The following is a 123,423-nucleotide window of genomic DNA, read 5'->3' as shown; positions in this document are numbered from 1 at the left end:
ATGAGATTCAAATAATTTAGCAAATGGTTCTCTGCTCAAATGACCACTCCCTTTCCCGAATGCACCATTCGGGAAACTAGAGAGATGAAGCATCTCTTCCTGAAATTACCTCTGAGAAGCACCACCTAGTTTTTTGCCTGAGTGACATGATCAAAAATGCCGCATCTTCATTTGGTTTCCATCACTCCTTTCTTGGATTTTTGAGGATGGTCTTTTTTTTCCCACCTGGAAGGAAGTTGAACGAAAACCAGACATGTTCTGGAAAATACAGATTTATCATAACCAGTTCGCCAAACTTAACAAAAAATTAGGTATCGGTCCTGCCGAACCAATGCAAACCGGCTGAATCCCACCATAGACTTTAGGAATAATTCTGCAATAATCTTGAGGAACAGGAGGAAGAGCTGCTATGAAGACAATATCCAGATAAAAGAAATCTTGAGTCTGGAGCGGAAATTAATTTGGGAAAGCGACTCAGATAGGACCCTCCCTAGTTCTCATTAAGATAAAGGGAGGAGGAAAGCATATTCAAACTTAGAAGACTGGTGTCAGCCCTCGAGATAAACCAAACTAAACTTTAGGAAATTAAAGTTATGCATGCTAATGTTATTACAGGTAGACCTTGACTTACAAGTTTGTTTAGTGACTACAACAGCACTTTAAAAAGTGGCTTATGACCGTTTTTCACAGTTACAACCTTTGCAGCATCTCCATGGTCACGTGATCAAAATTCAGATGCTTGGCAACTGGTTCATATTTATGACCGTTGTGGTGTCCCAAGGTCATGTGATCACCTTTTGCAACCTTCTGACAAGCATAGTCACTGGGGAAGCCAGATTCACTTAACAACCAGATTCACTAACTTATCAATTGCAATGATTTACTTGCCACAACTGTGGCTAGAAAAGCCGTGAAAGGGGCAAAAACTCATTTAATAAATGTCTCCTTTACCAACAGAAATTCTGGGCTCAATTGTGGTCATACGTCAAGGACTATCTGTATTTTTATTATAAGGTTACAGTAACAGAATGTTGCGAATCTAAATACCTTCCCCCGCACTTCTCTACAGAAATTGTTCCTTACAGATTCAGGGACAACCTACAAGATAATTAGGAAAACAAAACCAAAGAGAAGTTGAATGAATTGGACATGTTCAACTTTGAGAACAGCAGACTGAAAGAGGCTATGATAGCATTGTTCAAGTAATTGAAGGGATGACACATAGAAGAAAATCAGGGCGTGTGTATGACCTGCAAGAATTTGATTTAATTACAGGAGTATTGGGGACAGACCATTACACTTAACAGAAGAAGCCAACCTGGTCCAACAGGAAAAGGTTAACTCTATCTTTTCTAGCCAAAGGCAGAACTTGAACTTGAACTTCTGTGGAGGAAATTCCTTCTTCCTCAGTTGTGTACATTAACCTCAGCTGAAAGCAAAACCTATAACATCTTTACATATGGAAAAAGTATACTTCCAGCAACATCTAAAAGTAAATCCATAACCCCTTGATCAATGAAATAACAATATTAAACAATTGGATTGCATGTGCTTTTTATTATAGTCCCTTCTATCTGGTTTGGATTCCTGATGCTTGATTACTGAGGATGAAGCTAATGGGACAGTGATACACCATATCCCCATTCTGGGGTTGCAATAGAAGTTACAGTACCATCTGCAGCACTAAATGGTTGGCTGTCTCTACTGAAGTGAATGTATTTGTAATTTATTTACTGGTAATATTTAATAATTGTTGTCATCTTCACCCAAGTCACAACCCTGCAGATGTCTATCAATGAAATCAAGAGGCTGTGAATGCCATACAGAACTCATAAATTATGACCAGAATAAATTATTGCTGTGCTGTATATTTCCTGCCCCATCTGTTAATGGAGGGTGGATAATTCATCTCTCAGCACTCTCTGTCTTGTAGGACACAAATATGTGCTTAGTCTTCTGGTCTCCTAGAATGTGCAACTGAGATAAATTCTTATGGCTCTGTGTGCAAATAATTTCTTCAAACTGTATTCCATGAAAAAACTAATTCAGAGAAAAATTTGGTAAGATTATCTCCTGTCATTTGTAAAACCTTGAAAGATGTTTGATATGAAATAGGTGGCTAGTCTCAGGACCACATTGTCTTGGTGGCACCCACCACTGATCTCTCAAGAAAACTCCCAGTTCCTAGAATACATTTGGAAGGGGTACCCAAAAAGATAATATGCTTATTTAAGATTAAATTGGACTATGATAATTGTAAATTAATAAAGTTTGAAAACAGGATTAGGATCTATAGAAATCTAATGTAGAAATGGATCATTTTAAATATATTATACTATTTGAGGGAAATAGAGGGAATATTTAATGTATTTACTTGAGTTATTCATATATGATTTCGTTCTTGGATGTTTGACTATCCCATCACCACGGTGTGTCTCGAGCATTTTGTTGTAAAAGTTAAAAAACCAATAAAATTTGTTCTAAAAAAACCCCTCCCAGTTCCCTTTGGCTCAATGAGCCAAAGAAACCAGTACTAGGCAAGATGCATTCCAAGTGTAGTGATCACAGTCTGCTTAATGGTGGCAGGTTGTGTGTGAAAATGGGAAGCCCCAGCTGCTGTCACCTCCCTGCTGCCCACCCCAATACACTCTGCACTCTGCCCACCTTTTTGCCTATCTACCTGGCTCTCCCTCCAGCCGGCTACGCTGAGTTAGCCGTGTGGAGTTGTTCTGCAGCAACTTGGTGGCTGTGAGTCAGCAAAGGCAACTTGGTGATGGCTCTTTACTGCTTTTTGGAAAGCTATGAAGAAGAAATTATCAGAATTGACATAAATATGAAATCTTTGAATTCTCAGGTGTCTTTGATAATTTGAGTGCTAAAGGAGACCTCTGAACTGGAAATATATCTTCATATACAAAACTGGGGAAGAGATGGCATGATTGTCTGATGAGGATATGATGGGGATATCCAAGTGTACCATTGATGGATCTGCTGAGGCTGTAAAATTGTTTGGTATGGTGATCTATGTTGTGATTTTGGAGTTTCCATTCTAAAAGTTTGAAGCCTGATGGATTTCTTCAGGGAGTCAAGATTCAGAACAACTCTCATGGTCCCAATGAGATATCCTGTGATTCCTATAACTCCTATTTTTGCTTACTTCAGTGAGGCATGAGTAGCACCATGGACTTTAAGAACATGGGTGAGATAACTCCTCTGATAAGATTTCCTCCCTATTGCGTTGTATCGCCATATCTATTACACGTGTTCCTTCTCTCTGCCAAGAACATCAGCTGGGATATTCCAAAGAAGGTAGAGCAGGTGAGAAATGGGAAATTCCAAAAGGCTTTGTGGCCTGGTACCCTCAATCTTCTCTAGAATCTTGTTTAAGGCACAATAAGATGCAACTCTCTCTCCAGTTCCAATGTACCCCCATCTTTGAAGTAAGGCCTTGTTGCCTGGAACCTGGGGGTTGTTTGACATTTTGGTATGTCCACACAATTCAGCTAGGCATTTTCTCATTCTAACTAGATCTGGTCCTCTTCTAATAACATGTCCATCCTAAAGGCTTCTCAAACCTTTTATTGCTATGCTGGTGCAAAGGAGGGAGATGAGGTTGCTTTATATGTCAGTGCGAAGGCAAGGGAGGTTTTGGCTGCTCTTTGGCTTCCTTCCTGGGACAGGGAGATGGGACAGAGAGTCTTTTGGAATAAGTCACAGCATGCCAAGTGCCTTTATCTCTGGTAGGTAATAAAGAAAAGTGATTGTATTCCCCATGTGGCATCTTTTGATCATGGCTCCCTTGGCCACTGGCCTCTTCTTATCCCACACCCAAGGACTTTTTGCGGAACCCTTTGTTACTTTGCATGACTCTAGAATCGAAATCGCTGGGAGGGAAAGAATGCCACTTCTGCCATGTACCTCTTCTTTCACATTTTGCTTCTTTCTTTTTTTATTTTTGTATCTTTTTATTGGATGCAAGTGAAAAGAAAAAGCTGTTTCTTGGCCAGAGATGAAACTGAGAAGAAATACCAGAAAGCAGAATTAAGGCGGGGGAAGGAGAAATTCCCTGCACCAGATGCAAAAGTCTAGAAAGGTCAGAGTGAACCCTTCCTGTAGGCTCCACCATTAGTGGCCAAAATAAATTTCTCCACAAAGCAAGTTGAATTAATTATCCACAGAGGCTGTGTTCCCCTATATTGGATGAGTTCAGCAGAAGCTGGAAAGCCATCATTTGGATTCCTACCTTGCACAGGTGACTGAACTCAAATGACTAGTAACAGGCATATTTATTGATTATATTTTATGTCCTCCAAAAATTCAAGGCATTTTATATGGTTTCTTTTGCTACCATTTTTTCTCTCATAACTGACAAATTGAGACACAACAATCTAGAGTGTTATTCACAACTAGGAATCTGGGTACTGGTTTCTGCAATCAAACAAATTTCTATAATGTTTGTCCATCACTCTACACAATATGTTAAGATAACAAGTAAAATATCAAAATAGTTTTAGAGTGTAAATTACTATTTAAAATGTAATTTAAAGGATTTACTGCAAATTGATTGAAAAAAGTACAGTACTTTTACTGTCTTTGGCAACTGTGCCATTGCATAACATAATCTAACACAAGGTTAAAGGTTTGGATTCCTTCCTTCCTTCCTTCCAAATTTACATATTAAAAAAGTATTCTGGCTCATTTGTTGTGCTATCTTCAAGTAAACAGTACAAGGTCGTTTTCCAAAGATAATTTTCAACTAGCAGTTGCATCGCTGGTATAAACAAAATGATTTTCTGGTGATTGGAGACAAAACGCATTCACTCCCAGGCATTCACCTGAAATGCATTTCAGATTTTCCCCTAAACAAAACAGCCAAGTATTTACGTCAAAATTCCTATTGCATTCAATGGAGGCAACCTCGGATAAGTGGCCATACTAATAGTTTCCGCTGCTATCCGGTATCCGAGATCTCCGAGGCGAGGAGCAGCAGAGCAGCAGAGGAGAACCTGCCAATTTGACTCAGCCAGCCGGGTCTTCGGCGGCGTTTGCATCGCGAGCACTCCAGGAGACTGACAAGTCTCCCATGCCTGACTGTGGACCCCGGAAGTCCTCCCAGCTCCATGAAAAGCGTCCTCGAGCCGTGTTGGAGGTCAACTGGGAGCTGCAGTCCAGCGCATCTGGCGAACAACTAAAAAGCGGCGCTTTGCCGGGAGCGGCTGCCCACCGCCCGCCCATCCGTATCCGGGTCTCAAACTGTGTGGGCGGCCCTTGAGCGTTTCTCCGGCGCTGTCTCTCCTCAGGCTCAGGTGCGGAAGCGAGGAACTAGGAGGCAGGAGCGCAGAAACAGTGGCAAGCAGGATCGGAGCGCCGGCGGGCGGGCTTCCCTGGTAGGTGGAAACGCTGAGACTGAGCGTGTCTTCTGCGTCCTTCGAAGGGGAAAGAGGCGCTCAAAAGCGGCTGCAGGGATGCGTGTTTCTTCCTCGACAGCGCCAGAGGCTCGCGTAGTTTGCGCCTAGGCGCTCTCTGCTCGGTTCAGGCTGCCTGGGCTGTAAACAGCACCGCTTCTTGTGATAGATTGTATGTCCACAGTGAGCACGCGTAGATTTTCGGGTTATGCGTGGTTGTTTCGGTTGCAAGACAACCAACATGTTCAGCTTAGCAACTCACCGAAAGCACTGGGGACAGCACAGTTAGAGACAGGCTTTCTGGGAAGAGAACACAATTAGAGTTTTAGGCACCCTAGAAATGAATCGTATTATTAAGTCACAGGGAGACCACCTCTCCAAAGCTTTTGCTCTATTGTAATAAATATCTAAAAAAACAATCATAGGCAGGACTACTTAGAAATAACTTTTCCTGAATTTAGTTTAGTTCTGAAGTTAGCCTTTCATTAATTATTAGTCATTAGGTTATTTGATCCAACAGAATACATAGTTATGATCCTGGATACTCTTATTTGAAACTGATTTTTCTTGATTTATTTGCTACCATACCGAGTACGAGATGGTAATAATATCTGCTTCTAAGTACCATTTTAGAAATCTAATGAATGATTATTCTGAAGCAGGCCAACCAAGTCTTTAGCAGTGCTTGGAGAACTGGAGCTGGATAGTTTCAACAGTATGAATTGTTTACTCGCAGGGCAGGGTGTATACTTTCCAGGATTGCAACATCATTTGAAAAGGTGCCTTCTAAACTAATTTAGAAAATGGTTATTTCTTCGAAAGAATGTAGGCATCATGCCTGTGATTTAGGCCCTGCCTCATATCCACCTTAATATAATGCAGCCATTGTATGAATTTATCAATCTTCATCCTTGACCCTATAACATTGCCCTCTTCTCATTCCAGACCAATAATTTAAACAGCCTTGTCCTGTCACCTTTGCATTGGTTTTAAATTTCAGTGAAACCTTGATTTATCAAAGATCAGTGCAATTAGCTTTGCACAGAACAAATGTTTTTACACATTGATTAACAACATTTGTGTAAAGACATTATGCAAATGCTACAAAATGACAAGTCTCTAATGGACATTTGTAAATAACAGATATCCTCTCCTTTGAATTGGTCTACTGAAGTGAAGATTTGTATTAAGCCAAACCTGTTTTACCACTGCTTTAAGGTATATAAAATCTGAATTTTGGGGAAAGTCCCAAACCTATTGATCTATTGTCTATGTGATCAGTTCTGTCATGAGCACTTTGAGGGCAACATGCTAGCACATGTTCCATTGCAACCATTTATTTCCCAGCATTTATTATTTCTAAACCCTCTGCTTCTACCAAGAATATATTTGGTTGTCCAATAGCTACTCACTTTTTACTTGTGCAGTCACGGAAGAATCTTGACTTTCACCTAATTTGGGCTATTTCTGCCTTGTGTTCCATTTCTGTATTCCACATTATTTAAACATGAGACTTTGAGCTGTGGGAGGAACAGTAGACAAACTAGTCTACAACTGCCTGGGTGAGGTCCTTGCCCTCCCAGCTGCTGTGCCTGTTTAGGGGATGTTTTTGCTTGCTGGCGGGGGATATATTGAAAAGGAAAGTGGAGCCAAGCCAGAGGCAAATACCAACACTTTGCTTATTACCAGTATGAGTGACATACTCACCTGGCAATGACTCCAGATAGACACCATAGAACCTGACAGGGGTGGTCAGTAGGGACAGCAACTTTTGTGTTGGGATTCTTTTGTGCCACATCAAAGCTGAGTGGACAATGTGTTATTTCAATAATAGAGAAAGGCCCATAGGCTATAATATAAATGGAAATGTCTTGAACTTCTTGATTACAATCACTCAGTTTATCATATACATCAGAGATCCCCAACCTTTTGGGCACCAGGGACTGGTTCCGTAGAGAAAGGTTTTTCCACGGACCGGAGAGTGCATGGTTTTGTGTGCTGCCTGCATTCCATGGATGGGGCTTTGTTTGTGCAAACTGGTTGCTCGCATGCTGTGGACCGGTACCGGTCCATGGACTGGGAGTTGGGGACCCCTTATATACATTACATTGAAAGTGACTTTAAGTTTTCATCATTGCCTTGGATAAATTATTGAGCTTCCTTAATTTCTGTCTGTTCATCTGTTGAATAGCATTATATTCAGTTGCTTTCCAAAAGCTCATAACAGAAACATAGATTACATCACATGAAAACTATTGATCCTTAATATGGAACTTAATAATTGCTCTGTTAACATACGAATGGGAAAGATGGTATCATTATAATAAATGTAATTTTTCTTTGGGAGAATTGGGCAAAAGAAAATTTGAATCTACTGCTTAGAATTTTTTGAAGTTTAAAATATTTATGGCCTACTCACTCTTCAAAGGAAAGAGTGCTATACAGAATAGAATCAAATTAGGGTTCAGATAGATTAGATTTTAGAACCTCATTTCAAATCAGCCAGATAGGGGTAATCCTTGGGTTATGACCACAATTGTGCCCAAAATTTATGTTGTTAAGTAAAACATTGATTAAGTGAACTTTGCCCCATTTTACAACATTTGTTGCCACAGTTGTTAAGTGAATCACTTCACTTGTCAAATTAGTGACAGGGTTGTTAAGTGATTCTGACTCCCCCATTGATTTTGCTTGTCAGAAGGTACCACAAAAGGTAAAATCCTAAGACACTGCAACCGTCATAAGTATGAGTCAGTTGCCAAGCTCTTAAATTTTGATTGCGTGACCGTGGGGATGCTGCAATGGTCGTAAGTGTGAAAAATAGTCACAAATCACTTTTTTCAGTGCTGTTGTAACTTTGAATGGTCACTAAACGAACTGTTGTAAGTTGAGGACTACCTGAATTAAAAATATGGTTAGTTTGAAAACCAGACCCATTATGGATACATCATGAATGCCTCAAAATTTTGATGCGTAAATCTTCGATGTATATCTTTAAGATAGCATCCCAAACTGCCTCTTAATTAAGAATCATAAAAAAACAGAGAACATAAAAAAGAATGACCTGCGCCTCTCGCCTGCCTTTTGCAAAAAGCAAAGTATTTCACAGAAAGCATTAAACTATGGTTTCTTTTCTGCTTTGTACACTATTTCAGAAGCAGCAGGCATGTCTCACTTCGAAAGCAAAAAGCTAATATTTAGCTTAATGGCAGGAGCTGCTGGAATAACCTATGTCCTGTGTTGGTATCTAAAGACACACAGACGCAGCAAAGCTATGCCTTTGCCTGTATTTCCAAATTCAGCCAACGGTTTTGATTTAATAAATTTTCCATATGAAACTCACCAAGAAGAAAGAACAGCTTTGCTTTTACAAGGAAGACAGCTTCAGATACTGGAGAAATTGAATGGCTTGGTGATAAGTGTGGAAGAACTTAAAAGAGAATTGACGTTTTTGAAAGAAGCTATTCCAAAGTTGGATGAACTTGTTTGGGATGAACTTCAAGGAAAAACAGAAAGCCGCAGAACCAGCCCTTTACACAGGCCTGCAAAGAAGCGAAAGATCGAGGCAGCAGCTCCAGGCGTATCTGAAGAAGCTGAAAGTGAAGGCGGGTGAGTATTTTAAAAATACTTGGGATTGTGTTAATGAAATGCTTAGTTTTTAAAAGATAAAAAAGTCCAGAAAAGCAAGGTACTTTTTATGTATAATTTTTATTATTATTTTTTCAAAGGAAGATCAAAACCAATGCAAATTAATATAAGAAAAAGAAAGAAATCCAACAGAAAGATAAAGGTGCAAGAATGGAAAAAATTAAAAGAAAGTAAAAAAAAATAGAGAAGAAAGAAAAAAGTTTCAAAAAAATAACTTCCAATTTTGTTTGCAGCAATTATAAGTACAACTATAATTTTGCCTTTTACTCGATGTTTACAACATAACTCTCTTCTTTCTATAATCTACCCTGTCTAATCATCAAAACCATAAGCTATTAGTTCATTTTTTTCCTGTTTCATGCAAAAGGTGTTCAAAGGGTTTTCTCTGATCAAAGAATTCAATTTGGCTATCTCAGCAAGTTCCATTGTCTTCACCATCCATTCCTCCATTGTGGGTTGTGCCACATCTTTCTGTTATCATGCAGACAATAATATCAGTGCAGTTATGTACAAAAACAAAGTTCCATCACTTTTTTTCCATTTCGGTTGTATATTAATTTTTAAAATTCTCTCAATAAATGTATGTATTTGTTCTAGCTTTTTCATATGTTCATTAAAAAGGATAAAATGTCCTTGTTCACATTTCCAAGGCATAAATTTGATATGCCTTTACACATTTTCTCTTGTGACATATTGTATGGTATACCAATGATATATTTATGAAAATCCTCTTTAAAATTATAAGATAGTGTACATTTCAATCATTTCAGTCACTTGTTTTCCCATTGTTCCATCTGTGTATTATAACCAACATTTTAGCCCATTTTATCATGCATGTATATCAGTGATATACATTTTAGCAATTACATGTTCACCAGTTTTACACAGTTAAATTTCAAACTCAATCTTAGAATGTTCAGACTATTAATTTTTTTTATCTACTTTAAATCATTCTAATTGTAAATAAGAAAATTACTGACAGCTATATTCCTCAGCCATCAATTCTTCTCTTGATTTTATTTTATATCTGTCTTGACAAAATTCTAGTATCCCACAATAAGTTCACCGTTTGTATTTGCCTATTATTTTTCACCTGTAAAATGCTTCTTGTGTTGAGAGCCGCAAAGGTGTTTTGGGGCACAACCTGGATTTGTATCTATCCCTATTCTTAATATGGCACATCTAACATAATGATTTTTAAAATCCATATTAACCTCAACTTTATCATACCATAAATATCCATGCCATCCAAATCTCAGGTCATGTTCTTTTAACTCCAAAAGCCTTCTATTTCTCAGTAACATCCACTGTTTCATCCAAACGAAACAATGAGTTGCAAAATACAGTTTCAAATCGGGTAAACTCATTCCTCCTCTTTTCTTCGTATCTGGTAACACCTTATATTGTCTTTTTTACCCTGCACACAAATATAGATATATTCTTCTGCCACTGTTTAAATGGTACATCAGTTATCAGTCAAATATTGTTTGAAACAAAAGCATACTTTAGGCAAGGTATTCATTTTTATCACAGAAATTCTCCCCAATTTGTAGTTTGTAGTTTCTCCCATCTTAACATGTCTTACTAACTTCGTTCCATGTCTTAATACTTACTTTGAAATAACATACAATTAATATTTGTCGGAGATATTTTACTTTCTTCTCAATTTTAAAACTTTATTCATAAATTCTTTTTGATCTTCTATTTTCATATTTTTCTTAACAGCTTCATTTTCTGCTTATTAATCTTGAAACCTGCTAATGCACTAAATTCTTTTAATTTGCCCATTTATATTTCAATTCCTTTTAAAGGATCTTCCAGAATTGGCACCAGGTCATCTGGAAAAGCCCTTAACTTACAAGTTTCTGTTTAAATCGTGACTGTTTAAATCGTGACTCCCGCAATCCTCTCATCTTGTATCTCTATTTAGTATTCCCAAAAGCAAAATAAACAAGAGAGGAGTGAGTGGGTATCCCTGTCTTGCTCCTTTTTGTATCTCACAGGGTTTTGATATGTATATGTGAAACAGAATATAGAGTGGAAGAATTGTATAGACAATTGTATAGATATGTATAGACCAGTGTTTCTCAACCTTGACAATTTTAAGGCATGTGGACTTCAACTCCCAGAATTCCACAGTTGAAGTCCACATGCCTTAAAATTGTCAAGGTTGAGAAACACTGGTATAGACAAAGCAAAATAAATGTAATTGGCCTATGTGATGATGGACATGCACTTTGCATACAGTTCTAAAATTAACCACTAAAAGACAATCATTGAAAGGTTCTACTACTTTTGAGCAAAAAGATGAAATATGCCCATTGATGGATTTTCTAGTATCTCGTCCCACAAAATATTTGATGTTGGGCACATTCTAGTGTAGAGACAGTTTGGTATAATGGTTAAGGTACTAGGCTAGAAACCAAGAGACTTTGAGTTCTAGGTCTCCCTTAGACATGAAAAGCAACTGAGGGACTTGGGACCAGACACTGTCTCTGAGGCCTAGCCATGTCACAAGGTTGTTGTTGTAGGAAAAAGGAGGAAGGACTATTAGGTATGTCAGTCTTGGGGACTTTCTTGAGATCTTCCCTTTTCTTGAAGTGGAAGGCCAATATGCTTGGATCCTGCCTCTCTCTAAAAGGGAAAGCTGAACCAGCTGCAAGATGTAAAGATGCTTGATTTACCCATAAGGGCTATCTTTACCAATGCAGCTACAATTTTGTCTCCTTTATTTATAATCTATAAGCTCCAGAGAGAGAAACTAAAATAGAATTCTTCTCCTTCCCTGATAATGACTGTACTAATTTTCATAGACAAAAGCAACCTACAGCAGATAAAAAAAACTTTTGTAAAACTTTTAATAGGTCAATACAGTATTTGCAGACTTGTGGTTATGAATTTGATGGCTTGACTTTTACTGGCATAACAAATCTTACACCAAGAGAGCCAGTATGTTCTAGCTCAGTGTTTCTCAACCTTGACAATTTTAAGGCATGTGGACTTCAACTCCCAGAATTCCACAGCCAGCAATGAAGCAAACAGTACTAGTCCTTCCTCATATACAGAAGTCCAGTGGGTAGACTTGGGGCAGTCGCTCCCTCTGGGCTGTAATGAATTTTGGATTCTGCAGTAAGCCAGCTGAAAAACAAACTCCCTTGTTGCATCACTCATTGATAGTTTTGCTATAAGAAGCAAAGGTGAGCACAGATCAAAAACAAGCAGACTATGAAACCTTGTGGGACAAACATTTAAGAACTACAACAACAACTTGTAATATGCAGTACAGTCTTCTCAAGGTTAAGAACAAGACCTTGATTTTTTTTTTTTTTAAAGGATTGAAATGTTTTCATTGGAACCTAAGAGATAATTTATCTTGTCTCAAGGTCTTGTGATTCAGTAAATGATACTGACTGCTATAATAAATCTTAATGCCTCTAAATGTCAGAATATTTTTGATTTGGTGTAGAAATGTTGTTAGTTCCAAATGATTGCCTTTAAAAACCTGTAATTCCATTGCGTGTCTTTTCTACAATTCAATTGTCTGAAGAATTTTTCAGTTGGTAATTTTAAAGAAATTATTTTCTTCCTTTTAAAAGGATAAACATTTCAACTGAAACTGAAGATAAGGATGATATCTATTGGAAAATTTGTAGTTGCTAAGTTTTATTAAATTCAGATTGGCTTTATGTTTCAACATCAAAAATGTCACTATAAATTAATTGAATAGGTTTTTTAAAAAAATTATACAGTACAAGTAGTTCTTCTATAATTGAGCCCATCATTTCCATTGCTGAACAAGATGGTTGCTAAATGAATTTTGCCCCATTTTATGACCTTTCATTTAACAACTGTTAAATCACTGAAGATGTAATATAATAGTTAAATGGACCTGGCTTCCTCATTGTCATTGCTTGTCAAAAGGTCACAAAAGATGATCACATGACCCCGGGACTGCAGCCATCATAAATACATGCCAGTTGCCTTGCATCCAAATTTTGAACATGTGACCATGGGGGGAGGGGAATGCTGCAAGGATCATAAGTGTGAAAAACAGTTGTAACTTTTTTTCAGTGCCACTGTAACTTTGAATGGTCACCAAACGAATAGTTGTAAGTCAAGGAGTATCTGTAGTGCAAAGGACCTGATTTAAGAGTAATTTAATTGGTCTGTCTGTGGATGTTGCGAAATTAATGAAAATGCTCAACAACTTTGCAGCATTCTTAAGATATGTTAATTAGAAGAAAAAAAATAATAGTTAAAAGTGGCAATATAACCATGCTGGTTTTCAAGAAGAGGTTATATTTTCCCCTCTCCTATTTTAGTTACATGACAGCTCATTCTGATACTGAAGGAGAATCTGAAGAGGAAAAAGGATGGATCAATTCCTCTGTATCTTCTTTGATGCCAGAAGAAAAAGAAGATTTATTTAATCTTCTGCAAGAGATGGACAGAATTCATGGTGGCTCGGAACATGAGAAAAGAGAAAGCTTCAAACTATTGCTCGAAAGAGAAGAGCAGGTACGGTCGATAGTTCAGGGCCTTCCATGGCGTCCTTTTAGTCAAGTTAAAATCTAAGGGTACATTTGAATAGATTGGTTTTAAGGGGGGGGGGAAATCCCATTACTTAAAAATGACCCCTTTGATTAACATTCCTAAATATTTGCTGAGAGTGGTTATAAGTGGTCGTGGTTATTCAGTGCAGACGGGAAATAGCATTTAGCAATAGCACTTAGACTTATATACAGCTTTACAGTGCTTTATAGCCCTCTCTAAGTGGTTTACAGAGTCAGTACATTTCCCCCGACAATATGGGTCCTCATTTTACTGACCTTGGAAGGATGGAAGGCTGAGTCAACCTTGAGCCAGTGAAACTTGAACTGCCGAACAACAGAATTAGCCTGCAATACTGCATTCTAACCACTGCACTTCATCCATTGTCAAGTTCTGCCTCTCCTGGTTTCCCTTTTCTGGTTGCCAACAGACCAGCATAGGCTTTCTTCCCACATTAAGTTTGTGGGCTTTTATTGTGGGATTAGAGACAACATAGAATAATAGAATTGGAAGGGTACTTAGTGATTTTCTAGTCCAACCCTCTGCTCGAACAGGAGACCTTATATCATTTCACACAAATGGTTGACTAATCCAGTGGTTTTCAACCTGTGGGTCGGGACCCCATTTGGGGTCGAATGACCATTTCACGGGGGTCGCCAAACAATGCAGTCCGCTATTTTTTCCCCTTTTCCTTAGCTGTGCTACTCCCTTTTATTCTATTGGCTTTCGACAGGAATTGTCCAGGCTGTCTCTGCCCTGCTGAGCCTGTCAAAAGTCCCATTCTGCAAACGGTGCTGCACCAGTTGAGTAGTCCTCGACTTACGACCGGTTGGGGGGTCGCGGCATTAAAAAGGTTGAGAACCACTGGACTAGTCTCTTTTTGAAAGCCTTCAGTAATGGAGCACCCACATCTTCTGAAGGCAATCTGTTCCATTGGTTAATTGCTCTCGCCATTAGGAAATTTCTCCTCAGTTCTAGGTTGCTTCTCTCCTTGGTTAATTTCTCATCACGGGTTCCAGCAGCTACCAAGGAGTTCCCATTTTCTTTCCAGAATACAATAAGGAATTCAGTACAAGAATAAAGGATGCAAAGCAAGGTTGATAGGAACTTAGAATAGAATAGAAAAACAAGAGTTAGAAGGGACTTTGTAGGTCATCTAGTTCAACCTTCTGCTCAAGCAGGAGACCCTATATCATTTCTGACAAGTGGCTGTTCAGTCTCTTCTTGAAAGCTTCCAGTGATGAAGAATCCACAACTTCTGAAGGCAAGCTGTTCCATTGGTTGGTTTTTCTCACTGTCAGAAAATTTCTCCTTATTTCTATGTTGAACCTCTCCTTGATCAGTTTCCATCCATTGTTTCTTGTCTGGCGTTCGGGTGCTTTGGAAAATAGATTATCCCCTCCTCTCTATGACTGTCCCTCAAATATTGGAACACTGTTATCATGTTTCCCCTGGTCCTTTTTTTGATTAAACTAGCCATGCCCAGTTCTTGCACCTATTCTTCATATGTTTTAGCCTCCAGGCCCCTCACCATCTGTGTTGCTCTTCTCTGCACTTTTTTTAGAGTTTCAACATCTTTTTTATAGTGTGACCAAAACTGGATGCAGTATTCTAGGTGTGGTTTTACTAAGACTTTATAGAGTGGTATTAATACCTCATGTGATCTTGATTCAATCCTTCTGTTAATGCAATTTAGGATTGCATTGGCTTTTTTGGCTCCAGACACACACTGCTGGCTCATGTTTAATTGATTATCCACTAGGACTCCGAGATCCATCTCATAGTTACTGTTATTAAGCCAGGTTTCACCTAATCTGTACATGTACTTTTGATTTTTCTTGCCCAAGTATAAGGCTTTACTTTTCTCTGCGTTGAATTTCATTTTGTTAGATAGAGCCGTATTCAAGTCTGTTGAGATCCATCTTGTTTATGCTAAAATGAAGATGGTGGAAGGGAGCCGGCACTACATCATGTATAATGTCTGTGGTCTTTCTAAAGAAATAAAAGTGATGCTTTCTTCAGAAGCAGCCGTCTTGCATAGGAAAGAAAGACAAAAGTTAGCACAGGTGATAAAAGAGTCTTTAATGCGTAGGGGAGATGCCAATGTACATGTTGCCAATGGCTATTGCTAGATGTAGCCATCCTGGCAGCCAATTTGCACAAAACCCCATTGCATGTTTTCAACATTCCATATGTGGCACACATATGATCTGAATGAATGAATGAATTTCAGTGGTTAGATAAACTCATTTGAAGGGTCAAAATAAGCTATATTAGTTCAGTTTGCAGAAAGGAAAAAAACACTTTATTGTGTCCATGTCTCTATCTGCAGAAATCTATCAGCCCATACAGCAAAAAATCTTACTTTGCTGTAGATACTTTAAATTTTAGATCCTGCAGAGACTTTAAATTCCAGATTCTATTATTTGCTGCAACAAAAAACTCTGGGAATTTTTTTTTGTGACAGAGGGCCATTTATTTGGGGTTACTGATTGGCGGAATAAGTGCATTCTGAGTCTCCACAATTAAACAGCATCATCTTTGGGGACCCAGGAAGGGTACAATGTCTGTAGTGGTACCTTCTCTCTGGAATTAGGGCCCCCATAAGATCTTAACAGCTCCTACTCTAAGTGATATTCAAAAGGCCTTGAAAACCTGGCTGTTCTCCCAGATCTTGGCCTAGGGTGGATGGAGTTCCCCTGTTTTTTTACGGATTGTCTAGATTGCTATCTTGTAATTATCTTGTTTTTTGTTTTGGCCTACTTTATTGTATTTCATTGTTTTTAAGTTTGTTCTGTGAGCAACTCCGAATTGGTTGGAGTCGGGCAGCTTCAAAAGTGTAGTCCATAGATAAAGTACAACATAACACATGAGGCCAATGAATTTAAAATACAAGACAATGCAATCACTTACAGAGTGGCACGTGGGGAATTGGGGGAACAGGCATTTTAAAATATGTCAAAAGGCCTCTGCAATAAAGCCAATCTAATTCATCTCTGTGTTTGCAAGCAGTACCGAAACCATCCTGGCTTTCTTTGGAGACTTGCTCGAGCTTACGGGGACATGTTTGAGTTAACCACAGATGCTGAGGAGAAAAAGAATTATGCGGCTGAAGGTTGGCTGTTCAAATAGATTTTAAGGCAAATTTGTTCAAACTAGAAACATATCAGGAGTGCTGTTTTATTATTGCTTCTGCTGAAAATAAGATGTAGTTCATTTAGTCAGCTGAGGAAAAAAATAATTTAGGTAACAATCCTGCTGGGTATTAATCTGATTCCCTCTTTACTTTTCTTTGCTTGTACCAGGACAGCTTCCCACCAAGAAAGATGATGAGAATATTTAGCTGAGCATGTATAGTAGTCAAATTTCAGAGAAAGAGCTTCCCTGCCCCAGTTCAGTTTTGAATACACAGGGAATGGTAGGGGAAGGTCTTCATATTTTATTTTGTTTCAGGTTCTTTTTAATTTTCTACCAAAACATGCATTGTATTTTTCAAAATAAGAATTGCAAAGCTGAATATGTTTATTTATCTATTAGACGTATAATACATCTTTCCTCTAAGAATTGAAGGTAACATGCCTTTTCCTACTTTCTCCTAAAAGCAGCCTTGCAAACAAGGTTAGGCTGAGAGACAGTGGCTCTAGATAACCTTCCACAGCTGAGGGGGGACTTGGACCTGGATGTCCCCTGCCTAGTCCAGTATCTTAATCACTACACCTCATTGGTTTTATCCTGGATATGTGTCCTGCTGAATTAAATTAATCTGGAGCCACACAACGGATGTGAGAGCAATATGGCTGCGACATCTGTCACCCCATTGATCACCAGGGTTAATTCGGTTGATCTGGCTGGCTAGGCGGGTGTCCCTTCCCTCCCTCACCGCTCCATGTGCGTCCCTCCTGAAGCTGCGCGCTCAGTGGAAGAGGACAACCATCCCAGATAGGAGTGTACCAATCTTCAATCAAGGGAGCCACACAAGATTCCCAATTTAATATCATAGTCAATATATAATTGTATTTATTATTGAGTGAATGGAGTATGATCTAATCTCACTTTATGCATATTGTTAAAATCTGTAAAATGCACCTTTTTCAGGAAAACTTGTTGGAGAGAATGCAGTTAAGTTGGATCCATCAAGTGCTGAGAGTCATCAGTGGTAAGTTTGAATAGTGGATTTTTTACCATATCTTTGATCTCATTTCTACAACTTTTAGTCGTGAAAAGCCTAAAACAGATGAACTGTTTTAATAAATGCATACCGGGAATCCTCAACTGACAGCCACAATTGAGCCCCAAATTTCTGTTGCTAAGCAACAATAAATAAGTATGAAAAAGGCTCATAAGTAACTTCTTTCAGAACCGTAACTTTGAACAGTCATTGAATGGTTATAAGTCAAGGACTACCTGTATTCACAGGTTCAGTTCTTGACATCTTCCTATAATTGGGCTGGGAAAGTGGCCTGAGATGTAGCCTGAGATAGTCAATCTGGCTCAGCTTTTTCTTTAGTACCAGGTTCCCAGCTACTATTCTATTCTATTCTATTCTATTCTATTCTATTCTATTCTATTCTATTCTATTCTATTCTATTCTATTCTATTCTATTCTATTCTAATCTAATCTAATCTAATTCTATTCATACTATGTGATTAATATTTATATATTACTTTTATGTAAGGATGTAGGTCTATACATATGTTGTATATAGTATGTGTGTTATGTATGTGTACATTCTGAGAGCAAGCAACTAAATTTCATTTTTAATGTGTGCCATTGTGCCCACAGTAAAAAATGACAATAAAAGCTATGTGTCTGTCTGTCTGTCTGTCGATCTATCTATCTTGGATTATTGATAGGAATATTTCCCAAACAAGGGAAAATACTTCCTTTGAGTTGAGTTTGATTCGTGGTGACGCTATGAAAAATATTTATTGTTTTCTTGCCACTAGTATGCAAGTAGTTCACCAATGCCACCTTGCAGGACAGTGTTTCTCAACTGTGGCAACTTTTTAAGACAGGAATTGAAGTTCACGCATCTTAAAATTGCCATAGGTGAGACTTCTAGGATATTTTCAATTTAGCCATTAGCCCTGCTTTTCCCAAGTGGGTTCTATTCAAATTCTAACCCAGGTTTGATCCTGTTGAACATCCACAATGTAAGATATCTCAGATGCTATCATCTGAATGTCTTTATAATTATTGCTTTTTTTAGCCTTGGCCATTAGATGGAGCCATTGGATTCTTTGTTTTTCTCATTTCCTAACTATGATAAATTCTCATTCTTCATTGAGAATCTTTCTAAGTTACTGAATTATTTTACAATTCACTGACGCTATAGATTTTCTTAAAGGCGGCTTCTATTCTGAGATTTCAATGAGAGAAACAGCTTTGCTATTTTAAGGCTTTAGCTCAAATCATTCATATTCTGAACCGCCTTTTATTATACGTGCTGAATTTTCTCTCTGTCTTGTTTTACATTTACAATAATATAAAAAAATTACTGTCTCTCCCTCAGTATTACATTTACTACAAACCAGCTCAGCTTTTCTTGCCTGGAATCCTCCAAATGCTATCTGGGAAAATGAATTTAGTCTCAGCACACGCAAAGGGCATTAAATGAAGGGAGGCTTGGCTCACCTCTTCAAAAAATTCCATTTTGGGATGTTTGTGGAGGTTATCAGTCACCCAGGTCATGGTTGTCCCAAAGATGCTTTTTTCAAAGGCATCTGAACTTTCTCAATTTTTTACCTTGAAAATGTTTCATTTCTCAGCCAAGTAGCTTCTTCCATTCTGAAGAACTGAAATAATTTTGCTCTTTTTTCTGCCTCTTATAAATGTATTTTTCTCTCTCTTTTTTTTTAGCCAATGTATGGTAATGAGGTAAAGTAAGATTCATCTAGCTATGTAAATGAAAAAATGGTGGTAGGCACTTTTATCATTTCCTGTTCCAGTATTGTTGCAGCTTTTGACATCTGTTTCTCTTCCTGTATCCCTTAACAGATTTTCTTGTCTCCTATTCTATCTTTCTTATCTTCTTCCCGTGGCAAATCCTTTCCTTTCTCTAAGTGCAATTGAAATGTACTTTTCTTTGGCACTTCCAGATATTAAAAACATAAAGAACTTCCACTCTGTAAAATTTAAGAAACCATAGTTCATCCAAGGATTAATGGAGCTTCCTATAGGAAATCTTATCCTTCTTCTATGAGCTGCATTGGATTTGCTCTCAGTGAAAGCTGATATTGTAACAGGAACAATAATACGAGAGTTTGGAGGGACCTTAGAGGTCTTATAGTCCAACTCCGTGCTCATGCAGGAGACTTTGTACCATTCCAGACAAATGGCTGTCCAAGGTCTTGCTCAGATTTTATAAGCATCTCTCTCTAAGTGTCTAGATTTCTATGTAGACAAAGCAGTTGGAAATCTGCTTTATGTAAACCTTTGGATAAGTATTTATTTTTACTAGGAATTTGAGGAGCTATGAGAATTGAATTATTTGTGTATTGTGGTTGAAGCAATAAGAAGCTTATGGCAACATCTAGATCCTTATCTGGGTATAACAGGTTGAAACTGGATCATAAATGAGCTACTGTATGTATTTAATGTTTTTGGTTTCACATTATGCTCTCAGTAGTAGCAGAAGATATCAGCAAACTCTTGTACAAAGACTCCATCCTTCACAGATTGCAGGCTTACTCTATCATCTTTTATATTGCCCATTATATCTATCAGTTTCTGAGAAACATGGAAAGGTGTGAATTATTTCTCAGTTCAGTTGTGATGAAAAAGAAATATGTTCTTCTCTTTCTGATTTTAATAAAGGAAACTATTACCCTGACTTGTACTAGCTATGCAAAAAAAAAAAAAAAGAATCTGGATCATCCAGAAATTAAGTGATAATAAGTGCTGGGGTCAGTGCTGAGTTCAGATCGCCTCTTTTAATTGAGTTTAAAGTTGTTCTACTGTTATAGACATAATGTCTTGTAGCTAAACATGTTTAATAAATAAACAAACATGAAACATGCAAAATATCAAAGAGGAAATCCAGGCTTAAATTCAGTATAAGACTTAGATTTTTATGAAATGAAAGCTCTCCAATTTTCAGAATAAAAGACTTGGAAAGGACCTTGGACATCTTCTAGTCCAATCCTCTCTGCTCAAGCAAGAGATCCTATACCATTTGACTGTCTAATCTGTTCTTAAAAATCTCCAGTGATGGAGCACCCACAACTTCTGAAGGCAAACTTTTCCACTGGTTGATTGATTTTACTGTCAGGAAATTTCTCCTTAGGTCTAGTTCTTAGTTCTCTCCTTGATTAGTTTCCATTCATTGTTTCTTCTCCTGCCTTCAGGTGCTTTGGAGACTAGGTTGACCCCCACTTTCTTGTAGCAGCCCTCAAATATTGGAACACTGCTATCATGTCAACCCTAGTCCTTCTTTTCACTAGATTAGACATACCCAATTCCTACAACCATTCTTGATGTGCTTTAGCCTCCAGTCCCCCTTTGTTGCTTTGTTGTTCTTTTCTGTACTCTGTATTCTTTCTAGAGTCCCAACATCTTTTTTATATCATGGTGACCAAAACTGGATGCAATATTCCAAGTGTGGTCTTACCAAGGCTTTATAAAGTGATATTAACATTTCATGTGATCTTGATTCTGTCTCCTTGTTAATGCAGCCTAGGATTGTGTTGGATTTTTTTCTGATTGCAGTACAGAACTGCTGGCTCATTTTTAAGTGGTTGTCCACTAGGACTCCTAAATCCTATAATCAGTGGATCTACTCTAAGCATAACTAAGACACGATTCCCATTTGTGGTTTATAGTTTCATTCTTGTTTATCACAGTATAAAAATGCTTTGTTAAATGGTTTCATTTATGTAGTATTATTTATATGCTGTCCCAATTCATGCAGGTACTGGGAATACAGTAATTAAAAAAATACAGTAATGAAAGTCAGCTACGATGGTTGCCCATACAAAACCAAGGACCAAAAGCTTGACAGAATAATACCTTTTAAACTTACTTCCTAAAAGATCACTTGGTCCAAAACCTCTTAAGAAGCAATGATCCTCAGCAAATCCTTGGTAGGATGGCTGACTGGAGAAGCAGATTCAGTTTTGGCAAAGTATTGCAGAACCTAACCTGCTGTTATACACTAAAGTTGTCATGGGCTAGGGGAATAATCTGAGGTGAAATGCTCAGTGGCGAGGCCAAAGGAAGCCAGTAAAATTTCAACAATCACTTCTCTTAATTTATCTCATATTAAAACTACAAAGACAGTTTTTGTATCCAACGTGGAATATGGTTAAGCTATATAAATGTGAGGAAAGAATTAATGAATAGTAAAGTATGCCATTTTGAAAAGACTGGAGTGGACCCCCAATATAGCAGTGAAGAAGAATTATCTAGTATCTAGTATCTTCTAGTGTCTAGTATCTTCCAGCCATTGTGGAGTGGTCTAACGTCAGTCTGGATTACTGTTATGTCAATTGAATATTGGTTGGTTGACTTGAAAATATTCTAAATCATAATAGGGATCTTGTCTAAAGCTTGATTCAGCCCAAAGACCTTTCTATATTCTTTTAAAGTATTTATTCTTCAAAATGAAAATTGTCCTGCAACATCAATTTTTTGTACTGTGTATTTTTGATATATGAATAGGGACAAGAATGTACATGATTGCTATTGTCAAATCTCTATCATTGCTGAGATACAGATATGGCAATGGATGGCATTCACAAAGAAATAAAAATTGCAACTATGTTGCCCTTATGAGTGTTCACTTTTCTTGCTTTTGTTGAAAAAAAGAGATTGTCTCTCATCTTTTGGAAGCTGAATATGAGGCAAAATGTGGTGTCTTTTTCTGTTTTATTTTATACAGTCTGTTCTCGATTTCCCATATATTTAACCAGTGGATTAATACTTGCTAGTTTCATGTACATAGCTTGAGAAAGAGAGATTCCAGATTGTTTTTAATCTACTAGAAAGTGATTGCTGTTTTGTAAAAATTTAGAAATTCAGCTTTTTAGTGTAGAGATTGTATTTTTTAAAAAAAGTTTAAAAATCTCTGTTAAACTTAAATCAGTTTTGGTTTGTGGAGTTGAAATTCTATTTCAGATTTCCTTAGGACATGCGTCACCAGCCTGTATCTTTAAATTACTTTCTAAGACCACCATTTCTTTCTCTCCTTATATGAAATCACAAATCTGTGATAGCTTAGTATAACCTACAATAGTATCAAAAGATTCCAAAGAAAGCTGACATAGCATTGCAGTCATTTAATCAAATCACTAACCCAGAATCATATTTCTACTGAATCACATTTATACTGATTCTAATCATGGTTTTCAAAATAATTATACTGCCTATCCCAAAACAGCTATGGTGTTAACAGTGCATCTCATGAACATAAATTGCAATCCTATCCGACACTACAGCTTTTCTCTTGTAGATGTCAGTGAATATAGACTGCAGATTATTGTTCGTGTGACTTTTCCACTAAGAGAAAATAAGCAGCTTTTTCATTCATCCAGAAAAGCCCTCACATACAGAAATATAGCCCTTAACTGGTTTAACCCAGCGCTTTTCTTCTCTTGTCACGCACAGACTTGGAGATTCTATGAAACTTCAGGATTAGCTTATTTGTATTTCATTGTTTTCTTTTCTAGCTGTAATCCGTTTAGCTATGGTATGCTGAGTTTATCTGATTAGCACCTAATGAGCCAAGTGGAACTGGAGAGAAAGTGGTGTTGCCCTTCTGCAACATAATGAGAAATCAAGTTTTAGTAACCTTGTTTCTCCTAAATACTTGAAATTCTTTAACTGTCTTTGCTAGGAATATCAAGTCTGGTTTCTTTTTGAGCTGTGCTACAGTGAGATGATCCCATCTGTTTGGATAGAAGAATATCCTGAATATCCTGAATTTGTCTTGTAAAGAAAACAGATTGGGATAAGGCGACAGGCTATAAAATAATGAATTGCTCCCTATTCCCTTCCAAACCTGGCATTCTTCACCTGGATAGCAATACAGTTTCAGCAATACAGTTGATGGGTATTGGTTTAGAGAAGACAGATAGTTACTGTATCCACAAGTTTAGAAAAAATATATTTCCATTCCATTGCTGCAAGTCAATTGCAGTGTGTAATTGTTGCTTGGACAGCAAGGCACAAGAGTGTGAATACTTAATAGCTGAAGTTGAAACTCATTTAAAACCACCCTAATCTTTATGGATGATCTGAGTCAGGACTGAAAACATAAAGATTTGAATCAGTGAAAACTACACTTGGGAATTTGTTAACACAAAACAGATTTTGAGCTAGCAGAGGCATATTGAAGCTCAGTTGACAACTAAAAATGCACATTAAAAATGGACCTGTTGTCTAGTTAAATAAATCTCATTGCTTCACCCTTTGCAGTTTTAAAAAGTTAAAGCAATGAACCTAAGCACCACGACACCTAAGGCTTAATTCCAGTAGATTTAATGTAACTTTCTTTAACGCAAAATGGTTTAGGATTGTTTATAGTAATTATTTTTCCAGAACAACAAATAAATAAAGCACTTACATAGTCTTTTTGTTGATGTTTATACAAATCAGAAGGAGCCATCTTAGAAGAGATTGGGTAATATATTATAAGAGAAGGAATGCCTCTTCTAAGATGGTTCCCTTCCTTATAAATACACTACTTACATACTGAAAGTAATGTATCAGGCTGGCATTATAGGTAGTCCTTGTTTAGCGACCACAATTGAGACTGGCTTACTAAGTGAAACCACAACTGTGCTTAAAAAATTATTTCAGCTTTTCTTTGCTTTACAGACTTGTAAAGTGAATGTCTTAACTGCAAGATTTAATAATTAAAGTATTTTTTCATCCCCATCATAATTGCAAATGGTCGTTAACTAAGGCAGTGTCTAAGCAAGGGATATCTGTATTGTAATGATCATAAAAGTCTAATGATTTTCCTCCTTTTTTTCTCCCCTTTTTTGTCACTTCCTTTTCAGGCTTGCAATGATGTGTGGCTACATGTCTCAGTTTGAAACTATACAAAACAAAATCAGGAACGGCTATCTTTTTAAGGTATGTTTTGGGTAGTTTTCTTAAACTGCTTGCTACTGTTATTGACTTAATTCACCCTGACAGCACTGAAGTAAAGTAAAACTAACTCTGTCTGGGAGGCATAGTTTACTGTTACGTTGATGAATGTTTGTGTGTGAGTATAATCTTCCATATAACTTTCAAACTGAAAAGAATTTAAAAGTGCACCATTTGGATTAAGCACAATATTTTTGTCCTGCTTCTACCCTAAATGTGGAAGGAGCAGCATGAGACCCCTGCTGACCTGGAGGTCCAGAGTGTGTGCTTTGATATGCCTTAGAAATATTCATTTGTTCTTGATTCCATGGATTCCAACTTCCGTCTCTGCTCAAAACAGATTTCTGTTCTGTTCTCTTAAAATCAGCACTATCTTACTCCTGAGTTCAGTTGATTGAGAGAGGATTCCTGAAATGCATATCACTTTTGTCATCTCTGTCTGTACCTATTCTTTAGTTGTCATTAGACACTTTTAATGCATGTAAAACCTTGATGAACTCTAACATTTATGAAATACCAAATCAAACAAGATGCCTGAATTTATTGTGGCAAAACAGCTGAAAACAGGAAGGGCAGTTCTTTCTTATGATCTTTCTTACAGGAACATCTTGACAAAGCAATTGCACTTAAGCCACAAGATCCCTTTTTGTATTATCTTACTGGAAGGTGGTGTTATGAAGTAAGTATCTTGTGATCCTTTTAAGCATTTACCCATCAGAAGTTCATGAAGATTTAAAAAAAAAAAAAAAAAAGAACAAAAAAGGGGAGGGAACCTGAATTATTTTATAAAATTTGGGACTGGATTATAATTATACCTCACACTGAAATGAGAGATGCACTTTAAAGTCCTAAAGGGTTTATAACCAGGGTTCTTCACAAAAGCCTCTTTCTAATTTAAGATCTGACAGAGAAACCCTAACCCAGTGTTTCTCAACTTGACAATTTGAAGGCATGTGGACTTCAACTCCCAGAATTCCACAGCCAGAATTGCGGCTGTGGAATTCTGGGAGTTGAAGTCCACATGCCTTCAAATTGTCAAGGTTGAGAAACACTGCCCTAACCCTAAGGTGGAGGGACAATGTTTTACTTTAGTTACTACATATGCCTGCTTTTACTTTATTTTTTCTTCTGTTTAATTATATTTATCTTATATCTGCTTAACAGTTGTTAGTCTCCTAGAATAGAATCCAAGTTGATAATTTATACATCGCCATTCATATAATAAAACTACTAATAATCACAACCTACTCTTTTTCATAAACAGAAAATATTCTTTGTAGTTTATATATTATTTTCAATTACTCACATTTATCTAAAGGTATGGCAATTATCTGAGATTAATATCAAATTCCTTCAAGTCAGGTGAAAAATTTGGAATCAAATTAGAAAATAACTAGAATATTGAGGAGGTTGGTGTTGTTCTTGTCAAATAATTTAGACAAATGTATTTCAGGAAGGATGATAATTTCTGAAGCAAGGGGCAAGCAAGCCTATCAGAAAGCTGTTAAAATTCAAGGATGCAGACTTCCATATGCTAGGTTAATTGCATAGGGTTACAGTTAGGGTAACTCACACAATAGATCAAGTGTGGAATTCAATCTTGTATAGATGTTCATGGGAGTAAGGCTGTTAAACCCAGGATGTTTTGGATAAACAAATGAAGGCTTGCCCTGGGTTTTTCATTTTGGAACTGGTGAGGCGTCTGATTCTTTTGTCTGAATATAAGAAAAGGCATGCCCATCAGTTGTCATTCTTTAGTCTTGGATAAATTTACTCTCCTTCAGTGAAATCCACTTTATGGAATTGTTAAGCTAAACAAAGTCTGATACTAGGAAAAGCCAGGGAGGGGTTGGAAATTTAAAAATATATCAAAAGGGCTCTTTTAGAATATATGTGAGTTTAAAAGCTGCTTCATCTTTTTGAAACAAACCTCAAAATCCATTTGGGAAATTTCCTTTTGCAAATAAATTGTTCGCCTTTTAGGAGAATGGAATAATTGAATGTGTGTTCAAAACTTTGTTCCATGCATATTCTTGATTCTGTTATAGCAGAGGACATCAATCTTTTCAACTGGGAGAGGACTGTACACTTAAAGAAATAGCTCCATTTTATTTTGCATTGGTCAGGACCCACTTTGGATTCTGTGTCCAGCTCCAGGCAACACAAGAAGATTCAGAGAAACTAGAATAGGTTTGGGAAGAATAATAGCTAATTAGAAACTAGATTCTGTGAGAGATATTGAGGAAGAGCCAATAAAATGCAACAAATCCAATAAAGTGCAGTTCAGTGGTGAAAGAAATAAGGCCCTGCATTTAGACATGAAAAACAAGTGCACAGGTATAGAATAGGTGATACCTGGCTCAACAGTAGTAACTGTGAAAGGTGTCCTGGTGAACCATCACTGTGAGCTAGCAGTGTGCTGTGGCTGCCAAAAAAGCCAATGCAGTCCTAGATTGCATCCACAGGGATAGTATCAAGATCATGAGAAGTGAGAGTATCACTTTATACTACACTAGTGAGGCCACATTTAGAATATTGTGTTCAATTCTGTTCACCGTGAACAAAAAAGATGCTAAGACTCTAAAAATAGTGCAGAGAAGAGCAACAAAGACGATAAAGGTCTGGAAACTAAACTATATGATAAATAGTTAAGGGAACTAGGTATGTCTAGCCCAGTGATGGCAAATCTTTTAGAGACCAAGTGCCCAAACTGCAACCCAAAACCCACTTATTTATCGCTGGGTGCCAGATGGGTGTGGCCCACTGGGTGGGCATGGCTGTGGTGGTCATGGCAGATTGGGTGGGTGTGGCCACTTCAATGTTGCTCGTGGAGAGAGACCCCTGTGGGGGCAGGGTTGAGGGAGATCCAGGGGGTCTCTGGTAGGTGGGGCGGTGGGCAGGAGGCTCATCCTGCTGGGTAAGGCAAGGTGAGGCAGGGCGGGGGTGCCATTGTCACAGGGCAAGGTGAGGCAGGGGCCGGGGCAGCTGCTGCCTGACACCATCAGCCGCTGCACACAGAGGCCAATGAGTGCATGGGTGCTGGGATGCATTTGACCATGTGGGACCTTGGCGAGTTAGTGGGACAGTTGCCATCTTCAGGGCATGGCGCACGTGCCCACAGAGAGGGCTCTGAGTGCCACCTCTGGCACGCGTGCCATAGGTTCGCCACCACTGGTCTAGCCTATCGAAGAGAAGGATTAGGATGACATGATAACTGTTTTCCGGAATTTAAGAGGCTGTTGCAGAAAGGAAGGGGTCAACTTAAACACCCGAGAACAGAATAAAAAGCAATGGGTGGAAACTTGTCAGAAACAGATTCGGACTGAAACTAAGGAGCAATTAAACAATGAAACATATGCCTCCTGGAGTTGTGGATGCTCCATTGCTGAAAAGTTTCAAGAAAAAATTGGACAACCGTTTGTCCAGTCCAGAATGACATAAGCAGGAGCTTGTACTAGAAGACCTCCAAGGTCCCTTTGAGCTATATCAGTGGTTCTCAACCTTTTTAATGCCGCAACCCCCAACCGGTCATAAGTCGAGGACTACTCAACCAGTCATAAGTCAAGGACTACTCAACTGGTGCAGCACCGTTTGCAGAATGGGACTTTTGGCAGGCTTAGCAGGGCAGAGACAGCTTGGACAATTCCTATTGGCTTTTGAAAACCAATAGAATTAGACTCTATTCAAGAGAGTCTATTCTATTGGCTTTCAAAAGCCAATAGAATAAAAGGGAGTAGCACAGCTAAGGAAAAGGGGGAAAAATGGCGGACTGCGTTGTTTGGTGACCCCCGTGAAATGGTCGTTCGACCCCAAATGGGGTCCCGACCCACAGGTTGAGAACCACTGAGCTATATGATTCTATGACTTCTAAGATGACATGTTTAGCCTTAAAAAGGTTGAGAGGGGGAACTTGATAGTACTTTGTATAAGAGGCTGTCATCTCATGTTTTGTAGTGCAAGTCATGGAATAAGGGGTTTCAGTTACAAGAAGCCATATTTCAGCTGAGCGTTAGAAAACAATTTCCTAACAATAACAGCAGTTTAGCAGCAAAGCCAAGTACCGTCCTAGAGGAGTGATGGACTCCACTTGGTTGGATGAATTTGATGTCAAGGCCGGAGAGCCCTCTGTCTGGAATACTTCAATTTGGATTCCTTCGCCGGAGATTGAACTTAATGGTCTCAGCTGGCTGAGGAATTCTGGGAGTTGAAGTCCACAAGTCTTAAAGTTGCCAAGGTTGAGAACCCCTGGTCTAGATGGTCCCTTCCAACTCTTATAATTTGGCCTTTTAAAATTGTAATTATAATAACGTTTCCATTTTAAATGCTTTAATTTTATTTTTAGAATATGCTAGAGTCAAGTAAAACAGGACCTTTGGGGAAAGAAGGATTATTAAGCAATGTAGATTAGATTTGCATCCAAACCAAAATGTGAAACTGAAATCCTCTATATCAGTTCTTATTAATTTTTGCAAGAAAATGTATATTGCCCCAGACGGTTCCTTTATTTTGAAACTCAGCCACAAGTTTTAGAAGCTGATTGCAGATTCCACATGGAAAATCTAGAAGCCTATGTGCTGCAATATCACAGATGAAACTTGTCTGTGAGCCATCAATGTGTGATATTCCAAATGTGTGTGCATGCATGCAGGCTGGTATGTGCATAAAAAATTGAATGGTTTCTCCTATATTATAGAAACAGTATTTCCCTTTATTTTAGTTTTCCAACAATCCATATATGCTTCAGCTGGATGGAATGGCCTTAATGATGTTGTTCAAAGGTCTCTGATTTTCCAAGAGTCCTCCCTCTCAGCTATATTGACATGCAATTTTCCTGTCCTTGAGTTGGCAGAAAGTACACCAACATAAATTGCATGGCCCTGATATCTGAAGCCCCATTCTTCTTCAGTGACAAGGTTAGAGTCTGATGCTGTCTTAACAGTTTTAATGTAGAGCAGTTCACATATAGCAATTGGCTGATTTCAACCCAGTGTCTTTTTAATGTGTGGTGGAGCCTGCCTGGAATACTATGACTGGTGCCTGGAATGGAGATTTCAAGTTGTTGGAATTACAGATTGCTTTCATTGAGGTTCCCCGTAGTACAGAAATATCCAGGCTGCTTATGTCTACCAGTCTTCTGGAAGAGCCCTCTAGCCATGTCCAAAAGGAAGAAAAGAGAAGTTGTTGGATCACAAGCATGATGGGTGAAGTGTGAAGAGGTCATATCTGTTTCTTTCTATGGCCTTCAGTTCTATGTGTAGTCTGTTGCCCAAACTATTTTAGGGAGTGTTCTTCCAGAAGACTGGTGGACATGCATTCAGAAATACCCTAATTGACAGGCCAAAGAAATGGCATTACAAGGAAATTGCAAAGAGAATCAAGAGTGGTCCTTCTCATTCCAGCCCTTTGTATGCACTTTATGAGGGAACGGAGTAAAGGGAAAGGAAGTGCTGTAAGGAAATATCAGTGTTGGCAGGAAGTGGTCGGGTCTGGTTCAGCCTATGCCAGTGGCTCCTCTTTGAAGCTGAAGGATGAAAACAGACGGAATTCTTGTCAATTTCACTGCAGCTCTCCTGTATTCCAAATCAGTAAGTGCTGCAGGACAATGTCAGCAAGCGTAGCCTATGAAGTACACAAAATTGCACACATAACTGCACATACACACACAACCATTAAAAAGTGCAATCATGTAAAATGCCTTGTCATTCAAAACAGCAGAAATGCACTCATTTGTAACATAAACAGTAGTAAACAGCTGGCCCTCTGAACTCCCTCTGAACAAATGAATGAATTTGCCTTCATTCACGAGAACTCTCTTTGCCCATTTAAATCAACCAGATCACTTGTTGATATATTTTTTTAAAGACAGTTATTGGTTTATAAAAGGCTTCTCTTTCAAAAGATGGGCAAATATGTTTAAAAACAGGTCTAGAGTGCTAAACCTGTATATATAAGGACCATGCTTATTGCATAATGTATTTGCAGGCCAGATGCATTGGGGGAAGCTAGGTGTTTTGATCTCTTTAGCAGTTTAAGTCAAAATAGGTAGGGAAGGTTGTGCTTAGCAACTTGAGGGCAGGAGAGCATACTCACTACAGCCTAAAGAAGCAAGTAAGTACATATGCCAACCTCTAAGTACATCATCACCGACATAATCAACCAACCATCACAGATTATACAGCAATACGTGTGTTGGAGGGAAAGAGAAGCCAATATTTCAATATTAGAATATATTTTAAGCTCCCTCTAATAAACTAGGCATGAATTGAAAGCAGTATCAAGAGGATATTTTTTCAGAAATCTGCTAAGAAGGCATATTTGGTTAGCTGGATATAAGAATAAGCCCCCAAAGGACTTAGAAGAATACATAGAATACAAGCTGCAGGTAGTCCTCAACTTACGACCATTCATTTAACAATCTTTCAACACTGAAAAAAGTGACCAGTGCTTGCACTTGTGACCATCACTGTCGAGATATTTTATCATGACATTTGCCTTGATATCTAAAAACACACTAAATGGTTTTTTTTTCCCCACCTTTCCCTTCTTCTTGTTGGGGTTTCCAAAGGTCGCTCAGTTGTCTTGGATTGAGAAAAAAGTAGCTGCTGCTCTTTTTGGGATTCCACCAACTTCAACAATACAGGAGGCTTTGCAGAATTTTCTAAAGGTAGATAAAATATTCTCTTTTCTCTCTGGCTGCCAACCGGCTGGCATTCAAGAAATTTGTTCAACAAATTGTTCCCAGGCGCTACAAAGTCAACGCTCTGCAAAAGATTTTTCAGGCAATATCTTTAGAAGAGTGACCGCTCCTATCTACCTAAACTGAATTTCAGGATCTGCTATGCTGCTCTTTTTTTTTTTTTTTTTTTTTTGCAATTCAATATTCAGCCCTTTGAATTTCATCCATAGAATTGTTTATGAGAATTTCCTGTGGAAATAGCCCATTGTCATTTTCAACTAGTTAAACACAGGAAGTTTGTCTGAGCAATTTAATAATTGCTGCTTAGCACAGATGCGCTAAAGAAATTAGAGCTTTCATCCCCGTCTCTTCTTCTCCTCTGCTTCCCCCCCCTTTTCTCTTTGTTACTTCTTTATTTTGGGGGGGGGTGCCTTTATTTTCATCCTTAGTGCTAGTTAAGAAGCAGAAATAATGGATCAGGTCTAGATTTCAGGTAATTCCCCTGTTCTTACTTCCCTTGGATCCCTTCCTGAAAGTGATATATTGTACAAATAGTCCAGCAGCCTCTACTGAATGACTTGATAAGAAACAGTATGAAGACCATGGGAGTAGAATAGACCTTGCAAAATGATTTGGCTGGTCTCTGAGATCCTTCCTTCCACCTCCTATCAGTCTACAAGGTGTCCCTTTGTGTAGTATTTCAACAGTTGGGAGAAACCGAGCAGATATTAAGTCTGTTTCTGCTCACTGAATTGGCTGTAATGATTCAGTAAATCAGTGGTAGGTGAGCTGGGGCTAATGGCAGCAGAAGTCTCAAACTTGTGGAGGGCATATGGTTGCCTACATTGCTGAAATGTCGAGTTTTGCTTACTGCGTCTTTGTGTGTTGCTGTCTTCAATCTTGAATGAATTACATCCTATGGATGTCTGCAACCTTATCCTTACTGGCTAAGTTTGGGGAAGATTTATTTGCTTTGTAAGAATCACGTCATTGATATGCTGGAGTATTTGCACCGGAGGCTTTGGCACCAGTTCTAGATTGGTGCCATGCCTCTATGATCCCTTGCCCTGCTGAGTAGCTGAGCCTATTGACTTCTATGGGGCATCATGAATCACCCAAATTTTGTTGATTTTCAACATAGCAACTTCTCCAAAGCTTGGTACCAAGTTATTTCTCGCTGATGGAAATTGCTTTTCTAAGGTCCTTGGCTCTCTTCCTTCCCTGCAGTTGGGAAGCCACATAATGCCAAAACGTGGACCAAAGGATAACTTTGTGAGCTCCTTTTATCAATACCTTTTAATATTGTTCCCTGTAAAAAACAGAGGCAGCAAAGTAACAATGTGAGAGTATAGTACTAGCTGCCTGTTTTCAACCATTAGCACCTCAAGAGAGAGGTGTTTAGGTCCAGAAATGCAGATTGGCATTGAGAAGACATATGAGCAGTACAAAATATTTTGAAGGTTTGGGACATGAAAGCAATATGGAAGTATTGCTTTATGACATTCTCATCTTTCTATCTTTTGTCCTTATACTCAGGCTGAAGAAATACATCCCAGATATTCTAAATGCAATTATGTCTATTTGGCAAAGGTATGCGGCACTGTGGTCTTTCTCCACTTTAATTTCTTTTCTCATTTTTTATTTTTGAATGCAAAACAAATTTCTGGTCACTAATTACCTATTATATATATATATATTTACCTTGTCCTTCTTTCTACCTAAGTGTTACAAAGATCTGGGCCAGAGGAGCAATGCCCTGATGTGCTGTGAAACAGCATTGTCCATTCTGCCAGTCACCAAAGAGGTAGGTCTGAAGGTTGTGTGTTCATCTTCTGATGAAGAAGCGGTGCGAAAAGATTTTCTTGTACAGCTACTTTCCACACTATCTGTCAATGTCAGAAGACGTTATCTGTCTTCCGCAGCTCTCGTTAATTTCATTTAATTCCTGGCAACCTGGTAAACTTTAATACTAAAGAGGAACATCTAGAAACAAAAGGAAGAGAAGTCATGTGTTCAAAATCTTGTGAAATATGGTATAAGAAAATAAAAGAACTTTTGATGTCCGTGACTGCAGTGTTGAAAATGTGTAAAATCCGATATTATGAAATTATATTTAAGAAGATGACTTTGATCACAGGGCTAATGTCTCATTTGATTATGAACTGGACAATTTGAAATGCAGTGCAGCTGGTGACTCTGATTGCTGTGGTCTAATTTTGCAATTATTACTCTCTGATTTAGAAATTGCTCTTCAGAAGAAAATGGCTACTTAACGCTATTAAGCCCACTGATTCATTATGCTTTAAAAATAAAGGGAATAAGGAATCATTGAAATTATATCTCATTATGATTTAGTTGCCTAGTCCTTTTAACTGTGCAATTATGCAAGTAAGTATAAATTTTAGAGGTTGAGAATGAATACTATAAATTCCTCTCCAGCACTGATACATTATTACTCAGCTATTTTTTATGGTCTTAATTGCAACTATCTATCTGGCTTATATTTGAAGACGTGAAGCTTCAATATTGGTCTCCAATATAAGCAACAGTATTCAACTATCCTTGGATTGGGCCTCAACTGATCTAAAGCTAAGCAGGATCATTCTTGTTTAAGACTTAGACAGAAGGACTCCAGAGATCCCCGCATAATACATTAGACTAGGGAAATGTATCTCAGAAGTCAGCAGTGACAATGTCCATGTCCATACTGTTGCCAAGAAAACCACTTGGCTATATATCTCTGTAACTCAACTTGAAGTAGATTTTATCTTTTTCATGCTCATTTTTTTTGCTGCTTAATTCCAGAGAGTACAGTGCAAAGTTCTCTGATAGTTTCCAAAGGACAGATAAACCCTAATACTGCTAAATCCCTATATTGACATTTCTGACATTTGTAGCAAACAGAGACTGTCTTATGCTTGTAAATAAATGGTTGTGTTTATTTTAAAGTAGTATTTATGTTGTTCGTTGAATTCATTAAATTTGTTGTTCATTCAGTTCAGTCACTTCTGACTCTTATTTTGCCAGGATTAGTTTCTGGTAAAAAAAAAAAAAAAAAAAAGTTATTGTAAGTTCATGCTTGTGTCACAAGTGATAATATCTGACTCCCTTGTCTTTTGTCAGTTCTTTTCCCTTTATTTATATTTTTTAAAAAACCATAAAAAACAAATCAAAAGAAAAAAGGGGGAAAAAACCCTAAAGCTAAGAAATGTAACTCTCAACCTTTCAACAAATAGTTACAATTTTATAGTCCTTCCTCCCTCTTAGATATTATATAAGTCCCTTAGCCTCTTACTTAAATTATATCATTCTTAACCTTCAATCCCATAAGTCATTGTGTCATTTCTTTCTTATTTCAGCAAAAAAAAGTTTCCAGACTTTTTCCAGACAGGAAAGTTGTTCTTTTCCTGACCAGATAGGTCAATGTTGCCATTTCTATGAATTCTGACATTTTTACAACCCATTTTTCTACTGTGAAGATTTGGTTCTTCTTCCTCATTATACATAAAATAATCTTGCTGCAGTGACTATATACAAAATCAGCTCACCATGAATATTTTTCTAATTCATTGCCCATAAGTCCCAATAAAAAGAGTTCTGTTTTATTTTGGCAACATCAGTCTTTAAAATTCTTTGCATCATTATCTGAATTGGTATCCAACATTTCTTAGCTTTCTCACAAATCTACTACATATGATAGTTCCTGCCTTTTGACATCTTTTTCAGTTTCCTTTCATTTTTTTCAGGTATAAAGGTCTTCTCACATAATTTTTGCCTTCAGTTTATGCATCTAAAAATATCTAAAATACTTAAGCTTTACCTTTATTATTAACTAGCTATACCCAGCCATGCATTGCTGTGGCTCAAGAAAGAAAAGAGAAAGCGCACGTTTGTAATATGTTTAATTTCACAATGTGTGGGTATACAATATTTTTTGTTGTTCCATTGTGTGTGCAGATATAGAGATTACGTCCAACAGATGGCGCTGTTTTTCAAAAAAGCATGTTTTACCTGTTTTTCAAAAAAAGCATGTTTTTACTTGTCACAGGTGTGACCTATATAATACAGGTATATAAAAACACACGTGTATTCGAATGCAACATTGTGTCAAAATTTCAAAGCAATCGGTGAAAAACTTTCGGAGATTTAAGATTTTGAACAAACAAACATTTACATTTTTATTTATATAGATGTTTCCAATGAGGAGGTTTTACTTCAATGAGTTGTTATGTTGATGATTTCTTCTGCTTGCAGGCCAAAGTATTTTAGCAATATTGTCCAGCAATTCAAGGGTGCCAATTCTTCTTAGTTTTGATGATCGAGCTTTCATGGCTTTGTCTTTCAGTGGGGAAAACCATGGCCTTGACAATGAATGGGTATACATTCACAGGTAGTCCTCGACTTACAACAATTTATTTAGTGACCGTTCAAAGTCACAATGGCACTGAAAAAAACTAACATATAACCATTTTTCACTTTTATGGCAATTTCAGCATCCCCATGGTCACATGATCAAAATTCAGACGCTTGGGGTCAAGTGATCACCTGTTGTGACCTTCTGACATAAATGGGGAAGCCAGATTCACTTAACAACTATGTGACTAACTTAACAACTACAGTGATTCACTTAACAACTGTGGCAAGAAAGGTCGTAAAATGGGGCAAAAATTCATTTAACAAGCATTTCACATAGCAACAGAAATTTTGGGCTCAATTGTGGTCGTAAGTCGAGGACTACCTGTATAGTGTAAATTCTCTGTATATTTTGTCAAAATCTGTCGTTGACTTTCTCCCAGAAAGCAGTTTAGGCCAGTTTCTTGTTTTCAACTACACTATGAGCAAATTGGTGGCGATATAGTTATGGAGTCTAAACCGGGTAGAAAATAATTTTGTGCAAATAATGTTTGCTTAGAGATGTGTCACTTAATATAATTTCATTTCCAAAAGGCCACCCAGGTTTGTGGGAGCTGAACTTGAAGTTCACGAACAAAAAAAAAATGCTCAGAGATGCTGAGCAGCTGTAAGACCAACAAAACTGCTGAGTCCCTCTGAGAATCTGTGTTTTAACAGCAACAAAGGAGAGGGAGAAAATGCAAATTAGAAACTTAAAGCCACAGGAATGTTGGGTTCACTGAAACACCTCCAAAGGTGACTGTTGGAAGTTGAAAACCTTTAATTATAAGCCATTAGAATTGTAGACAACACCTCATTACACTTCTTTAGAAGGAAATTGGAAAGGAAAAGTATAATATAATAGTAGCGTCTTCTCTTTTTTCCCCTACTTTGTTTTTGTACTGCATTTGAAAGAAGAATGAACCAGTAATCCTTTCTGCACTATTAACACTGAACGTAATCTCTTGTTTTGATGCAAAAATTGGTGCTGGCTTCAAGCAGCTCTGGGCGATTCTTAAGGCATAGTTACATAAGCTTAATTCTTTTCCTTTTTTCCTTTTTAGGATGAAGAAGCTGAGAAAGTTTTACAAACTTTACTTCCATCCTTGAATTTTTCATGATGACATAACACCATTTAGGTTCTGTGAAAAAAAGCAGAAGACCCAAGTCCCTGTTCTGGAAGCATTCTGTTGAATTCAGAGGGATTTCAGTCCATTCTGGAGTTAAGATTTGAGTGGATAGGAAGGAATTTTAATTTTTAATTATGGTGGTTCAGTGACAAATGAATGGACTGATTTCTCTAAGCCAGTGTTTCTCAACCTTGACAATTTTAAGGCATGTGGACTTCAATTCCCAGAATTCCACAGCCAGCACTGCTGGCTGTGAAATTCTGGGAGTTGAAGTCCACATGCCTTAAAATTGTCAAGGTTGAGAAACACTGCTTAAGTCTATCATTTTTGTACAAGTTACTTCAGGACCTGCAATAATAAAAAAACGTATGTGCAATGTTATCAGTTGAACAGGACAGTCTTGCATTCTGTCCATACAATCCTATTAAGGTGAGTTTTTTGAGGCCATGTGGACCATTGTATGGGGCTGCTGTTTTGTGTGAAAAAATGCAGAAGAAAAGTGAATCCATCTGTCCTTTCCCTCTGGCACTACCCTTTTCTAAGCTGAAGAAAAAGCAATTCACTCGGGAAATGGCTTTATTTTTTTAATTCTTTATTTTTGCAGCATCACGCAGAAGAACATTGCTTGCTGCATTCCTTTTATTTTCATTACATTTATCTCCAATAAACAGGTTGCCATTCAGGATCCTTAATGAATGGTACCAATGATCTTAACCCAGGGAAATCAACCATCTTTTCTTTTTCTTTAATTTATAAAGACAATGAATTTAGCATTTAAAATACTAATTTTAACTTATCGGGACTCTCCAGATGTGAACGCCACTGCTGGCAATGGGTATATTTGTAGTTACTGAATGATGGGCATAATTTTGCCTAGAAGAATTAGCTAGTTTTTTGCTTGAATGCAGATGTATCTAACTGAGTTTTCTGCTGAACAAACATGGGAGATATTATGTGTTTCTTTTCTCTTGAAAAATATCAATTTTGTGGGAAAATTATACTTTGTGGATATCATTTGGTCTTTGAATCTTAAATTTAAAAAAAATAAAGACATGGGGAATTTGTCATATTTTAACATTTCTGTGTACCCAAATATTTTGGCATTTTCTTCATCTGGCTAATATTTCTCCTTGGAGATTATGGCTGTGCTACAGAGGGGAAAAAAGAGAGAGATTGGATTCTGACCAGAACACATTTCAAAGTACAGGCTGGAGATATTATTTGAGCCCCCCTAAAGCAGGAAACAGCTGACTCTCCTCCATCTTTTTTTGCCAAACCAACTGCCATTCGCATCCAAGCTCAAAAGAGCAAGCCAAAATGTACCCTTAAACTGGTGAAACAGACGTAAGTGATTTTTGTCCATTATGTTGGGGCCAAATAGACAGAATATTCAACTGTGAAATAGAAGAGTCCATGGCCAAGAAGAAAAAAAAATGCCCAGGAAAATCTAATTCCTGAACACCACTTGTTTTAAACATTACCTATTTACTTTGTTAGAAGTCTCTTACAGTGTAAGATTGTGTTGTTCCCACATCCTTACTGCCCTAAGCTGAGATCATTCACATAGAAATAAAATTTAAGACAAAGTTAAAATACATTTGTAAAACAACCTAATACATATAAGTGAGGTGCGTGATACGGCCTATATCAAATTATAACGCAAGCACTAAAATTATATTAAATATGATAACATCAAAAGTTATAACAAAGTGCTCTAAAATTTAAGTGAATTATAGTTACATAGAATGCATTGGAAAATTGGCCCATCAGGGTCTGATGGATCTTCTGTGATGCTCCACAAAACCTAGCTACATATGCTGTAACAAAAGGTAGTTTATCTATGAGCAGCATCTGCTCATAGGCTGAATCTGGGCAACCGGGATATCTATTAATTAGAGGTAGTATGAATCTGGTTCAGATGTCTCTATAAAAAGACCAGGAAAGAATAATATGTTCTGTAGTTTTTACCTCTCCAGAATTACAAGGGACAAAACCTTTCAGACAATGGTACTTTTTAGTATTTACCATCCAATACTGTAGAGCTAAGGTGTTGCTGAACCTTGGGCAAGAGAGGAAAGCTTTGTCAGCTAAGTGGTTAAGTTGATAAGTCAGCAGTACTATAGAAAAAAAATTCAGAAGTCCATTAAGGACATGGAGTGGGAATAACACAACTGATGCTGACATGATTCACCCTGGCTTTAGGATGGGAAGAAAGCATGGCAAAATGGCCATCTGGATTATTCCACTGTGTTCTAATGCCCTACCTGCACTAAAAAAATACTCCGGAGATGTCAAAGGGTGGTGCTGCTGAATTATTTGTCCTATCACATATATTTTATATAAACTAAGGATGTTTTCAAATGTAGAATGTGCTATCCAAGAGACAGGGCTCTGAAGAGAGTGGGTTCCAATCTCTTAATTTACTCTCATCACCAAAGACCAGTTCTTCCCGACATTAGATGTTCCTAAATTGAATAGAAGCTAAAGCAGCATGATAGGGATTCGTCAGAGTGTGAGATGAAGAACCAAGCTTTGCCCCATTTCTCCATGACTAACTCCCATTTGTTAACAATAATCTCTACCCATGCCACAGCAATGTTTCCACTTTACTAGATGAGAGATGGAGAAACTTCATTTCAATCCAGTTTTCTCTTTGTAGCAAAGTCCAACACACAGCTCTTCCTTTTTTCCCAACAAGAGAGAGAGAGAGAGCTCTCCATGGAGGACTTAAATATTCAGAAATGTATAAAACATTGAGTATAATTAGCTGCATGTCAAAAGTCTTATCAAAAAAACAGGAAGTAAAAGGAACTGAAGCTTATAACTTGCAATATTTACACTTGGTTCAAAGCAGGCTATATTAAACCTGAATGTTCTGCTTTTAATGACCCCCTTGGAAAAGAACGTATACTGCATGACACGAAAGCAAACTGCTGGGTCAGTTATACAAACACATGTATTAATGCAACAATTCTCAGTTTGGCAAGATGCACACAGAGATTACTATTAGAGTGTGGATGATTATTTCTATTTTACAGCGATGGAATCTTTTTTTATTTTTTGCCACTCTTTAGGCAGTTTATAAAGTAGATAATCAAAAAAATAAAATTCTAAGATCAAAATATGCAGTAGATTGTGTTGCCCAAGCCATTATACAAGAACAATATAAGCACCTTCATTCTTCAGTCACCCTGCATCCATAATTGATACACATGCATTTCCATTGCAATATTAAGACCATTGCTATTAAGAAGTCATAGTCCTTTAACTGACATATAACCCCAAGTATGTATCCCTCAACCGGAAACAGAGTATGAATAGTGGAAGAGATGATTTAGCTATAGGGGCAAACTATAGTGTCCTGTGTACCCTATCTTTCTATGGGGCTGAGAATTTGTCTCCAATCCTTTTCAGTGGGGAGGGGAGCAAATATCACTCTGCCCATCTATGACCCAGCAGAAAACAAGAATTGGCCAGGTTACTGGATTGCTTCAAGGATATTTTCTGTAATTTTTTGATCTTCATAATTAAACCAACAGTCCTCCAGGAGAATAATCAAAACAAATAAATGCTAAATTTCCTCTGTGATGTTCCCTCTCTGTCCCAGTCTTTCACTGTTTTTCCTCCCTTCTAATCTTGTGCTTCTTAATCAGTATCACTGGAACTTAACCATTCAAAAAGGATCAAAGAGAACTGAGGCCCACCCAAAAGCACAAGACTTTGCTGTAATTATGTCATTACATAGTTCGAAAAAGTGGCAGAAGTGACATCCCTGGGAAGCTCTCAGGATCCTAGCATTTGGGCAGGGCAGCATTGCAAAGAGTGACTTGTACTGTGGAGAAGATTTCACACTGAACAGGTTTCAGTCCTTGCTAGAACTAATCAACATAGGAACTACAGTAGCTGTTTGCTAATATCTCAGTGTCAGAATTTTTCAATAGTACTGCAGCTCAAGGATCAAACCTCCTTATTTCTTCCTGTGTGCCATTTAGTGCCTTCCCTCCCTGCACTCTTAATTACATCAGCATTTGTATTTGCAGAAAAGCCAGGCCAAGCAATACAGACGGTTTCTATTACAGCACAAAACAAAAACATGTGAAACCTCATGAACAACTTGCCAGCTCATTTCACTCCAGGGAGGCCTGACTGATTACTTGAGGAAAGTAACTCCCGCCATTATATATTGCCAGTAGAACAACTGGATGGATGGATGGATGGATGGATGGATGGATATCATTAACTGAAAGCAGGTCTGAAATAACAGAAAGCAGAAAGTAAAGCTCTTGCTATACGGTGCTTTCCCTATTCATTCATAAAAAATATTGTATCAATGTCTTGTTAATATTATTAGTGCCTCTACCTTCCAATGTGTTTCTGAGTGCAATTTGAAGTGCTGGTTTTAACTAGCAAAGCCCACATAGGGAATGAGATTGTCTCATCTCTTGTGACACTGGTCAGCCTGTCCCTTCTAACTGAGAGGGGGAATGTTCTGAATTTCCTCAGTTCAGGAAGTGGCTGGGGTGGGAACTGATGCTCTGCTGCAACCCCATTCTTTGGAATAGACTCTGACCAGCTAGGTCAGTGATGGTGAACCTTTTAGAGACCGAGTGCCCAAACTGCAACCCAAAACCCCTTATGCATTGTCGGGTGCTGGGTGGGTGTGGCCAATTGGGGAGGTGACTCATTGGGTGGGCGTGGCTGCAGTGGTAATGGCAGACTGGGTGGGACTAAAAAGTTCAATCAATCAATTCCAACTTTGCAAGATCTTTTTTTCCCCGCGAGAAGTTGAAATTGACTGATTGATTGAACTTTTTTTTTTTGCACATGGCAGCGGAGGCCTAAAGCGAAAAGGTTTTATAAAATCCAGCTGAAAGCCTAGGACTGGAGCAACGGTGTACATGCCCACAGAGAGGGCTTTGAGTGCCGCCTCAGAGACCCGTGCCATAGGTTCGCCACCACTGAGCTAGACCTTACATTGGTCATCAGCTTAGCCTGGAAAGACAGAAGGGATGAGGAAGAAACTCAAGATTGCCCTACACTGATTTTCATGAGTATAAGAGGGAGGAAAAGAGAAACTCTGCCCAGTTTTTAAAGTTGATGTCACCCTTTCAACTAGAAGAAATACTAGAAGTCTACTTTATTGATATAGACAATAATAATAAAATCCTGAAAGCCAGGCAGAGTGTTTCTTTTCTGGGTTATGTTTTGTAACAGCTGTCATGTGCTACCTTTGCACCTACTGTTTCCCAATCTCCTTAAGGGTAGTGTAATAACCTCTATAATTGTGGAGATTAATATCTATACCTTGCTTCTTAGTCAAATGGCAATGGATTATTTTAAATTTTACTATTTTAGGCTATTACCACGCTTACTGCTTTTCTATTATTTGATATGTAGACTGCCTAGAAATGTGACATTGTGCCAAGGCAGAAATACTGGAAATTAAATAACTACAAATACTGGAAATTAAATAACTACATAACTCCTATCCATTACATTGATAACCCTGGAATTGCTGCAATGTCTGGATTGCTGCAATGTGTTCTGTAGTAAGGCTGCCACAAGAGAAAATTCGGAGGCTGACACAAACTGGTCCAGAATGGGGTTCTTAGGCTAGTCACAGGATTTGTATTTGCAGAATATCTGACTACTAATTGCACTATATTCCACTTTGACTTAAGGGGTGATTCAAAATGGTGGTTGGTGTCTTTTAACATCTTCAAGGCTGGAAATGAGAGGGCCATCCTTATTGTTGTTTTGTATGCCTTCTGCCCAGCTTAGATTGCTCTTGGTGAAAATCAGGCCAAACAAGCACACAAATCCACATAGTTTTAGCACAAGATATATATAAGACTTGTGATAAATAAATCCAACGGGAGATATACAAGACTTGTCGAACCTAAAATTTGCTTAATAGTCTATCTGTAGTCATGTCAGAAGTATCTACAAAGCTAACTGAAGGAGGCTTCTGGACTGAAAGGATTTGCCGGGGACTCTTAATAGTAAAAAACAACAACAAACAAATCATCCAATGGAACAGCTTGCTTTCAGAAGTTGTAGATGCTTCATCACTGGAAGTTTTTAAGAAGAGACCGGACAGCCACTTGTCTGAAATGATATAAGATCTCCTGCTTGAGCAGGGGGTTGACATCCAAGGTATCTTCCAGCTCTATTCTGAATTCTGACTCCCCATAACAACAACCAGAAGAAATTAGTGGTGGGATTCAGCCAGTTTGCATCACTTTGGCAGAAACCAGTGGTGGGATTCAGCAGTTCGCATCACTTTGGCAGATTTTTTTTGTTGCCCAGGCCCAGAATGGACTTCTGGAGGTGGCATCCACACAGAGAACCGGTTGTCCACATATTTGAATCCCACCACTGGAAAAACCCTCTCGGATCTTAGTTCCACTCATACAGCAGAAATGGCTTCACCAATTATGCACCATTGCTCATTCAACCACTGCTCTCCCCCACCCCCTCTTAAGTGTGGCCCTTGGCCACTGAACATTTCCATCCCTGATTTAAGATCAGGATGTGGAAAAATTATCTTTCATCATATGTACTTACTGCTTTTGAACTCATGTTTGGAAGGATTGCAACAATGCCAGAATATGTTTTCTTGGGTTGAAGTGAAAGGTTGCTTCAATGGCTGTACTTAAACTTTGGAGTTCCCTTCCACATTTTTTCCCTTCCTAAATGGCCTTTTGGAAGATTTATAACACTTTCCTTTTTAAAAAGAACATTTGGATTGTAACTGTAATTAATCAGGTTTCAGAACTGCTTTTTAATTGCTGTTCAGTTCGGTATTCAGTTCTGTTCCTGCTTGCTGCTATTTTAATGATGTTCTACAATTGTTAATCAGTTGTGACCTGCCCAAAAAAAATCTCTTCTGAAAATAATGGAAGGAATTCAGACAAATCAATGAATGTATGGCAACATGTAAAATTCAAAAAGATCTTTCTGTATGATCATTGCTGAGTTCAAGGTTGTTGATAAATTCGAATGGGGTTCATAGTTTTTAATATAGCAACAAGATAGCAAATGGCAGGAAAAAAACCAGCATATAAAACAGTCACTGGAGTATATTTGCTCAAAGTAGGAACACAGATCCAGATTTAAGTCTCTATTTAACTATGAAGCCATTTCTGCATTTTTCAAACACTCACTTAATCTAATGGAAAATAAATTATATTATTTTCCTTTTCCAGAAGCAAGATATAAAATGAAATTCTTATGGCTGGGCTACAATGTTTTTATATACAAGATATAACGCTTAAGACCACAAGATGACAACATTTAATATAACAATTAGAATTAATATATTTAAATGTATAATATTTAGATATATTAATTTAACTATTGACACCCATCTAGAGGTCATAGGGGTTTGCAGCCCAACTCTGCAAAATTGATTTAAAAAAAAAAGATCTTCAGATTGGTTTGCCTCCGGTCAAATGATAACTTCCTCAAGAATACCTTCTTTTTACCATGCCCACACATTCCCCCTAACTTTGGCTCAAAGATATCTCACTAACCACTGAGAATACATCTTCATGCTACAGCCTTTCTCTCATCTCTAACACACACGTAGCTGAGGCCAGCTAATTTTGGACTTTTTTTCTGATCCAAATAGAAATAGTGTTTTCCATCTCCTTTTGAAACAATGCGTGCTTAGATGAATGTTTCTTTATTGTGGTAGTCTCAGTATTTATTGTATGTTTGTTTTCCCTCCAACAGACTGAATTAGTTGCTCAGCAGTCGACTATGCTTCAAGTATTCTTGACACACACTTCAAAAATATGACTTGGAAACAATGTATAGGATGCTAGGTGGGGATATCTGTTCTGTCCCAGCCTATAGCCATCCTTGTTAAATGCACAAGGACAAAATCCCTTTTGAGAAATAGGCTGGAGACTCAGAAGAAAACAAAACCCCTTTTAATATTGATAACAAACCTTGTAAATGGTCCAAAAACAAAAGCAACAAAACACAATCCAAATGGAGGAAATTGTCCACACGAAACACAATGCAAAATAAGGAATTAGTCACCGGCAATACCAATAGAACATGATCCCATGAAGTACTTTGCAACAGTTGCCTTCAGCAATCAACACCACCCACACCTTCCCTTTTTATTAAGCAGCCCCAAGGCGTGGCTTCTCAATGCCTTCTCCTCCTCCCTTGGAGTTGCCGTATTGACTCCCTCTGACCTGCTCTAGTTAACTGCCTTCTTTTATGAGCATCTCTAATGACTTCCAGCTGTGAGTCCTCAGAGTCTGTCTCATCTTCCCCACACAGCTGTGTCTCATCCTGACCACAATTAGAGGGGCCAAGCTCTTCATCAGATTGTGAGTCTTGTAACTCATCAGAGCCTCTCTCTGACTCTGATGGCTCTCCAAACCCCTCTTCCTCCTCCTCCTCTGATTCCCTGGACTCAGCTGCCGGGTCCACTGGCTGGCACGGACTCACAATACCCAAGAAAAATAATGGAACAGAAAATGGCAGTGGGTGGATATGTATTTCCTTTTATTCTTGCATACCTTGAAAGGTTTACCCAGAAGGCACAGTGTTTTGGACCACAGGTTCAAAAGTCTGCTTCTCACTTCTGCCAGAAGTTGAAGAGGCCAATGCAAAACCTTCTTGGAACAAGCAGTAACAGGAGCCAAGGCTTCAGAATGAAACTGTTCAACTTGACTGAATCTCAGCAAACGGAAGGAAGCCCAGTCTTCAGAGAAATCCCTCAAACAAAGCTGCCTTTCCACTTGAGAGGTTATCTTAGAAAAGATGCTAATCTTCAACTATATTGTTTTGGTTGAACTAAAACTAATCAATCATCAGAAGTCAGAGGACTGATCCAATCCAAAATCTGCAACTAAGGAGAAAATCCACTGTACATGACAAATTAAAAATATGCTTCTACAAGCACAGAAACTAGAACTTATAGAAGTTTTTGAGAATTAAATATATTTGCAGAGCTCACATCACTCATCAATATCTGATTTCTGCTTTGGCACCTCCATATTGCCAATTTTAATTTTGCATATTCCAAAAGCATTAGGTTCCTTTAAGGATTCAGAACAAGAAAAACTGTGGGAAAATAAAATGGGAGTATTCAGTCTGCTGCTTTTACCTTAACAGACCAAGGAACAGGATCATAAAAGAAACCACCTATATGAGACATTTGCCAAGTCTCACTCAAACCCAAATGTACCCCTTCAGTAGAACTTTTTTTTTTGGGGGGGGGGGGAGAAACAAGAAAATCCTGAAAATTCTTCCTACATAAAATGATACCATAGGAATACAATCCTGTAGTTTCCAGCATTTAATACAGTTTGATCTGCATATTTGAATGATGTTATATAATAATAATAATAGTAAAGTTGGAAGGGACCTTGGGCGTCATCTAGTCCAACCCCTGCTTAGGCAGGAAACCCTATACCATTTCGGACAAATGGCTGTCCAGTCTCTTCTTAAAAACCTCCAGTTTTGGAGCATTCACCGCTTTTGGAGGCAGGTTGTTCCACTGGTTAATTGTTCTAACTGTCAGAAAGTTTCTCCTTCGTTCTAGGTTGCTTCTCTCCTTGCTTGGTTTCCACCCGTTGCTTCTTGTCCTGCCTTCAGGCGCTTTGGAAAATATATTTGGAAAATATATTTCTCTCAATGAAGTAGAGATCTTTGGTAGTTTTTAAAGCTCTAAGAAACAACTACACACTAGGCCTGCTTCTTCAACCCCAATAATGTGATAACCATAAGCGATAGACTTTAAGACAGAAACTGAGGAGACGAACTAAAGACCTACAACTGGTACTGAAATATCTGGATCAAAATAATTAATGAGCATCTTACTCCCAGTGGTGACACCATAAAACTATATACTACAGACAGCATAAATCCATCTCTGAAAGAGCTGATGCTAAGTGATCTTTCCTAAGGAAACAAGCTACTTATCTGAGAGTCTTGCCCCTTGTGGTAATACATACATCATTTTTGTTGCCTATCTATTTCCTAGGGTCATTACATGCATATATTCTTCTAGCAAAAGTTTATCCATTGAGTTCACCATGTTTATATTGGCATCATTATGTTTGCTTCTGTAGGAATTAAACTCAATCATCAATTTCTCTATTAACTATCAACTGTGGTCTTAGCCAGAAACTATCCCTTCAGGAATCTTCCTGGTTGCTGTGCCGATTTACGAGGCAGCTCTGGCAAGGGATGGGGCCTAGGATGATGCTACAGGAAGAGCCTGTAGTCTCGCCTTTCTTTCTGGTGCAAAGCCAGCTCACCCTACTGTGGTGCACGTTGGGAAGAATATGAGCATGGTAAATTGGCAGCCAAACTACTACTACGCTGCAATAGCAATTGTGGTCTCCTGGTTATGTAACAATGCACTAATAATAACTTCCAGAAACAGATGGGACTACTACATACATTTGCAAGTTATACATAGATGGAAATAAACAATTCAGCTTTCTTTATTAAAACTATACTGATTAACAATATAGAAATTTATTTTCTTATGTTCCTTGTTACAAATAATTATGGATAACAGACATATAATACAATAATGAAGATTAGGAAGACTTCTCTAGATAGTCCAACAATAACTTATCCAAAACACATCATCCCCAACCACACCTACCCATAGACCATCTACTAATCAAGGGCATTATGAGAGTTACAGACCCCCATACTTTTTATACACGATCATATTGCAACAATATGTGTGATCAAATCAGATTAATAATACATATAATTAACATGGTACAAACACAGGAAAAATCATTTTCTTTCAAGATGAGTACAGCACAAACCAAAGAAAGCATCAAGAACCTCCCACCAAGATTATAGCTAGAAAGAAGAAACACCAACACCCAGGTATCCTCTAAAGATTCAAGATTAGTATAAACTATTATCAGAAAGTAATATAAAATAAAATTAGAATTTTACTTTTTACTGGATAAATTATATGTGTATTATAATAAAATCTATATAAAATTAGAAAATTAATCTTTCTGTAATCCAGTAAAATATAAAAGGCAACTGATTCCACAGGACACTAGGATACCGTACGTTCAGAATATTTTACCACAAAAAAGGCATTAGACATTAATCACTGGGCCTGGTTGCCCTAACTATAACCCCAGGGTTACCTACCACAAAGGTAATTCAAAGCTTTTGCTGATTTTTAACCCCAAATCAAACGAGCCCAAAAAATCTTTCTCTGCTAAGATTCAAAGTACAAAAGATTATGATTTTGTAAAAGAACAGGAGGCAGAGAATAAGGAGCAAACTCCACTTAGTAAGAAAGGGTCCAAAGCACCCAGCTAAGATGGAGGGATTTAAGCTAGGATAATAACCAAAAATGAAACAAAGTCACAGAACTGTATCCAGCAACAAGGTCACCTGGATGCTGAAAATGTGTTGTCTCTTAAAGAAAGGACAAAGTTTAAGCAAGCAAACAAACACAGAAACTAGATTATGAGTTTTCTAAAGCCAGAAGGTTCCAACACTATTATGCAACGATTAAATACAGAGAAGGGCCTAATGCTGGGAAAGATTGAGGGCAATAGAAGAAGGGGACGACAGAGAATGAGATGGCTGGATGGAGTCACTGAAGCAGTAGGTGTGTACTTAAATGGACTCCAGAAGATGGTAGAGGACAGGAAGACCTGGAGGAACATTGTCCATGGGGTCGCGATGGGTCGGACACGACTTCGCAATTAACAACAACAAATACAGAATACAACTAATGCTGGATCTCCTGCTTCATTTTATAAGAACAAATGTATGAAGTCTTAAGAGAAGTAACTAAATTTCCCACTTTTGAAGGTGAGACAAAATGTGTATGTTCTGTTGTGAAAAACAACACAGCTTCTAGAGGAGGGTCAGGCAAATTTTGTGGGTGGATGTACATATTAGGAATGTTAAGACCGTGTTCTGCCCACTCTTATAAAACAAGAAAATTAAAAAGATACCAATGGAAAGATGTTCCCAGCCATTTCCTGTAACACTCCAGCATGCTTTTTAATCACCCCCAGATTTTCTTCGAATTTTTTTTCTGGGCAGCTCGGCATATATCCAAATAAAGCATTGGATTACAATTCCTCACCTTTTTTTAAAGAGTTATTGTAGTATATTTTAAGCCAGAAGTGTTTTTTAGAAGACTGGCATTTTCTTGTGTACCATGCCAGCTGTCCATTCATTTTTTAAAATAAAATAAATTAGGAAAAAAACAATATTAGGTGGTACAAACAATAAAAACCTGATGGACACTAAGAGTGACTCCATGTTGCCTGCCCCTAGCAGAATAATAAATAAATCAAGACAATCCACAGTGATATACATTTTAAAATTTCATTAAGTACAATGTAATTGGAACAGAGGAAAAAATAGTAATTTGGATAATTAATCATCCATCTTTAAAAAAAAAAACCTCCAGATTTACTGGGTTTCAAATGAAGTAACCATTATGAACGAAGCAAATATAAGTGTCCCGGGATAATGTTGAAGGATCCAATCTGGGTCGGTCCTTGGGACCAGAGGTTCAGTCTTCCGAGCTTTTGGACTCGTTCTGGTGCCCATCCTCAGGGAACTTCTCTCTACCAGAATGTGACACATTACTGTACTGTAACATATTCTGATAAGAGAGAAGTTCCCTGAAGACGGGCACCAGCATGAGTCATAAAGCTCGGAAGACTGAACTTCTGGTCCCAGTGACCAACTCAGATTGGAATTGACCATTATGCATACTGGATCAAGTACAATAGGATTTAAACACTTTTTAAAAGTTATTTATATAACTGAATCCTGTTGGCATATATAAATGCTGTATTATCAATCTGATATATTTTAAAGGTTTTGTGGTAGCTGAATGAACAAAATTACCATCAACATTTGTTTAAAGAAATGTTGAATAATGTTGAAATATTACATTCTCTAATATATATGCCTATTCATAAACAGTTACAAAGCTTCTTTACATAACTAAAAATATTATCCTATGACCAATCCTATGTTGACCTCAGATGAATATGTTTATGATCATACAGAGGGCTTCATAGAAGCAGGCTCTGTAAGAACAAAGTTATTTGTTGTAGATTATGAAATAATTGATGATATCACCTTTCTTAATTTGTTTTTACACCCTATGCTTTCTCTTTTAAAGTTAATTATGAAATTAAATCTAGAAATGCATGAGTTTTCTGTTATTTTGAATTTCAGAAATGGAATGCACAAGCAGGTGCTGTCAACGCTAACATCAGATGTTTGTGCATTGACAACAGATGGAAATGTAGCCATCTTTCACCTTTTGCTTTTAGAGTTAGATGATGCTGGGAGGGGGGATGTGAAGGAGAGTCCAGCTAGACATAACAATACTAAACCTAGTGTGAGAAACAAGGTTATTGTAACCAGAGCTGATAAGGAATTGGGCTAGAGAACTGGAGAGGAGGCCCACGCTTCAAGCTAATTGGGGAATGTGATTTATGACTGGAGGAGAGAATTGTGCTTTGATACTATGTGCTCAGGGGAGGGGAATTCAGTTTTTGGCTTCGATTATGCAGTGCTGATCTTATGCTACTCAAAATAAAGATTCTTTAAGGTAAACAATGCCTCGAAGTTCTTTTGAAGAGTTTCATCTGTCGGAACCATACAGCTGTAGGATTATATAATGCAGCTTTCTATAATATAGTGTGATGTCTTTCAAGGATTGAACTAATATCCCAGTATGATCAAAGGCCATGCTGGCAGAGTATTATGGAAGTTGAATCTAACCCCTCTGCAGGGCATCAGGATGGGGAAGGCCAATACAATGCACTGGAGAGCATAAACCCATTGTTTCATTTTTCCAATGTATAATTCACAGCTGATGATTTTTGAAATTTCTATTTTTAGCAGAACTTAGAGATTTGAGAATAGTGCTCTAAATATGACATCTAAAATCAGAAGGCACTAAATTATTATTTGCTGTGGGTGTTTTGCTAAAAACCAAATTTGCTTCACATTTTCAAGCTAAAGAGAGCCATGTTGATCTTTTTCTAGCCTAGTTCATGACAAAATTCCTGATTTTTTTTTAAAAAAAAAACACCCTATAGTGGCAGCACTTGTGAAATACTTGTCAGATTGCCATGATAAGACTTCATAAGATCTTAAACCTATAAGGTAATCCAGAACATTGTTTGGCAACACAGTATGAGAATCTTGGGATAGGCAACTTGTGGCACTTCATGTTCTTTTTGCATCTATTCCCTTTGGCCACATGGGGCTGCTGAAAACTATACTTCAGCACAAGCCAATAGGTTATCCAGATGTGAATAAAACTATATGGAATATGACAACTGTGGGAGGTTGGAAGCATGATATCCTCCCCCTTCATTTTCCTAACATGGGTGCTATTGTTTCAAATAATAGTTTACACATACATAGAATACCCTATTCGGAAGGTAAAGTCGGAGGACAGCCTTTTCCAACCTAGACAACTGCCAAATATGTTCAGTTCTCAGATTGTCTGTTCCACATCTCTGGAGAGGAGACAGTTTGTGATAGTTTGGCTGAGATGATCTGGAAAATAATGACTTAGTGACAGATTCACATGGGGTCAATGGAGGACAGTCAAGTCAAAGGATTCTGGACATCCCAATCCTCCATCACTGAAACTGCATGCAGCATACAGAATGACTGTATGCTGTTACGATTTTTTTTTTACTAAGAACCTTTTTAAATGAAAGATCGCAACTTTGAATCTTTTGCCACTCATTAGTAAACCACTGATTTCATCAGTAAAATTCAGAGAGTTTTCAACTTCCTATTCAATTAGTTTAAAACAAGCATGTCAAACTGCCGGCCCGCAGGCTGGATGCATCACGACGAAACCATGCCCACCCCATTGCTAACAATGGGGGAAAAGTCACGATATGTCGCAAGTTTGACATGCCTGGTTTAAAACATAAACAATATATTTCATTTTTTTTCCTATTATTTCTAAGTATGTTTTGATCAAGGGCAGATCATTCTATTTCTGAAACGAAATGCATTTCTTAATAAAGCACTTAATTAAAGAAAGCCAGGTAAGAACTACTACTACTACTACTACTACTACTAATAATAATAATAATAATAATAAAGTTGGAAGGGACCTTGGAGGCCATCTAGTCCAACCCCCTGCTCAGGCAGGAAACCCTATACCATTTCAGACAAATGGCTGATTTATAAATGCTGACAGAACTACAAATAATATCTGATTATGTGGAATACCTTGAAAATGTGTATTAGAGGGACAAAAATAAACCACATTACTAAAAGTATCATCTCATATCAATATGTTCTGCATACGCAGTGCAATGCACCCATTTAGTTAAGAGAATGTGAACTGCATTTCTGAATTTGTTTTTAAAGCCACTATATGAGCAACAAAAATAAAAAATCCTACGTGAATGTCAATATTCAATACAAGCCTATGACAATATATTTAAGAGCAGCTTTAGCAAAATCAATGCACCATATGTAGGGGAGTATAGGTTCTAGCAGAGTTGAAATTTAAGGTTTCTAGAACTAATATGCATTGCTCTCAACATTTTAAACCAATATATTGAGAATTCTGAGCGCCCTAACACCTGGAAGATGCTCAATTACAGAAGTTGATTTCCTATACTTTTTCTATTTGTCATCTAACACAATGGAGGTGACAACTCTCCTGTTGATGGAAAAGTCATCTAACTGGCCATCTGAAACTTGATGCTTATGTGCATTATCTTGATGGTAGGTACTATTTTATAATCTATTGATTATTAATTGGTCTTCAGCATTAAAATATTTTTTTCTGGATAGAATGTTGTTAAGAGAAATATACCCCTCTCCAGGAAAAATTAAAAACACAAAGAAAATACAGAAGGGGAACTGCGTAATGAGGGAATTGTGTGGATGGCCAGTAAAAAGATAAGTGAACAAAGTATAGGAATGCCACAATGTAATTAGGGAAGAAGTCTAGTGATTAAATTCACACTATGGAGTATGGTTGACAAGATTTGCTGAGGTAAGAAAAACATCAATTTGCAAACCACAACATCCTTATTCATACATTGTCTTACTTCATATCTTGATAGCAGTTCTCCAGAATGCATTGTATTTCTAAGTGCTTCATTTAAAAAGAGTGAGAGAGAGAAGAAATACCATCCTTATACAGCATTACAGACAACATTCAAACCTGAGCATTCATGTATTAAACACGCAATTTTCAGATGCATTTTCTGCCTGAAGTCCCTGGACAGCATTATCCAGCAAATCCATGCTATCTCGAAGTGTGACACTGAGTGTAAATGGCTTTGGTTTAACAGTCAGGCCATAGGTGGAATCCATCTTAGAATCTTCCTTTGGATTAGCACTGAAATTGCACTGGTGGACCAAGACAGCAGTGAAGAGAAAGAGCTGCACTTTGGATAACTCCTCCCCAATGCACCTTCTTTTGCCCACTGAAAAAATCAGCACGCTGCTAGCAAGGTCCTTGTTCAGGAATCCATTCTCATCCAGGAACCTTGCTGGATTGAAAACTTCTGGAGCAGGCCATTTGCCTGGGTCATGGTTCACGGACCACTGATTGATGAAGACCACTGTGTCTTTGGGTATGTGGTAGCCCATCAAGATGGTATCGGCTGTGGTGGAATGAGGGATAGTAACTGGCACAAAGCTGCTGAAACGCATAGATTCATATAGGAAAGCCATGACAGAAGGCAAACGGGGCTGATCCTCAGCACAGGGCAGGCGGTTTCGGCCAACAACTTTGTCTATTTCTTCTTGCAGCTTAGTTTGCACCTCTGGATACCTGGTTAAAAACAACAGCAGCAGCTGTTTTTAAAACACTTTCCTCAATTCTCTGAAAGGAAATATTATCTAGGCAAACCTATGCTACCAGGAACACAGGAAGACAATGTCAGGTGAGGGGGCACAAGTGGCAGGAAAAGAGAATATATATACATATTTCCCAAATGAGTAGAAAATTTGTATCATTCTCCAATAGTTTTACAGATGGACAAATATATTATGTTGAAAATCATGGCATACAAGGAATTGCCCAACTACTCATTCCCAACAATTTTAGTACAATTCTAACAGATAATATATGACAATAGGCAAGTTAAAGAAAAGATAGCCGAATATCTATTCTTTAAATCAATGTCTGCTGTAATATTTTGATTGAATTTGACTGAAACAGGATTCATAACTCATAAACTCTTGCTTTGCCTACTGAAAGTTTATTCTTTAGGTTTTTATCCTGTCTTTATTACTTTATAACAAGTAAGGTGGCAAACACACCTAGCACTCCTTCCTTCTATTATTTTACCCACAACAACCTTGTGAGGTGAATTGGACTAAAAGTAAGACTGGCCCAAAGTACCCAGCCAGCTTTCATCTTCACATTGATAAAATTTCTTCTGTCGACTGCAAAAGATCACAACACTTGGATCCACAAATATACTATGCTGATACATTATGAAATCCTAGGTTCTTGGGAAGAACTCAATGCATATGAAGGCCAACACTAAGTAAAAAACTGGCAGCTATGACTCCACATTGTTGTGAACATATATTAATAATGCCCACTAGAAATCCAGACTCTTAAACAAAACTGAAAAAAATGAAAAAGTACTTAATTAAGATCTGTCATCATTACGCCTATTTTTTAATACTAACTCTGGTTATAATCAGTTGTGAAGATTTTGACAGTTTTGAGGATTATTATTTCTAAGTGTTCTGATTTTATGATCTTCTTGATTATTTTATACTGCCATGTATCCATCTGGAGGGGCAGTATTTAAATTAAATATATACATTAAAAGATGCAAGAGATTTATTTGTCATCTACTCAGAGCATTACTATCGTCAGTTGGTTTTTCTTAACCAAACCGAAGATCCAAGGAAGAGCTATTATTTGTTTCAAAAAATGATCTCTAGAGAATACAAGTTTCATTGGAGATTCATATTAATGAAGAGCAAACCATGGAAAATCCATTCTTTTTCCTGACTTGATAACTGCAAGGGTCCACGTTTCAAACAGAAATTATCAGTATCTCATAACCTTTTCTTTCTACAATCTGGCGAGGGAGAGAGAGAGAGAGATGCAAACAAACAACATTCATTAAAAATAATTGCCGTGTGAGCAACTGAAATATTTATCATCCAAGATTATATCAGCCTGCAACAGTATTGACTAATATTAAATTGCTTAATTTACTTACAATACTGAAATATTCTCTGGTACATGTGAAGATATAAAAAGCTTGTTTAAATTATGAATCCTTGGCCACTTTGATCTAGTGCAGGGGTAGGCAACCTTGGCTCTTTTATGATTCATGGACTTCAACTCCCAGAATTCCTGAGCCAACCAAGCTGGCTCAGGAATTCTGGGAATTGAAGTCCACGAGTCATAAAAGAGCCACGGTTAAGACACCAGACTAGAAAGGGGGAGACTGAGAGTTTTAGTCGTGCCTTGGGCATGAAAGTCAGTTGGGTAACTTTGGGCCAATCTCTCTGTCTCAGCCCAATCCACCTCACAGGGTTGTTGTTGTGGAGAAAATAGAATATGTGTTGGATATGTTTGCCACCTTGAGTTATTTGTAAAAATAATAAAGACAGGATACAGATAAATAAATAAGCCTAGTCTTTTGCTTTCACAAATGGAGCTCTGATCCTCCATGAGATAAAATTCTACTAGGAGAGGGGATAGGAAGGAGGCAGTATTTGCTCATGTTTCCTTTGTCCCCATTTCCCCCCTCCCCACATTTGCTCCAAATAATTCAGAAATCCTATCTGAGCAGGTGGTGTGGGAATAAATGGGAAACTTAGTTTTTGCTTAGCACCAGTGCAAGTTAGATGTCAGATTTGTGTGGTATCACTCCCCTTTTTTTAAAAAAAAAAATTGCATAACCTTGCAAGGCTGAAAAATCTCTCAAAATGTCAATCTTCTTACTAAATTTTCAGCCACTTTCTGGGCTGTTTAGAATTCACAGCTCAGCTCAAATGTAGACCCCACAGGGGAGATATACTTAATGCATGTTTAAAAGACACAGCGGTGTCCAAATCGGGATCATAGTTGGGATTGTGGGCATGAATCGTGGCCCTAACGCATTCAAAGAAGATAAAATTCCTCCCTCGATTTTTAATTTTTATTTTTGACTGCTTTCATAGATGTTAGACTTTAGACCAGCTCAGTTATGTCCCCTGGAGCGTTTTTTATTGATCTTTTTTATATTGGTACCTAACATTTCCAACCGCGCGGGTGCCGCGCACAATAGCTCCTCCAGTCATCCTCTCTCGCCAATCAGCTCACCTGATGAGGAAGATCAAGAGCCACTGCAGGGCGGTAGAGAGAGTATCCTGGCTGGCGCCGAAGATGTCCGTGACGGTGGCCGGCACGTGCTCCACAGGCAAGCCAGGCTGCGTTTGCTGGAGGCGGATGAAGGCGTCCATCAGGTCGCGTAAGGGATCTCCCGGGCGGAGACTGTTCCGATGCCACAGAAACTTCTGGCGGACGAAGCTGTAGAACTCATGATTGAGGGCGCGGAAAGCGCGGAAGGCCGAGCGCACCGGGTTGGGAAAGCGCTGCAGCCAGGGTAGCACGTCGACCACGCTCCCGGCGCCCACCGTGCGCCCGAACTGCTCGTTCCGACCCACCAGCCGCCGGAACTCGACGTCAGCGTGGCTGTAGCGGCTGCCGAAACAAAGCGCGCTCATGACGTTAGCCACGGCCACCCCCAGGCTCCGGGACGGATCTACGAAGGCGCCGCCGGCGCAAGCGCTCACTAGGAGCCGCACCACAGTGCGCGCCTCAGCCAGCAAGGGCTGCTCCAGGAGGCGGCGCGCCGAGAAAGCGCGCAAGGTCGAGTGCGCCAAGCGCCTCTGCAGTTTCCACAGCTCAGAGTAGCCGCCGAAGGCCAAGCTGCGTCCTCCGGATACCAGCTGAAAGGAAGGGAAAGGAGGCCTGCCCGCGAAGGCGGCCCCTTGGCGGATGAGGGCCTCGCGGATGGCGCGCTCGCCGTTCAACACGACCACCGGCCATCTGCCCAGGCGCAGCTGGAAAACGCTGCCGTAGATGGCCGCGAGGCGTCCGAAAGCTAGGTGAGGGGCGCGGCCCAGTTGAGCTGCGTTGCCCAGAAGGGGCCACGGGAAAGGGCCCGGCGGTCCCAGCCTCCTCCGTCGCGACCACTCGAAGGCCAGAAATTTCACCGCTTGGAAGGCGAGCAGCAGCGAGAGGAGCAGGAGCAGCAAGCCTTGCATTGGGGGCACGCCGGCCCGGAGCGCTTCTGCTAGCCCGCGAGGGCGCGCGCTGCGGAGAAAAGAGGCTGCCTTAGGAGCGCTTCTGGGGGGTCAAAACGTAGATGTATTGCACCAGTGATTTTCAGTGCCCGCTTGCAAATGCATAACATTTAGTGGTACCAGATATGGGTTGCGACATTATTGCATCGCATTAAAAATAATTGACTCCACTTTGTGCACTTGACCTATCTGTATCCCAAAGAATTCCCCTCCCCGTGGGAAGATTCTCAGACTCTGAAGTTTAGAGTAAGAAGTCCACAGACAGAATATAATTAGAGACTGTTAATAAACTGAAACATGTTGGTTTTCAATTATGTATTGTATGTTTCCAAAATCTATAATCTCACTCTTGCATTTTTCTGGTCGGTTGCATGAGTAGTTATGGATACTTAATAATAAATAAAGACAGCTGGGGCCTCCGTGGGTGGAGGGGAATGGCGCCCAAAAGGTCAAGGTGGGTGCAACATTTATCAAAAGGGGTGAGGCTTCAATTACACAGTAATAGCTGCCACCCTGACTTTGTGGATCATCACCGCTACCCATGCCACAGAAAGAGGCTGGCTTATCTGTGGAATTTGTGAATTTCTGTTTGGCTGTAGGAAGTGACTTTTCTTTCAGGTGCACAGGGCAAAATGCACTGGGTATCTAACTAAAAAGCTTTAGTTCTTACTACAGCTTCATAAGAGCAACTCACTTGCATGCTGAAGAATTTGTGCTCTATTAAATCTAAAACTTTCCAGAAGGACAAGTGATACTTAAGGGGAGACAGGATTTAACAGAAATACATACTATCTATATGCAGTAACATTCAGCCATAGTGGAGGAGAACCATTGACTTTTAGAGCAGAGATTTCCAGGCAATGTTTCCAGTTTAGATTTCCAGTTCCATAGAGTTCTACCAGAAAGTTAAAAGTTCAAGAACACTCTATAGGAGCTTATATAGTGTTGAAGTGAGAATTTTCATATTTGTGCTACTCGATAAGCCACATCAGATAGAAAACAACAATAAAAAATACATAGCAGGAACAGGAAGATCTGAAGTTTACTAGAGACAGTATCTTCATGTATAACAGTGAATTGCTTCATCAACCAAAGGAAATCCTTCAGTGAAAAAGAAGCATCTGGATAGGATTTGATGTATATTTATATTAAAAGGTTCTCTTCTCCTCTGGGATCACATCACAAAATGAGAGCATCTCCTAAAGGGCTGAGTTCTCACAACATGCTAAGGTTCATTTGATGTATTCCTTGAGTTTGCTGAAACAAATGAACTATGCTACATGAATTGCATAGTAAGCTACAAACTAGTCAATAACTTTTTAGTCTAATTAAGGTATATGACTTCAACTACAAAAGTAGTTTCATTGAACTTGTGGGGGATTCTGCTAAGCTTGAATCTCATTATTAAATCTCTGTTCTAACTTGCTAATTTCAAAATAAATCAATCTCATTAAACAATAGATGATAGCAAACTACTTCCCTTCTCCCCCCAAATTAATGCCACTGGATTGAGCTAATCCGAGCTGCTGTGTATGCAAAGTGTCTTGCAGGTTTTGTTTATGGTCATGACTTAGTGTCTTAGGATAAAGTGTAATGTTTCCAAGACCACCCACAAATGGGGATTTGGCTGGGAATCCAAACAGCATTGTATCCATATTGCTTGTTGGCTCTTCATTTTCTTAACAGAAAGATTGGGATGGATAAAAAAAATCAAGATAATCCTTAGGAAAGCCTGGGGCTACATGTCTGAACTGCAAAAATACCACAAGACTATTAGAGCAGAGAGATACAGAAAATGCTGAGCATTGCAATCTAGTGGTTTTCCAGATTTTTGCAGGCCAAACCACTTTTTTTTTCTAGCTATATGAGATGTAGGTGAAGAACAGGATAACCTACATATTGCCACACATTTCTGAATTATTGAGTGTAATAAAATTTTTATGTTTTACCTGCCTTCTTAATTAGCTCAACTTGAGTAAAAATATCCTGATATGCAATCCAATTTAACCCATAGCTGAAGACAAAACCCACTGTTTCAATAGGATTTGGTCCTAAGTGAATCTACAAATATTTGAAAAAAGCACCCATTAACTTCAATAGAACTTTGAAAAAAGCACCCATTGACTTCAATAGAACTTTTTTCCCCCCATGTAACTGGCGAAGGATGCATCCTTTTATCTTGAGACTAACCACTGGAGTTAATTGTTACATTCAAACTGATGTGAATAATTGTAACTTGGCAGTAACTGTTCAGCTGGATTTCCTCTCATCAGATAAAATGAGCAAGGAATCCAGCAATCCAGTCACTGAAAATAGAGGATGTAAAAAGATTGCTACAATTTATTCAGAAATCTAATCAATAGTCAATGAAGCATACTTGTACATAAAAATGGGGAATTCAGCAACTTGGAAATATTTGGTGATGCACTGATCCACACTAATCAACCATGTTTTGGGTCAGTGTAGTTGTATAGTTACAGAAAATGGGTTAACCCTGACGGTACAGACAATGGCAAACCACTGTGAGAACAGAGTTACAGTAAGAATCAGGTATTAGTTTCCTAGTTAAAGATGTGGAATATCTCAAGGTTTTGATGGTCATCCTAAAGTCAACTTTTTTAGAAACTGCTGACCGTAAATCACATGGAATTCATCTAAATTCCAATTTTTATTTTATTTTATTTTTTAAAAAAGGTTTTTAAATTGCCATTGTAAACGCAAAATCTAATTCAAAGAGACACTGGGAGACAACAGGCAATTTAAGATTTTTAAGGAATACACGTTAACTGCTTGAGTTGCTATGGAAAAAAGGATTTGAAAGTTCCCTCGACATATTGGGAAAGGGACCTCTTTGCCTGGTTAAAAAAAAAAAGATAAAAGACTTTTCCTCCAATGGTATTATACCATAATGAAAGAAGACACCTGTATTTTGGAAAACTCTGCCAAGCTTGTACTTGATACTTTAATGACTGGTTCTAATTTCTATTTGAACAAATTAATTTTGCTTTATTGTATACTTCTGGTTTTTATTCCACTTTGTAAGCCTCCTGGAATATTGGAATAATCAGAAAGTAAACAAACAAACAGCCTAGCTCATTTGATCTGCGTGGGTGGATAATCTCATCATCACCACGACTTTATTACAGGCTGACGTTAACCACAAAAGAACCTTAACCATCCCGTCCTAAAACTGAAGGGGATGGAGCTCTTTTCCGTCTCAGGACTAACCTGTTAATTAACGCTTCTCCCAGATCTCTCTGGGTCATAATGCCTCCCGTCCCACGATTGAGCTGTGCGCACAAGTGGTTGCGGTTCACGCGCTTGAGAAGGAGAGCAGCTTAAGACCGTCGTGCGGGGCGGGGGCTGCCGGCGATCTACGCTGCTGCTGTTGCTGCCGTCGCTGCCGCCTGTGAGAGACCCTGATCGGGCAAGGAGCCGGCTGATGTGCTTTGAGTTGCACCGGCCGCTCAGCTTAGCTCGGCGCCTGGCAAAACCTCTTGCGCTGCCGCTGCAGAGAAAGGTGGGGCGGGGAGAGAGAGAGAGAGAGAGAGAGAGAGAGAGAGAGAGAGAGAGAGAGAGAGAGAGAGAGAGAAAGAGAAAGAGAATAAGAGAGAGAGAATAAGAGAGAGAGAGAGAGAGAGAAAGAGAAAGAGAATAAGAGAGAGAGAATAAGAGAGAGAGAGAGAGAGAGAGAGAGAGAGAGAGAGAGAGAGAGAGAGAGAGAGAGAGATGTTTTTGGCGCGCTTAAAGTGGCCACGCTCCCTCTCGCATCGCGTCCCGAGTGACCAAGGCAAGCGATCCCAACATCGTCCAGCCAGCAAACGCTTGAGATGGCGGCAGGGAAAAGCCCTCCTCTTCTTATTATCCCTGGGGGCTGAAAAAAGTTTCTATCCTTCGAGTGTCACCTCCCCGTTGCGTGCAGAGTTGCATTGCGTGATCTGTTGATGGAAAGCCTCTGGCCATTCCCTCCCCTCCCCTTCCCTTCCCCGCATTAGATGCTCGCACACGCGAGATCCGAAGGGGGAAAAGGAGTCCAAGGAATTGCAGAGAGGGATGGGCGGGAGGCAAGCGAGTTTCGACCCTTCCCAGAACTGTTTTCAAATGCCGCCATTCTTTCCCCAGGTCTGGCTAGAAAAGGGTGGTTGGCTTCCATTATCCAGCTTCATTTGGCCAGGTGAGGTAGGAGTTTGGGGTAGATCTTGGGGGCATGGAAGCTAAGCAGCTTTGATCGAACCTCCATAAAACTTTAGAGCTACAGGCAACTTAGAAAACTGGGAAATGTCCCAGAAGAATTTAGTGGCAGACCATTTTTCTCTGTTAGAGTCCCCGCCATACAAATTGCCTGGATGTGTCCTTGAAAGCAACAGGAACACCATGCACCCAAACAAAATCTTGAAAGAATATTGGCTTGGGGGGTCTGGATTCCCCATGAAGCTGTATTTTGAGTGGATTGTGCCCAGCCAAATTTACTCAATGGTGGGTTCCCTTAGAAAAAAAACATGATTTCTGGGTTCATTGACAGGCAAAGCTGATACCATAGAAATCACATACAGCTAGCTTAACATTGTGGCATCATGCAACGTGTGACTTTCTAGCTGAAGGATATGAGGCCGAGTCAGACCTTCTATCCTTTGTGAATGTTCTTATAGAAAAATATCACCTAAGAAATCAGAAGCTCTCAGAAAACATACTCCGTTTGTATACAGTTTGATTTCTCCGTTTAGCCTACCATTGTCTAGATTGCAGCTCTTCCTCCTACCTCCCAAGGTCATTCTCAGATAGCAATAGCACTTAGACTTATATACAGCTTCATAATGCTTTACAGCCCTCCCTAAGTGGTTTACAGAGCATATGGCCCCCAGCAATATGGGTCCTCATTTACCGACCTCATAAGGATGGAAGGCTGAGTCAACCTTGAGCGGGTCAGGATCAAACTGCTGGCAGTCGGCAGAGTTAGCCTGTAATACTGAATTTTAATCTCCACTACAGTGCCATCATTACATCAAAGCTATAGCCAGCTTAAAAAGAGGGGAAAGCTTATAATTTATGACCATTTGATTAGCAACTGTTTGAAGTTACAGTGGTGCTGAAAAAAGTGACATATGAGCAGTCCTCACACTTATAACCATCACAGTGCTCCCCCCAGTCATGTGATCAAAATTTGGACACTTGACAACTGGCATGTATTTATGACAATTGCAGCATCCTATGGATATGTGATTACAATTTACAAACTTCCTCACCAGCTTCCAACAAGCAAAGTTAATGAGACAATTCAGATTCACTTAATGACAAGAACAGGTTAAAGATAGATTGTCACGGAGAAAGTCTTTCAATTATTGGTAGACTACATCATTAAGACTAAAAAGAACTTGCTGGCACATAGTCAGTCAATCAAGATGGGTACAGCCATGAAGTTTTCTTGTTAAGTCTATAAAAGGGATTTATTATTGCTGATAATTAAGATGATTATGGGGCTGGAGGCTAAATAGCAATAGCACTTAGACCAGTGGTTCTCAACCTGTAGGCCGGGACCCCATTTGGGGTCGAACGACCATTTCACGGGGGTCGCCAAACAACGCAGTCCGCCATTTTTTCCCCCTTTTCCTTAGCTGTGCTACTCCCTTTTATTCTATTGGCTTTTGAAAGCCAATAGAATAGACCCCCTTGAACAGAGTCTAATTCTATTGGCTTTCAAAAGCCAATAGGAATTGTCCAGGCTGTCTCTGCCCTGCTGAGCCCGCCAAAAGTCCCATTCTGCAAACAGTGCTGCACCAGTTGAGTAGTCCTCGACTTACGACCGGTTGAGTAGTCCTCGACTTACGATCGGTTGGGGGTCGCGGCATTAAAAAGGTTGAGAACCACTGACTTAGACTTATATAACTTCATGAAACATATGATAGCAGTGTTCCAATATCTAAGGGGCTGCCATAAAGAAGAGGGGGGTCAATCTGTTCTCCAAACAGATTGAAGGCAGAACAAGAAGCAATGGATGGAAACTAATCAAGGAGAGAACCAACCTAGAATTAAAGAGAAATTTCCTGACAATTAGAACAATTAATCAGTGGAATGACTTGCCTCCAGAAGTTGTGGGTGCTCTATCACTGAAGGTTTTCAAGAAGAAACTGGGCGGGCATTTGTCTGAAATGGTGTAGGGTTTTTTGTTTGAGCAAGGGTTTGGACTAGAAGACCTTCAAGGTCCCTTCCAACTCTGTTATTCTGTTATTGCTTTCTAGATTACACCTCTGGTATTCCCTAGTAATCTTCATCTAAGTAACAATCCTATCTGATCCTGTTTATCTTCTAACTCCAGACAAAATACAAATATGATGGGACCAGAATTCCCAGGATTCCCAGTCAACAATCCAATGTTTGCAAATTCTGGATACTGAAGTCCCAAGACTGAAGAATGGGGAAGACAGCTGTACAGTCTAATCTAATTGGAATCGGGAACATATCTAAAGGAGAAGATGCTTGAAATTTCCTATATAATAAACACTTCCTGTTTGATGGTCAATTCTGCAATGTGAACTTTGGTCAACATCTTGGGGATATATTCTACTAAGTAGCATGCTTGACTTTTTAGAAGTGAAGAACTGCTGTACCTAGTAGGGAAAAGATAAGTTTACTTGGGTGGAAATTTTAGTTTTTAAGCTGTTGATTTCCCTTAAGAAAGCTGTTTATAATATTGATCAGTTGTTTGTTATGTGGGTTAATGCAACTAGTCGCAATCTAACATGCTGTGAAGCTATTAGACTTCAACTGCCATAATTCCCAGCCCAAAGTTACAACAGTATCTGAAACGGATGAAAATTTCAGATATTGAGAATACCATTTTTGGAAAGGCTGAATTTATACCACTACAAATAAAGTACTACAGAGAAAATAGTTATGTGCATGTGTTATAGTGATTGTACAGAAGTGTTTAAAAATGTGAGGGGAAGCATTTGACTTGGATAGTCCATTTCCACTTGCCTGCCTATGAAAGAAACTTATGTTCACAAATATAGTTGTTAGTCTTTCCTTTTAAAACTCTTAATTGAGATATTTATATACTCTATCATAAAAATGTACCTCAGGCAACATTTCATTTGGTTTACAAAATCAGAGCGAGACCAGAGATTTATGGGATTAGAAAGAGGAAGTTTATCCAGTACATAAAGCTCTTTTCATCTGCTTTGTATTCTCTGTTTGATTCCTATTTGGCTGTAAAATATATTTTCTGCACATCATTATTATAGTTGGCTTTTGTCACAGCTATTGGAAGATATTGAGATCATAACCAATCCACCCTCAGTCTTCTTCTATGTGTATGTTGACAGTTTCCAGCTATTCTCAATGTTGAAATTAATATACATGAGTGCACAAGAAGGTAACGTGTTTGAATTGCAGGCCCATTTGAAATTTTGTGAGCATATCACAAAATGGCTGTTAGTGGAAGCGTCCATGGCAAGGGAACACAAGGGAGCAAATGATAAAACAGTTGTTGCAAACTCTGCCTTTTATGAACATGCGTGTGATGCCATGCAAGCACAGAAAGATGGAACTTGTGTTAAGATATGATGGACATCTTTTTAATTTTGGCATAGCTGTGGTTAAGTCATATCTATGGCTACCAAGATTATGCAGCCAATTACAAAGGATTGTGGAAGGGGGAAGACAAACTGGCAAGCTTGCCTCCCAAGATACTCCCTCACTCACTCATTCACTCACTTACTCACTCACTCACTCTGGTGGAAACATTTCTAAACCTCTCACCATTATCCCAAAATGCTCACTCATTCATTCATTGCTCTTTCACTCTGGTCGAACTATTTCTAAGCAAAACATTGAATTGCTATTTTTACTTTCTAAGAAAGCCTGATTTGGGATCAAGAGACATACTTTGAAATAAAGGGGATGCTGGAAATTATTGCTTTGGTTTGCAGCAGGCCAATTTCCCATTAATAATAATAGTAATAATAATAATAATCCCCCAGTGAGGAACTACTTTGACATGGTTGTAGAACTTGCCCTCTCCAAGGATAATGAGAGCTAACCAAAAGTTCAACCACACTGGACAGGTTTCATCAGAAGACCCAGATGAAGAGTGCCTCTCCCGTAAATCATATGATGAGATATAATTTATAGAAACTCATACTGGATCGTTTTCCAGGTCAATAAGGATTGCACTAGATGTTGGAGTTCCTGGACATTTGGTGACAAATGGGCTACAGGAATTACCATGTTTCCCCAAAAGTAAGACCTAACTCAAAATTAAGGTTCTAGCTTGATTTTTGGCAGTGGGCCTAATATAAGCCCAACCCCCAAAATAAACCCTAGTTTTGGGGTGAGGCACATGCCAAAAAAATCGAGCTAGGGTGGGGATGGGGGTTGGAGCTCCCCCATGCACCCCACACCCACTTGCCTCTCCTTGCTGGCCCATTTCTTCTGCAGTGCCCTCCGGGCTGCATTTCGCAGGTTCTCTGCAGCCGAGAACCAAGCTATGGATTCAATCTGTAGCTCAGTTCTTGGCTGCAGAGACCTTCTGGAAAGGCCTCTGACTGCAAAATGCAGGCTAGAGCTCCATTTTCAACTGCAGAATGAAGCTGCTCCTTCAGTCACTGAAGAAGTGGGCCAGCTGGGAGGGGATGTCGGTGCGTGGAAAAGACACCCCACAAAGAATAAGACCTGGTGCCTCTTTTGGAGGCAAAAAAAGAGCCTGGGTCTTATTTTCGGGGAAACACGGTAGGATTGTGAGCTGACTAATTAGGGCCAGGAGCTGCCGGATTACTGGAAGAAAAGTTGTTAACTGTCACAAATATACAAAGACTGAAAACAAAGAACTAATCATTTGCTATTACAAATCAAGTCCAACAGGAAGAGAATATCTGAAAAGGATGCACCAGTTCTGGAAAGAATAACATCCAGAGTCAGAAATAACAGAACAGAGGCTAGCAGGTCAACACTGGTTTATAATACAAAATAAAGTATTTGCAGAAGAACTGGGAAAACTGCAAAGGTCTACCCAAGGCAAAGAAATTGAAATTGAAGTAGCTTAGATTGTACAGGCAAACCAGGGGGAGTTAGCAGTGGAGGGTAGCATAGTTACAGAATTGTTTTTATTCCTAAACTGGGAACCCTCTCCTCTGCCGCCTTCTCACAAAGAACAAAACCCTCTAACTAAAAAAACAAAAGAACTGAAACAGAAAATAACTGAGCATCTAGAACAGCACAAAAACAACAGAACAACATTGCCTGCATTGAAGCTTGATCCAGCATAAATATTAAAAGTTGCCAATACTGTAATATCAAATAAAGCATCAGCTCACAACAAGACACAAGCCAATCAATCAATCAGAATAGAGCTGGAAGGGACCTTGGAGGTCGTCTAGTCCAACCCCCCTGCTCAAGCAGGAGACCCTATACCATTTCAGACAAGTGACTACCAAGTTTCTTCTTAAAAACCTCCAATGATGTCCAACTAATGTGCAGCATAGCTATATAGTTGGATGAAAAATCAATAGCAACAAAAACCCAAACAGTGCACCACCAAAATGGAAGATAAGATCAGATACAAGTAAGCTAAAACAGATGAAAGAAAAAAAGCTGAAGAACAAGAAGATTAAAGAATACCTATCAAGAAATATAACTTAGAAATAAAGAAGGTGAAGGAAGTACTAGAAATAAAAAAGCAAACAATAGCCATAGCCAAGTTCAAAGTTTGAATTGCAGACTATAAGCAGAATCTCCAATTCACTCGAATCAGAAACATTTCTTACTAATCTATCAATGGAGAGGCTGTAATGAACCAGTCAACACCTGACAAAGAAGAAGCAGTGCAGTTTTGGATGCAGCTATGTAACAACCCAAAGAAATATAAGAATGCAGCTTGAAGAAAGGAAGTGGATAAAAATGAAAAACCTGAAACGAAAGAACTTGTAATAACAGCAGAAATGGTGTCATCTTCAAAATACTCCGTTTTCTCCCTGGAACAGATGGGTCCTTTCAAGGATGGTTGTGTGTTTACAAAAATATATACTTCATAACACAAACTAGTCTGTGTGATGCTGAATGCCATGTGATATCATCAACCACTTCATGTTCCAGAAGATATTTTCCTGAAGAAAATATATCATCCTAGAATACTTGGATTAGCTTATTAGGAAGACCTTCAAAATATTCCAGAGATGGGCTTCCGGTGGGAGGCGACGGCGATGGCGGCTAGCTTTTAGCCGTCCAGCTGGGGAAGTGTCAGAGCCGCGGAGCGCAGCGCGCATCAGCTGGCCCGCGGCTCGGAAATCCCTTCCCGGGCAAAGGGAAGGGATAGAGAACGCAAGAGTAGAGGTAGAACCCCTGAACCCCCTCTGGATTTATTTCTAGAGGGGGTGAAAGGAGTGTTCCCTCGGAGCTCTTGCTGATCTCCGCCTCCCAGCTGTTTTTGCTTCCTTGGAAGCAAAAGAAACCGCCGCTTCTATCTCCGTGTTTACAGCATTTTGGTGAGTAATTTTTAAACGGACGGAGCAGTTTAAAGGACTTTTTCTTATATTTTAGGTGTTTATTTTTTTATCTTTTGATTTTTACTATTTTTCCTCCTTTTCTTTGTTATACTAGTGAAAGGACTTAAGATGGCGTTTTGAAAGTGTCGGAGTTTTTTTTTCCTTTCTCTTTTGTTTTACTTTCCCTTTTTAAGGATTGTTTTTTGCTTTTGCTTTTGCTTTTGGCTTAGAATTTTTTTTTTGAATTGTTTGCTCTTTTATTACTTATTCTTGGGATTTATTCTGGACTTTTAATGATTATAGTTTGTCTCTTTTTAAAAATTCTTTTTTTCTTTTTTTCCTCCTCCCTTTTTGGCTGGAGGGGAAAGGGAAGTGACAATTGTGCTTTTTAAAATGGCTTCAAAGAGGCAGCAGCCTTCCTCAGTACCCAAGGTTATTTCTTCTCCTATAACTTCCACTGCACAGCTACAACAACAATCTAAACATGCACCACCGGCTCAGCCACCACCCTCCCCTCCTCTACCTGGACTTTCAGTGCAAGAGGTTAGAGGCATAATGGGAGAGATTGTAGTTCAAATGAGAGAGGAAATGACTCAATTTGTTTCACAGATTAAATCAGAAATTAAATCTGATCTCAAAGAAGAGATAACGGGGATAAAGTCTAAATTGCAAGAAAATAATAATGAATTACGACAAGATATACTGGCAGCTGTTTCAGGTTTGGCTACTGTGGTGGTTAAGCTCGATGCAAGGCTTGAGGAAGTGGAAGACAAAGTTGACTCTTTAGATGACAAAATTCAAGACGTGGAAAGGAAGGTGGACTCCTCACAAGAAGATATTTTGATGTTTCAATATAGACAAATGGAGTATGCTCTGAGGATTAGAGGCCTCAAGGAAGATATGAATCAAGATTTGATGGAGGTGGTTCTTAGTGATCTGGCGCTGGCTTTGGATATGGATAAAGGAGAATTACAGAGAGAAGTAGAAAAAATTTATAGACTCAACTCCTGGATTGCTAAGCAGAAGAATTTGCCCAGAGATGTGGTGATTTACTTTACAAAGAAGTCCCTGCGGAATGAGATTATACAAGCTTTTTACAACAAAAGATTTCAGATTGCCGCCCAAGATGTCATCATTCTAAAGGAAATCCCATCTAAAATTTTAAGAAGTAGGAAAGACTTTGCTTTTTTAACCAATGAGCTTAAAGCTAGATCGATGCCATTCAGATGGGAAATTCCGATGGGTATCGTTTTGAGCCATGCTGGGACACGTTACAGATTGAACACAGTTGATAAAGCTAGAGATTTCTATACTTCTGGTCCTGAGTGCAGGCTCAACTTCATCTGGTCGGAAATCTTTGAGTGCTAAGGAACCTGAGCAGCAATCTGAGGCACTAGATTTGGTTTCCGCAGGGATGATAGAAGTGGCAAAGCAACGCCAAACGGAGGCTAAAGAGCAGAGGATGACTCGTGCAGCTTATAAGCGTAAAGAGAAAGAGCAACGTAAAAAAGAGCCCAAAGAGAATTCTCCTGGAAGTGCATCACCGCCGGTGGGAGGAGCAAGACCCAAGAGTTATGCAACACACGCAGCTCTGTCAGAGTTTGATGGTGTCTTCTCCAGGCTGCGTGCCAAGGGAGATGGCAAAGTTTTTGACCTGGAATGTTAATGGATTGAATTCTCCTCAGAAACGGAAAAAAATCTTTTATTATTTGAAACAACATACCAATGATGTTATTTGTTTACAGGAAACTCATATTCTACTTAAAGATCAGAAATATTTAGTTAATGCTCGTTTGGGATCTCATTTTATATCTCCTGCACCTGGGAAGAAAGGGGGAGTTGTTATATATGTCAAACAAAACCTGCCAGCTTGTCTGGTAGAATCAGATCCCCAGGGGAGATATGTGATGATTGAACTTGGTATTTATGGTAAGAAAGTACTTATAGTTGGACTTTATGCTCCAAATCAACAACAGGAACAATTTTATAAACAGTTACACCAAAAAATAACTTTGCTTGATTATAGATCGGTGGTATTAATGGGTGATTGGAATGGTGTCTTAGATACACAAAGGGATAAGAAAGGTTCCTCTCCTTTTCTTAAACAAGCAAGGCTACCTAAAGCCTTTTTTGATATGAAAGAAGACTGGGAATTAAGGGACTATTGGCGGGAACGTAATCAAGAGGAGAGAGACTTTACTTTTTTTTCTGACAGACACCAATCTTTTTCAAGAATTGACTTTTTCTTGATTACCACGGATTTGTATAATAAAGTAAAGAATGTAAAGATTTTTCCTAGATCACTGACGGATCATAGTCCAGTTTGGATGGAGTTGATTCAAGAGAAAGAGGAAAGAAGATCCTGGAGAGTTAATGAAAATTTGTTTAGACAAGAGAAGAATGTTCAAAAACTAAAGGAGTGTTTAAAGGACTATTTTGCTTTGAATATGTATAAGGGGACTTCAATGTCAATGGTATGGGATGCAGGTAAAGCATTTATGCGCGGTGTTTTGATAAAAATGAATAATTTTTATAAGCGAAATCAGACTCAGAAACGTAGAGAACTTGAAGATGAAATTAAACTAAAAGAAAGGGCTTTGATTCTAAATCCTTCTGATGAAAGTACTAAAGAATCTGTAAAGTTATTAAGGTCACAATTTAATATGTTGATAGCAGATCAAGCTGCAACCAATTTATTATTTATGAAACAAAATACATTTTGTAATGCTAATAAGCCGGGGAGATGGTTGGCTTATCAATTAAGAAAGAAACAGAGACTGAGAATAATAGAGAAAATAAATTATAAGGGTAAACTAGTTTCTCAGAAGGAATTAATTAAAAAATCTTTTTTGGATTATTATCAAAACCTATACAAATCTACTAATGTACAACTGTTAGATATAAATAAATATTTAGCTGAGGCAAGTTTTCCTAAACTGACTGAGGATCAGAAATATGAAATTAATGGTTTAATTACTAAGGAGGAAATCGCCTCAGCAATTCAACAATTGAAATTAGGGAAAGCACCGGGTACGGATGGGTTAACAGCTGTTTATTATAAAGCTTTAATGGAGGAGATGATTCAACCATTAAATGATCTTTTTAATGGTATCTTACAGGGTTTAGAGATTCCTCCTTCATGGCGTAGTGCTTTTATATCATTGATTCCAAAGGAGGATCAAGATCTTACTTTACCAAAAAACTATAGGCCTATATCTCTTTTAAACGTGGATTATAAGATATTTGTAAAAATTTTGGTAAATAGGCTTATGAGGGTGGTGCATCATCTTGTGCATAAAGATCAATCAGGGTTTATAACAGGAAGGTATATGAAAAACAATGTTAGACAAATTATTAACTTATTAGAATACTTAGATAAGAACAACCAAGTTCCTGCAGGGCTCATATTTTTAGATGCTGAAAAAGCATTTGACCAACTGAATTGGCATTTTATGCTAAGAGTAATGGAAGAAATGAATTTTGGTGAAAACATATTACAAGCCCTTAAGGTAATATATCAAGAACAAACAGCACAACTTATTGTTAATGGAGGTTTGTCGGAGGTTTTCACAATAGAGAAAGGTACTAGACAGGGGTGTCCTTTATCGCCATTGTTGTTTGTTTTAACATTGGAAATATTATTGATTAAAATTCGAGAGTCTCAGGAAATTAAAGGAATATATGTTAATAAAAAAGAATATAAGTTGAGAGCTTTTGCGGATGACTTGGTTGTTACTTTGTCGCAACCTGATTATTCTGTAGTAAACTTATTACAGTTGATTCACCATTATGGTTTGGTCTCGGGTTTTAAGATTAATGTAAATAAGACTAAAATTTTACCTAAAAATTTGTCGAGTCAGGAGAAGCAGATTTTGGTTAACTCGACGGGTTTTGAGATTGTTAATAAGGTAAAATATTTGGGGGTGATGCTGTCTGTTTCTAATGCAAAACTATTTAAAAATAATTATGAAAGGTTGTGGGTCGGGGTACAGAAAGACTTGAAGAATTGGGAAAAGCTGCAATTATCCCTCATGGGAAGAATTGCAGTGATAAAAATGAATATTCTACCCAAGTTTCTTTTTTTGTTTCAAATGTTACCAATTTTGAAAAATGAGATTAATTTAAATGAGTGGCAGAAGGGTCTCAATAAATTTATTTGGGCAGGGAAAAAACCAAGGGTTAAGTTCAAAATTATGCAAGACTTCCGTGAGAGGGGCGGACTCAAGGTACCAAATTTGAAATTATATTATGATGCGGTGGTTTTAACATTAATTAGTGACTGGGTAAATTTGACAAATTCTGAGATACTTTATCTAGAGGGATGGGATTTACTTTATGGGTGGCATGCCTATTTAATATTTAATAAAAAAATAGATTGGGCTTTTAAATCTCATATTTTAAGAATTTCTTTACTTAGGATTTGGAGAAAATATTATAAAAGTGATTTTAAAGTACCATTATGGGCTATACCTTGGCATGCGATAGAAGGAATAAAAAGAGGGGTTAAAATGGATATGGTGTCTTACAGACAGTTACTTAAATGGGATGGACAAAACTGGCAATTAAAATCACGGGAAGAATTAGCACAAGAAAATTTTACTTATTCTTGGTTCCAATATAGGCAACTACTAGATAGATGGAAGATGGATTGTAAGGTGGGTTTTCTTAGAGAAGATGAAAATCTTATTAAGCAACTGAAGGATCAAAGACAAACCCACATTAAGAGAATTTATGGGGTTTTAGTTGAATTGGACTCAGAAACGGAACTAATTAAAGATTGTATGATTAGATGGGCGCAGAACTTTGGTGAGCCAGTTTCATTGGACACCTGGGAAACTATTTGGGTGAGAAATGTCAAATTTACTCAAGCACAGAATCTAAGGGAGAATTTTTATAAAATGTTTTATAGATGGCACCTTGATCCACAAAAAATGTCTTACATGTACCCTGACGTGCAACCTAAATGTTGGAGATGTGGTTATAAGGAGGCTTCCTATTATCATATTTGGTGGTCATGTAGAGAGATAAAAGCATTTTGGATTAAAATATGGTGGAATATCCAGAGAATTTTTAGAAGGAGGGTAAAATTTACTCCGCAATTATTTTTGTTAGGTATTGTTACAGATTGTGATACAAAGGAGGTTGTATTGATGTTAAACTTGATCACAGCCGCGAGGCTGTTAATTGGACAATATTGGAAGAAGGAATCTTTGCCTACATTGCAGGAATGGTTTTTTAAAGTAGCTTATCTGGCAGAAATGGCAAAGATTTCGGCTTTCTTAAAGCAACAAACGCAAGAGAAGTTTTTTGCTATCTGGGACAAATGGATAAAATTTATACAATTTAGATTGGGTATACAAAAATATTATATAGCTTTTTCATAAGTTTTATTTTTATATATATTATAGATATCTTTTTTATATATATAAATATAAAGTTTTTAATTTAATTTTTATTTTTATTTTTATTTTTTTTATTTTTTTTTTTTTTATTATTTCTTAAGCCTATATTCTGCTCTGGGAAGCTCAGGGGGGGGGAAGGGAGGGTTTTTGGGAGGGGTATGGGGTGGGGGGTTTTTTTTATATGTATTGTTTAATTTTTTTTTCTTTTGTATATGTTGTTTTTTGTTCTGTATTGTTCTTGTTTTTTTTTTGTAAAATTTATAAAACTTTTAATAAAAAAAAAAAAAAAATATTCCAGAGATGAATTAGTCTGTTCTTCATCTCCCTATTTATTTATTGAATTACCAAACTGAATTTCTCATTCTTCACTATGAAGCATTAAAAACACATTATAATTTTTGATATTTTCCCAATTCTTACACGTCTAGATTGTTGGATGTGCTAGATACCAAAGAAAGTAATTTTTCTTTGAATCGCCTTGCAAAGCTATAACAGTGTGCAGTCTTTTGAATTACATAGTTATGCAGAACTCTGCCACAAAGGACTCTTAGAAATTAAATGTATGGCTTGCAGTTATTTTTGTTTTGAGAGTATTTATAATTGAACTTCATGGTTACTTATTTTTAATATGAAATCTAGCAATCACATAATACAATCATATAATACTGAAAAAGAAACCATTGCCCTGTGGAGGCTGATTTTAAAATCTTCCTTTTAAAAAAAAAAGCATTTCTGTATTTTCTTTTTAACAGCACTGCAGTAGCTGTTAACAAATTACAACAAATATTGTCCCAGCTAAATATGGTTGAAATTATACATTTTTTTTTCCTGAACAGAATGCAGTATGTAACTTTGGCTGCATCTCAAATAAAACTTTGGTTGCACGCTCAAAAGGATTGGAGGAAGCATGAAAAAGGCTCTGTCACTTTAAAGACTTCCTCCCCCTTCCTACACTTCCATCCACTAATTGCCTGCAGCAAATCTTTTTGGGGAATTGCGTGCAAACTCTGACATAACCTTAGGCTTAACATAAACTAAACTCTCTCAGGTCATTGGCAAATAACAGGTATATCCGGTTATGCTTTTGTTGTACCTGTCTACTCGCAAATTAAAAATGTTTGTAAAGCACCCCTAATCAAAGACAGAAAAAAGAGAGATAAAACTAATAGTCATGCTATTTTTACACACTTTATCATCATCATTAGCAGCAGATGAAATAAAACTCTAAGATTCTGGCAGCCCAAACATTCATACCACTTGGAGTAATTCAGGGTTCCTTAAAAATATTGTGATTGGTTGATTTAATTTGATTTGTAGGGCTACCCATCTTAATACCCAACTTTGGGACACTTACCGTAAATATGATCAGAGAGTGTGCCCAATCACTTAATAAAGAGGGCTTGCAGGGCACTGTTCATATGTGGGAACTCAGCATCACACAGCTGGAGATTCAGGGATTTCTTCCCTTTCTTTGATGAATACAGAAAGGAGAGTAAATTCAACACCGTTGTCTGGAGTTTGTCCCTTGGATCTTTCCTGGATCTGCAGAATATTTGGAGAATAACCAGATTAAAGTAATTCAAGATAACATGTAATGAGGTTTAAATATGACATAAATAAGTGATGACCGCCACTATGTCATATCATAATTTCTTAAAAAGAAAAGGCCTTACGATGTGCAATTGCATTCAATTAAAATCACACTATTTTTAATCTGTTGTATTTTCTATAAAATACAACAGATTAAATACAATATGAGTCCCATATTTGTCAATACCAAGTCTATGTCTATTGGCAATCCACCCATAGGTGACTAGAGCAATCAGGTCCCCAATATATTGAGTAAAAGGGACCATCCATTTATCCTTCCAATACTGTAATATCAGTCTTTGTTTTGATCATAACAGGGACACATAGAATCCATTTGTACTGTTCAGTTGTCAAATTCCAAGAACTGTGTAATTCAAAAGAATACTAGTTTGAAAATTTTAGCTTTTATGCACAGTCATATTTATATAGTCAGTTTTGCAAAAAGAACAACAGTTATATAAATATATTAGAAATTTATATATGTACAGTATATATATTTGAATAATAGTTGAAGTGTATAAATACTATATATAGATAACTATATAATTTTAATGTTAAAATTATACTTTTTCTTTATTGTATTTTTATTTTTAATGCACTTTTTATGCTTAAATGCACTTTTATCTTTGAGTTTTATTCCTTTTTCTTTTTGCCACTATTTTAATAACAAAAAAAAAACATTTAAAAAATCATATGAAGTTACAGCACAATTCAAAAATGTAAAGTATATGTTTAAGTTAGAAAAAGAGAATAAAACAAATGAAATTATTATTTGTTTTAAATCTTAAAAAGCTTACCAGGATCAGATTGTATTGTATACTTAAATGGGAAACCTTGGAAAAATCCCAGGACTATGCCTTAGATTGGGAAGGCAAAAAACACCTCGGAAGAAGGAAAAGGCAAACCAATTGGACACTGAAGTCACCAGCAGTTAACTTGATGAAAAGGTGATTTTATCTTATTTGAGTATATTAATATTACATTAATCTCATTTGTGAACAAGATCCTACACATTCTCCTATCTCCACCAGACACTTACTGGAATGTATACTAACATGCTACTCAGTGTCAAATAGATTCATCTCAATGGACCTCAGTTCAATTCCAGGAGAACAGTAGAAACTCAGATGAAAGATGAAATCAGAAATTGGAGCTTGCCTGCCTGTCTCTTTCTGGTGATTTTTAAACTTCCTACATTCCATTCCTGGTTTACCGCAGGTAGGTTCCTCAGGGCACCCAAAGGTAATTAACACAGGAGATTCAGCATTTCCCCTAATAAAGTTGACAGGATAATCTCATCAAATAAATGAGAAACAGTTCCCTGAGATAGCTGTAGTAGACAGAGACATGTCACAGCAGTTACAAGGATTTCTGTCAACAACTACCACTAGGGGTTCTTAACAGAAAAGGTGCCCTGATCCAGCTCCATGGGAGTTTTTACAAGATCCTACATGGTGGGGAGAAAGGAGAGATGGCCTCTCAGACTATAGATGCAAATCCACAGTGTGAATTTCTATGCCCTGGGAATAGCATGTTCCTCATTTTCCTGGAAATAAAATAAGTGATTTCCTTAAATCATTTCTTGCATCTCTGAAGTGGGAGCGAGTCATCTTTGATTTGGCAGGAATATGGTAAAGGAGGTTGGTGAGTGTCTAGTGTCTGAACTTCCTAGGGAGAGAGATTGTGTTAAATAAAAGATTATTTTTCTTTAAGAAAAATATGCTAATAATAATGCTAGCATGGTAGAAATATTTAACTGAATATTTAAGAACAAACTATCCATGTTTATCTCAATTATCATGCTCCACTTTACAATTTAGCAGTCAATGCTACTGAAACTAATAATTGCTCCCAATGAAACATTGAGAATATTTATTAGAATCATTCTCATGATCTCTTCTTTCTCTACGTTTTCTTGCAAACAGATGTAAAATTAAAGAAGTTTTCATAAATCTCGATTATAATGTTAAGACAGTACAGGATATTGGGATATAAAAGTAGCATGAACATCCAAGAAATTCAGTGTTTTGAATTATTGGACAGAATACCTTGAAAAGTGGGAGATTTAAAGCTCACAACTGATATGTAACACATTATTTAAGCACAGAGTATAGAGGGGACCTCTAGTAATATTCAAAGGAAGCAAGAGCGGTAGACAAATAAGCAGTTAACATTTACAGAATGTTACAGAAACAAGTCAAACAATTTACAGAAACAAGTCAGGAAAAAAAAATATTAGCATCTCCCCAATTCAGAATTTACTGTGATAGAAACCATAAGAAATAATTGCTGTATAAAGGTTTTCAATCCAAGCTGAAAGTAGTTTTGTTTTCATCCTGACTGTAAAACCAGATTCGTAGAGATAGAAAGGACCTGTTAGGTCTCTGAGAAGTTGTAGGAGTCCAAATGTAGGCATCCAATGAGACAGCTTTCCCGTCTCTTCTTGAACACTTTATCATCTCTCAGGCTGCAGCTTCATTAAAACTTTTCATTATTTTTGGCAAAATCATTCCATCCTTTGTTCTGCACTCAACAAATGAAAGGGTCTAGGCCAGTGATGGCAAACCTTTTAGAGACCAAATGTCCAAACTGCAACCCAAAACCCACTTATGTATTGTCAGGTACTGGGTGGGCATGGCCCATTGGGTGAGTGTGGCCCATTGGGTGGAACTAAAAAGTTCAATCATTCAATTCCAACTTTGCGAGATCTTTCCCCCCCCCCCCCGGTGAGAAGTTGAAATTGATTGATTGAACTTTTTTTTTTTGCACAGGGCGGCGAAGCCTAAAGTGAAAAGGTTTTATAAAACCCAGCTGAAGACCTAGGACTGGGGTGATGGCGCACATGCCCACAGAGAGGGCTCTGCATGCCACCTGTGGCGTGCGTGCTATAGGTTCGCCACCACGGGTTTAGGCTGCAGTTTGGAAAATGTTATTTGCTCACTCTTTGAACAGTGCATAGAAATTTGTCCTGAAGATGAGACTTGGGGCCTCCTAATATCCTGACCTTAGCTTTGTATCATTCAGACCCTTTTATCTATCGTACTTAGCATAGATTCCTAAGCATAATATGGCTGTGATCCATCCACATTGCAGCTGTTTATATCTTGGAATGCTGTGGATGAAAAAAGGTCTCATTTCTGTAAAATAGTAAATAATTAAAAAGATAGTACCAATAGTATTAAATGCCTCAGGCACAATCCCAAAACATCTGGAGTACCACTTAAACTCCATCAGCATTGACAAAACCACCATCAGTCAATTGCAAAAGGCAGCTTTACTTGGAACAACTTATGTCCTGTGACAATACCTTTAGCAACTTAAAACAATATCTGCCTGTCTCAGTCTTTGGGAAAGACTGGTTAAGTGGATAAAAATGCCAGATCCAGCTAAACATCGGGCTGTTGGATGCAACCAATTATAATAATAATGCACTTTGAGGCAAAGGCTAATTGAAGTAATTGATTTTAGTCCTAAGATTTACTTATTTACCTTCTGGGATTTGGAACTTGTCTGCAATAAGATGAAGTGGATATCATCACTTGTGGCACATAGGTTGCAAATAATGCTGGGGAAGCTAATAAAATTCTGAAGATTAGCCACAATCAGCAAACTATCTTGGATAGTTTATCACCGGAAAGCAGTCCCCAACATTTTTTTCAATGGCTTTTGGAATTTCCTTGCCCTCCTCCCAAGTCAGCAACTCTTCTTCATTTTGAAACAGGAGAACCCAACCTCTTCAGTAAAAGTCCTAAGGTGGTTTTAGCACATGAGAAACAAGAAAATCTCGAACTGCCCAAGCTCAATAATAATAATAAAAAAAACTAAAAAGCCTAGCTCAGTGGTTCTCAACCTGTGGGTTGGGACCCCATTTGGGGTCGAACAACCATTTCACGGGGGTCGCCAAACAAGGCTGTCCGCCATTTTTTTCCCATTTTTTGGGCCACGCCCTTGGCACCCGATGATGTATAAGTGGTTGGGGGTCACCACAACATGGGGAACTATATTATGGGGTCGCGGCATTAGAAAGGTTGAGAACCACTGGCCTAGCTGTACCCACATGGATGGGACAGCTTTCCATTTTGTATCAGTCCACTGCTCTCCAGAAATATTAAAGTCAACTCCCTGGCGCTAAAAAGTGACCTATCTCTCGTTTATGCCTCTTATTATGCCAACTCAACAAGCTGCACTTTATTCCATAAAACATGGTTGCATGATTTAGCACAATGGATCAAGTTTAAAATTTCGGCAGCAAACCTAAATTCCTAGATTTCGCTCTTCTGTTGCTAAATGATAGATTTATAGATGGGCTGCCAGATGATTGGATGAACTGAAGATATGGCAGGTGTTCTATACTATCTCTTTTTTTTAACTGAGGTTTTACCAGCAGGTGGCAATACGTATTCAAAGTTGGTGAATCGAAAAACTAACTTGGATCAGACCTGATTAATTCTGAATGGGAGACCACAAGTAAATTTCAGGGCTGACAGCTGGACTAGAAAACTGAAAAAAATATCCTAAATGATAGTGTCAAGAAATTACTATACTGTTGCCCAGAAAATCACATGGATGTGTCCATTACATTTGATGAGCTGCATTTGAGAGAGTCTATAGTACTGTTGCTTCTTTTTAATCAGCTAAATTCATTTACAACGTAAAGGGAGTACATTATTGACCCAGATATGTGGAAGTATTGCAACAGCTTAGTCATGTATTTAATAAAATGCAGGTTGCAGCAGTTGAAGGAAAAAAGAAAACTTTTAGATCTGACCAATAAAAGAAACTGAAAGCATTAATTTTTGAAAACATTTTCAAGTGACCACAAACCTTCTTGGTATGCTAAACTGCTTCACTGACCCTAGGGCTTATCTTTGCCCTAGCCCTCAACTTCTCAGAGAATTAAGTGAAGCTGTCAGTCAGTGAATCTGAGGCCTTGTGTATGTGAAGCACACAAACTCTGTTCAGATGGAGGGGGGATGTATTCTAATCCTGCCCTTGCAGTCCTTTATTCATGTCTTTTGATGTGCACATCTGAGCAATTTTCTCCCAGGAGGTTTTCTGAAAGGAATAGAGTACAACTATCCTAGGGGCTACACACCAGAGAAGCCCCATGAAAAATATGTTTAAGACTTTAAAATGGACGCTGAGTGGAAAAAACTAAGATGAACATTATTTTCTCAGGTCTCTCAGAATCTTTACATGTATGGATCTATGGAAGTGTACAAATAACTTTATATATCACACTGGTATATTATTCTATGCATACATGAGATATACACACATGCCATTTCTACCCAAATAAATACCTAAGGCAAACTAAAACTTACAACTGATCAATGAGACTTCCTCAAAATTACAGGTTCCATCCATTGATAATTGCAATCTCATCATTCTTTTAATCCTGATTGACAGCACCAAAGTAGAATTACTCAAGGCAGCATAAGACTCACAAATTCCCATCTGCTTTTGAGAACAGGGAAATGAAAGGTGTGAAAGTAAATGTTTTTATTCATGTAGCTGGAGGCCTTTTCCTGGAACAATTTACATGTCTTACTTAGTATATACAATTTCTGCAAGCAGAGCTGACGGAAGCAGAGATAATGGTGAATGTGTTGACTGAGGATTATGTGTTAGGGGCCTTGGCTTTTATATCTGGTATTCTATACTATATATCTTTCTTTTTGAATTTATGTTTTTTGTATTGTTTGTGACTGTGAGCTGCTTAGAATTATAAGATGGACAGTATATGATTTTTTAAAAATAAATAAGCAAAAGCAGGGGCAGTACAGTCTCTATGCACAGTATACCCATAAAGATCGGAATCATGTAAGTCAGGTTTGTAAGCCAAACCTGTGATGCTTTATGGAAGTGAAAGTTGGATTTTAAAGAAGCGGGATAGGAAGAGGATTGATGCTTGTCGTGTTTCGTGTTGGAGAAGATTCCTGAGAATACAGTGGACAGCCAAGAAAACAAACTGATGGATCATTGAACAAATCAACACAGTTTTTTCACTCAAAGCACAAATGACCAGGTGCAATTTCTGGCTCTGTCTGGGATCTCTCAATGCTGGGTCTACTCCTTTTCTGAAAGGAAGAGATGAGGAAGAGGAGGCAGAAATTGTGTTGGAGAAAGAGGGAAAATGTGACTTCAAAACTAGAAAGCTTCAGATGATTCACTTAGGGGAAAGGGAGGATCAGTGCAAAGTTTTGCAGACATTTTTCTGTTATTCCTCTGTTCTGATTTATAATAGGCTCCTCTTAATTTACTAGCTTTTTCTTCTTTTTCACCAGGGTTGTCTATGGCTGGCTGAGGAACTCTGGGAATTGAAGTCCTCAAGTCTTAAAGTTGCCAACTTTGACACCTCTCTCTCTTGGAGCCTTCAACTTTCTCCTGAGATTTTGCTTTCCCATCTAATCATGGCACAATCATGACCTGGCAATTATTTCTTTTCTTCCCATGATGCTGCTTTTGTCACATTCTAACATAGAATTACCTCTACCAATATCTAAGTCAGGGATGTCAAACTCAATTTCATTGAGGGCTGCATCAGTGTTGTGGTTGCCCTCAGGGGGCCGGGTGAGTGTGGCCAGGGTGGGTGCGGCCTACTGGGAGGATGTGGATGGAGTGGGTGTGGCCTACTGGGTGGGTATAGCCAGCTCTACATCGTTCGCGTCAAGGTACCTGTGGGGGCCTGGGCAGGAGTGGGACAGATCTGAGGGTCTCTGGCAGAAGGGGATGGGACCAGGGTAAGTGCCAAGGCATAGTCCACTGGAGGAGCCTCACTGTTCCTCTCAGGCCATGCAGGGGGGGGGGCTTATGGAGCTAAAACTGAATGCATTTCAGCATAGAGGGCCAACACAAAATTATACATTGGCTCCCAGCTGGCCTGGGCCAGGGCCAAGGCAGAGGGGGCCATTCCCTCACTGTTTCCAGGATGGCTTTGTGGGCCACATGAAACCACTTCACGGGCCCGCATGACATGTCTGATCTAAGTGATATGTTCCCCTTTATGGCCACATTATTCAAGGACAGTTCCAGTGTGGAAAGAAATCTGTAAGCCTTTGTCTCTTGAAGGGAAGCCAGGTGATTCGCAACCAGCAGGACAGGGATTAGCAAGAAGAATAGCAAATTTGAAACTGATGCTGTTTTCTGTCAACTCCATGATAGCACTTGCCTTTCCTAGCTCTCAAATCCCCATCTTTTGCTCAGGTACCAACATAACTCTGCATTGAGATTCTTCCTCATATTGTCTAGTTGACCTTTCCCAATCAAGGCATCCTCTAGATGTGAGGACTTAGATTCCCATGATGCCTTATTGGGAATTCTAGTATGCAGTAACTTTCCCTTTGCTCTTATCTACTGTTTTATGCAATTATGTATTCACTACCTTTTGCATATTATAACTGATGGTTGCTGGTAATTATTCTGCCCTTAGCAATATCTTACTACAATAATTTTCATAAGGAAATTTGTGTAGGGGATTTTTGGGGTGTGCATTATATGCATCTCCTTGAAAATGCAGATTTAAGGTGTAGAGATAACAATCTTATTACTATTTACAAGGTAACTGATTCCAAGATTAGAGAAGTGTTTAACTTTATCATTGATCTCACTACTGCCTTCAACCCTTGAGGCATGCAAACAAAAAAATGAAAAGTGAATTAGGTTATTTCACAGAATCAATCCCATCCCCAATATCCAATCCCAAATAAACCCATTTAAAAATAAAAACCAGTGGTAAAAATCCCAAACAATTCCAAACTTCATAATTAGATACTGAATGTGAAAAAGAAATGCATTTCTCTCTTGACCACCAATTAAGTTATTCCAAGTGGGTAGGAAGTTTAGATTCTCTTTATCTCATAAACAGGACCATAATCCTATTCTACAAGGTCTGCCTTTATGTACCATTTTTTAAATTCAATGGAAAAGTGCTGACAAGTGTTGTCATGCAGAAATTAATTTTTCAGCACAACCTTCCATGGCTTAGAGAGATTTATACAGTGTAAAATATTTGGCAGAATTCAAATCCATTTATCCTGTTTAAAGAATGGAAGGAAAGTATTAAAGTAAACATTCCATTCAGCTCAGGCTCTTCTTTACTGTCTTCAAAATCAACATGTTCACAACTGCAATATCCCGCTTAAGATCCATTAAGCTAACACACAAAACTTACTCATCAACATTAGAAAGCTTTACAGTGAAATTATTAGCTCACTTTCAATTTTTATTCTGAATTCAAAAATATTTCTACATAGATTTATAAATGAAGTTCATTGTTAAATCATGGCTTATTTATGAATAATTCTTGAGTAAACCATAATTTGCTGAAGTTGTTTACTAAATTTATAAATAATTCCTGAGTAAACCATAATTTGCTAAAATTGTTTGCTAAATATTAAACCACAGTTTAAAAATTACAGTTGTCTGATTCACACATCACAGGTCAGCCCAAACCAAGCAAACTACATTATTAGGAATCCATATTAACAATTTTAACAGCTGAACTTCTGCAGCTGGACTTTATGGATTAAATATCCTCTTCTTTACAATTCAGTTTACTATCAAACTAAGTAGCTATTATTAGTCATAAGCATATGAACATAAAAACAATAATAGCTGTACTGAGCCATGAAAAAGCCCCAAATAATCTTTAATTGAAAAATATGTGATTAGAGTTGTATCATTATTTTAAAATGAGAAACTGACAAGAATAGGAATTCTTAGGAACTATTAGGAATAGTACAACATACATGTGAGTTTCCAGAGGAACAATTAAATCTAAAAATGAGTCATCTGTACTTTTGGCTATTTCTACTTGCCCCCAAAATTGAGCAGATGTTTTCACTTGTACAGGATATTTGCCCAAAGTCACTGATTTCTTGGCTTTCTGATTCTACAGGGAAATATTAGAGCAAAGAACACAAATTCTGCAAATTTACCTTTACAACTATGTTGATGGTTGAGTCCTTGCTCCAATATAATTGTCATACAGTGGAAAATGTGGCACGCAGTAAAATAAATAACTTTTTGCTATATTGTGAATACTTGCAACTTGATCCCATAAAAATAAAAACCACAGTATTTATACTAATATTTTAATATACCTTATTATTAGATGAAAATATATTAATAAGTTAAGGTGATTTATAAAAGCTAAGATAACTATTTGTAGGAAGAATGGTCTTTATAAAAACTTTGATTTCTCTTTATTTTTCCAAATCGTTTGATTTTAATTGTTCCTGAAGCATTCATTAAAAGGACACAACTCTTGTGTTTGCTCTGAAAGTACTTTCTTTGAAAGGGCTATTATAGACAGAAAACTAAAATCCTGGAATTTATTTTACAATTAAAGCACAATTAAAATAATTGTGAATACAAGAAGTTCACAAATAATTCAAACAGCAATTTTAATTCATGTTAAATGAATGAAGAGCATGTAAGTGGGGGGGGGGTCTTGTTTATTGTTGCTGAATGGAATTTTTGCAAGAGGCAAAGCAGAAACAGAAGAGAGATTTTGCTTTCTTCCTTTTATATCCCTACCAGTAAACATGTGTTTTGATTGAGTTAAGAACTGCATCTTTCTGGATTCAGAATAAATTAGCTTAACTAGTTTAGATTACTTTACTTTTTAAATGAACACCTCAATATTATACCTCAATATCACACAGTCTCAACCTAGATATTTGACCTCATTGATCATATCCTAGGCTTTGGGATATTCTATGTTCTAAAATGTTCTAGAACCCTCCTTTCAGAGCAGTTGAAGAAATAGGATGTTGAAATGTATATTTTGCTTACATTTGCACATTCGTGTTAATCACATATATGTCATGTACACACTGTTGTACAAAGAATTCTTAGTCATTTTCCTGTACTGTAGATGTCCTTACAAGATCATTAAGAAACGGATATTCGGACATTGTGAATGAAATCTAGCTAACATAACGGATTCAGTTTAATGTTATTTCAATTTAACAGTTTGACCAATGCCAATTTTTAAATTACGATTTTTTTTTCATTTATGGGAAGAATTGTGTATGCTGCAATCCTATGCAGATTTTGTCAGAAGTATATCAGATAGGCAAGGTTCACACATTGCCCTGAGCAAAATGAGGAAAAGAAATTCTACATTAGTACAATGGGTGAAGCTAGCAATTGTAGCTTTCCAACTGTGAATGTTGCTGATCATTATTTCAGTGTTTAAGACAAGTAGTAGAAATTTTAAAAATAAATATTTAAAAGAACATTAAAATAATTTGCAATCAACTACTTTATATTGAAAAGGCATAATTTTAGGACTTTTCTTTCTAAAAGCAGGATTGGTTTAGCACTAGTGTGCTTATTCTGTAAATGCTGAATGCTAACTATTGCTTAATATTAGAGATGAATCCAGCTACTGTTGTGTTAAATGGGACTTCATAAGGAGTGGGTTTGGGAATTTAGCCTATATGAATTATCGATACAATTTCTACATTAAAAAGGTTAGATAATAGGGAACAGATTATACTCCTTAATAACTGAAATGAGGAAGGCTGCTGAATATTCAAATTCATCTGATTGTGAGAAAATATTATCCAATAGAAAAAAAAAAATGCAAAAAAGGTAATCTGGATATACACATTGCTCTTACCAAGTACTCATTTTCTTCATTTTTTCAAATATTGTCAAGTTATGACTACTATCTATATCATTTTAACTGGAAATAAGTGCCATTGAATGGAATGGGACATATGTTTGATGGAATATGTTCTGATAAACATATTTATAAGTAGCTTTATAGCTCTTTTAAATACGATTTTACTTCATCTAATTTGTTAACTTAATGCAGTACATAAAGTACTATTATGTTTCCTTCATTCAGTAATCTATGTGTCTGTCTGTCTGTCTATCTATCTATCTATCTATCTATCTATCTATCTATCTATCTATCTATCTATCTATCATTTTTCAATGCATCCTGAGCCACATTGCTGAAAAAAAATCCAAATCGCTTAATTAAAGGAAGTATTTTTTTTAAAAAAGGCTTTAAAGAGATTAAAATCATTATGCCTTATTAAATGTTTTCATTCTGTAGGGAAAAAAGATGACTTTTGTTTTAGAACAGGTCTTAAGGGTTACATTTACCAGCTTGTAGACTCTAATTGCAGCCTATTAGAAATAATGAGGATTTACATGGCCATATTCATTAGAGAGAAAGAGAGAGAATCCTAATGTGAAATGTTAGTACAAATGTATACTGCCTAAATGTGCAAAATATCCTTCAGTTGGAGCCTCATTACTGAAGAATGACCTGTGGGTAGAAGTATCACCCAGTTCAGGGACTTTCCCATGTAGTTTTGCTGCAGAAGTTACAAAAGATAAGGACTCAGATGTGGCCATGTCTAAACTAATGAGAACTGAAAGTTGTTTGAAATATCCCAAAGACCTCCCAGATAGGGTGCTTATTAAGATATCCGCATCAGGCTCCTTTTCTGTCTAGCCAACTGTTGAAAAGCTGTGTTGAGGCATAGGCAACAGTCCGTGAAGGTGACTCTACGCTTTTCAACCTAGACACAGCATATTTCAATAAATCCACAATTTACACACTCAGCCAGTGGGGAGTGGGTGTTTGCAGATATATTTGTGTGATCGTGCAAGCAAGGCAGTCAATTGTGATTACTTCATCAAAATTGGCTGTACAGCTGCTACCTATGTGACCCTCTGCTTCAGTGCGCTGGTAGGTAGCCAGCTCCAGAGCCTTTTATATATATGGCGTCCATAAAAGAATAATTAAGCCATTAAAAAACAAAGTAATAAAAGGGTAGCCACTGGGATGGGATTTAACATAACTCATTAAAATACAATTCAAGTATAATAAATCTGTGTTCTTTTCCATATTAAAATGATTCTGAAGCTTATAAGAGACAACAGTTTGTTAGAGTTTAGGATTTATCGTGTTTCTGCACAAAATTTAGACCCTTTTTCCTCTTTTTTAATAGCAATTTTATTAAAAGTTATAATTAAAAAATATAAACTAATACAAACTAAAAATTAAAAAGAATAAAAAAGAAAAACAAAGTACAGAAAAAAGAGAAGAAAAATATAACTTAAAAATAGCATTTAAAAAAAAAGAATGGAAATATATATAAAGAAATTACTTCTATCTTCATCACAAGTAAAATTTCCTACAATTAGAACAATTAATCAGTGGAACAACCTGCCTCCAGAAATTGTGAATGCTCCAACACTGGAAGTTTTTAAGAAGAGACTGGACAACCAGTTTGTCTGAAATGGCATAGGGTTTCCTGCCTGAGCATGGGGTTGGACTAGAAGACCTCCAAGGTCCCTTCAACTCTATTATTATTATTGTTATAAGTGTAAATAACTTTAATAACTTATCACTGTCTCTTAAAATACAAGAAATGATCTTTTTCTTATATCCCATCTTTTATCTACAAACAAATCCTTAAAGCCTCACTGCTCAGTCCTATCAATAAAAGTCTATTAAGAGCTACCAGAAATAACAGTATATCTATTTTAACCTTGATTAAATAAACCAACTGTATATTCCTCCCTTTTACCTGTAACAGTTTTAATTTTTACCTTTAATCCCTTCAAATAATATCCTAGAATTTGATTTATTTTTATTTATTTTTTTGTCTCTTCTCACGAAAATTCTTAAAAGCTTTAACAAGTCCATTTTGCAAATTCAATATAGGAAAGTTAATCAAGTCACTATTTTAATTTGTTATTTGTACGTCCCTCTTAATTATTAAGATATTAGCTGTTTTCATTTATATATCCAGTATAGCGTTTTTTTCATGGCATTTTTGTAGCCTGTTATTTTTAAATCCATTTTCAGATCACTCTTAATCTTATGCAATAAAATTTGTTTCTCTTTCAGTATGTCTTTTAAACATAGCCTTTCTATAGAAGTAAGCACTCTTAAAATTAACTTCTTGGTCCATTCTTCAAAAATATCCTTCAATATATTCAATGGATCAAGATATTTTGATCCATTCTGTATTAGCCAAATATAAGTATTCACCTCCTTTAAATATAATCTTTAGTTCCCTCTAGAGTCCAATTTTTTAAATCTTATGTTTTTTGCAATTTTTTAAAAAAGTATTTTGCTACAGGAAGGTTTCTTTGTAATTAATTCCAAAATCATATTTCAAATCCACCTGGATCCTTAGTCCATTTGTAACTTTCTAAAATCTAATCAGCCTTTTGCTCTTTATTCCAAAAGAATTCTTTTTAAAGTAAATGGATATTTAAACCTTTTTCCCCTAAGGATTGAAATAAACTCACCTGGTGCTGTAAAACTTTAAAAATTCCTAACAGCTGAAAGGTAGTTAACAATTTCCAAAACTGATTAGAAAAGGAAATATGCAAACCCAGTATTCTTTTCAAAGGCATTGATCATCATCTGAGCAAAAATGTGGTTTTTCCTCATCTCCCAGAGCTCATTGTCTTGGAGGTTCCACATAAGGAAAAACTGCATGGGATACTAGTGGGCAATCTCAAATCCTCTCCTTGTCTGGAGAGGAACTGTAAAGAACTGGCCTACTTGCCAGCTCTTCATTCTGCTGCAGTCATTTGGCAGAGTCATTTCTGCTAAAAGTTGGCCATTTCTTCCTTAGAAGTCCAAAAAATTAGACCCTTCTTAAAGAATGTGAGGTGGCTGTCATCTCATTTTCAACTCATCAGGAAAAATAAGATTTAATTATTCCAGTTAGTGTTTTCCCTCTTCTTTTAAAAACGTCATTTGCTGCTGGTGCTTCATTGACAATGCTGCTGATTCAGAGATTAGAATCTGCTCAGGTCCTATTGGCCCATTAAGATGATGCAGGCTCACTCCTTCCCTTCAAATCACTTGGCACTTTACTCCATGAAGAGATAGGAACAATACCAAATTTAAAATAGTATTGATATTGTTTGGTTTCAAACAAAATTAATGATATTGAGGAAACAGAGAGTATATGTATTATGTTGGGAAGGTTTGGCTAAGATGGGGAAATCCTACTTCAAACACCAAATTCCCCAAAGGGGGTATTTCCCCTCCCCATTGCTATTTCCCCTCCCCCCCTCCCGTTTATATCACAGATCTTTTATTATGTTTTTTAAACACAGTCTATCTATAGAGGTAAACATTCTTAAAATTAACTTCTGGGTCCATTCTTCAAAAATATCCTTCAATATATCCAATATTTTGATCCATTATATCACAGATCTGAGGGCAATCCCTCCAATTTAGGAAGATTGCTTGCAGCTTGAAATTGAGCAGGTTACACTTGTATTTCACCTTTTCATGGTAGATTCTGCAGGAAATGAAGGGAAGGGAAAGAAAACAAAAGTTCTTCCCATCATGGTTTTTGGGATATAGTGCACACATGGCTCCATGGGAGGAGACCTGGCAAATAATGAGTTGGCTAGGAAAGAGGCTGGCGCCAACTTTTTACTGCCATCAATGTAGCAAATATAAGTTATGGTTCATGTGATTGCAGGATATAAACTTAATTAGGATCCCGTTCAATACACTAAAGTAAAATCCTTAAATTTTAGTTTTTATTTATCATGTTTAAGAATCACCCATCTCCCTCCCTCTGGACCATAAAATATTAAAAGCATAAAAATAATATATATACATGTTAAAGGGAGCAAATAAAACTAGGTTTACGGTTCGATAGATAGCTATCCCTGCTGAGCTAATCACTGATCAATACTTGCCTCTCTCACCCCATCCCCATCCTCATCTCAAATCAAGAATTGATGTTTTTCACACTGGTAGGTGATATTTAATAGGAGATGAAAACAATTCAGGAAAATCCATCAGTCACTTTCCTTAACTAGTTCTGCATTAAAACTGTAGCACAGTTTATGCAAGCATGCTTTTCTGTTGGTTCACAGACTAAAGGAAGCTATTTCAGTGTGGCTGTCTGGCTGCACTCAGACTGACTGGGGGTTTTCCATGGCAGTGAATCTCAATCAGACCATATCGTGCAATCAGACAAAAATGTTTAGTTCTTGCAAATAGGATGCTTGGCCACACAAACACATCTTCTCCAATGGCTAACATGTTGCTGAGATAAAGGATGAATTGGTCTTCTGTGTGCAAAAATGCCCCAGCACATTTTTCCTTACAATAGCTTCCTTGTAGAAAAGGGAAAAAAAGAGGCCATCCTTATTCCTACGTTAAAGCCGGAGAGTGAGGGAGTGAGGGAGAGTGTGCTTTCCATGCAGTGATTTAGTGAATTCTGGGGTGAACTTGGATGCTAACGTGGGCCTCCTGGGCTGAATGCCAGCTTAGTATACAGCAAGTCATTTTAAATATTTGAGTTGGTGTGGGAGAGAACTTGGTTTGGCCTACGGGATCGTTGCCAGTTTATGGGTATTCTTCCCTAGCTTGACCCAATTTGGATTGGCTCTCTGGAACAAAAAAAGCAGACGGGAGGCAGAATAAAATGGCCCAAGTCTCCATCATTTCTGCTTCAGCTTGGCAGCCTGCACTGAGTTTGTTTTAAGTTTCTGGTGGCTTTGTGTACCCAAGCTCTGTCGCTGAGTAGCTCAGAATGATTAATTTAGAGAGAAACAAGCCCTTTCACAATGCTGGAAACTGGAATGCTTGATATGATGAGTTCTTCTTCATATTTAATCACAGCATGAGGGCAGTGCTGTTTTTTTAACCTTAACAAGATCTGTCATTAAAAATTACTGGAGCTTGACTTTTCTTCGTTTTCGACTAGTCATCCACATCCAAGGCTGAAGAGCTCCGTTGTTCGGCTGTCTTTGTGTCTTTTCTGGGTAATGATGATCGGCAGTTCTCAAATTCTCAATGGTAGATTTACTTTTAATGAAATAAATATTGCACAAAAGAATAAATGTATGAGCAAACTTTAAGGATAGTGGTCTCTCCCTCTCCCCTTATCTTAAGGTTAAAGAGGATGTAAAAAAACCAACAACTTATATTTCACCCTCACCATCAGCAAACATGAGACCAGATTAACCAAACAACTTTTTGTATTAGCTAGTGTATAAATTAGACACGGAATTTATTTGCGGTACTGACTACATCCTCATTCAAATATAATGGATAAGAAATAAAACAGTGCAAAGTAGGCAACATTACCATGAAATATCACAACATTTCAAGTTCCAGAAAATGAATATGTCTATGGAGATTCTCAGTCATCCAGGTCATAGTTATCCAGGTAGCCTGAACGACTTGCTAAAAGAATGCAAATGAAGAGCAGTCTGCAGGACTGCTACCATCCAGTCAGAGCTGAAGAGGCTTCTTGGATGAGAAGCAAAATGTCTTCAGGGAAAAACAAGAAAGTCCAGTTGCCTCATGAAAAAGCATCTTTGGGACAGAAAATTAATAGTTCAAGTAAGCGCTGTCGAAGACAGCATGCACATAGTAATATAAGGTGGCTAATATTTTATCTTGATCTTTGGTTTATATCTTCTTTTTAACTATCTTTGAGGCTGCCAGAGGCTGCTGTATCAGTATGTTTATACCCCATTTCTAAACACTTTTGAAGGTTATATGCTATTTTAGGTTGTTCTTGACTTAGCAAAATTTCCTTTGCTCCATTCTTCTGCCAAGCGGCAAGTCATTTTGTAAACAGTGGGGTTTTAACACTAGCTTGTTTCATTGCTGATGAACATATTTTAGCATTGGAACTATTCTCTGGCACAGGTTGTTGCCCCAAAGTTGAGCTGTCATCAAGACTTAAAAGCCTTGTCTTATTGAATTTAGTGGCATCCTGTTTTATACAGTTCAGTAACCATGGATGGTAGATTTTCTATGTTTATGTTGCTCCCTAAACGCAGAGCTACCATTTCAGTTAGCTTTATCCCGAGTTGAAAAAGAGCAATCTGGTTTCAAATTGAGATTAGTACTACTAGGAAGCGATTCCACTCTCAATTTTCAACAATGTGCTTAACTATTGGAAAGCTACCATCCACCATGGTAAATGCATATAGTCTGAGTCAAGGCCCCTAAGTATTATTAAATATAAGTATTCATGCCAGAACTCCATCAGAACCCTCAGCCCTAATACTTGAGGAAGGAGCTAGGTCTTCCCAGCTTGATGTCCATACATCAGAACGAGGCTGTTCCACAAGACATGTATGTATCATGTTGGAGAAGACACATTCCCTGGAGACCTCCAAATGATATTGCTTTACCAATGAGATCCAGAACATGTCTACTCTGCCAGAAACCACCGAGGACAGATAGTCCTGGTTCTGTGCCATGTAGAGCTTTAAAGGTGACAACCAGCATCTTAAATTGCATCCAGAAACCTATTGGAGGCCAAGACAGTTCAAGCAGTATACATTGCTTGATATGGGTGTATCATCAGTGGTGGGATTCAAATATGTGAATAACTGGTTCTCTGTGTGGATGCCGCTTCCATAAGTCCATTCTGGGACTGGGCAACAAAAAATTAGCTACCTGTTCTGCCAAAGTGGCTGAACTGGCTGAATCTCATCACTGTGTATCGTGGAGCTCCCAATATTGCAGATGCTGCTGCTTTCTGAAACAATTGAAGCTTCTAAATGTTCTTCAAGGGCAGCCTCATGTAAGCATGTTGCAGTAATCTAATTGCATGAATAATGCCTCCTGACCTAGGAATGTGCAATTTTTGAACAAGATGTAATTATGTAAGGGACTTCCTTGCCAAGGCTGCCACCTGCTCCTCAAACTGGAGTCATGAGTCTTAGAGAACCCCCAGATTACCCAATTTAGAGTTGGTGAGGATAAATCAGTATATATGGGGACCTAAATCTAACCAAAGAGAAAGCTCTCATGATTTTATTATTTGATTGAAATATGCTGACTGGAAAGGAGAAAAAGACAGCGGAAAAAATGTTTTGGGTCACCAATTCATCTGAAGCTCTAAATCCAAAATGTGCCATTTGAGGGTGCTATACTCATTCTCATTGGCAGAATGGCAGCCAATGAGAAACATAAATATTTTAGTTTCTTATGAAGCATCCAGCCCAAAATAAGAGCAAGATCTCAGTCAGTTTTAGCAGAGCTAGTCAACTGAAGAAAAAAAAAAACAAAACAGCTTGAGCTAATAAGATAGAAACTAGCATCAGGAAGGTGCTTCTATTTTAAATAGACCAATCCAACATTTCATTGGTGGCCCAGCTGGAAAATAGCCCTCAGTAACGGGTTGAACAATTTCTAATGGAATAAATTACCTATATTGGCCCAGCTGGATTCCAAAAAGTTGTGCTTGAGTCTTAGCCTAAGAAACATTTAATGCATCAGGTATAGATTGGGCTTCTTTTGAGGAATAGCTGAGCTGAATTTTGACCGTTCCACATAAAATAGTTGTTATGTGCTTTATATTAGAAGAAGGAAAGAGGAAATGTATGCTACCTTCTTGGATTTGTGTTGAGGGATGGGGAACATTTCCCAATTAATCTGCCAGCTTGGAAAGCTCAGGTAGACTATTTTAAGTATTAGTTAAGTTCAGCTCTGCTTAGCATTCTAGGTAAGCCGAATTTAGCTGGCAGTTGCTACTGGCTGTATATAGTTACCTATGAATGTTATCATTTCTCCTTCTTAGCACACCAAATATCAGAAAGTCCTTAGAGAATTTCAGTCATTGTGTTTACATTTTAAATGATAAAACTTCCTTTGCTTCCTTTGCTTAGCTTCCTAAACTGGTGGACAGATTTTGTTTCACAACTCAAGAAGACTGTCCTAGATCTCAGTTTTTTCTAGTCTTTCCAGAACGGTTTCCTTTCTTGGAGCTCCACATGAAACATTCCAAGTCCCACTTGCCTGATACATAATCCTGTGAGGATTATGCTGATTAGATTACATCTGCTTATTTTGTTATCTGCTTTGTTTTTAGCTCTTGGACTGGATGATTTTAATCAAGAGGCAAGGATGCTGCATTTTTTGTTCTATTGCGTTCCATCTTGGAATCTTGAAGGAAAGGGGCAGTAAATGAGGTTCTGGCCCAATTTGAAGCTCCAAACTTTGGTGATCCCATAAAAGCAGCATTCAATTGTGTGGCCAATTTTTTGCCAGCTCAGTTCCTGTTAGTTGAAACCACTGCAAGAGAAACACTCTACTCTACCCCCAGCCTTTGAAACACTGTGCTTCTTGTCCCACCTCCTAATATTCAAGTGGCATCAGTTACTCTCTGTCCCATTCCTCTTGTAACTTCAATTTAGAATCTCTTTCTGGGGATCTACTATTTCAAGGCAGGTGCTAAATAAATAAAAATAAATAAATAAATAATAAATACAATAATAAAATAAAATAATCCCAATGACAACCCTGAAATAGAATAACTTGAAAGTCTAAAGATGCTTTAGAAGTTTTAGAACAGATTTGGATATGAATCCTACTTAAGTCGAGGACAAGGGACAAAACTGAAATGGAAGTTACCAATACCTGACTATATTTTTCTGTGTTTGAGGTCCCAGATCAACACAATATCCAGAAAGTTTAATATACATTGTGAGAATATTACAAAATATATATTGCTAAGAACATCTTCTGCCACTTGTGGATATATCCTGTGGTTTCCATATCACCAACTTCAAGAGACTCCAATGTAAAAGGAAAAACCTGGGGTCCATATTCTGAAAGATGATGCCATCTTAGGTAGAAAGTCAACATAGCGTGACTGATTTGACAAACTCAAGGTGTAGTAGGCCAGGAAAACCGCCAAGTTTTTTTAAAATATATTTTTGTTATCTCTGGGGCTGTTGACTGCCAAGGTTTGTGGTTTGGCAGAGTGGAAGTAGGTTTCTTGCTTTGTTCCCTTGTGTCAACACAGTGGACTGGTAGATCAAAAAAACCCTATTATTATGAACTTGCATGCATGGGATATTGGCAAATAATTCCAGCCACAGCATGTCTTTGTCATTATTGTTTGCTTTGAACATGCTGTCAGTTTCTAGGAAGTCTGAAATGATTTGTGATTCTAGGAATAAAAGAAATATAGGAAGTTTCCTTGTGCTCAGATTATTTAGCCTTCTGGCCTAGCACTGCTAACACTGGTATCAGTCCACTAGAGCATAGGTCCCCAACCTTTTTTCCACCAGGGACCGGTTCCATGGAGAGAGGTTTTTCCGCGGATCAGAGGGTGCCTGGTTTTGTGTGCTGCCTGCATGTAGCAGATGAGGCTTTGCTTGTTTGTGCAGACCAGTTGCTGGCATGCCGTGCCCCGATACTGGTCCACAGACCAGGGGTTGGGGACCCCTGCATTAGAGGGCCCCTTATCTTGGATAGAATGGCATTCATTGCAGTGTGGCCGGGTGGCCATAGGGATCCTGCTGCTTTCAACAAAATGACAAAAGCAACATTGTGCCATCATACTGCAAGGTTTGCCTCTTTTGTATACAGGTAGTCCTCAACTTACAACAGTCCATTTAGTGACCGTTCAAAGTTACAAAGGCACTGAAAAAAGTGATGTATGACCATTTTTTGTACTTATGACCATGGCAGCATCCCCATGGTCACATGATTTACATTTGGATGCTTGACAACTGGTTCAAATTTATGATGGCTACAGTGTCCTGGAGTTATGTGATCCCCTTTAGCAACCTTCTGACAAGCACAGTCAATGGGGAAGCCAGATTCACTTAACAACTCTGTTACTAATTTAACAACTGCAGTGATTCACTTAATAAATGTGGCAAGAAAAGTCGTAAAAATGGGGCAAAACTCACTAAACAAATTTCTCAGTTAATAACATACATTTTGGGCTCAATTATGATTGTAAGTTGAGGGCTACCTTTATATGTATGACATCATGATGCCGCCCCTTCCAGAAAACATTGGACTTGGTTAAAAATGCCGTGAACATCCCAGGAAAGAATGCCTACTGCATTCTACTCTAGCTGTATGCTAGCTGAAACTTTCAAGCCACTATAAAGTGTTACTTAATGGCTCTGTACCTGAAAGATATATTTTGAACTGATTTACTTTTCCCATTCTGTTATTACTCCAAGTTTGTAATTCTTAATTTTTTAAGGAATATGTTAAATTGGCCATTTCAAATTTCTCTGATCTTAGCCATGCATTATAAATATCTGCTAAAAGAATAGGGATTTCACATGTGCATATTTGGAGACGTCCCAATTGATTCTGTCAGGACTGTGTCATCTTTTGCTATCACTTTTTTCCCCTCAGTTTTGGACTCCCTTTCTGGTAGCTTTCATACAGAAGTGCTGAATTACCACCAGCCTATCAAATACTTAAGAGCTAAAGGCTTGACAGCCCAAGAAAACAACAACCAATCGCCAGACATCAACATGCCAATCAGCCAAGTTATGCTTAAAATCCTACAAGCTAGACTCCAGCAGTATGTGGACTGAGAAGTTCCAGAAGTACAGGTAGGATTTTAAAGAGGCAGAGGAACTAGAGATCAAATTGCCAACATATGCTGGATCATGGAGAAAGCTACGGAGTTCCAGAAAAACATCTACCTCTGCTTCATTGACTATGCTAAAGCCTTTGATTGTGTGGATCACAACAATTTGTGGCAAGTTCTTAAAGAGATGGGAGTACCAGACCATCTTAATTGTCTCTTGAGAAACCTATATGCAGGTCAAGAAGCAACAGTGAGAACTGGACATGGAACAACTGATTGCTTCAAAATTGGGAAAGGAGTCCGGCAAGGCTGTATTCTGTCACCCTGCCTATTTAACTTATATGCAGAGCACATCATGAGAAAGGCAGAGTTAGATGAATCAAAAGTTGGAATTAAGATTACTGGGAGAAATATCAACAACCTAAGATATGCAAATGACACCACTCTAATGGCAGAAAGTGAAGAGGAACTAAAGAGCCTCTTGATGCGGGTGAAGAAGGAGAGTGCAAAAGTTGGCTCGAAACTCAACATTAAGAAAAGCAAGATCATGGCATCCAGCCGTCTCAATTCCTGGCAAATAGATGGGGAAGAAATGGAGATAGTGACAGATTTTATCTTCTTGGGTTCTAAGATCACTGAAGATGGGGACTGCAGCCAAGAAATTAAAAGACACTTACTTCTGGGGAGGAAAGCTATGGCAAATCCAGATGGCATACTAAAAAACAGAGACATCACCTTGTCAACAAAAGTACATATAGTCAAGGCCATGGTTTTCCCAGTTGCAATGTATGGCGGTGAAAGTTGGACCATAAGAAAGGCTGAGCGCCAAAGAATTGAGGCCTTTGAACTATGGTGCTGGAGAAGACTCCTGCGAGTCCCCTGGACTGCAAGGTGATCAAACAGGTCAGTCCAAGAGGAAATCAATCCTGACTGCTCTTTAGAAGGCCAGATCCTGAAGTTGAAACTCAAATACTTTGGCCACCTAATGAGAAGGAAGGACTCACTGGAGAAGGGCCTAATGCTGGGAAAGATTGAGGGCAATAGAAGAAGGGGACGACAGAGAATGAGATGGCTGCATGGAGTCACTGAAGCAGTAGGCGTGAGCTTAAATGGACTTCAGAAGATGGTAGAGGACAGGAAGGCCTGGAGGAATGTTGTCCATGGGGTCGCGATGGGTCGGACACAACTTCGCAACTAACAACAAGTAACATAATATCAGTTTTGTTTTGTTAGGGTAGCCCAAGATGTGATTGTTCTTCAGACTGAAAGATTAAAGGACATTGTGGCACAGTGTCAGACAAAACTGTCTGTCTATCTATCTATCTATCTATCTATCTATCTATCTATCTATCTATCTATCTATCTATCTATCTATCTATCTATCTATCTATATCTGTATCTGTACTAAAAACTGCTACCAAATTATACTCTCTTCACCATGTTTCTCAACATTGGTGATTTAAGATGTGTCGCCAAGATTAAGACACACAGATCTTCAAACTACATACAAAGAAAAAGGAGCGATTCAGACCCTGAATTTTCTTTAATTAAATATGAAGAAGACAAAGAATCATTGTTTGTATGCAGCTTTACAATATGTGGTGAGGGAAGTTGAATAGTACTAATAGTACAATCAGAAAATTACATATTTAAATTATTTAAGTGAAATCTAAGGACAAATAAGCACTACAAGTACACATTTTAATTAAATTGGGAGCTGGATGTTTGAAATCAGGTTATGAATAATGCTATTATTGCATTTACATTCCATCTTTTCTCTGATATCTCAGTGTGAGTTATTGAAAATCCATCCTCATTTTATTCCAATAACATAATTTGTGGGAATGTAATGTATATGTATGAAGATTCACACATATGTGACTTTCTCAGGATAAAACTCCATGTATTTGATTAAATGAGCTATAATGCAGGAAAACCTATTCCATAAACTTGCAATAGTGGTTTTTTAAGATACAAGACTTGGGTGTTTTTGCTTCCCTTCTGCAAATAATACATTTCTGAGGCTTGAAGCTAAGGAGAGGTGTAACAGGGTGACATCAATATCACTTAAAGCAGGAACTCCTAAACCTTGCACTATCTTTCTTAGGAGAGAGCAAGTAAAAAGCAGCAAGCAAAGAACTGTATCTAGTAGCATTTGAAAATGCTATTTGTTCTGTTTCCGGAAAAGAGGCATTGAGACGAAGCAACGAGTTCCAACAGTTCTCCTTTATTGCAAACACCAACAGAACAGGTTTTAAAATGGTGCGGCCCCCTTTTATAGCCCCCCTGCACAATACCTTGCTGGCCAAACATTGCAAATGATCTTTTCCCGCTGGCGGCGATCCCAGCGGAGTTCAGCTGGGCTCTTTCCATTAGCTGTGCAAGGTGTGGTGCGGTGGCACAGAAGAAGGTCCGCTAGCCTGTGATGCCAGGTCCCGTGACTGATCCTCTTTAAGGCATCCTTGGTTGTGCGCACCATTCGTTCAGCCTGGCTGTTGGAAGCTGGATGGAACAGTGCAGATGTGGCATGCCGAATCATGTTGGCCTGGAGGAATGCCTTGAACTCAAACGATGTGAATTGGGGCCCGTTGTCGGAGACAAGGACATCTGAAAGTCCATGTGCGGCGAAGATCTCTCTCAGCACTTGGATGGTCCGAGCAGTGGTAGTGGAGGAGACAGGCATGACCTCTAGCCACTTGGAATGACTGTCCACGAGAATTAAGAAGAATTGCCCCTGAAAGGGCCCAGCATAGTCGATATGGACTCTTGACCATGGGGTATGAGTCTCCTCCCACCTATGAACTGGGGCCTGGGGCATCTCCAGCCTTGACTGTTGACAAACAGTGCACCCGTGGACCTGGGCCTCGATGTCTTTGTAGAGCCCAGGCCACCAAAGATGGCTGCACACTAACACCTTCATCCGGACTATTCCCGGATGTCCCTCATGCAGAGACTGCAGGAGTCTAGTCCTCAATGAGGTTGGGATTACTACCTGGCTACCCCATAGGACACACACCTTGAAGGTGGAAATTTTGTGCTTCCTCTGCCAGAAGCTCTGGAATTCTGAGCCTGGACATGTGTCAGGCCATCCACACAATGCCCAGGCCAGCACACGTATTAGCGTGTGATCGGTAGCTGTTTCTGCAGCCACATCCCTAGCACTGAATAGACAGGATGCGGTTGGCAGGTGCTGGATCTGCCTCTATCTGCTGTAATGGCAACCTATTGAGACCATCTGCATGACCCATTTCTTTGCCTGGCTTGTGAACCAGTGTATGGTCATATGCAGACAGGAAGATAGACCACCTCAGCATTCATGGGGATATTATGTGTGGGGTTTGTTTGTTCGTTGTGAACAACCCCAGCAGTGGCTTATGGTCTGTAAAGACCATGAAGTGGTGGCCATATACGAAGTCATGGAACTTCTTTATGCCAGCCACTATGGCTAAGGCTTATGTCAATGCTGCAAATACTGTATATTCTTGCTTTGACAATATGCAAAACTGTCTGGCATTTATTGGGTTAATACTTAGCTTAGACTGAGCGGGGAAAAAGCCCGGGAAAGAAAGAGGAAGTAAACGTTTGACCTTCTCACTAATTGGATAATGTGACTTGTGACTGCATGAGAAGGGAGGGGTTGAGCAAGGAAAGCTTGATGCCAGCGACAGGAAGTTCAGATTCTGGCATAACCAGTCCAACATGGTGACCGGCAAAAATTGTAGCTCTGCAAATAAAGACTTTAGGAAACATGCCTGAAAGTTCTTTGAAGTGCTTCATTAGTCGGAACATGTGACAGCTTCCCTATCTATCTGTGCATAATTGCGTTCAGCTGATAATAGGGTTCTAGAGTAGTATGCTATTGGGACTTGTGTTCCACCAGCCTTCAAGTGACTTAACACAGCCCCAATCCCATAAGGGGATGCATCACAGGCGATGCACACTGGCATCATTGAAATGCGCGAGGACCGCATTTGAAAAGAGCAAGGCCTTGACCTCTTTGAAGCTCTTTTCATGTGCTTGTGTCCACTGCCAAGGGGCCTGTTTGTCCAAGAGCCGGTGTAACGGCTCAGCCTCTGCAGCCTTGTAAGGAAGGAATGAGTGGTAAAAATTTAGTAGTCCCAGAAAGGCCTGAAGTTCACCCTTGGATTTGGGACTTGGGGCTGCTGAATTGCTTGCAGCTTGGATTCAGCAGGGTGGATGCCCTGAGCATCAATGCGGAATCCTAGAAACTCCATGGAGGTAACCCCGATCTTGCACTTCTCTTGCTTAAGCTTCAGCCCCGCTTGGCAGAAATGTAGCAAACTGGCTCTCAGCCTTTCAGCTAAATTATCAGCTGAGTCCCCAGCAATGAGGACCTCCTCAAAGTACGGGCAAACACCAGGGATATTTCAGAGCGTTCACTCCATTACACTCTGGAAGATGCCAGGGGCCACATTTACTTCAAATTGCAATCTTTTTTATCTTGAATGCCCCCGTGAGTCACTACAGTTTGGGCCTCAGCCGTTGCCTCATCAACTGGCAACTGTTGATAGGCCTGAGCCAGGTCAAGCTTAGCAAAGATCTGGCCCCCCTTGAGGGAGGCTAGAATGTGACTGACCACTGGTATTGGGTACGAATGCCGCTGCAGCGCTTTGTTAAGCGTGCACTTGTAGTCCGCACAGATTCAGACTTCACCATTGGCCTTCAGTGGCATAACTATGGGCATTTCCCATGGACTACTGTCCACAGGCTCTAAGATACCCTGCTGAATCAGTTTATCCAGCTCTGCATCTATTTTACCCTTTAAGGCAAAGGGCACCCTGCGTGGCTTGATTCTAATGGGGGCTATGGCTGGGTCTAGCTTCAGAGAAATAGGAGGACCTTTGTAGGAGCCAAGTTCTGGACTAAACACATCTGCAAACTCCCTGCAGACCCCAGCCAGGCCTGTTGTTTGCACGCTGTGTATTCCAGTCACCTGAATTCCCAGGGCCTCAAACTAGTCGAGTCCAATGAGACTCGTATGGTCTCCCCCAACCACAACTACATCCAGTAGCCCCTCAAAATTCCTACACTGCACCTTGAGTTTGGCCTCCCCCCTCACGTTGATTCTGGAATTTTGGAAATCTGTGAGGATGAGGTTTGATGGCCTGAGTTTCACCTGTAGGCCGCTTCTGCTGCAGACCTTGTTAGGGAGATGATCGATAGAGCAGACTCAGTGTCCAGCTCCATCGACAAGGGGATCCCTTGCAACTTCACGTCAATGTGAAGCTTCTTCCTAAGTGGCCTGTGGACCCACGTTCTAAAAAAGCTCCTATGTGACACGCAGAAGCCCACCCTGCTCTGGCTGGGGACCCTGGTACCTTTCTAAGGCAATTCTTCTGGGTAACGTTCCTTCTGGCGACCCAAACAGACGGAAGCAATGTGGCCTTGCCTCCCACAGGCCCTGCAGATGGTAGAGCAAAAATGGCAGTCTGCGCGGCGATGGCGGCCTCCACACCCAATGCACCGAGGGTATGATGCTGCCTGGGCCTTCCCTCCATGAGGCCTTCTCCCTGGAGTCTGATGCAGCCGGTCCACTTCCAATTCTGGATCCTGTTCGGATTCTTCGTGAGCAACCTCTTGATGGGCGGTGGCTGGAACTTGAGGGGGCTTGGCAAGCTGCAAGGCTTTCACAGCTCCGCCTGCTGCTTCTTCAGCTGAAACTTCCTTCAGGGCATCATGGAACGTGAGGCCTTCCTTCGCGAAGAGCTTCTGCTGCAACTCCCGGCTTCGCAGGCCACAGACCAGCCGATCTCTCAGTCTCTCCTCCAAGTCTTTGAATTCGCAGGGCCTAGCTGCTTGTCACAAGGCCGCAACAAACTCTGCTGCAGACTCACCAAGCCTCTGGTCCCTCTGCTCGAATGCGTGTCGCCAGGCAATCATTGAGAGCTTGGGTTCAAAATGCTCTCGAAGCATCCTCTTCAATACTATGTGATTGATTCCAGTGGTGCTGGGGTGACCAGATTTTACACAATCTCGAAGGTCTCTTGCCCACACACACACAGTAGTGTGGCAACTTTGAGGTCATCTTCATGAATTTGATTCACCCAGAGGTAGTTCTCCACCCAGGCCACGTACGAGCTCCAACGTTCTGGGTGAGCTGTGTCAAATTCTGAAAGCCGGCCTATCTTTGCCATCGTTTCAGCCCAGGAACTTGGTCCACATCTCCTGCTGCAAGGATTGAGAAGGGCCCCCCCTTTCTGAGCTCACCTCCAGCGTCTCAGTGCTGGCAGGCTGAGTCAATCTCCAGGAGCCACACTTCTCTGAGCTGCAAGCCCCCCTGTGGTGAGTCAGCTTGGCTTCTTAATCTGTTTGCCTTGCAGGCATCCCATCCTCGTCGCCAATGTTCTGTTTCCGGAAAAGAGGCATTGAGATGAAGCAACAAGTTCCAACAGTTCTCCTTTATTGCAAACACCAACAGAACAGGTTTTAAAATGGTGCAGCCTCCTTTTATAGCCCCGCTGCACAATACCTTGCTGGCCAACCATTGCAAAGGATCTTTCCCGCTGTGCGTGTGCATGCAAGGCTGGGAGCAGCCTTTCTTGTCCCGGGCATCCACATGGTCTGCCTGGGCTAATTGCTGCAGCCTATGCCTGCTGGTCCAGGACATAACACTATTCTTATGAGATGAGAAAAGATTCACTTAATTCATTGTCCCAAAGCCCAGCTGGAAAGTCAAAGAGTTGCTGAGGCTCACGATATGAAGAACTTCTGAGATCCTTGGGAAAATAACAAGTCTTCTACAGTCGTCAGCCAGCATAACCAAAGAGCCATCTGAGCAGATGATCCAAGTCCAAGAGAAATTGGGCTTGATTATTTCGAGGTCTTTGGAACAATCTTATTGTACAAAGAGTCATTAACTAGAATCCTAATAAACACAGTTCCTGCCAAGAAGCTGGACACAAGTTGGGCAAAAATTCAGAGCAAGTTGGAAGAATGGGGCCTGTGCTCGGCCACAACAACTCAAAACTCATCCAAGCAGCAGTAATAAGATGAAGCTTTGTGGGACAAGTTTGTAATCCAAATGCTGGCTGGGGAATTCTGGGAGTTAAAGTCCACAGGTTTTAAAGTTGCCAAGGTTGGGGACCCCTGCCCTACAGTTTGTCTCCTGGTTATTGTTTCCAATTGTACTTCCTTACAGCTCCTGAACACATAACCAGCAACTCCCTTTCCACTGGAATTAAACATAAGTATAGGGAAACGTGTATGCGCCATCTGCTGTCCATTGCAATGAATATAAGAAATAGGCTTCATAGCTAAATCCATATTTATGGATTACCAATGAAAAATTAATAATTTGAGAATATCAGAATAATTTATGAATCAACACGGAACGTGTTTATTTTCAAATTCTAGTTAGTGATTTTCTGCACCTTCTTTCCCCTTCCAATAGTTTGTAACTTGCCTTTCTCATATGGTCAAAAAAGAACATTATAAAAACTTATAATGTATAAAAAATGTATAACAAATTATAAAAATAATGAACAGATGAGGACTTTTCCACCTTCACAAAACAGGCACCCCCCGCCCCCCAAAGTGGACAGTTTTGCTGCCATACCTTTAGGTTTCTTATTGAAAAGCAGAATATGTGCTGAAATTCTTCTGCTGTAATTGTAATCTTTCTTCTGATAAATACTTTTAAAGAGAGCTGTAAGATTCTTATTCTTAGGATTAGTTGTTTCTTATCTAGAGGGCAAGGACAGATGTATTGGACACTTTTTGAGGATACCCAGAAATTTTATTGAAAAGTATTAAAGGCAATGCCAAAACCACCAGCAAAGCAAGACAAAAATAAATGAGGCAATTTTAATATTAGAAAAGAATGAAAATTAGAACTATAATATTCAACTTTATCTCATTTTCCAATTAAAATCCAAGGAATCTAAATTAACATCAGATGTCAATTACAGACAGGATGAGAGCAAACAAACTGAGACTTAAACCAAATACATTGGAAGATATTAGCTGAAAGATAAATCAGGGATTAGGGATCCAATTTATTAGTCAATTAACTTTTAGTTCTTGTTTTGATTCCTTAACTAAAAACAATGAACAACACAAAAATAGAAATATTCATTTTAATATATTTTAAACCAGGGGTGTCAAACTGATGGCCCGTGGGCCAGATGCATGACGCACAGGCCACGCCCATCCAGGCTCCACAAAGGCAGAAAACGTCACGATACCTCACATGACACGATCGAGTTTGACACCTGTGTTTTAAGCACTGATAAAGAGTATGAATTTCAGCAGGTAGCAACACCTGACTGAAATAGGCTGGGAAGCTAAGTAGGGTTGGGTCTTGTTAATACTGGATGGGGATCCTCAGACAGTATCAAGCAATAGGCTAGACTCGCAGGCATCTATTTCTAAATAGCTCTACATGGGGCTACCCTTGAAAAGTATTCGGAGACTACAGTTGGTCCAGAATGCAGCCACGCGAGTGATAGTGGGTACTCCTCGATACACCCACGTTACACCTATCCTCCATGAGCTGCACTGGTTGCCTATTGGTCTCCAGGTCCAATTCAAGATGTTGGTTATTACCTTTAAAGCCCTATATGGCTCAGGGCCAGGCTATTTGCGAGACCGCCTACTACCTCATAGTTCCCTTCGTCCGGTTAGATCCCACAGGCTGGGCCTCCTTCAGGTCCCGTCGGCCAAGCAGTGCCATTTGGTGGGGCCGCGGAGGAAGGCTTTCTCTGTGATGGCGCCCACGTCTTCGAACCAGCTCCCCCCGGAGATTAGGACCGCTCCCACCCTGTTGGTTTTCCGTAAGCTGCTTAAGACCTGGCTTTTCTGGCAGGCCTGGGGTTTATAAAATCTGACCCCTGGATGATTGTTCTTGTACTGTTTGTTTTGTTATGTTTTATGTGTTTTTATTGTTAGCTGCCCAGAGTCCTCCGGGAGTGGGGCGGCTTATAAATTTTAAAAATAAAATAAATAAATAAATATGCTTTGTCACAATGCAAGCTCTATTCTACCATACTTGTGGGTTGTGACATTGCATACAAATATGTAAGGTCTAGATTTAGGGTTGCAGTGGGGCAGTGCATATTTCATCACATAGCCCTATGCAGACAACTACAGCTAAACAGGCAAGTTAAAAAAAAATCTTGATATCGTCTAGCAATCATCTAGAATTTCAGCAATAGTTACAGAGGTCCAGCTATGTTCAGTTCTTTCCCCCTTCATTTTCATCTCTTTCCAAGAATCCCAAAGCTTGAAAAGAAGTACATAAGAATTGTAAAATAGCTGTAGTTGTAGCTGTATACCACTGAAATACAATATTATGTAAATAATCTGTACCTAACATAGTTGGATTAATTTTGGCATATGCATTAAGAATGAATTTACTGTACCAAGTTCCTATTCCCATTTTTTCCCCCTGCAGTCTATATGCTTGCTTGGTTTAGATCCAGACAATTTTAGAGTATTCTGTGTTATCCACACATTGATCAATTGCAAAATATATTAAAAGGAATTTGGTTTTTTTGCATTTTTAGGTTTAAACTTGTATCTCTAATATTACTGTGGATCAGAATCTCAGTGCTAAAAATGAATTGCTAGTTTTAAAAATTAGTATTTTAAATATTAGCATAGCTACTACTGCCCAAGGGGTTCTATTATCTGCTGTATCATGCTAGATGATGAATAACTTTGAAGTTAAGACCAATCTACACAGAAAGACACAACAGCCTTCCATGCATACAGATCCCTAGATTTTTCAGGTAAGAAGCAACCACATTTCATCAGTTTTATCATACAAAATCTAGCATATTGCAAGAACAGTTGGGCAGAGTTACATTATGTTGCCAGCGAAAGTCCAGAGCAGAAGTGTCAAACTGGCAGCCACAGGCCAGTTGCGTCATGCATAGGCCACGCCCACCCCAGCTCCACAAAGACAAAAAATGTTGTGAAATGTCATAATATATCACGTGAAGGGATTGAGTTTGACATCTGTGATCCAGAGAATGCAAGCTGAACTATAGCCTTAATACTTTCTTGGGAGCAATGCTGATGAAGTTAAGAAAATGTATTTCTTACTAGGCATAAAAGTTAATGCCTCTGTTAAAAGTAGGCACAAGCAGAGAAAGAGCAGCTGGTTAGGGAAAGAAATTTTCCACATCTTCTCACAGGAAGAGGTATGTAGAATACAAGCCTCTCCTTGTTTAGTGACTGCAAATGGTTCCAGCAAAATGGTCACTAAGTGAACATCACTGGTTACTACCATCTCATTCAGATAAAGTTCTATATAGTATACTGTGCCTGACCCACTTTTTCCTTTTTGCCCCCTCATGGGGCAGAGAGATTGCTTATACAAGTAATCTCTTCCTGAGCTGCTTTTCTCAGCAGCACAAAATGTCCCTAAAAAGTGCAAGTTAACAAGCTCATCCCTATGACTTGAATCAGTTGATTAAAATTTCCAGCTGGCTCCTGCTGCTGTGGAAACTGACCAAACCTTAATCAGTTTCACACAGAAGGCTTTTGTAGTCAGGCACACAACAATTGGTCCTACATGCACACATTGTTCTGAAAATGAATTTTTTATCCTTGTATTTGTAAATGGTCACCATCCGAGGTAATTGCTAAGCAAGGAGTGGTTGTATTGCACTTGATTCCTTGGACTTTTTCTGTGCAACAACTCTACCAAAGGCTTTTTGGAATAGAATAATCTGAAGTTTTATTGTGGCTTATAATTGCTTGATCATAAACTGCTCTGAGTTTTTAGTTTTCAACATAGCATTAAACTTTCTTTTAAATAACATAAAAATAAAACCCACTAACCTGTGGGATTAGGACATCAGAATTGGAGAAATCAATCATTTTCCACAAGTCTGCTCATTGACTGATCTTGCTGCCTATAGATCCAGTAGCACCTAGGGCTAGGTCATCCTATATAACAAAAACAGATCTCTATTGCTCTTTTGAGTTTTCTGGACAAGTGGCAGGTCCAGCTTTACTGTTCGGCTGGGAAAATGGAGTATTTAGATATTGTTAAAAGGCCACATCAGGTTGTTGTATCTTTTTCTAACATCTTGCTGAAGTGTCATTTAGTTTTTGAGTCTCAGAGTTTTCCTGATGAGATTATCTGCCTGCTTGAGTGAATCACAAATTGTTTATGCAGTTTGGTCCCACAAACAATGACTCTGCAGAAAGGATGAGTGATTGGCACTTCAGGACCCAATTTTGTTGCCTAACTTTGCAATAAGGTGAGTAACAGACAGATTGGGCAGGGATTTCTTTATGTAAGTATCTGTAACCAATATGTTTCTGTTTGAAATATTTCTATATGTACATTTGTGTATTTGTTGACACATATGGGTGATGTGCAGGTTGAGCCAGCTAGATAGTCTTCTGCCTGTGTATACAAAAGATTAAGTAAAAATGGCTATAGTAGCTATGGCCATAGCTATTACAATCATTTAGAATGACCTGATATCCAAAAAATAATATGAAAAAGCTTTGGCAAATTATACACACTAGAGATATCAGTACTATACACTGGTAAAAAGAATTGGCATTAAAATCATTACCGATATATGTTTAAAAGATTTTAGAATTACAAGAATTTAGATGCTAAGATATCAAATATGTATGCTCAGATTTTTTTAAAAACAACAAATTTGATTCTTCAACTGCATACTTTATAGTTCTGTTTTGTGTCTAAATTTCTCCTGCTCAAAAGATACTAATAATCTATAGACTTCATTAAAGTTTACTGGATTGTCAGCTTCCATGAAATCTGAAAAAACAGTGATATTTTTCATCTTTTGAGGGGAGTATGTGTATTATCTTAGTTAACTATATTGGTCAGGTAAGATAAAAGATTTGGAAGACTTTAACAAGAGAGAAAACATTGGCTAAGAATCAGATTTAAATGTCTTCCCATCCTCTCAATTGATTCCCATCTGCAAATATTAACTCATGCAATTACTTTGCAAGAAGTAAACTGAAAAAGACACATTTGCAGTATAGTGTTTAATTCTGCTCTGATTCTGAAAAAGCAGCTAAAATCTATGCCTAAAATTACAGTAATGTTGTATACTTTTAGAAAAAATATACAGTCTGAACTATGAGACAGTTACACTGATTTTTTTGAACTGAATATACTTAACAATATAATCTTTACATATTTTTTGCATTTGTAACATAATCATTTGATGTTATACTGACCACCAGGAGGCACTACATGACTGGTTTCATCCTACAGCAGCTACTCTCAAATGTGGCAGCTCAGCTATTACCCTGGATCATCTTGCTAGCTGGGGAATTCTGGGAGTTGAAGTCCATGCATATGAAAATTGCCAAGGTTGAGAAACACTGTCCAACAGTATTGAGACTCATCACTTAGCCATGCTTTAATATGCTTACCATTATGGGGAAAAATGCAATGATGAATTGTCAGATCATTTGCTTTCTTTGAATAACAGTAACCGAGAAATATACTTATTTGTGATATCACTATCACAAGCTGGTTGAGTGGGTATTATTTTAAGACAGAAGCTGCAACTCAGTTTCAGTTGTTAATTTACAGTCTTAGATACCTCAATCCCCCCCCCCCCAAATAAAATGATATTGCTGGACTCTTGTGAGAATTTAGTGAGTTTGCAAGATTCTGGTTTGGGGCAGCAAAAATGGCCACCTATTTATAGTCCTCTGTGTTAGAGGACTAAGACATAACACAAACACCATGTAACAGGTTCAAATATGTTCAACATGGCACAGAATGTAAAAAAATTTTTTTTAAAAAAAGATAGAACAGAGCAATTTAAGTAAATCAATGTAAACTTCGTAGATAGAAATGCCCTTTAACTGTAAACCCAAGAGGCTAAACTCTTAGATTACTTGGTGAGACTGTCACATACATTACCTGCCACCTGATTCATTTCAAAATGTTCTTCTACTAAAAGTCCAGGGAGGTCAAGAAGAGAAGAAATAGTATAGTGAGGAACAGGAAATGTTTCCTTGGGAACTGTTCCAGTTCTATTTATCCAAATGGTTGCCTTTAAACCCGCATTCAACCCTCCTTGGATATCTGTGTCTAAAGAGTCTCCAATCATCACACAGTCCTCAGGCTGAACTCCTAGAAGTTCACAACAGTGAAAGAAAATGGATGGTGATGGTTTCTCTTCTTTCTGCTCTCCTCCTACAACAATTGCATCAAAGAATTCCTGACAGGCACAAGCTTCAATCTTTTCTTTTTGTGTCTCAGTGTCTCCATTTGTCAGCAGAAGCAAAGGGACAACTTTTTTGAGGTCACTGAGGATCTTGTGTGTTTCCTCTGTAAAAGTCAAATGTTGCAGGCGGGTGGTTTTCCAAAGAAAATAACATTCTCTAGCCAGCTTCTGATTGGCTCTTCTTCCCTTTACCTCTTGTATAGCTTCTTCCCAATGCTGGACCCTTAGATCAGTAATAGATATTTTAGATGGATCAAAGCATTCTTTGCATAGCTTGGCTTGGAACTTATCACACACCATGTCAGCTTCTCTTTCAGTGTAGTGATATTCATACTGTAAGATTTTGGTTACCTATGAAAACAGACAAAACAGAACAATGTTACATTGGCTGAAGTTTACTTCTCCAATTTGATGCCTTCCAGGGGACCTAACTTCCAAAATTCCTAGCCAACATATGCATACTGGCTAGGAAGTTTGGAAACTGTAATTTAATAGAGTTAGAGCAGTGTTCCCAAGGCTTGACTGTTTGTTACACATGTAGAATTCAGCTCATAGGATTCCCAGCTAGAAGTTGCTAAAATTGGGAGGCACTGCTGTAGAGTCAAAGGTGAAGACTGTTGCTGATACTATTTAAAATGTCAGTGTTCATCATTTTTTTTGACAGATTGTTTAGTTATGAATTGTTTTGACTATAGACCAGGGGTGTCAAACTCGTAACATCATGTGACGTGTCATGACATATTGTGACTTGCCCCCCTATTGCGGGCAATGGGATGGGCGTGGTTTCGGCATGATGCATCCGGCCAGTGGGCCAGCAGTTTGACACCCCTGCTATAGACGGATGAATAAATTACAGAAGAAGCAAATAGAGGAAGATAACATTTTGTGGTTTTGTATATTTATATGAATGTATAGCCATACAAACATTTTAAATAATATACAATATTTCTATGCGCAAGAATATTTGTGCAAACATGTTTTGGAAAAATGTGAGTAAAGCTAATTAACAATTAGAATTCTAATTGTATTTTCTCCCATAATTGAGTTTCACATAAACATACCCATGTGTAAAAAATTGTGTTTGGGATGGGAGGGAGGGGGAGGAAGAGGGGGGGTGAAGAGAGAAAGAGAATCAAATCTCTCTCTGTGCTTCAAGGTGCAACTCACACACACCCTACACATCGATCTGTCAGCTGTTGTTCAAGCTGTTTTGAATCATGGATTTACTGTTCTTCCACAAGATTGCTAAAGTTACATTAAAAAAATACATATGGTTGAAATATAGAAAATATGTTTCAAATGTTACCAGCTGTAGGTATGTTTGTAGGTTCCATAAAGCAGCAGGTTCAGATTTATCTAAGTTTCTGAGTCAGGTACAGTATTCACTTGGAGGCCTGTTATATAGTATAAAAAGCTTCCCCTTCTACCTGGGTATCTGAGAAAAGAGAAGTTTTCTTTAAAAATGGGCTAAAGCTCACACATGGCAAGTGGCTTTCTCTAGGTGGTGCTATTGAAAATGTTCAATTTTCCCTGCATGGGAGGTTACATAACTTGACTATGAAAAGACCCTGATCAATGTGCAATTTGAACTACAGTAAGTCCCTTTTCGGAAAGATGGCAAAGCATGTGGAAAACTTCCTAGTATATTACTATTACCCTTTTGTTCTACTGATGCACCAGAATTGATGGGGAGCCACAATTTGAATTTAAAGGGCTTTCAAGAGCTAAAATCAACGCGCGCGCGCGCGTGTGTCTGTTAATCAGCCTCTTCCAACCTCTATTATGTGCTTCTTTTCCTTGTTTAAGTGAGGAAAGAAGAGGTCCAAATGGAAAGTACCTCTGCAATGGCTCTCCTGCTTGCAGCGGCGGTGTCGATCAAGGTGTTGTCCAAGTCAAAGAAAAAGGCTTTGATCCCCTGCAACCCATAGCGGCGGCCTTGCCCGGCGCACACCAGACCCCGATCTGCAAGCTCCGAGTCTGGTTGGCTCATTTGCTCGCTTGGTTGGCGCAGAAACGAGAGCGACATCCGAGATCGACGGGACCTCCGTGGCGGTCGCGGTGGCGTCTTCCGCCGCTCGTGCGCGTTAGATTTGCACACTCATTCGTGCACGTTCACTCCTGTATGTCAGGTTACTCTTTTTTTTTTTCTTTCACGATTCTCTTCCCGTTAATTTGGGGACGCCTGTGAAAACCAATATAGAAAGCTCGAATTTAGTTTTTACTTTTGACACATCGCATTCTGGTCCTCTCTCCCACACCTATTCATTCATACATTCAGGACTTGCTCCTCTTTGAGTTCTTGTTTTTTAGGAACATGTTAATGCTTGGAGTTTTCAGTAGCTTCTTTAATGCAAGGCGAAGGAGCCCAAGAGAGTTTCCTTTGCTGATATTAACCTATTGTTATTGAAAAATTAAGCAGGGTCCGTCCTGGTTAATACGTGGATTAATGATTAAAATGGGAAGTTGAAAAAACATCTCACCAAAAAACATTGGCCAACCACGTACTTGGAACTCCTGCCCAGAAAAGTAAATAAATATGTCTGTGGAATCATCAAGCTGCCGAATTTAACACTGTTTCATTAAAACAATCAGCGCCTGACATCTTTTCATTAGATTCTATGGATAGCTGCCACCCTAGTCTGTTCAAGGTTGTAAAATTCTGATCCCGGAACTAAAAAGACCAGTAAAAGGATTTTACTCAAGGATTTTTACGTATTGTACGTGTAACCTTTTCTCGCAAAAGACCGGGGGGGGAGGGGCTAAATAGAACGGGAATTCGATCCGGGTTTCTCCCCGCCCAGTTTTCCACTCGGTGGAGGAAAAGAGCGCGTGCGCGTCACTGACGAACGCGGCCTCCCCCCCCCCTCAGGTTCGCTACGTAGTTCCTCGCCCCAGCCTGGGAGACCGCTGTCTTTGAGCCTACAGATCAGTGGTTGGTGGTCACTTGATGAGTCGGAAGAGGCAGCAGCAGAAGTGAATTCCTGGGGCCCAGGTGCCCGATTGTAGCTAGAGCAAGAGAAGAGAAGGGAAATATATATATAAAACCTGGTCTGATAATGGCTTGTCTGATATTCTGCAATGTATGTTTCCAGAAGCCCCAAGGAGCCACTCTAAATTTCAGCCTGACCAACTGCGGCCATGTTATCTGTGGGCAGTGTCTCCAGAAAGGTAACCTGCCCGGGGTGGCAGGGCCTGGTAGCCTGCTGATAGCCAAGTGATACTCATAGGAGCCTGCTCTTCCCATTGGCTGGGTTCACACATTGTGTTAAGCCGTGGTGTGATTGCTTGCGTTGAACCTGGTTAACTTCGGTTTATTAAACTGCTTGATTAAGCTACACTGACTTATCAGAACAGGTGAATCAAGTCACCATTTTACCAGCAAGATGGGGATAAATTCCTGCATTCTTCAAACAGTTCCTTTTGTCCCAGAAACACTGCTTCAGAAATTTAGGAGACCTACTAAACTGTCCGTTGGATCAAAAGTTATATTTATTTGTAAATCAAATGGCTATCTAAATCTTAAATTACTTTGAATGGCATACAAGTAAAAAATTACACCCAATACATTTTTTTTTTAAAAAAGGCAATAACTTGGGGATTAAATCATCCAAAGTATTAATAAAATATTCACAAATATATTTTCTAACCCAATACCTGGAGAATGAGCTAGGTTTTCAGAGCCCTGAAGATCAGCAGGATAGAGCGACCCAAACAGTCAAGGCTATGTTGTTGTACAATGTACTGGATCTATTGTGACAGAGTACTTGGGTCTCATCAGATGACACTCGTTTAAAGATGAGACATGGAGCATGCACATGCTGTTCATTTTTACTGATGGGCAAAAACAATAGGAAAATTTATTAGAAAAGCTATCTTAATTGAAGCACAAGGAGTCCTCAATTGCTCTCTGAGCTTGTTTGTCTGCAGGTGTTTCATTGCCCAACTAGATAACATAATGCAATTCACATTGATGTTATCTAGTGGGTAATGAAAAATCTGCAAACTAACTCAGAAAGCACCAAGAACTCCACAGTTTAACCTTGAGCTACACACCTTCTAATGGGATAGCCAAGACTGCCTACCCCTGGGATAGTTGAAGCAGTCCTTGCATTTCTAGGAGAGTCCCATGTCTGGACAAATCCAAATACGTCTATTTTATTAAGAAATTTTCATATATAGTATTAAGGCCTTGTCTAAATGTCTGTATTGCAATTATGTTTTTAAAAAATCATGATGAATATGCTGCTTTTTTAAAAAAAAAAGCTAAAATAATTCCAAGTCATAATTATGAATAACACAATATGGTATGTAATTTATTAGATGTTACAATTTATTTGTCAGTAAAATAATACATAGTACAGCATGCATTTATGTTGATTTTATAGGTAAAAAAGAAGAGTGTATGATTTGCAGAGCTCCATGTCGTACAATAGTCCTTTCAAAAAAGGTATAGAAAATGTTACAAATAACTACAGTTCATTCAATAATTGCAAAATGATTAAGTAATATATATTTTCATGGGCATTACAAAAACAAATACAATGTAACATGCAGTAATGATTGTTGTACTAGTATAGGGAAACCCAAGTTCAAGACCCCTTTCAATTATAGAAGCTCATTGAATGATTTGAATCCTGTCACATTCCCTCAGGCCAAACTACTTTATATGGGATAGACACCCAGGAAGTAGCCTTGAAGCAAATATCCAGAAACACTTATTCTTCTGATCATGGATTTATAGTCAAGTGTATAAATATATGCACATTAGTGGACTATTTACTATCGTTTATACTGACACTTTTGGTAACCTCCTTTAGCACCATGACCCTAATTTGGATATAGTATGGTGCTATGATAGAACTTGCAATATTTTCTTTTTGTGTGATGCTGCACACTAGACCTATAAATAACCTTTCAGTAGCTTCATAAATATATCTCTAAAGAAATTAGTATCTGTATTACTGAGCAGAGTTGCTTATTTTTTAACATTTAAATATTTGAGTTGTATGTAATTATTTATTTGGTAATGTGTAATAATTTGGCTACAGGTGAATTCAGATATCCAGTCACTCTTTATGGGATTAGATGGGTTATGCAGAAAATATTCCAAAGAAATAACACAGGTGAGTTGTTTATGAATTGTTTTCAATATTTTTCATTATGAATACTGTATGCTAGATCAGAAATTCCCAAATTTTACTGGTTTATGGTATCCTTAATTTCTCAATAATGTTTTCACAATACCTTGTAATTCCCAAGCTGGGATACCACAATGAATTCAAAGAGCTTAATGCATGTCTGACAGGTATCTGTGTTTTTCTAAAAAAAATTAAAATATTCTGTGACTCTCTTGTGAGTTCATTATGAATTTGCATGGTTTTGGTACCATGGTGCTATATTATAATCTTCATCACCAAACTGACTCCCAGCAAGAAATTAGATTTAGTATTAGTTTGTAATAAGATTAAGTTGTATCAAATAGTTATGATGAATTTCATGTAACACTAATACTAATAGAAGATAAAATGTAATTTTGATGTGTAGTATTGAATGAGGACATAAATGGAAATTTAGGCATGTTTTATCCATCCTGTGTAATGTTTAAATGTAATAAAACTGCATTGTACTATTAAACATACAATATCTCACAAAGTATGAAATTGTAACACAGTAAGAATTTCCTGACTGCAGTAACCCTCAGCAGTCAGAATTTCTTCAGTAAAAAATGGATAGTGCCACAAGTGAAGACTTTCAGAAAAATCAGGGAATTAGGTGATCCAAACTAAAAATGGTTTAGCTGTGCCCAGTGGTAAGGAAAATTAGTTGAACATACTTGCAGATAGTACTATGGCCTTAAAAAGAAGAAAGACTTTTTTTTAAAAAAAAATTAAGATGAGAAATTCCTTGCTAAATCAACATAATTTGGCATTCAAGGATTGTATTGTAGTAATAAAAAAGTCAGGATTCATTATTTATTATTCATGTTGAAATGTGTCTACAGATTAAGAGGTTTTCATCAAAGGGAGTGGAGGGAGGAAATGGTGTAGAGTCACATTCCTTCAGAAATTACTTAAGAGGCCTTGAGGGTTTTTCATTTCTTCATAGAATAAAGCACTTACACCAAATTTTTATGGCATTTCATGTTTTTAGGAATGTTTGCATTCTGACTAAGCTCACATTTTATACTAAGCCTTAATGTGGTTTTAGCTTAACATGTAACTTGTTCAGTATATTATGGCTTAGCACAGTGGTTCTCAACCTTTTTAATGCCGCGACCCTCAACCGGTCGTAAGTCGAGGACTACTCAACCGGTCGTAAGTCGAGGACTACTCAACTGATGCAGCACCATTTGCAGAATGGGACTTTTGGCGGGCTCAGCAGGGCAAAGACAGCCTGGACAATTCCTATTGGCTTTTGAAAGCCAATAGAATTAGACCTATTCAAGAGAGCCTATTCTATTGGCTTTCAAAAGCCAATAGAATAAAAGGGAGTAGCACAGCTAAGGAAAAGGGGGGAAAAAATGGCGGACTGCGTTGTTTGGCGACCCCCGTGAAATGGTCGTTCGACCCCAAATGGGGTCCCGACCCACAGGTTGAGAACCACTGGCTTAGCATATATGAATTTGAAATATTGTGGTCTATGCAGTAACATAATAGCTTAGCATAATGCATACTTTGAGTATCCATTTTATCTACAGGTGATCAGTTCATTAAATTCATGTTAGTACAGTATTATATTTGTACATGGCATGCAGTTTAGGATGAAACATTTCTGAAAGTTTGAAGAAAAAAAGAATCGTTAATGTTTGCTGCACTCCCCACATCAGTATGGTGCTTGGAAGTTAAATATAAACTTAGGTATTTAATTTCCGCTACATTTGTATTGCTTTCACATAAATATTATAACATTGTTTAGCAATACCAATAATTGTTACTGTGCTTTCTTAATTCTTAGATTGCCCAGTTTCAAGAAAAACACAGAAGACATCTATTAACACATTACAGAGAAAAGGTATTTTGGATTCATGTTGAACTGAATACTGAAGCTTGATGAAGCCACATTTCTGGTGTGATATGTATAAATAAAATGTAATGAATCAAATAAAGTATTATACTAAGCCATTGGTATCTCATCTAGCAATTAAAATATTTTGACTGTGTATTGATCCCGTAGTCTGGAATATTTCCATTAAATAACTGTTGAACCATTAAACAACTGAGTTTTATAAATGACAAGAAATATTACAGAATTTAAATTACTGAAATATATTATTCCATTCAGATTACAAAACTGGAAGTGTATCTTAAGAGAGCATCACAACAAATTCAGCATATACAACAATTGCAACAGTGAGTATTTTAATTATGAACATAATCATTAAATTTTGAATAGTTTCAAAGATATTTTGTATTTTCAAATAATCATAATCCATTAGAATAATTCACTTTCCATGAATAGTAACGTTTACTTGAAAACATATATGGACATCCGAATAGACTCCACTAAACTCAGTGGAATTTACTTTTCAGGTATCATATTTGGCATTGTGCTATATATATCTAAAGGAAGCAGTACCATTTAAATTTTATTATATTTTTATAAATTTCTGCCTTTATATGTTTTTAATACTTTAAGCTGCTTTAAGAAAAACTGTAGCCTTGGTGGCAAAGAAAGAAATAATTACCTAGTTCATCCTAAATGAATTTTAAAAGTGAGGTTGAAACCCATTGTGATGAAAATAAAAAGCATGTTGCCATATATTACCATGCTCCAATTATTCCATTATTTGAAATTTAAAATTTGTGTGTGTTTGTATATATAATATTTATAATATATAAACTTTAAAAAAATTAAATTTAAATATTTTATACAAACTTAATATTTTTACCTTATTCAATTATTTAAATATTCAACATCTTTTATCAGTCGGATTTCATCAAAGGAGGTAGAAGTGCCACCTTCAGTAAGGAAAGTAAGTTTTTTTTTCCTTCTTTATATACCAAGATACAAATAGTTCCAGTTACCATTCTATGCTTAAATGCTAGATCAGCTTTGTGGAAAAAATTCTCTGTTATTTAGGATACCTTCTGTCTTTACTTCTTAAAGGTATACATGCTGATGTGATATATTGAACTTTGATCACTGATCATTTGAAAAGGAAACGATGAGAGTTTAGCACTTCCCATGCTGCTCTCTTCTACACAAATATATATAGTAATTGTGGCTGTACTTTTTGTTTATACTCGGAACTGTTCAAATTACATATGAGGTATAAGATAAGATTATAAAATTGACAGCTTTTACATTTTCTTTCTCTCTATAGTCCAGTGATGGCGAACCTTTTAAAGACCGAGTGCCCAAACTGCAACCCAAAAACCACTTATGTATTGTCAGGTGCCATTGGGTGGGTGCGGCCCATTGGGTGGGTGTGGCTGTGGTGCTAATGGCAGACTGGGTGGGACTAAAAAGTTCAATCAATCAATTCCAACTTTACGAGATCTTTTTTTCCCTAGAAAAGTTGAAATTGATTGAACCTTTTTTTTTTTTGCACACGATGGCGGAGGCCTAAAGTGAAAAGGTTTTATAAAACCCAGCTGAAGGCCTAGGACTGGGACGACGGCGCGCGTGCCCGCAGAGAGCTCTGCGGGCCACCTGTAGCACACGTGCCATAGGTTCGCCACCACTATAGTCTGTTGCTTGAATTTAACTAGAAAACTAGTATTTGGTAACAGTGCTGCAATTGAAATGAATATATGGTTAATTCACTCATATTTAGTTTAAAAATTTGCCTACACTACGTTAAATTATTTCATGGAAAGAAACCTGCACATAATGGTTTCATGTTTTTAACTGCAAACTGGGAAAGTTTCAGCTGATAGACTTTGATATTTGTATGTTCTGTATATATACCATGCTATCCTATTTGGATGTAAACAGTATTGTACAAAATACAGAAAAATTATAAGGATGAGCAAAAGAAATAGAGGCTTGAAATAAGAAGAGGAAAAGGTGTAATTAAAGTTTATTTAACTGATCCTTATTTAGCAGACTAGAATGATAAATAACCTTTTGCTTGGGTATCTCTCTGGAATAATGGGCATGTTTATTGCATCCAAAATAGTTCAGATTAAGCTATTTAATTTATCTTGCCTGTTTTTGAGGCTCTCATCTCCTCCAACCGGTCATGACCTTTTCAGTCTTTCCCTCATTGTCTGTATACAAAAGTGCATGCGTATTCACATCCTCCCTTTGCTCCTCATACTTTCTAAGTTGTAGTTTTCCATATGTGAAGGACGTCATCAGATGGGTCCAGTGATATAAACTCTTCCAGCTATCAAGGCTTTAGTGTCAATTGACGCTTTCACATACAGTAATATGTTTTAGCAATATAGTGAACGTACCTTGCAACTCTATATTTTGTTGCCTGCAGTCCACCAACTAGGAGACATATGTAGCATACAGAATGTTTAGATTTTGATTGTTACAGATTCTTGTTAGAAGATGTTATAATAGAGGTAGGAAATAATTTATTGTTGAGCCCGTTAAAAATCCAGTTCTGTTCTTGAGATTTATCATAGGCCGAACCAAAATTATTTTTAATTAATACAACCTAGTAATAATTCTTTTTCAAAAAAGCAGTACAATTAAAAAGTTCTAAATTCAGTAGCAAGGAATCAGGAAACACAATAATATGAAATAAATAATACTCTATGTTTTTAATTTATTATATTGTAAATATTTCTGAATTATATGTAGACTGAAACAGTAGCTGGCCCAACAAGGATATCACTGATAAGTCCACCGCAGAATGGACATATGGGTAAGAGTAAATATTGTTTATTTGTTGAGATTGAACAAGATATATACCTTATATTTTGGTTTAGCATTTCATAATAATTCTTTTTTTCCTATATGTTTCATATTCTGCTGTCTGCTCCATGTCATTTAATGAAGGATGGATGGATGGGTAGATATTACTAATTTTGTTTAATGATCAGGATTTTAAAAAAGAAAAAGTACAGCTACAAATATGGTAAATAGAATAAATAAATTATATAATAGTGAGTAAATAGAATGAAATAAATTATATAACAGTGCACACTATTATTTATTCAAATTGTTAGATAAAATTTGTGTCCCAGTCTAAAAGGAGAAGCAAATATTCAAGTTATAGTAAAATAATTTGACAATATAAACATAAATCTTAATAGTCATAGCAACTTCATTTAAGTTCCCATATAGGAGTCCTAGGTCTGGGTTATTGAATCTGGCCCTAAAAAAGAACATTAATTGTGATAGAGAAGTTAACAAGCAAATATAAGTAGATTTCTGCACCCAGACATTCAGTGTCCAGTTTGAGCTGCAGTCATATATTGCAGTTTTTGAGATAATGTGAGGTCCTTTGCTTAATGGTCTGTGGAGTCCTCATTTAACAATGGCATCTGGGACTACTGGAACTGCTGATACTAAGCAACACCATTATGTGACATTGCACTTTACGGCCACGTAACTTTGCCATGACAATTCCAATTTCAATTGCTGTCATAAGCCCAGGTCTGCCTATTATGTATATATATAATAATGTATTTTCATTATTGTGTTTGGTCGCCATTTTATATTTTATATATTGGGTATGTTTTAATGTTATGTGAAGGAGTTTTAATTTATCATTTGCTTGTCTGTTATATGCTGCCCAGAATCACGCTATTTGAGTTGGACAGCACTATCAATTATTAAATGAATATATGCACTCTATGATCCTGTGTCTTGCAAGATCACATCTTGGTATTGAAAAGCCTTTATTGAAGCTCATAAACATAGAAGCCTAAAAAAGGATGGGATCCTTTAATGATTATGGAGAGGTCTGTGCTAACATGAGATCTGATGCACTTACTCCAAATAATTTTTGAAATTTGCAATCTATTTAATATATTAAGTTAATCTGGAATATTATTTATAGGTAGTGTTACATGCAGAAGTTCTCAGTTATCTGGAATGACATTTCAAAGAAACCCAGCAGGATATGTAAGGTAAAATAAACTGCAGTGGGATTCAAAAAGGGATATCTTTTCTCATTTGGTATTTAATGCTTATTTCTGCTGCCCATTGCAGAAGGTTTGATTGGCTTTGGTTTATTAATATTTCTTGATGGAATCAGTATATTGTGAAATGTCAGGCAATGAGTTTTATGAAAACAAGTACTACTACCTATATTTTTCCTTTGTAATTATTGAATTAAATATAATTACTGAATTAAACAGAAACTTTCCTTCAACTATTAGCATCTTCCTTTTGGCTTATTTGAATTTATAGCAGTAAGTCTACTGCATAAAAGAAATAAAGTTTTAGTGTCACTATATTCTCTAACACAGGTATCCCCAACCTATGGGTTGCAGCTCGGTACCAGGCTGCAGGGTCTTGGCCAGCGGGCCACAGAAATGGCTGACTAGGATGCACACCAGTGGGCACGCATTTTCCCCCACTCATGCCCGCGGCCCCATTTGCCTATGCACATGGGCGCAAACAGACGCTAGCGCAGAGTGGGCCACTAGCATGGGTGTGTGTGTGTGTGTGACCCATTCACGTATGCGTGAACGGGCATTAGCCACTGCAGGGGTGCTTAACTGTTCACGCACACGCACGGTACCAGCGCATGCTGCATGCATGAAAGTGGCCACTAGTACTGCGCCAGTGGACGTGGCCTTGCTTGCATGCGTGCACGGACGCAGTAATTTGGAAGCTCTCCCCTCCGGGCCGCGAGCCCAGAAAGGTTGGAGAACTCTGCTCTAACAGGACTGTTCCCATTGTATTTATTTTGTCATTTCTTGAATAATGACATTTCTCAATTATTCAGTTTGAAATAATGGAACAAGTACACTGCTACTGTAGTTAAAATATGTATTCTGCTTTCACTTGCTACATAATGTTTTTGGTCATTTTATTACTAGATCATCTCCATTAAAAATGCTCAACAGTGGGAATTCTTACATGTCGCCTTTTGTATCATCGCAAAACAGTAGAAATCATATTCCAAATACTATTGGACAGAAATCTACTCAGCATTATCAGTCCACATCTGCATCTTCACTCTCATCTGGGATAAAACACCCAATCACTCTTGTTAACCTTTTACAAAGGCAGCATTTAGGTAAGTGAATTCCATGAAGAAGTAGAAATAATCCTAGCCAACATTAACTTGCTGTTTTGTGTAAAATGTAATCTTTGGGACAATGGTAATATGCTCTGATATTGACAAGTGATTGTGTCTTTGTTTAAAAATACTGGATATTTATCTGGGCTTCAGCAGCATCATATTATATTATGACTCTTATTTGTCTAGTGAGATGTTGTTTTCCCTTTTACTCCCCCTTCTGCAATCGTTACACTTCTTCCAAATCTGCTTTGAAAGGTTTTCTAATCTTTTGGAATAGATTAGGAGAAGAGGATAAAAGGGATACTCATTTTGCCAATGATGTTTGTTTGTTCTCCTTACTGCAGATGCAAACTTGAATGCAGTCACCTGCTGCTTCTGCAACTAATCTATCTGTATTTAGGCAAACATGGCCTTGCCTATAAGATGCAAAGTAATGTTTATTGTTTATGTACCAAAGTTAAAAAAAAGAATCAAAGCTGCCACAGTAAAGATTTACAGCTATGATTGCAGGATTGAATCTGAGTTGGTCACCGGAACCAGAGGTTTGTTCCTGGAGATTGAGAAAGGTTGCATTTTAACAGAGGGATATAATCAAGATCATGTGAAGTATTAATACCACTTTACAAGGCCTTGGTAAGGCCACACTTGGAATACTGCATCCAGTTTTGGTTGCCACGATGTAAAAAAGATGTTGAGACTTTAGAAAGAGTGCAGAGAAGAGTAATGAAGATTATTAGGGGACTGGAGGCTAAAACATATGAAGAATGGTTGCGGGAATTGGGTAAGACTAATTTAAGGAAAAGAAGGACTAGGGGGTGACACGATAGCAGTGTTCCAATATCGCAGGGGTTGCCACAAAGAAGAGAGAGTCAAGCTATTCTCCAGAGCACCTGAAGACAGGACACGAAGCAATGGATGGAAACTAATCAAGAAGAGAAGCAACCTAGAACTAAGGAGACATTTCCTGACAGAACAATTTTTATATTTTTATTTCCTGAGAATGGGCTCCAGCACAAGTCCAAAAGCGTGGAACCTTTGCTTCCGGTAACCGACTGGATCCGATCCTGCAACATTATTCTGGGACACATATATTTGCCTTCATTTGACACATACTTTTTTTATAAATCAATTATTCATATAAACAGAAATAATTATGTATAGTAAGATCTTGAATTATATGGTTGTTATAGAGTCTGCTTCACAGAAATATGCACATCATTTTGTACTTGATTGATATATATAAAACTTTTGACCTGGCAAGAAGTGTTAACAGATTTTTTTTGATAGTTAAGTTATCTTCCTGCTATAATACTTTACATATATTTTACAAATTGAACATTTTTATGATAAATGTGGCTCTTTAAGCATTTGAAGTTAAATGCCTGCCATTTTAATTTGATTTTTGTCATTACTGTCTCAAGGCAACTTGATTACAATTAACAATTCAATATTTCATTTGAGAGATAAACATTCTAGTTTGAATTTCCCTTTTATAGGAGCTACTAATCTTCCTGGATATTCATTACAAAAATAAAATTACCTGCAACCTTCGTTTGAGAGGAAGAACTCATCTATTCTATATTTTATTTTTTTATAGAAATGTACAATGCATACCATTCTAATACTTGATCTGGTTTGATTAAACACTATTTGAGATAAATCTTTCTTGTTGTTTCTATTTATTATGCTTTTTCCCCTGGATGATCTTCCCTCCCCCATAATTATGAATTTTTTGCAACTTCACTTCAATCAATTTAACAGATACAGAACTGTTTTTTAAAGTAATATGGCACCCTCTCTTATAAGAATCACCAAAAGTGATTATATTTTTCATTTTGCCTGTTTGGACTGCCTTCTGATTTCCAGTGTTTCTGGCTTCTATTTGAGCCCAAGTGAACTATCTTTGAAGGATAGTTGAGGCAACCTGAAACATTTTCTGAAACAAATTGCATCTTCTTCACAATGTGAAGTTCTTGCTGAGGCAAATCCAAGCTGCCTGAAAAGGCCTGCGATTTGCTGCTATTCAATCTCAGAGATCCAACTTTTTGACTCTCTGCCCTTTTGGGA

The 123,423-nt window shown here is 38.2% G+C and overlaps 4 protein-coding genes across 12 annotated transcripts; 2 read left to right on the top strand and 2 right to left on the bottom strand.

Moving 5' to 3' along the window:
* Positions 1-4,291: 4,291 nt before the first annotated feature.
* RMDN2 (regulator of microtubule dynamics 2) lies at positions 4,292-37,144 on the top strand. Of its 3 annotated transcripts, XM_039352317.1 has the most exons (11): positions 4,297-5,387; positions 8,561-9,014; positions 13,376-13,571; positions 16,617-16,719; positions 17,700-17,760; positions 24,606-24,681; positions 25,298-25,375; positions 31,262-31,360; positions 32,909-32,962; positions 33,096-33,176; positions 36,829-37,144. In XM_039352317.1, exons 2-11 carry the CDS (start codon positions 8,572-8,574, stop codon positions 36,883-36,885), a joined length of 1,248 nt encoding a protein of 415 aa, XP_039208251.1. In that variant the 5' UTR covers positions 4,297-5,387; positions 8,561-8,571; the 3' UTR covers positions 36,886-37,144. The 3 variants fall into 3 exon arrangements, 2 of the variants coding, with proteins under 2 accessions (XP_039208249.1, XP_039208251.1); XM_039352315.1 differs by lacking the exon at positions 36,829-37,144 and having other exon boundaries at positions 4,292-5,387; positions 33,096-33,440; XR_005557782.1 differs by lacking the exons at positions 33,096-33,176; positions 36,829-37,144 and adding an exon at positions 29,414-29,609 and having other exon boundaries at positions 4,293-5,387; positions 32,909-32,945.
* A 13,280-nt stretch (positions 37,145-50,424) lies between these two features.
* Positions 50,425-74,508, bottom strand: LOC120312077 (cytochrome P450 1B1). 2 transcript variants are annotated; one of them, XM_039352314.1, is made up of 3 exons: positions 74,439-74,508; positions 56,219-57,214; positions 50,425-53,713 (listed from the first exon to the last, which is right to left on the bottom strand). In XM_039352314.1, exons 2-3 carry the CDS (start codon positions 57,163-57,165, stop codon positions 53,107-53,109), a joined length of 1,554 nt encoding a protein of 517 aa, XP_039208248.1. In that variant the 5' UTR covers positions 57,166-57,214; positions 74,439-74,508; the 3' UTR covers positions 50,425-53,106. The 2 variants fall into 2 exon arrangements, with proteins under 2 accessions (XP_039208248.1, XP_039208247.1); XM_039352313.1 differs by lacking the exon at positions 74,439-74,508 and adding an exon at positions 60,433-60,566.
* Positions 74,507-111,885, bottom strand: LOC120312079 (N-acetylneuraminic acid phosphatase). Of its 4 annotated transcripts, none has more exons than XM_039352321.1 (4): positions 111,683-111,885; positions 111,040-111,384; positions 108,896-109,553; positions 74,507-74,626 (listed from the first exon to the last, which is right to left on the bottom strand). In XM_039352321.1, the coding sequence occupies exons 2-4, from the start codon at positions 111,226-111,228 to the stop codon at positions 74,583-74,585; spliced, it is 891 nt and encodes a 296-aa protein (XP_039208255.1). In that variant the 5' UTR covers positions 111,229-111,384; positions 111,683-111,885; the 3' UTR covers positions 74,507-74,582. The 4 variants fall into 4 exon arrangements, with proteins under 4 accessions (XP_039208255.1, XP_039208252.1, XP_039208253.1 ...); XM_039352318.1 differs by lacking the exon at positions 74,507-74,626 and adding an exon at positions 104,944-107,383; XM_039352319.1 differs by lacking the exon at positions 74,507-74,626 and adding an exon at positions 107,167-107,383 and having other exon boundaries at positions 111,475-111,885.
* A 171-nt stretch (positions 111,886-112,056) lies between these two features.
* RNF212 (ring finger protein 212) lies at positions 112,057-123,042 on the top strand. 3 transcript variants are annotated; one of them, XM_039352324.1, is made up of 10 exons: positions 112,057-112,282; positions 113,588-113,649; positions 114,251-114,325; positions 116,157-116,213; positions 116,484-116,551; positions 117,129-117,174; positions 118,959-119,022; positions 120,163-120,232; positions 121,151-121,350; positions 122,853-123,042. In XM_039352324.1, the coding sequence occupies exons 2-10, from the start codon at positions 113,605-113,607 to the stop codon at positions 122,888-122,890; spliced, it is 663 nt and encodes a 220-aa protein (XP_039208258.1). In that variant the 5' UTR covers positions 112,057-112,282; positions 113,588-113,604; the 3' UTR covers positions 122,891-123,042. The 3 variants fall into 3 exon arrangements, with proteins under 3 accessions (XP_039208258.1, XP_039208256.1, XP_039208257.1); XM_039352322.1 differs by having other exon boundaries at positions 112,057-112,370; XM_039352323.1 differs by having other exon boundaries at positions 112,057-112,556.
* The last annotated feature ends 381 nt before the right edge of the window (positions 123,043-123,423 follow it).

Source organism: Crotalus tigris, unplaced genomic scaffold (assembly GCF_016545835.1).
Source record: "Crotalus tigris isolate CLP2741 ecotype Arizona unplaced genomic scaffold, ASM1654583v1 scf7180000018420.1175843, whole genome shotgun sequence".
Lineage (NCBI taxonomy): Eukaryota > Metazoa > Chordata > Lepidosauria > Squamata > Viperidae > Crotalus > Crotalus tigris.
Note: the sequence above shows the minus strand (reverse complement) of the source record. Positions and strands in the feature narration are given on the sequence as shown.

Bases quoted from the DNA above. Each gene is read 5' to 3' on its own strand.
- RMDN2 (XM_039352315.1), top strand. From the start codon at position 8,572: ATGTCTCACTTCGAAAGCAAAAAGCTAATATTTAGCTTAATGGCAGGA. The intron at 13,572-16,616 runs GTACGGTCGATA...GTTTGCAAGCAG, and splicing joins TGCTCGAAAGAGAAGAGCAG to TACCGAAACCATCCTGGCTT. The intron at 24,682-25,297 runs GTATGTTTTGGG...TCTTTCTTACAG, and splicing joins GGAACGGCTATCTTTTTAAG to GAACATCTTGACAAAGCAAT.
- LOC120312077 (XM_039352313.1), bottom strand. From the start codon at position 60,470: ATGACCCAGAGAGATCTGGGAGAAGCGTTAATTAACAG. The intron at 57,215-60,432 runs GTTAGTCCTGAG...TTTTCTCCGCAG, and splicing joins GGAGAAGCGTTAATTAACAG to CGCGCGCCCTCGCGGGCTAG. The intron at 53,714-56,218 runs GTGAGCTGATTG...GTTTTTAACCAG, and splicing joins CTCTTGATCTTCCTCATCAG to GTATCCAGAGGTGCAAACTA.
- LOC120312079 (XM_039352318.1), bottom strand. From the start codon at position 111,228: ATGTCGCTCTCGTTTCTGCGCCAACCAAGCGAGCAAATGAGCCAACCA. The intron at 109,554-111,039 runs GTACTTTCCATT...CTGTTTTCATAG, and splicing joins GCAGGAGAGCCATTGCAGAG to GTAACCAAAATCTTACAGTA. The intron at 107,384-108,895 runs GTAATGTATGTG...TTGTATACACAG, and splicing joins TGAAATGAATCAGGTGGCAG to GCAGAAGACTATCTAGCTGG.
- RNF212 (XM_039352322.1), top strand. From the start codon at position 112,259: ATGGCTTGTCTGATATTCTGCAATGTATGTTTCCAGAAGCCCCAAGGA. The intron at 112,371-113,587 runs GTAACCTGCCCG...TTGATTTTATAG, and splicing joins TGGGCAGTGTCTCCAGAAAG to GTAAAAAAGAAGAGTGTATG. The intron at 121,351-122,852 runs GTAAGTGAATTC...TCCCTTTTATAG, and splicing joins TTTACAAAGGCAGCATTTAG to GAGCTACTAATCTTCCTGGA.